The 144,179-nt window shown below is 36.3% G+C and overlaps 1 protein-coding gene across 1 annotated transcript; it reads right to left on the reverse strand.

Annotated features, from left to right (window-relative positions):
• Positions 1-37,107: 37,107 nt before the first annotated feature.
• Positions 37,108-103,254, reverse strand: LOC149849172 (stromal cell-derived factor 2-like protein). Its single transcript, XM_089998819.1, has 6 exons — positions 102,906-103,254; positions 102,623-102,763; positions 39,956-40,096; positions 37,710-37,759; positions 37,499-37,628; positions 37,108-37,399 (listed from the first exon to the last, which is right to left on the reverse strand). Exons 1-6 carry the CDS (start codon positions 103,005-103,007, stop codon positions 37,307-37,309), a joined length of 657 nt encoding a protein of 218 aa, XP_089854945.1. The 5' UTR covers positions 103,008-103,254; the 3' UTR covers positions 37,108-37,306.
• Between the last annotated feature and the right edge of the window lie 40,925 nt (positions 103,255-144,179).

Raw genomic sequence — 144,179 nt, forward strand, 5'->3', positions numbered from 1 at the left:
TGAAATCTCTATTAAATGGGATCAGAACCACTGATGGTCTGGTAAGCAAACATTCATCCACACATCCATTAAATTCAAGTAAATGCATTGACCACTCATGGGTTACAGTTTGCAATAATGACGCTCAAGTCTCCATGACTTAGCGTATATCGCAAGAGCCTCCTCATGGCTATGAGTTGAACACTTAGCTCAAGTCTTTATGACTTAGCGTGAGCCGCTTTAGAGTTGTTATTTGAACATCACATTGAAGTCTCCATGACTTAGCGTAGACCTCCTCCGGGTCTCCTTTAGGATGTTAAGCTCAAGTCTTCATACTTGGCACATTTGTATCCCATGAATCTAAGTGTGAGCTCCTCGAGCTTAGCTTGTCATACGGATACCATATGGGTCTTTGCCCAATCAGTCCAGTAGTATATCGATCATGACACCTTTCACAAGGTTATTCAGGACTTGACAAAATAGCGTTCATTCACTCATACATTTATATATTGCTGAACCTAGAGCTAATGCATTGTTTCGATATTACCGGTTCACCCCCTAGTACACGAGAGAAGTTTTGTCCAAGCATCAATGCATTGTTCTCGGGGTTGATTATTTAATGTATTTTAGATACCCCAGAGGCTTGCTGACCCCATCCATGTTAGGGCAGTAGTTTTTATACTGGGATAACCCTAACAGGACAGTTTAGATGCATCATCTACTTTAGTAGTTGGGTTCAATCTTTAGATATTTAAGGATAACCACGACCTCGAAACCCCTGAGTGACTGGAGGTCCCATTGGACTCTATTAGGTTCATAATCAAATACATGTCACTCGTAGTTGTACCATCATCATATGCCACAGTGATCAATAGTCCTGAAGGGGTCTGCTGGTCTTATGATTACTTATCGAATATGTGCATGCCATTCAAGCAAGCCAGTGCCTTTCGCACTGAGGACATATGTACCCGACCTCATTCAGTAATCCCCCCTAACATGGTCTTCAACCACAGGATTCATTTAGACTTTAAGTCTTATTCATATGCATGCTTGACTCTGCTCTCGGCATCTACGGCTATCACGAGCATCTCATCTCTTTCGAGTGGAAAACATACTCTAGCACGACGACCCTTATGAGTTTAGTTGTGTATCAGTATCTCAATAAGCATGCATATGACACGATCTCAACGGATCGACTGCCCGGCGTGTATCACCGCAATAAGCAGTTGGCCTAGTCAAGGCACAATAACTACTCTGGCTCTTTGACCCTTACGAGTAAAGTGCCCTTACAGGTGAACGTGAAAATGAGTCATTCTGGCAGCGTTCCGACAATAGGGCATCCTCGTGCCATTCAACTGGTTCAGACAACTTTTTTTGCTAACCATTTTGACAGCACTTCCCTTGCTTCGATGGCAAGAGTGAGTTGACCCTTTCTACATCGTATAAAGTATCATTTAGAACATGGGCAACACCTCCTTTGTATGACGGAGTATCATGCTATGCTCTTTCTGAACTTGTTGAGCTTCTTCAGAAATTTCAGCAGCACTCTGTGATCATTGCAATTTTTTTCCCTCTTGTATTCTTCTTTTTCTTTCTAACCTCTATTTCCCTTTTTGAAGGGGAAATAAAAGACAAAAAAAAAGAGAAAAGAAAATAAAGAAGCGAGAGGAACTCTTTTGCAAAGGTCTCACTTGACCTTAACTTTGAAAATGTTTTGAAATTACTCGCCTCCATTTTAAAAATTTGCGGGAAAATGGAGAGACAGAATTCGCTCATCGGTACGAGGTTCGATTGTTCCTGGTGCCTTTACCAGTGGTAATCGAACCAAGGATCAAACTTATGCCTTTTGGTTTGCCTAAATGTTATCTAAGAATTTATTCTAAGTCTAGAATGCACAAAGAATCATGCTTGTGTAATGCAAATGCAAGAATGCATGCTTTTGAGAAAATAATTTAGAAATTTTGGGATTTTCTAAGTGATTCTGAGATAAATTTGACAATGGAGTGAAGAAATGATTCAAAGATTTGAAATGGGTTTGAAAAAGTTAGATTTTGAATCTAACTTAGAATTTGAAATAGATCTGTAAGAAGAGACTTGAAATTCCAAGTCTTAGAATAATCAGAGTTGGAAATGGATTTTGATTTGAAGAAACAAAGAGAAAAAGGAGATTTTTGGAACTTTGAGATAGAATTTTGGGAGAAAAAAATGAAGTTTCAAAGTCAAAATAGACTTTGAATTTGAATGAATCGATTCTGAAAAAAGAAATTCTTAATTTCAGAACTTGAAGCAAGAATTGAATTTTGGATTTAAACTTTGATAAATAGTTTTGAAAATGGTTTTAAAAATAGGAATTAGAAATGGAACTGGATTTGAAATCTGGAATCCTAGATGGAATTGGGTCCGAAGTCTGGAATCCAAGATTGAATTGAATATGAAAATCTAGAATCCTAAATGGAATTGGATCCAAAGTCTGGAATCCAAGATTAAATTGAATCCGAAAGTCTGGAATCCTAAATGGAATTGGATCTGAAGTCTGGAATTCAAGATAGAATTGAATCTGGAATCTGGAATCCTAAATGGAATTGGATCCGAAGTCTGGAATCAAAGATGGAATTCAATCCGAAATCTGGAATCCAAGATGGGACTTTGAAGATGGATCTAGATTTTGAAAATCCAGATTTAAATTAAAACGTGGGCTTTAAACTTAGGGAAAAATCAGATTTTTCAGATTCAGAATCAATCTTAAAACATGATTTTGAATTAAGAATCAAGATTTAACCTTTAGATAGAATTTTTAGAGATTTCAAAAAACAAAGAATAAATTTGATGTTAAACTCGAATTTAAAAATCAGAAGATGAATCTGGGAACTCCAAAGTTAAATTGAACTTTGAAATTTGATCTGAGATGTTAAATTGAATTTGAAATTGAATCCTGAAAATGAATTTGGAATTTCAAAGTTGATTTGAACTTTGAAATTTGATTTAAATTGGAAATCGAATTTTGAAAAATGGAAATGAATTTGAATTTTCAAAGTTGAATTGAACTTTGAATTTGAATTTAAAAATTAAAGTGAATTCGAATTTTCAAAGTCAAATTGAACTTTGAGATTGAATTTTGAATTTTGAAACAAGATAGAAAGATGAATTGGAATAAAAATTTGAAGATTGGTTTGAAAATGAAGAAGATATTTTGAAAATAATTCTCAAAATCACTTGGATTTTGAAAAAAAAAATTGAAAATATGATGTAATTCTATCCCAAATGATGAATGAATTTAAAAGAATTTGAAATTGGATTTTGAAAAGCATATTTCATTCTTTAAATGAATTGAAATACGATTGAAGATATAATACATTTTTTACTATGATCATAAAATGTATTATATAATAATCATATTTAAATTCAAGTGAAGAATAAAACACATTTTGGTGCCTTTATAGGGTTTAAAATGAAATTAACTCTAATTATATCCTGATTATGGCCATTGATATATATTTTGAATTAATTTTAAATTAAAATCTGATAAAGAAAGAAAATATTTAAAGATATAATGATTTTTGAAAAAGAGATCCAGTGTGGATCCAATGTTATCCCATAAAAGATGAAAATCCTAAGTTTTGTTCGCACCCTGACTATGGCCATTGATGCAAATCGTCAACTTAGGATTTAATCACCTTTTATTAGAATGGTGCACGTGCCATTCATGTTTCCATTTGTGAGATTTTGAAACAAAAGAGGAAAATGACATGAAAATAAGCATTTTTAGAAAATCTATATGCTCATATATTCTAATCTTAGTACAGGAAATGTAAATATTCTCATTAATACCTAGCTATTACAACTTGAATGAAATTGAAATTCAAACACACGTTGATGATGGGTATTTATCAATCATGTTCATCCATGATGAACTCTGGAAGGTGCTTACAGAATCTCAACTCCCATATGGTATAAATGGTTGGCATGGACTAGGGATTTAGATTTGTTTTTGTTTTTTTAATGTTGTACTTCAGTTCAGACCTTAAGTAACAGTCTGATATCAAATTAAATTTTACTCCCTTCAGATCAGTCAGCTCTGATGGAAAATTCATGTGTGTCGCCACGAGCTTTTACAAACTCACTCTTTTTAGAGAATATAACTTCGAGGTTATGGTATTGCCCAGAACTAACCACCATGTTTCTTCCTTTACCTGTGGGGGCAAAGGCCCTTATAGTTTTGAAATAAGTAGAAACACACAGACACCAAATTTATCAAGATTTCAAATGTATTATATCAATAGCGTCTCTTAATTCAGCATCCATCCATGGAGATTTCTTTTGCAAAACCTGAGGTAGTCTAGCAAAATCTGGAGCAAGTAAACTAACATTAGCCTTCTCAACATATATTGGATAATTTCTCTTTTCAATTCCATATAAAGGATATTATTGCAGATCTGTAAATAAGTTTTTGACAGTAACTAGCAATGAAAGCAATGACTCGTCAAAATTCCTTGCCATTCAGATTAATGTACAGATTTACAGTTTCATGGTTGTAGGATGGTTGTGAGACAATGGGTGGACTAATGAAGTACAAGAATGCAGAGACAGAGAAGAAACTAATGTTGTGTTACAAATAATAAAAGAAATGCAGAGAATCAAATGAAGTAACAGTGATTTATAAAGGAAAGTTTGTGAAGGAAAGACAATGCGTAGATGGTGAAAATGCAGAGCATGCTTAAGATGGGGTGAGATGCCAATGAAAACATAAGTTTAATAAGAAGAAAAACCGTCCATTAAAGAAACAATAAAGCAATCCACAATAATCATAAGTGAATGCTAAGAAAAGAGGAAAAAAAATGAATGATCGGCAATGACATAACCAGTTCCAGAAAAATAGGAAAGACTAATGACCAAAGAAAGAGGAATTATCTTTCGTTGCAGAAGGTTAGAAATTGAAAAGTAGTCCTGACAGCAACCCAGGTGAATTTAATAGAATTATAGGCGAAGCATGGGAATAAACGAGAGATCACCTCAGAATAAGCTCGATCTGATACTAGATCAGATCGGAGATTATTTGAGGAGGTCATCTCTGATTGTGATGTGATTGGTGCTTAATTAATAATGCAATAGGAGAGTATGATAAACAAAAGGCATTCAAGCAATATAGCAGGATATTTAAACAAAATACCGAAAGAAGATATAATCGATATGTTAAAATGGGGAATGAATCATACAGAAGAAAAGAAAAGAACTTAAATGTGATGGCCATGATATTCAGATGAAGCAATATAGAGAGTCGATGTATGAGGCTAAAACCCAAAAGAAATCACAGAAAACGAAAGGAGATGGGCATTTAAATGAAGCTTCAAAACACATATCGTCAATGGAAAAATACAGGTGACGCTGAATTGAATGGGTATAGCAAACATCAACTCGACTTTACTGTTGAACAAAGCATCTTCTGAATGGTTGTAGCTGAAGGACTTACAGTGAAATCAATCATAACGCATGATTCCACTGTAGAATCAGATACCAAATGAAAGAAAAATGCTAATAACGATTAATTGCGTACGATGCAACATATGAAACAGAGCAGGGAATCAAAGCATGAGCCGAAAATCAGAATGAGCACATAAGTTCATAGTAAGAAATTACGTATAACAATCAATTGAAACGAAACCAAAAATCAAAATATAAACAGATGCTCAAGAAACTGCAAAAATTGAAGGGACTCAGGAACAATTAGCAAAAGGGAAGAAAGAAGAAAGAAAGAAAAAAAATGTTAGAATTGTTGCATTTCATTGCTATAGCACAGGGATATATCGGGATTTCTATAGGCAACCCAATACTATCTAAGGTGCATTAATGGGGATCGAAAACCGAAGATCAACAAACTAGTTTAGAAAAAAAACTAGGGAGGAAGAGTGGTACTCACCTGGTTTTTGTAGAAGGTTGGATCCTTCTCGAGCCACTACAGGGGAATCACCTTGAGAGACCGTTCTTCTACCCTTGCAGGGGAAGCCCCAGATGGAGGAAGGAGAGGGAGGAGAAGAGGGGATGACACTAATGGATTGGATGAAATCGTCAGGAGGATGGGTGAATTGCCGATGGGGGAGTAAGACCCTTGTGCTTATTTATATAAGAAGAGGAAGAAGAATCGAGAAGAGAGCGATGGTTGGTGATCGATCGGTGGGGAGTGAAGGAAAAAGCAGATGAAGGGATCTCCGACTTCCTTCCCTGCGATCTCTCCTTCGCAACGAGAGGCTGTTGGGCTTTTTCCAATCTGGTTCAAAAATTTTGTGAAAAATTGTGAAAAGGTGGCTCTCTTCAAAGCTTTCTCAAAAGGGGTTTATACAAAACCATTTTTGCAAAAAGGGGCTTTTGAGCTATTTTCTTTTTGTATTGTCCTTTTTTTTTGTTTTAATTTTTTTGTTTTGTTTTTCTTTATATCTTCTATATTTTTTTTACTTCTGAAATAAAACTCTAAAACTATGAGAAAATAAGAGATTTAAAACTAATTTTTTTGTGTTTTGGGGAAATATTTACAAAAGAGGGGTTTTCTGAGAATTCAGGTTTTGGTCTTTGGAAATTTCTTCAGAAAACCATTTTGGATCTAGATTTTGAAGAAATATTCGAGTTTTAAACCTCGAATCGAGAAATACAAAACATTGGATCCAAAATGGACATTGGTCGACTGTCTGAGCCTTTCAGAAATTATTTTTGGCATTTTTAATTTTTAGTTTCAAAATTGGATAACGAAGCTCAGATTCAAATTTTGACACTAGATCCAGATCCAAAATGGAGTTAGATATAGAAAATGGATTTGATTCCAGTAAATTCAAGAAATAAACTGAAATTTTGATAGAAATTGACTCAATTAATCAGAAAATGGGGGTCAAGGGCAAAAAGGAAATATTTATAAAATTTTGAAAAATTTGGGGTGTTCACAGATGCCCTTCTTTGCTACTAAGCTGATTGAAAGCCGAGCTTAGTGGCAAAAAAAACACTCCAAATTTTGAAAAATGCCCCAGTCAACAGATCTGAACTGGGTGCAGGAGAATTTATTTTTGAAAAACATATTTTCTGGCTATATATAAAATTTCCCAGTTAGAAGGATCTGACTGGGTATGAAGAAATTGGACTTGATGAAGATGGTCATTATGGAATGGAGAATGAAGAAGAAAGATTCACTCTACGGGAGTGAAGTTCAGGTTTTGCCCTTAACCTAGATGGGGCAAAAATACCTCATATGGAACGAAGCTTAGGTTTGACCTTTAACCTGATCAGAAGAAAATACCTCATGTAGAAACGAGGCTTAGGTTTGACCCTTGACCCGATGGGGAAGAAAATACATCATATAGAAATGAGGCTCAGGTTTGACCCTTAACCTAATCGGGAAAAAGAATGGAATCCTCGCAAGAAGAGACCATGATGGAACCTTCAGATTTCGCACAATAAATCCGATAGGGGTTTTGTAAAAAGAAAAAAATAGGGGTCCCTAAAGCTTGAAAAGGGATTGATCTTGGGTGCCTCATTGATGAGACTAAATCATCTTTTGAAATTGGTGACCTTTTGTGAGAGAACGATTGTTGGCTCGACCTCAAACCAAAATGAGATTGTCTATGGCGAGACAGTAAAGAACACACGAAAGTATGCGAATCTGAGAGCCCGGGCACTTAGATTATAAAAAGAAGGGAAGGAATCTTGAAAACTTCTGTTATCAAGTCCTAAAGAGAGATGAAAATGGTGTCAGGATGCTTCAGACCGAACATCAAGCTCTCGCTTCACACCAGGATAGCTAGAGAATATTGTCGAGACGTTGAGAATTCTTGTTGATTCAAAGTAATTGAAAATGATGCACATTTGTGCGAAAATATTTCCTCTTTTATACCTGAAGTATTACCTCCAATTGGGCTAACTCCGTAGAATCAAGATTCAAATTAAAATAGCTTGCAATTGGCCTTCTTCAAGGAAGCTATCAATTTCCTTGATATGAACATGAAAGAAAGAATTAACATTGTAAAAGCAAATGGTAAAAGAATATTGATAATAGAATTTCATAAAATCAAAAAAATTTCTTGGCAAAATTGGCAGTTTGATATCTTCGGCTTTCCCGTGATAATCTTTTTACACTCTTTTTGAGACATGAAATTTGAGCTCTCTTGGGGTTTTGCGAGGATTTCATTTCATCTACCATCAACTTGGAGAGGCTCTACTTTTCTCTTTAGTCCCAAGAGTTATATTGATAATAATATATCTTTTGACTGAAATCTCTTTTGATGATTAGCTTTGATCATATATCTGTTAAGAATTGGCAGGATGTTCATCACATCAACCTTCAACTTGACGATGGTTTGAACTTTCCCTGGAAGGACTCGTCACAGAACCTTCAACTCAGAGATGATCTGAGTCTTCTTTGCCCCCGGGAGTCTGACTCGTCTATCGTGTTCAACTTGACAATAGTTGAGAGATTCTTTTTGCAGATATATAATGGCAGCTTTATTAGGATTGAGGAGATATGAGTTGAGTGAACTCTTTTTATCACATAGGATATTTTCACTGCCTCATTTTTACAAGAATGGTCTTTAAAGATGTGTCATAGCTACGATCAATATCGATCACTTATGGATTTGCGACAACATTAAACTTTCTTTGCTGGCCATATCGAGGATTTATTCTTCATCCCTTTGGTTGGCCAATAGAAAGAATTTGGATTTTGATTCCTTCTTCGCAAAAGCTTCGTTCTTTTTGGAAGTAATGCTGAAGGCGATCTGAGGTAAAGATTTGTGCAATAAACATTTTGAAATCAACAAGTATTTGACAACAAATTGATAAAATGTTCCTGAAATCCTTGGTGAAAGCGAGCATTTGAAGTCCGACTTAACGCCTCTGTGACAAAAATTCTCCTCTCCTTTCCCCAAAGGAGAAGATTCAGGCTTAGCCCTTACCTGAATGGGAAATGGGAAATACTCCTCTCTTCCGTGAAGAGAAGGTGTTTGTAAAATGAACTTTTGAAGAGAAATTAAGCTTTCGTCAAAGCTCCCTAATGTTAGGCTTCTCTTATGAAAAGGGGTCTGATAGAAGTGAGGTCAATAATTGGGTCATGAGGGAGTGAGTCTCATCACTCTCACTAAAAAGAGGTTCCTTCATGGCGAAATGGCCTAGTATGAAAATTGGGGGGGCCACAAGGAAAGCGAGTCTTCGTCGAGTCTCTCCCTATAAAAAGGGTTCCTTGTGTGAAATTATAAGATTGTTTTGCAAATGGTTCACAAAGACATGAGTCCCTTCAACTCTCCCTAAAAAGAGGCTAAGTGAACAAAGAATGATAGCATGTGAAAAGAACGAGCTCCCTTGAACTCTCCCTATAAAAAGGGTCTCTCGCAAGAGAAAATGATTGAGATTGATATTGAGCCAATTGGCAGAATGAATCTGACGCAAAGGTCGAACCATGCATGAACATGACTGGCGAATGTGACCCATGGGTCAAAAATGATTGAGATAGAATTGATAACCCGAAGGTTTGAAATTGGCTGACTTGGAAGTCGAGATTTGGAATTGGTTGACCTGAGGGTCGAAATTGGGCGACCTGAAGGTCAAAATTTGGAATTGGCTGACCCGAAGGTCGAAATTGAGAATTTGGTGACTCGAAGGTCAAAATTGAAACTTGGTGGACCCGAAGGTCAAAATTGAGAATTGACTGACCCTAAGGGTCGAAATTGGAAATTGAGTTTTGATGAGAGTTTTGTATGAAGACTGAACCTGAGAGATTGACTAATGTGACCGATAGGCAGGATATTAACACGAGGGTTAGATTTTGAAAGATTACCAGTACGAGCACTAGATTTTGAAAAATGTACTAGCACAAGCACTGGATTTTGAAAAATATACCAGCACGAGCAATGGATTTTAAAAATGTACCAGCATGAGCACTGAATTTTGAAAAATGTACCAGCACGAGCACTGAATTTTAAAAAAGAACCAGTGTAAGAACACTGGGTTTTGAAAATGTACCAGCACGAGCACTGGATTTTAAAAATGAACCAGTGTAAGAACAATGGGTTTTGAAAATGTACCAGTACGAGCACTGAATTTTAAAAATATACTAGCACGAGCATTGGAATTTGAAAATATACCAGCACGAGCATTGGACTTAAAAAATATACCAGCACGAGCATTGGATTTGAGAATGTACCAGTACGAGCACTGGATTTTGAAAATGTATCAACACGAGCACTGGATTTGAGAATGTACCAGTATGAGCACTGGATTTTGAAAATGTACCAGCATGAGCGCTAGATTTGAAAATGAATCAGTGTTAATGTCATTTTCCAATCAAAATTTGAATTTTGAAAGAAGACTGGCACTCCAAAGAGGTTTGAGAATTGCGGCGGGAATGATCACCGGGGCCTCAGGATTAACCCTTATCCTGAATGGGTAAATTAACATTGATCAATGTACTTGAATGCAAATGAATATGGATAAATGCAAATGAATGCAGATTAATGCACATGGGTGCACCTGTGTGCAAAATGAGAGGTTTGTTTATCCTGCCTGTGTACAGGACATTTTTGGATAGAGACAAAAATTTTAAATGTCTCAGTGTAACTGGGAGAAATAATTTTGATCATTATTGAACGAAATAGAATATTACAAAAGGAAGAATAGGTGCTTCAAGCATAGAACTTTTTTAAGTGCCTGACATTGATGGGATCTGGCAATTCTACCCCATCGGCATTGATGAGCCGATATGAATTGCAGGGTAACGCTTCTTTGACGACGTATGGACCTTCCCAATTTGGTGACCATTTGTCGCCTGGACGATGCTTGAGATAAGCGGTGGATCTGAACACTAGATCATTGACTCAGAATCTCCTTTCAATGACAGATTTTGCATAGTGTCTGGCTATCCTCTGGCGATAAGATTGAGCGTGCTCCACTGCTTTTAGCCGCTGGTACATTCTCAAGTTGTACCAGCCGCTGCTGCTGGTATTGATCAAGAGGTAACTCTAGAAGTGATGCAAACTTCATAGCAGGTTTCTAAATATGCAAGGGCAGTACTACTTCTGTTTCATAGATCAATTCTGATGGAGTAGCATTAGTTGGAGTGAGAATGGTGGTCATGTATGCCCACAACGCATCGTTGATCTTCTCATGCCAGTCACGGTCTGTTTCCATTATTCATTCTAGGATTCGAATCAATATCTTGTTGGTAGCTTATGCCTGGTCATTCCCTTGAGGATAGTAAGGAGAGAAAAAATGATGATGAATTTTGAACTTTGAGCAGAAGACTTTCATTCTTGAAGTGACTGCCATTGTCTGACACAATGTCATGTGGCATGCCAAAGCGACAAAAGATATTCTTGTGGATAAATGAAACCATGTTTCAACCTTCTACAGTGCGTAGAGTGACAACTTTTATCCATTTGGTAAAGTATTCTTTCGCGACAAGAAAATATTTATGGCCATTTGAAGCTGAAGGAGTGATGGGACCTACAACATCAAATGCTCACATAGAAAATAGCCATGAAGATACGACAGATTGCAAATATGTTGTTGGTGCATGGATAGAAGGTGTGTGCATCTGACATTGCACACATTTCTTTACAAAACGATAGCAGTCTTGTTGCATAGTCTTCCAGTAATATCCCGCTTAGATGATCTGTTTAACAAGAGTTTGGTAGCCGACATGGCCATAGCAAATGCCTTCGTGAGCTTTTCGCACAACTTCTTTAGATTTATCTTCGTCTAAGCATCTGGAATATTCATAATTGAATCCACGACGATAGAAAATATTAGCAAGGATGAAATAACGAGTAGACATGTGCCGAATCGCTCGCTGCTCTTTCTTTGGGAGTTCTAGAGGGAATTTGCCAGTTTCTATAAAAATTTTGATATTGTAATACCAGGGCTTCTTATTTTGCTCAGCCTGGTTTATTTGCTCTATTGGGATAAAGGCAGGTTGATCAAGTCTGCCAATTTCAAAGGAGTGACAAGATTCTCTATTTTTGAATGTCATAATGGAGCCCAGATTGGCTAGGCTATCAACTATTTGGTTAAAGTCCCTCTTGATATGGAATAGCTGAAATTCTTCGAAACTGCTAGCAAGAGCTAAAACTATCTTCTGTAAGGAAGCAGTTTTTGATCTTTTACTTGCCATTCTGCTTGGACTTGATTGACGACGAGCAGAGAGTCGTCATAGGCATGCACTTTCTTGACATTGAAGTCTTGTAGAATTTTCAGACCTTGTATCAGAGCTTCGTACTCGGCCATATTGTGAGTGCATGGGAAATTGAGCTTGAGAGAAAAGTGAATCATCTCCTTCTCAGGTGTGATCAGTAAGATCTCGATTCCTATTCCTGCCATGTTTTTGGAATCGTCAAAGAATAAACTGCAAATTGGAGATTGTTGGATATTGCATATTTGCTCATCGGGGAAATCATCTTCGGCTTTCACTTCTTCTGTCAAAGGAAAATCAGTTAATTGATCCGCAATTGCTTGGCCTTTGATTGATTGCTGAGAGACATATTTCAAGTCATACTACATTAGTAGGACTTGCCATTTGGTGATCCATCCGTTGAAGAAAGGTTGCTCGAGAATGTACTTAAGAGGATTTAATTTTGACAAGATCTTAACTTTAGATGCTAGTAAGTAGTGCCTCAATTTCTGCCACATCCAGACCTGGGCTAAGAAGGTCTTCTCTATTTGAGAGTATTTCTTATCATAGTCTATGAAAGTCTTCGTCACATAATAGATGGTGTGCTCAATCAGGCTACCTTCTTCATATTGCACCAGAAATCCGCCACAAGCTACTTAATTAACTGAGACGTATAACAAAAGGGGTTTCTCCAATTTTGGCGGCTTCAAGACAAGAGAATTGAGAAGATATTTCTTAATATGTTTGAACGATTGCTGACACTCTGGTCCTCACTCAAATTTTACTTCCTTTCTGAGTAAGTGATTAAAAGGCTCACACCTCATGGCCAGATTGGATATAAATCACCGAATTGACTGCATGCATCCCTGAAGGCTACGCAACTCTTTGAGATTAGTCGAAGGTGGTATGTTGATGATGTCTTTGGCTTTAGTGGGATCTACTTCTATCCCTTTCTTGCTGACTAGAAAACCTAGCAGTTTGCCTGACTCGACTCCAAAAATACATTTTTGGGGGTTAAGTCTCAGCTTGTAAAGAATGAGCCTCTTAAAAACTTGATCAAGAGCTTCGATGTGATCTTATTTCTCTTTAGACTTTATGAGGATATCATCGACATATGCATCCATAGTTTTATGCATCTGGTCATGAAAAATGGCGGTCATTGCACGCTGGTATGTTGCTCTAGCATTCTTGAGCCCAAGTGGCATAACGATATAGCATAAAGTTCCCCATGGAGTAGTGAAAGAAGTCTTGGATTGGTCGCGAGCAGCCAACTTGATCTGATTATATCCAGAATATCCATCCATAAAAGAGAACATGGCATGTCCTACTATACTATCGATCAGAAGATCGGTGTTTGGAAGTGGATAATCATCCTTTGGAGTTGCTTTGTTGAGATCTCTGAAGTCCATGCAAATTCTCACTTTGCAATTTTTCTTGAGAACGACGACAGTATTTACTAGCCAATCTGGGTAATCAATAGTTCGAATGAACCATGCTTTGAGTAGATCTTCAAGACCTTTCTTGACCTGTTGCTCCACCCGGGGATCCATTTTTCTCAATTTTTGCTTGACTGGCTTGATATCTGGCTTCAAGATGAGGCGATGCTCGACTAATTTTGGATCCAGACCTGACATGTCCTCATAAATCTATGCAAATACTTCCTCGTGCTGTTTAAGAAAATTGGTGAGCCTTTCCTTCTCTGCTGAGCTCAAACTGGTGTTGATTTTAAGAATCTTAGGATTATCCTTTAAACCAATATTGATGTCCTTAGTTGGATCCTAAACTAAGGATGAGAGCTCATCTTGTTTCTGAACTGAGGTGAACTCTGGCAATTCTTGAAGAGACGGATCAAACTCTGTGAGCCCATCTGACTGCTTCATAGCTTTGTTGTCCTCTGTTCTGGATTTGACTTGGTAGATTATTGTTGGCTTCGAAAAAGCATTTGGATTGAGAACAAGCCTCTTGATTGATCGAGACGACATTCTGAAAAGCAGAGAAGAAATTTTTGTTCATGGAAAATTGCCAATCATGAAGTAAGTTGCATAGCATTTAGAAAAGTTGAGAAAGTACATAAAATGTTAACAAGATTGTAAAGACTGATAATAGAGAAATGGCATCCAGATAGACAAAGAAAACTTAGAATTTTATTGAATTGAGTTGATCAAATGACAATGGAACATTTTTTTTTGACAAATGATATTTCTAATGTGCCTCTTTGATAAAGATAGTGTTCTTCTGAGATCTTCTGTCGGAAAAGCCTAGTTCTGCTCTGTAAGGATGATGCTTGGGGATCACTGGTTCAATTTGGCTATTTTCATTTTTACCCAAACCTTTGAAGGGTTGGTAACCGTGCTTCAGCAGTAAGTCAAATCCCTTCTTGGTTTTCATAAATTGTGGGAATAAGGGATGGTCTCTGAAAGAACTGTAGTTGAGTCAACCTTCAATTTTGAAAAATTGAGGTCCCCTCCATCGGGTCATGACTACAGTGTGCATTGATGACTCTGATGTCTGGAGTATCTCTAGACTCTCTCTGAGACTGACTTCTTCCCTTTCTCTGATGCTAGGGATATCTATAGTGAAGCTGGGTCTAGGAATCATAGGCTGCAGAAACCTTTCCTCTGGATCTTCTCCCAGTACGGTTGTTATCATGCCGCCCTTGGACCACTTTACACATTGATGCAGAGTGAATGGCACTGCATTCGCGTTATGGATTCATGTCCTTTCTAACAGCAGGTTGTAAGTGGGTGGCACATTAACCACATGAAAAAGGATTGAATGGACTGAATAATTGATAAAGATCTTTAGGAAGATCTTTCTTTTGGCTGGTTGGCCGTGATTATCGAATTCATAGATAGTGATTGGATCCAGAATGTACTCTTCTTCTTTAAGGCCCAAAGCGTTGGCGGTCATCTCAGGACATATATTGAGGTTGTTGCCTCCGTCAACCAACACATGGGGTACAGTCATCCCTCTGGTTCTGACAACAATATATAGCGCATTGTTGTGGAAAATATGAGGTTTTGGCAAATCCTCATCTGAAAATATAATTGGTGCATTAGTCATGGCTTGATTGACAATATGGGCAATATCTTCAGGAGTTGTACTGGGTTTTACTTTGATTTTCTGCAGCAGGTCATCTAGTACTTGCTGATGCTTGGTAGAAGCTTGTGATAAGTCTAGGATTGAGACATTAGATTGAGCAGTTAATGGCTTTTGCGTCGATGTCTCTCCCTTTTCCAAAATGGATTTAATAAAGTACTTAGGAAATTCGGGAATCCCCTTGGCAACTTCTAGGGATGCCCTTGCAGGTTCAGCGTATACCTTTAGTTTGCCAAAGGCTGAGATAAGATCCATCTTTTTGGCATTGGGTTGTGCCTGGTGCAATACTAGGACCTAGTGTTGGACTTGAATATCATCACTGGAGCATGGTTTATATGATCTTGTGGCTGAAATGGTTGTTCAGAGATCATTGCCGCAGAATGTTGAGGGAATGGTTGATTTAGAATGTACATTTTTCCTCTTCGTCTCCTTCCACCAAGAAGTTCTTGTCGATGTAGTCCTGAATAATATTTTTGAGAATGAAACAGTTCTCAGTATTGTGTTTCACTGTCCAGTGAAACTTGCAGAATTGATCTTTCAACTTTCCCATAGGTATAGGGGGATCGACCAACCTGGGCAACTTGACCATTTCTTTGGACAACATGTACTCGAGCACAATCTCGAGTGATTGATCGAGAGGTGTAAACTTTCTTTCGTAACTCTACCCTTCATGCTTAGTTTTCTCTCATGGCTTCAGTCCTTGACCTTGTTATGGGGGCTTGCTGTACTGGGGAATGGGCTTTTCTTTCTTATCGCCTTTGGAATTTGAGTTGCCCACACCATAGCAGTAGTCTTTCTTTTGCTCCTTATAATGATTGCAACTGTTATTGCTAGCAAAGTAGGTGAAATGAGCTTTCTTTTTCTGCTCATTTTGGTGGTTCTTCTTGGTAAAAGTGAAGCCCTCATAGACTCCATTTTCCATGCTTAGCTCGAGTCATTTGGCTTGTTCTGTCAACTCGATGAAAGTTCTAGATGGTGAGGTGGAAATTAAACCTCTCAGAGGCTGCGAAAAATTATTGAGGATCAGTGATAATGCGTGTCCTTCTGATATTAGAACCCTCATTTTGTTACAAGCTAACCTCCATCAGTGAATGAAATCCCTAGCCTTCTTATTTTCTCTCTGCCTAAGGTTGCAGAGATGACTCAATGTTGAGAGTGCCTCCATGTTGAACAGAAATTGCTCAATGAATAAATTCACCTCCTTATCAAATTCCTTTATCGATGGGGTTGATGTGTTCCACATACCATTTTGCAGTGGTTCCTTCTAAGCTACGGGGGAAGCAAAGAAATAGAGCTATGTTGTCTTTCTTCAACTTAGAGCATTCAGCAAAGAACATGGCGAGGTGCGCTTTGGGGTCACCAGAACCATCGAACTTGATGAATTTTTTAGGAAGGTTTTCAAGATTATCGTCCCCTTCTAAGCCATCGTAGAAATCTTCGCTTGTGAAAACTTTTTTTCCCTTGTCGCGGGCTTGTAAATCCTTGACTGCTCTTGCCATTTTCTTTAATTGGGCTTGCAGTGGATCTTCTATGACTTTACCCTTCAGCTTGCAAGCAGCCCCTTGCTTCTGAGCAAATTTTTGGAATGTCAGCATTATTTCACATTCTTCATCAGTATCTTCTATTGATTCTGCTTTATCGAAAGTGTCTTCTGGCTGAACACGCTTCTTGGAAGCTTTTCCTGATTTCTTGGCCATGCGACCTTGAACTTTTTATCTGAATGGATTCTTTTCTGAGTTGGTCTCGGCCTGCTCGCTCATCATTTTGTTTATCATCTTTTGGAACATGGCATATATTTGGGGATCAATGTCATCATCCTCTTATTGGCCCTGACTCCTAACTGAACGTGGGGAGTCCATCTCTTCTTCTGAAGCTGATGAGTATATGATGCGCTGAGATGATGTTGTCTTTCTTCCTGACCTTGTTTAAACCATCAGATGTGGGAAGAGCTCTCTACAGGACAAAGATTGGGTTAGACTCTAGGCATGGTTTTGATTAAGAAGAAAATATTTGCTGAAAATATGGTAGACAATTGGAAGACTATCCCATTGAGTTGTCGCAGAAGTCACGATAATTGTGTTGTCATTCTTTGCGAGAACAAACAACTGAAGATATGCCTTGTTACCTAGGCGAGGTCAATAAACCATGGTAGAAACAGAGGGAATTTATTGAAGAAAATTATTATTTCATTGATGATGAATTTGACAAAGAGGAGGCGGACAGACAATCTTCCACCATTCATAATAGTCAGCAGACATTTTAGGACCCGGGAAGAGAGTGAGGGTGACAAAGAAATCCCAACCATAGCAGGCAGAATGATATGCTCCGGACCATTGTGCAGATGCGAGGTCGAATTCTGGCATAATCCATGATAGTAGTCGAGCTTCTATGTATTGTTGTCTCTGAGAGAATTGTTGAACACATCGCTCTGGATGATAGTAGGTGCAGAAGAAAGGTCCCAGTAACTTGAATCGCTTGCCATAAGCGTACATGTATCTGAGAGGAGATATCTGGCAATCAAAGTAGTCCCATACAATCTCTTTTTCTTGAATGTTGTTGATCACGGATCGATATTGCGCCACAGAAAGGAGCTATTGGCCATTATATCTGAAAGAACTTGCTTGAAAGAACTTGCTTGAATGTTGTTGGAACATGCTTGAAAAACCAAGACTGGAGTGCGTAAGTGCACCCTTTGACTAGAATGGACTCTCCGAGCGTGAAACGAGTCAACCCTTGGTACAAGAAGGCAAGTGTTGCCATGGCTATAGAGAGATGGCTGGTCTGTCGACTTCTCCATCTTCGCAGGAGCTTGACTATTCTGATATCTACGTAGTTTTGTCCGTCTGGGAAGAAGGTCAGTCCTGCGGTGCATAGAACCATTGCGTGCTAAATTTTTTCTTGAGCTGTTATGGATAGTGAGCTGACTTCGGCAAAGGTCCCATACTGACGGTATAACTCGAGCAAATCGACATATTCATTTCCATCCACTTCGATCAGAGGCCAGGATCGATGGTCTATCAAGTGAGTTAGGGCATCTCGGGGATCCAAACCCTTGACATTGATTAAGAACTGTTGCTTCAACGGATCTCCGAGTTGACCAGCCGGTTCAGGTAATCCCATAATTTTTTAGAATTCATCCATCAATAGGGTCATCTCCCCCCATGGTAACCAGAAGGTACAAGTACAAGGGTTTCACCGCTCTGCCATCACATGGATCAAATCTCCATTAACTGTCTGTTTCCCCACTGCAGATGCCAGTTTTAATCTGCACTCACTCAAATGGTTCGAGAACATTCGAGAAAAGCTTTTGAACCATGAATAGTACCACCGGGGAATGAAGGATCCGATGTTGAGAGCTCGGTGTTCAGGAAGACCTTGTCGCACCTCGTAGGAGATGTGACCTTCGGGAAACTTAGGATCAAGTTGATTGGATTCCATCAGACTGGAAGACAGGAGAAAAACTCGAAATCAGACTTAGGTAAAATATAGAAATTTTGGAAAATTGCATGCAGGATAAGATGAGGTTGGAAAATTCGAGATCCAGTAGGATGGAAGAATAGAAAATCACCTAGAGTTTTGAGAAAGAGTAGATAATTTGGGAAATCATCCAGGGTTTTGAAAAAAAGAAAATATTTTACAAAAAGATAGAAAATGAGGTATTTGAAAAATCGTCCAGTATATTTGAAAAAATGGGAAAATAAGAGAAAATGAGGGAAAGTAAAGTACATACAGTCATATCCTGCATAAACAATTATGCACATACAACATTCCCTAAGAGGCTGACTCTAAATGCACCTTTTTGAAAATAGTTATAGGACCCTAATCCTGACTCTAAGTTCAGATCATCTTTGCCCAATGAAGTTATGCAGATATACTCGAGTCGAGACCCGAAGTACGGGGCATAAAATTTTCATCTTCGGTTCTTGGCTTGTGTTTTCCCAACATCCTTGAGCGCTTACCGATATACTTTGGACTATGGCTCTTAGTATGTGGCAGAGGGACGTCAGCCCAAATAAGTGGCTCAGTTGTGAGGCTTTGTCCTAAACTATGGTTCTGGAAGAAAGCCCAGCAACGTGAAGACCAGGTAGAGATAGGTAAGGTGGTTTGGAAAAATAAGCACGTGCAAGAAATAGAAGGCTCTAAAACCTAAAGCGATAGATTTTGAAATTTTTTTAAGAAGCATACAATGTTTACATTCAGATCCTAAATTGAGGAGTGTTGTATTTCAGACCTAAGAAGATGTAAGCATGAATATACCTCCTCAATATGGTCCTACCAAACCATGCCTAGTCTATATGCAGTTCATGTCAACTAAGTCAAAATCTAGGCTCCTAGGTTCACAAAAAATTAAAAGCTGACATTTTTAGAACACGATTTTGATAATGGAGCTAAGCCAAGCACATAATTGATCAGACGAGGACAAGTCCCATCACGATCGCCAAACCTGTTATCATCGCAAAAATTTTCCCTACCTTGCGAGAGAGAGGAGAAAAGATTCCACGAGTCAAACTTGACCAAAGTTTGAAAATGATTTTGAAAATACTCGCCTCCATTTTGAAAATAGCGGGAAAATTATGTGGAATGAGGCTCGTATGTCGGTACAAGGTTCAATCGTTCCTGACGCCTTTACCAGGGGTAATTGAACCAAGAATCAAGAATGTGCTTAGCTTAACTTAATTATCAAAATTGATGTTCTATCCTAAATGCACAGGGAATTATGCATGTGCTATGAAATTCTCAAAAATGTATGTTTGAAAACATGATGTTTGCCTTTGAAAATATCTTGGAAAGGATAAAAAATATTTCTGAGAAAAGAAAGAGGAATCAATTTCCTAAAGAAACCCTGATAAAATAATCTTGAGAAAACTCTGAGAATTTATGGAAAATCGTCTTCCCTAATCTTGGAAAATGTACTTTGGAAAGTCATGAATCAGATTTGGAAAATAGTTGAAATTTCTTGGAAAATTGAAAGAGATTTCAAGAAATATCTTCTGAGAAAAGGTATTTTCTAAGAATTTCAACTTTGATGATTTGAAATTTGACTTTGGATTTTGGAAAATCGTTAAAAAAATCTTGGAAAACCCTTTTAAGAATGAAAAATTCAAATTTTGAGAAAATTTGAAGGAATTTCAGGGTATCCTTGAGAAATCGATTTTCTTGAAAAAGGATTTTCTTGATTTTATCAAAATGGAGAGTATCCATGGAGGCTATGGTATAGGAGAAAGAAATGAAAGTGGAGAAAGGATTTTAGATTTTGGTTTGTCCTATGATATGATCTTAGCAAACACTTGGTTTAGGAAGAGGGAGTCTCACCTAGTAACATTTAAAAGTGGGGTTAATATGAGTCAGATAGATTTTTTCCTACTCAGAAAGAGAGATAGGGGTTGTTGCATCGATTGTAAGGTTATACCGGGAGAAAGTATAGCTACACAACATAGAGTCTTAATTTTAGATCTTAGAATTAGAAAATACCGCAAAAGGGATAGACATAGGATAGATCCTAGAATTAAGTGGTGGACACTGAAAGGAGCTAAACAAGGAATGTTTGTAAAGCAGGTAGTTAAGGAAGTTGATTGGTGTCTCGAGGAGGATTCAGAATCAATGTGGAATAAGATAGCGGGTGGCATGATAAAGGTGGCTAAGGAGGTATTGGGTGAGTCTAAAGGCGGTGCACCGCTAGGTAAGGATACATCGTGGTGGAACGAGGATGTCAAATTAGCTATTAAGGTTAAAAGAGAGTGTTATAGAAATCTAAGTAAAAGTCGTGATAATGAGAATTTGGAGAAGTATATGATAGCAAAGAAGGAAGCTAAAAAAGTAGTTCGGAACGCGAGTGATAAGGTATATAAGGAGGTTTATGACAAGTTGGATACCAAAGAGGGTGAGAAGGATATTTATAGGATTGCAAAAATGAGAGAGGAAATCGAGGGATCTGGGTATGGTTAGATGTATCAAAGATGAAACGCAAAGGGTTTTAGTCAAAGATGAGGAGATTAAGGAGAGATGGAAAGATTATTTTGATAAGCTATTTAATGAAAGTCATGCTCAGGATCTTGGAGACTTTTTCATTCCTTTTCATGAGATGAATCGTGACTTCATGCGCAAGATTCAAAAGAAAGAAATTGCAGAGGCTTTGAAGAAAATGAAATCAAGAAGGGCAGTTGGCCCAGATGGTATACCTATCGAGGCTTGGAAATGCTTGGGAGAGAAAGGTTTAGAATGGTTGACAAATCTTTTTAACAAGATTTGGCGGACAAATAAGATGCCTAATGAGTGGAGGAAGAGTACTTTGGTGCCTCTATATAAGAATAAGGGTGATATACAAGATTGCACAAACTATCGTGGTATAAAACTCATGAGTCATAGTATGAAACTTTGGGAGAGGGTGATTGAGTCTAGGTTGAGGAAGGTTGTCATGATATCGGAGAATCAATTTGGTTTTATGCCTGGAAGATCTACTATGGAAGCTATACATCTTCTTAGACAACTTATTGAGAGAAATAGAGAGAGGAACAAAGATTTGCATATGGTTTTTATTGATTTGGAGAAGGCTTACGATAGAGTACCTAGGGACGTTCTCTGGTGGACAATGATGAAGAAAGGTGTTTCTCTCAAGTACATTAGTATAATTAAAGTTATGTATGAAGGAGTAGTGTGAACACCCCAAAATTTTTAAAATATTGTAAATATTCCATTTTTTCCCCTGACCCCATTTTCTGAGCAATCGAGTCAGTTTTAAATCTAAATTCCAGTTATTTCTCAGATTTTATTGAAATCAAATTCATTTTTATACATCTGACTCAATTTCGGATCCGGATCCATTGCCAAAATCCAAATCTCAGCCTCGTTGTCCAATTTTCAAATTGAAATTATAAAAATACCAAAAATAGTTTTTGAATGGCTCGGACAGTCCATCCGGCATCCATTTAGATTCATTGCTCGATATTCCTCAATTCGAAGTTAAAAACTCGAAAATCTTCTCAAATTTTGAACCCAAACTCATTTTTTGAAGAAATCAAACCCAAATTTTCAGAAAATCCCTCTTTTTGTAAATACTTCTCAAAAATTATAAAATGATTTTTAAATCCCTTATTTTTTAGTTTTCATAGCTTTATTTCAAAAATACCAAAAAAATATAGAAAATGAAGAAAAGAACAAAAAAATAAAAATATAGAAAAAAATATATAGTTTTGAAAACCTCATTTTTGAAAACATCTTCTAAAACCATTTTTTTTTAAAGAACTTTTAAAAAGGGCAGCTCTTTTGAAAATCTTTAAAAAACAAAATTTTCATCCTTTTATAAAAAGCTTTTAACAAAAATCGTAGGGTTTTAGAAACCCTCCCTTTCCTTCTCCCTCTCACAGAACCACCTTCCAGAAGTTTCCCCATCAAGCTCCTCCACCGCCCATCGCGCAACCATCCGCCCCCTTTCTCGACCATTGATCTGCAACAACCTCTCTCTCTCTCTCTCCTCTATCCATCTACAATGGAAGCCCCTTCTGGACTCCTCTTCATCCTCTTTAAAGATCGGCAAAAGGAAAACCCTCGGGCTCATCCATCTTCACCCCACCATTATCCCTCTTTTCTTCTTCCCAACCGCCTCTTCACCCCCGCATCCTCTTCATTTCTCATGCCTTTCCCTCCAATTTGCTTCCCATCTGAGCTGCTGAAGGAGGCTTTCCTCTCTCCCTTTTGTGCAAAATCCCTCTCCTCCCTCCTTCAAAGCCCCCTGCAAAACAAGGTGATTCTTCATCCGCGTTTAGATTCCAAGTAATTATCTCTGTGGATTTTGGGTTTTCCATCCCTCCTTGCGTATTGACAACCGACGATGCCTTGCAATGGCATCGCCGATTCATTTGCTTTTTCTGAACTTCGATTTCGTTTCTATATTTGTCTTATTTCATTCCTTTTCTTTTTGCTTTTATGATTTTTCTTTCAGTTTTCTTTTTTGTTTTGTTTCTTCTTTCTTCTTTTCTTAGCTTTTAACCTTCATTAACGCACTCGGGAGTTGTGTTGGTCTGCTTCTAGCAATATCAAAACCCTCTCCTTGGTGCTACAGTGAAAGGAAATGACCTTGATTCCAACATCCCTTATTTTTCTTATTATTGATTCTATATTTTGCTTTCTGGTTGATCATGGTTTCCCATGTATGTTTGGATTCTGGCTTTGATGGTGTCGACTTCATGGTTTTCAAAATTTTCCTGCGTTCTTGTTGGGAATATCATCCCTATTTTTCTGCATTTGGTTTATATTGTGCAAATCTCTGAAAATTTGTTCCCATCATTAGGGGAATAACCATTATCTGGGTATCATGTTTGTGTGAATCCCTATGATCCCGATCTCCTATTTGTACCATGAATAACCTGTCCTCATTTTGATTTTTGATTATCTTTCAATTCTATTTCTTCTTTTGATAATCTATTTTATCTCGATTCTCTGTTTTTTTTTCTTGTTGGTTGTCTATTGATTCCATTTTTGCCTGTTTTGTCATTAACTCAAATCATGGATATTGTTAAAAGGAGAAACAAGAGAAACAGGGTTTTCGCAGTTCTGATAATTCACCAATGAACCTGCATTGAACCCACTGGTCTGCTGCAGTCAAGATCAATCGACCGATGGTGAGAAACCCATTTTGCAGAAGATACTCAGCTACTGATGAAAGTATCCCTGTTCCATCAGTCGTGAATCCCTCAACCCCAATTCATTGATATGTCACCCGTATGTCCCATGAGAGTGCTCTGGGACATCGCGAGATCGATACATTTTCAGAAGATATCAATAAAGCCCACTAATGACATTGAGTCGCTGATGATCAGTCTCTGTATTTGTGTTGTAGAGCCCACTAGCACTCATGCCTTCATCCATTGTTCATTTGTTCATAATGCATGACTCATTATGCTTCCTCTGCATTTTATCACATATGGGAAAGCGACAGAGGAACACTGGATGTTCCCGCGATCACTTTTTCGTTTCTTGGTGAAGATGGAATTTCATTCTCCGATTTGCATATATTTTCTATATTTACATAATGTCTCTGAGATTAGTAATCTTAGTAGCCCCAGTTAGCATTTTTTTTTGTGATTTCCTTTTTGCTAAATTAGTGCTACTATACTAACGCTTGTTTATGGTATCATTATCATTACTGTTTGAACACTGTGGTCCATCACCATCCGCAGGTTTAATTTCATAGTTGAAATTGAGTAATCTTGATGCAATAGGTTGTGTAGAATTTACGGGGGAATCTTCCCTGTGTTATGAGTTAAACATCGATTGTAATCAAGATGACATCTGCTTGTAAAATCTGGAGTTAACTTACAGATATATCTATCCCCATCCTAAACACCAAGCTGGCCAACTGACCATTAATGTGAATATCTGTTTGGGAGGGAAATAACAGAATCAGCGTGCTGTTATCCAAATTTGCTCAGGAACGACGATGCTCTGTTGTATGTCATCCCTTCAGGTAAGAAAATTGTTGTGTGCAAAACCATGTTTGTTCCTCTGAATATTAATACATATTATTCCTTGTCTTAGCACAACGAAGGTTTTCTTTCTTTCAATCAGCCGTAACGTAAGTACAGAAGTTGGATGGGAATTATGGGTAGTATGAAAGGGTTGGTCAAGTTCTAGCCTGATATGGCAATGAAGGTTGCCTCGTTGGTAGAGGGGATTTATAGCCCATCTTGTCATTAGTTCACTATTTTATTCGGGCCTAAATTTTAACAGGTTTTGGAGAAATAGGTGTCGAGCCAAAATGGAGCTCCTCAATATGGGAATCGGATTAGAAGAATGAAGAAAACTGGAGTTGAATGGTGAACCGATCGGTGTGGTTGTTGTTCCTACTGCCCAGGATGGTCATTTTAAAAGGTGTCGAAGCAGGAGGATTCACGGGGGGAATGTTCCATTAGCAAGTCAAGCTACAGCCACGTTGCATCTCGGCGATATACACCTCCACTGGTTGAAAATTAAGTGTCAGAAGCTGAAGATGATATGCGATTGCTGGCAGTGATAACAGCAAAAGAATGATGGTAATGGAAAGTTTGATGTTGATTTCTCACCTAAACCAGTTGATCATGCTCCAGGTGTTCCATATACAGTCATAAGGTACCTTCCAGATTTTTAATCAGTTACCATCTGGATGTCCTACTGAATTTTTTTAATGTTTTCTCTTATTCGAGGATTTGTTTTATGCATCCTTTGGTTTTGTAAAGATGCGTTAATTGATGTAATTGGCCTCAAAGATCATGTTTGGCAATTTCCTTCTTCATCTTGTATGTGTCCTTTATATTCACTAGGAGAACAGCAGCAACTACTCTTTAGCATATCCTTCGTTCCACTTTGATCTAGACAGTCAATTGTATTTTTATTGTCAAAATGTCTTATTGTTTGCCATTCCTGATATTATTTGTGAGAGGTATAGTTATGAACTCCTGTATCTTCTTCTATACTGAACACAACTGAATGTTTGAGACTCTGAGTGTTTGCAAAAGCTTCCCACAAGTCCATGCGGGTTTTTTTTTCTCTTATACTACAAGATAATCACTGTTATTGCTTCCATGGGTCTAAGAAGCTCAAGTTTTTTTTCCTATAAAGCTAGTTACCATGTAAATGATTGTGTTTACCTTCACCAAGATGAATAACTGGAGGTTTATGGAACATATAAGGATGCACTTAGATGCTTTTTGATGCTTTTTTATGCTTTTTACTGCATTTTTATTAACCTACTTATTTTACTGAAGGCACTTTATTGTTGCAAATGAGCTTTGCCTTTTTTTGCTTTTATATTTTTTTCACTTGTCATTCTTGCTTAGTTGACAATATGCATGGTTTGTGGTTAAATTGAGTTGTTCATATCAGTGAGTGGATGATTTCTGTTAGAATTTGGTACCTTTACAATATGAATGCATTTCTAAAGTTGGTTATAGAAGTCTAGTTTTAGTTTTCGTTATAAAGGTACCTTTACAATAAAGTTTTAGTTTTATGTTATTTGCTTACAGAAGTCTACCAAATAAAGAAACCCCAATATTTTATAGAAATATTCTTTTGCAGTACTTGTCACTATTTTTTTGTGTGTGTGTCTGTGTTACTACAAAATTGTTCTTGAAGATTAGGTTTGGATCCGAATATTATCATTGTGACTTTTTACTCGAACTATTGAAGGAATGTTTTTCATTTAAACAAGCCAGCTTTAAAGGGGCTGGGTAGCTTCTTTTTTTTTTCTTTCTTGTCTAGCACCCTTTCGCTCATATTACTTCCATCTCAAACATATGCAGGTCATACCCATCAGTCATCACCCTTCACTCATCTAAAACTGCATTTCTTTCCCTGTTACCTACACTTGTAGCACTTGTATCACTATCACTTCTCACAATACTCCATCACCTATGGCACCTCACCCACCCCTGTTGCATATCACCTGTGCATTAGCACATGCCCCTGCATGCGCCAACACACTACAGCCAACCCTGCATTATCTATGCTCATACTTCACCCTGTCATCACAAAGCACTCCACCTTACACCATTCACTTTATCACTGTGCACTCACTAATGCTGTCCACCACCACATCTCTCTACAGCCTGCCATACATCACGATCACCACCAGTAAATAAAACCCTGTTGCTCTCTTGCTGCCAGCACCCTTCACAGACCCACCTACAACAATACTTACCTTAGTACAACCCCATCTCACTACCATCATTAGTTGTTGCATCCACATGTCATCTGATAGCTCCATTCAGCCATCACATCACATCACCTCATCACAACTATCACACTTACACGTAATGCAAGGCATTACCATCTGCACATGTCCTCTTCCTTGTTTAACATATTATTCCTATGTGCATTGATACACCATGTCCCTTTGTGCTTAGACATCATATAGCATATCTCATAGCCCTGGTGGCACATGTATTTAGCATTCTTATCAAATTCATATTATAATTCTAGTGTGCATATATGCTAAATCAGTTCATGTACTTCATGTTCACAGTAGGTCCATGTTTTCTTATATCTCCATCTCATATGCATTTTAAATTCATTTTCTCATTTGATTAAAACATCATATGTGCCTCCCTTCATCAGTATGTTCATTGGATATTTTTGCTTTGTGGTTGACTAAATTGTTTTGCAGGGATATATGAAAATGTCAATTTCCTCTCTTAGATTATATCATTTCAAATTCCATTTTTGTAATAGTTAGATTAATGAGAACTTTACATTTCTAGTCTTAGAATAGAATGTATGAGCATGTACATCCTCTAGAATTGCTTGTTTCATATCATTTTATCTTTTATTTCAAAATTTTCACAAATGGGACCACGAATGACACGTGCACCATTTTATAAAAGGTGATTAATCCTAAGTTGATGATTTACATCAATGGCCATAGTCAGGATGTGAACAAGACTTAGGATTTTCATCTTTTATGGAATAACATTGGATCCACACTGGATCCTTTTCAAAATTCATCATATTTTCTTTAAATATTTTCCCCTTTTATCAGAGTTTAGTTTAAAATTAATTCAATACATATATCAATGGCCATAGTCAGGATATATTGAAAATTAATTTCATTTTAAACTCTATAAAAGCACCAAAAATGTGTTTTATTCTTCATCTGAATTTAGATATGATTATTATATGATACATTCAATGACCATAGTTAGGAATGTATCATATTTTCAATCTTATTTTAATTCGCTTAAAGAATGAAATATGCTTTTCAAATCCAATTTCAAAATTCTTTAAATTCATTCATCATAGAATTACATCATATTTTCAAAATTCTTTTTCAAAAACCCAAGTGATCTGGAATATCTTTCTTCAAGTTTCTATTTCAAATTCTAATTCTACCTCATTTTTCAAGATTCAAAATTCGATTTCAAAGTCCAAATTGACTTTGAAATTTCAAATTCATGTTGTATTCAAAACTTTATCAAAATTCAAACTTCAAAGTTCAATTTAACTTTGAAGTTTCTGATTCATCTTCTGATTCAAAATCAAGTTTTCTTATCTTCCAATTCAAAATCAAAGTTTGAGATTGATTCTAAATCTCAAAATTCAATTTTTCTTCTTAAAAAAGAAAAATTTTAAATTCAATCTAGGTTTTCAAAACCCAGACCCATCTTCAAAAGTCTCATTTTTTGACTTTTCAAATCCAAATCCAAAGTTAGAACCCAATCCCAACTTGGATCCAGTTTTTCAAATGCGATCTCCACTTTTTGGATCTCAGATCTTGAATCCAATTCCATTTAGGATCCAGAATCCAATTCTATTTTAGGATCCAGAATCCAACTCCATCTTGGATCTTAGACTTCAGATCCAAAATCCATTTTAAGATCTAGAATCCAATTCCATCTTGGATCTCAGACTACAGATCCAAATTCCATTTAAGATCCAGAATTCAATTCTATCTTGGATCTCAGACTTCGAATTCAATTCCATTTTAGGATTCCGACTTTGGATTCAAATTCTATCTTGATTCCCAAATTCCAAAAATCAATTCCATTTTCATATCCCATCTATCCAATTCTATTTTTCAAACTCAATTTGGATTTCTCAAGTCCCATCCTGATTTCAAATTTCGAATTCAATTCCATTTCAAATATTCATTTTCTCTCCTAAACCCAGATTCAAAATTCAAAATCCAGTTCTGACTCTGAAACTTCATTTCTTTTCTCTCATCTTCAAAGTCATTCTCTCAACTCAGATTATTTCAAAGACTTAGAACTTCAAATATCTTTCCTAATCTATCTCAAGTTCTAAGTCAAATTCAACTATTTTTCAAAAATCATTTCTTCATTTCCAGTATCGCATTCACTTCATTTTCACTTGAAAAAATCTTAGATTTCCAAATCATTCTTTCAAAAGAGCATACATCCTTACATTGCACAAGCATGACTCTTTGTGCATTTTAGACTTAGAATAAAATCTTAGATAATATTTTAGCAAAGCAAAAAGGCATAAATTTGACCCTTGGTTCGATTACCCCTAGTAAAGGCGCCAGGAACGGTCGAACCTCGTACCGACGAGCGAATCCCATCTCCCAATTTTCCCGCAAATATTTCAAAACGGAGGCGAGTAATCTTTTAAATCTTTTTAAAATTAAGGTCAAGTGAGACCTTCGCAGAAGATTTCATTTCTCTCTTCTTTCTTTTCTTTTCTCTTCTCTCTTCTTTTTCTGTCTTTTATTTTCTCTCTTCAAAAAGGAAGAAATAGGGATTAGAAAGGAAAAGAGAAGGAAGAGAGAGAAATACCAAGAGAGGAAAAATTTTGCGATGATCACAGGATTTGGCGATCGTGATGGGACTCGTCTTCGTCCGATCGAATTGTGCATTTTGCTTTGTTTTGATATTATCTAAGTCTTTATTCTATAAATGTCAGCTTCATTTTCATGCAAACCTTAGGAGCCTAGACTCTGTCCTAAGCTGACATCATTGTATATAGGATTTAAGTATGGTTTGGTAGGACCATATTAAGGAGATTATTTCATGTTCACATTAGACTTAGGCCTGAAATACAACTCTCCTCAATTCTAAGGGTTGAATGCAAACAATGTATGCAAGTGTATGCTTCTTTTCATTTAAATCTATCTTTTTAGGACTTGCATTAGAAACATCTGGTTTTATTGCATGTTGAACATGTTTTTGAAAATATCCCTACCTATATTGTCCCGGTCTTCACGTTGTTGGGTTGTCTCACTGAACCATAGTTCGGGAGAGAGCCTCACAACTGGACCACTTATTTGGGTTCGCTCCCCCTTACCACGTACCTAAGGGTCATAGTCCGAGGTATATCGGTAGGTGCTCAAGGATGTTGGAAAACCTTTACCTTAGAACCGGTGAATTATTTTTATGCCACGTACTTCGAGCTTCGGCTTGAGTATATTGGCATACCTTGATTGAAATCAGATGATCTGAATCATAGAGTTAGGGTTAAGGTCCTACAAGCCATTTCAAATATTGCATTTAGAGTCAGCCTTTAGGGAGTGTTGTATGTGCATTCTTGCTTGTGCAACTTTGATTGTGTAATGTTTCCTTGTATTCTTCTTCCATTTATATGGAGTACTTATATTTATTTTGCATTTTAAGTTGGAACCTTGCCCATTTGCAATCTCAGGCATTGCTCAGGCCCAAAACCAACTTGTTGCTTTCATATCTCCTTAATGAGAGATGATTTATCAAATTTGTAAAAAGGTGTTTTCTCCTTATAATGTCTAGTTTATGCATGTCAATTTTTATAAACTTTCATTAACTTTTCATCTATCATTCGGGCCAAAAAAAAAGAAACCTGTTGATTTTTCTTTCACGGGCTTTTACAGATTTTAGCCAACTTGATCAGATTGGATCTCCCCAATGGAAGATCATTTTCTAGATCTGTAAATTGAAGATTTTTTTAATGAATGTTGACTTTATTTCTATGAATTTTAAATAATTTCTAAAAAGTTTTCATATCTGATTCTGATAAAAAATTGGAACACTGTCATTTCGCCTTTTTAAGCATTTCTTGAATTTCATTTCAACTTGTTTAGATGTGTCTTCTTTAATGAAAACTCGTTTTTAAAATTCGTAAAAAGGGTTTTCTTTCATTTTAGGTTTATTTTATTCACATAAAATTTTATAAATTTCTAACATGTTAATAAATTTTTCCATTATTTTTTGGGGCATAAAAAGGCTAAATTAAGAATTCTCTTTAAATTTTTAATAATTAAAGAAAATCCATAAATACCTATATTTATTTTTAACATGTTTGGTCATTTTACAAGATTTTTTTCTTTCTTTTCAATTAATGTAATTCATTCAAGGGTTGTCATAATTATATTAATGAGAAATTTACTTTATGCTTAGTTTAGAATGAATGAGCATATTAGTTTAATTTTCTTTATTTTAATTTGTTATATTTTTTATTTTCTTAAAAATACTATGGAAACATGAATGTTATGTGCACCATTTAATAAAGGATAAATAATGCTAAGTAAATTCTATATTTACGGCCATAGTCAAAATATGAATAATACTTAAAATTGTTATTCTTTATTAAAATACAAAAATCGACTTACACTCCTGAGTTAATTTCAAAAATCATCATATTTCATAAAAATGCATTTTCTTCCCATTATTAGAATCCAAAATAACGATTAATTCGGAGTATATTCGTAGTCATAGTCATAGTCATAAATATATTAAAATTTAATCTTGTTTTAATTCTATTAAAGAATAAAAATTGTTTTTTTATTCAATTTCAAACAAATTCTTTTAATGCATTCATCATTTAAGATAGAATTGCATCATTTTTTTCAAATTATTTTAAGTTGTTTTCAAATCTCCAAGTGATTTTCGAAATAATTTTCAAAAACAATTTCCATTTCTAAATTCAAAATCATTTTTCGATTTCCATTCACAAATTCAAAATTATTTTTCATTTTCATTTTCATTTTCATTTTCATTTTCAATTTAATTTAATTTTAAATCCTATTTCAAATATCTATTTTCAATTTCCAATTTTTAGTTTTTATTTATAAATTTTCAAATTTCGAATTTCATATTCCAAACTTTTAATTTCATTTCAATTTTGAATATTAAATTTAATTCTTTATTTCTTTCAAAATTCCATTTTTTGAATTCTATTTTCATTTCAAATCCAATTTTAAAATTTTCAATTCTCAATTTAATTCTAAATCAAATTTTGGATTTCACTTTGAATTTCAAATTCTAAATTTAATTTCATTTCCAAATCTCAATTTTGATTTTTAATTTCCAATTTAATTTTCAAATTCAATTCCAATTTCAATCTAAATCTTAAATTTCAATTTCAATTTCAATTTCAATTTCAATTTCAATTTCAATTTCAATTTTCAAAATAAACTCAAGTTCCAAAATAAACTTAAGTTCCAAAATAAATCTCAAATTCAATTTCGATTTTCAATTCTCAAAATTCAAAATAAATTCATTTGAATATTCCAATTTCGATTTCCATTTTCAAACTCAATTCTTCATTCTAAACTCTAAATCTCAATTCCATTTTTCGATTTCATAAATTCTATTTCAAATTTCAATGTTAAATTAAACTTCCATTTCAACTTTTAAATCCAAATTTGATTTCAACTTGCAAATTCACTCTCAATTTCAATTTCAAACTTTAAATTCAATTTTTCATTTTCAATCTCATTCTTTTCCAATTCCATTTTCGATTTCCAATTTCACTTTCAATTCATTCTCAATTTCAATCTTTGAATTCTTAATTTCAAAATTCAATTTCAAACTTCTAATTTCATTTAAAATTTCAACTCTTTTAAGTTCAAATTTCAAATGTTTAAAATTTTATTTTTAAAAATCAAATTGATTTCAAGATTTAAATGATTTTTGAAATCATTTCAAGTCTGTTTCAAATCTATTTTCAAGTAATCTTTCAAAACAAGTTTCAGAAAGTCACTTGGGAATTCATTTCTTGAAATATTTCTAAGTATTTTTTTAAATCAAAACAACTTTCTCAAAAGCATGCATGTTTTCAAGTTCAAAATCATAGCACAAGCATGAGTTTATGTGCATTTAGGACTTAGAATAATTTCTTAGAAAAATTGAGGAAAACAAAGGCATAAATTTGATCCTTAATTCGATTACCCTTGGTAAAGGCGCCAGGAACGGTTGAACCTCATACTGATGAGTGAATCTCGTCTTCTCATTTTCTCGTAATTTCTAAAAAATGGAGGCAAATTATTTTAAAATCTATTTTCAAAAGGTCAAGTGAGACCTTGCGAAAGTTTTTCTCTTTTCTCCCTAAAAAGGAAAAAGGAAAAAAGTTTGCAATGATCACAAGACTACAAAATCCATAGTTTTTTTAGAAACTCTAGTTTTGCTTTTATACTATGTTCGTATGAAAACTCGCTACTCTGAAAATGAATTTTTCATCACCTCATGCGAAACTTCATGATTTTTGCAAACCTTTCAAGAATTATGTAAACATTTTAGGAATTTTGCAACCACCAACGTGGAACTCTTGACTAAATTTGTATTCTAAATGCCTATATATAGTTAAGTTTGCATGCTAAAACAGAATTTCACATTAGTTAAAGTCGATAGCATGCAAAAGTCTATTAATTCTGCAAACTTTTTATGAATTTTGCATCGAAAGTAGACTTTTTCAACCACCAATGCGAAACTCTCGATGAAATTCTCACTCTAATTGCCTGGTTATAAAATTTAGGGGTGAACTTTCACTAAATCTCTGCAAAATTACATTCAAGTATAATTTTGATAAAAACCCAAAACACAACACTCTCAAGAAGAGAAGGGTCCATGATCCAGCTCTAAAAATACTCCAGTTAAGCGCATCTAATGCTGCCAAGTCTGCCTACTCGTGGGTACCTAAAAAGAGAAAAATAAGCAAGGGTGAGACAAATTACAAGTCTCAACAGGAAACATGACCACCCACTACGTAATAGCGAAAATGGGTAGGTCATCAAGCCCAACTGGACTCCAACTAAGTCCATGGCTAACCACGAGTCTCAAACCCTGACTCCCTATGGGATTTGACTCGACAAGACCTCTAACTCGAGGTTACTCAAACAACTGTGAAGCACCTAATTGCATGCATGTATATATATATATATATATTCATTTTGGTTCATCTTTTGCTCTCTACTAATTCACATCACAATTTACTTAAGTTCTCACTTTCATTATTATCTCCACAAGGGCACCACTGCCTCGAGTCGTTATAGGCTTGTTGGTCTACATGGGGGTGTATATTCAGTCATGAGTGATTTAAATATTTTATTTTAACCCTATAAGAACACGATTCGACAACATCAAAGTACAGAATCCTTCATCAAAAAGTTTATTTCCTTAAAAAAGTTGTAGTGTACTACCACTAGTGTACGTAGTTGGACCACCAACAATAGAAAGAAGTTTGTCCTCTAAGCCACCATGGTCGGAGGTTGGTTCACCCTAGTGATCAAAGCGAGGCCCACAACAGTAACACGCCACCTCCAGATAAGGAGTTCATCAACAACTCAACACAATCCCACATGGTTGGTGCAAGCTCACTCAGGCGAGTAAAGAGTCACTCAAGGTGACAAGTTACCCCATCTTTCATGGTGTAGCCAAATTTGTGTATCTTATTTACATTAAATTTTGATTCATTATCAAAATTTTCATTTCTCAATGTACCCTTCAGGTACTCATGTCCTTGCCCAATAGGATACACTAAATTTCTAATTTAAGAAAAAAATTATTTCTTAAAATTAGTGCAAACACCTTATTGCATTCTCAACGAGCCTTTACTCTACCTAACAATAAGTTCTCACTTGAAAAAATCATTTTCTAAGGTCCACACTATGAAAAATAAAATTGAGAACATTTGTAAATCTCAAATTTATGAATTCCAAACTTCATACATGACCACTAGGGCCCATGTATAGGTTAAACCACTAGGTTCTTAGATTAACTAGTATGATTAAAAATTTTCTTCTTCTTTATTTTGTTTTTCTCTTTCTAAGTTTAATCATCTTTCATGGTTTTAGAACAACTAAAAATGTAGTTTTTTATTTTCTTGCTTTTCTTTTTCTTTTTAACTAACCACATGAGGTGCATATATATATATATATATATATGACCAAATAAGGCCCACGTATACGAGGTTCTACCCAATTCAATAGCAACTATACTCACTCATTTTCTATGAACTGGGTTTCATTCACGTGTGCGCGCACACACACACACACATATAGTTAGTTAGTTAGTTAGTAAGTGTTTTTTTTTTTTTAGAAGCCATAAGGGACTGCATATGCTCTTATTTCAAAATTTACTTAATATGCATACAAAATAAGTTATTTCAAACATACATATATTTTTTTTCGAACTTAATTTTTCTCCTCATAAATCCTCACACACACACACACACATATGTATATATAGTTAGTGTTTATTTTTTTTCTTTTCTTTTCTTTTCTTTTCTTTTCTTTTCTTAAGGGACTACATATGCTCTTATTTCAAAATTTACTTAATATGCATATGAAATAAATTATTTCAAGCATACATATATATTTTTTTGAACTGAATTTTCCTCCTCATACATCCTCATATTATCCAACATATATATATATATATATATATATATGTGTGTGTGTGTGTGTGTGTGTGTGTGTGTGTGTTCAGATTTCAAAATATATTCATTGAATATTAAATTAAAACTTTTTCTTGACTGTATTCAAAACACAATAGTGAGAGGTCAAAATAGATTTTTTTTTCCTTTTGACATAACTGACATTCAAATTGAATAGGCAATAAAATTTTTAATTTTTTATAATGCGCATGAGCAAAGTGGCAAACTAATTATAACAGAAAAATTTATTTCAAATGCACATGAGTATGTGTTGTTCATACATGATAGAAATTCATTTTAAACATATATACATGAACATGGGTATTCATTACATAAAAATGCATATAGTAGATTGTTCATACAAATTTGTAATGCATATGAACAGGGTTGTTGGCATTTGACAACTACTCAAAATAAAATTTTCAAATGCAAGTGCTGATCATATTTGTGACGGCACCTTCTACGTAAAAAGCCAAGATAATTGTTGTCATAAAATGACAATAATTTTATAAAATGCATATCTAAACAAGTATTGTCCATACTATAACAGCAACTCATATGATTAAAATTCATTAGCATTATTGTCATAATATGATAGCAAATTCACAAAAAGAAAATCAAATTGCATATGCACAATATTGTTCATATTATGACAGCATCTAGTTTAAGAACAAGAACAGGATTATTCATATTAACATGACAGCAACTTGGTTTAAGCACAAAGAAACAATGTTGTTCATGATATTGTAATAGAAATTTTATTTGAACACATATGAATGGGGTTGTTCATATTAACATGACAACATTATGTTTTTAAAACAAAATGAACATGAGCGATTCATATTAACATTTTTTATTTTTTTCCATATTATATTTAGCATGTCATATAAAAAAAACAGCACAAAACATCCACACTTAACGATGTTTGCAGTCACCAAAATTTTTCAAAGAATCCCTTTAGTAATAGCTAGTTTATATTTTATTATAAATAAAATAAAACATCTTATTGAAAAGGGTTTTTTGCAAAATAGTCTCTAATTTATCAGCAATTTGCAAAATCATTCATGCCTTGTCCCATTTTTGTAAATTGTCTCTACTTTATTCAAGCTTAGTGCAAAGATGTCCTATTAAGAGGGATGTTAAATTAGCTATGGTTAGAAAGAAATCATTGTTTGGAGGCGACGTGAATTTGATGGTTTTATCCCGTCAACTAAAATTGATATACTTTTTTTTTTATAATCCAAGAGAAAAATCCCCCATCACCGACCGCACATTGGCACCCTTGAAGTTTCCCCAACTCACTGGAGAGTACACCTAGCTTGGACCTTTGGCAAGGAATGCCAGCTGTGGGTTTCAAACGTGTGAAGTCCCGTCAACTTGGTGGCATTCACAATTTGCCCCTACCAATGAGAAGAGCCCTTGTGGGCTAAAATTAATATAAGTTAAAAGAAGGACCGATCCACAAAGTACAAGACAAGGAAAATTTTTGCAAATCAGCAGTTGTAATTTTCTGGCCAATAGGTTGCGTGCAGATCAGGTCAGGGGTTACCTGGATACCGTTCATTGGGATGCAGGGGCACTCAAGTGAGCCCCCATTGCATGGGGCAGACAGCAAAAGATTTCAGGCCCCACAAGAAATGCTGTCACGTGATTGATTGTGCCACATAGCAGCGGTTCACTTCAGCGCTCCCTGGATTCCAACTTTTCGTCCAAGATATGACTCAAATCAACTAAAAGCCGCACATTGCCCCCGCCCCCTCACTGACGCCGCTAAAAGTTCAAGAATCGAATAAAACAATTATAACAGCTTTTAATGCAAATATCGTTTACAAAGTAACGCACTTGTGGAGAAAGGTATGTTGCAGTACTAAAATTTCTTGGTAACGGAGATGGAAGTTCCTCAGCTAAGCAGTGTTTTCAAAACAGTCAAGAGCAGTTATAAATATCAGGCGCCAGATCAAAACAGTTCCACCGCACATTCGCATGCAATCAGGATGATTTATCACTTCCCGAAACTGGAAGATATACCCCTTCTGCCGCCAACCAAACATTGTCTGGACGCTTCTCTCGAACTCCACAAACCTGCAAGACACACCAGTGGTGATAAACTCATTCAAGATGGGGAACAATCAGCCACATCAAAAAATATCTTTACTACAAACAAATTATGGGTTCCTATACCTCTTGTTGGCCACCAGCTATCCGACTGTACTTTTTGTCATGACTATGAAGATACCCACCAGTATCAACGTGTTTAAGTCTTATCCTTTGGTCTTGTCTCCAGGTTTTCCCATTGACCTCAATCTCAAGCCTAACAAAGGCCAATAGAACGATGAGCAAACCGGTGTGTGTGTGTAGGGGGGGGGATGGGAGGAGAGAGAGAGAGAGAGACCTCCAGTAATCTCCTGTGTCCGACTCTGCATCCTCACCAAAGCAGCTCACCTTCACACAACAAATGCAGGGTTCATTTATAAGAACAGATGTGAGCAGAATACAATGAGATACCAGAGAACAAGGTCTTACATGTTCAAAGAAACAGAAAATGTATATAAGAACAAGGCCTCATATCTTCAAAGAAATAGAAAATGCATAACACGCGATGTTCATGACATGCGGAATCACGTTTACTAGTGGCATCAATCATGCAATCTCAGAGCACTGGATAACGATTTCAAAGTTGGCTGACAAGAGTAGATTCCTGAGAAGTGTGGTTGCATGACTGATGCCACTAGTAGAAGTTGGTTGTAACTGATCCTTTCATCCACCTAGAAAACCGAAGCCAGAAGTTGTGGATTTCTTCTAATCAAGCAAAGGGTGAGCACCAACCATGAGAAATGGTTTCCCATAACTTCAATGAAAGTAGAAGTTTTACACATAAACAAGTGCATACATTCTTAGTTACAAGCCTCTTATAGCCAATGCCTTTCTCTCATCCCTTTTCCACTACCAAGTCTCTCTCTCTCTCTCTCTCTCTCTCTCTCTCTCTCTCTCTCTCTCTCTCTCTCTCTCTCTCTCTCTCTCTCTCTCTCTCTCCTGGTTTACTGCATTGATGGGGTCAAATGAGATAGCAGGATGATTGGGTTGCACTATTATGACCAAGGGGTCTCAGGTTTGAATCCCAGGGAGATTGTCCCTCAACTTGCCAAGCAAGAAAATATAAACAAAAAAAAAAGGTTCAGCGTGTTATGGGTCATTTATTACTCATACTAATTTAACTTTCTTTTAGGGCACGTTTGGAAGAGAGAAAAACTCTGATAGGAAAAGAAAGTTTTGCCCATGAGAGTTTTTGATATGAGAAGTTTTTCAAAAGAAAGTTTTTTGCTTGTTTGTGTAGCATGAGAAAAATAGAGTGGGAAAATGTGAATAAATGAGAGGAGGAAGGTGGTGGTGATGGTGGGTGGTAAGATGGATGGTGGGGAGTGTAAAAATAATTTCTCTTTGTAGGAAACATTCCTCCCCCCCCCCCACACACACACACACATGGAGGAATGTTTTCTATCAAAAAGTGTACTTTTTATAAAAAGTCTCTCGTTTGGAAGGGTCGTACGGATTTTCCATTTTGCATCACTTTTCCTACATCTTTCTCTCTTCCAAACGTGCCCTTAAGGTATTATCATTTTTCTGAGGTGCTTTGGGTGTTATTAGAAACTTTCAAGAAGTTGCTCAAGAGTTCAAAATATTAAAGGTTTGTTCTCTATATTGCAATTATTTATTTCACTAGTTCTTTTTTGGAGTTGTCAAAGAAGTAAATTCCTCATTCAATTTCTAGATCCTGGACATAGGGATGGTCCAATAGTCGTCTTAAATACTAAGGGCAATAGGTGCCAAAAATTAAATGATTTTTTTTGTTTGTCGTTCTTGACATGTGTTCGGATAATATAATTAGAAATTTGTATAGTCATTTTTCATATAGTTTTTCAAAAAAAAAGGTGTCACATGGCACATGATACTTTTTTAGAAACTCACAAACTACCACTTAAAACTCTCTCTTAATAATAGCCACAGAATGAGAAAATTTCTCATCTAAAACATCTTGCCAAAATTTCTTATCTCTTTAAATGGTCTTTTTTCTTCTTTTTACCTTTTCTCTCCATAATAGACTAATAGCCATAAAATGAGAAAATCACTCCTTATCTAAAACATCTTGCCCAAAATTTCTTAACTCTCTTTAAATGCTTCTTTTTCTACTTACCTTTTAACTACGGTAAGTATGGATTTTTTTTTACTTTTTAATGTGGTAACTATATTTAATGTCATAATTCATTTTATTCGTCAAAAAAAAAATTTGTAAACATGACATTATCCAGAGCCCAACCAGATGGATGGGATTTATTGCTAGCATGTATAAAGTGCACTATCATAGATTCACATGAAAAGGAGTCTGGTTCACTCAAGTTGCTAAGATGGTGAATTGCAGTTTGCTGCCCAAACTGAAAAACCTGAATTTCATACAAGATCCTGAGTCACAATCCAAAAATCAGATCCAATGTTGGGTCAAGCATGAACCAACCCATTTGCATCCTTAATACTTTCATGGACCTTTTTCCATTTTTTTTAATAGGTAAGCTAGGGGATAACCCTGTACAGGGGGTTTGGGCACGTACCCACGTGACATAAGTGAGTTACCATGGTCCTTACCTCAAGATTGCCAGATATGGGGGACACATGCAAATGACTATGAAGCCATTTTCGGGTTTTCATGTGCTGCAAACGGATAATAGTCCCAGTTTCGATAACATCCCCTTGCTTTGCCGGTGTACCAGGCTGAGGACTTACAATCTGCAGAAAAAATTATAGAATATTAACACTGACCAAAGAGAAGATAAACTGCAAGTATTCATGTGAACTAAATGTTCAATAGCAAGTCCAACATGGAAAACTAAAATGCAAATGGTTCAAACTCCAAAGCAGCAACTATCGTCCATATACAAGACAAACACAATAAATTCATATTTGTCAAGAAAATTATATTCCTTTAGTATAACACCTTAGTAATGTATATATAGGCTTTGCCACTACGCATGTGGGTCATATCTTCGCCAGATTCCAACCCAACCCATTAGAAAACAGACATACAAGTAAAAAAAATGTTTGATTTCTATTCAAAGAATGCATCAAACCCAGAACCAAAAGTTTTGGGTTCAGTCGGATCCAGGTTTGAAATCGACAAATAAATAATCAAAACCAGGTCCAACCCGGCCCAACTGATGCGTTAAGCTACCTTAACCTGCCCATTTTGGAATATAAAACATGAAAGAGGGGCATGTTCAATAAATTTATATTTGTTCAATATATCAATAGAGAGAACTTGACAAGAAAATTATATTCTTTTAGTATAACACCCTAGTAATGTATATATAAGCTTTTCCACTACGCAAATATGTTCACAGCAGGGCTGCATGTGGGTCAGATCTTGGCCTGATTCCAACCCAACCGAAGAGAAAACAGACGGATACAGGTAAAAATTTGATTTCGTTTCAAAGAATGCAACAAACCCAGAACCAAAAGTTTTGGGTTCAGTCGGATCCAGGTCAGAATTGGACAAATAAATAATCAAAACCAGGTCCCACCCGACCCGACTGATCTGTTAAGCTACCTTAACCTGCCCATTTTGCAAAGTAAAACATGAAAGAGGGACATGTTGAACATATATATAGGCACCAATGGATAAAATAACCATGTCATGTTTTAATACTACTGTCAGTTGCCACCACCGAACAGTTTTCTCCAAAGATGCAACTTATACTCCTTAGATATTGCAGAAATGCCACTGGTCGATGGATTTTTTAAAGTGACTTATGCTCTTTAGATATTACAAAAATGCCATCACCTAATGGTTGGGTAGTGGATCCAGTACCAAGGAAATAGGATTTGGTCACAAACTGGAATTTTTTGTGTTCCAAGTCGGATCCAGACTAAAAACCAGGCCCACCTCTTTAAAGTAGGACCTAGTACCAATTTTGCCTAAGTTGACCTAGATTCAACTCATTTGCAACACTAGTTCACAGCATAGCACACATTGACCAACACAATAACAAGGTCATCGCCAGAACTACTAATAGTTAATTAGAAGAAATATGCCATCTTAAACATATCAATTCATCCTCAATTTTCAGATGTGCTTCACATGCAGCCAGAAACTCCAAAAAACAAGGAAACATGCAGATGAAGTCATCAATGCACCCTTTCCACATGAATCGAAACCATGAGAGCTCCCTCGCATGCAAATTCAGCATGCTAATTCTATGCAGAAAATTAGAATCTGACATATACAGATAAAAATGGAATATCCAGAAAATATTCACGATAAAATACTCCAAAAAAGGATTTTTCAATTATTTATTTAGAACTTGCATATTTGAAAAGCCTCAAAAGTAGGAAGTTACCCATTCTACCCCTTCCTACTTCTCTTCTCTTGAAAATGTGAAACTACTCCGCCCTTTTTTCTCTTTGAAAACAAGAAACTACCTCATTCTCCAATTTTATGATTTTTTTTCAGACATTTACATGATAAAAATAAAAATGATTTCTTAAAGTTTAGAACCTGTGATTTACCATAATACCATAAATGACTGTCAAAAAGGAAATGAGTGACACATACCAGCCAAAACAACAGTTAGACAATCTAGAAGAAAATATTGGTCTTTTAACTCCAAAAGACCTCCCCAATAGTGTTAAGTGTACCAACTGCTTAAGGACAGTCTCCTAGAACAAATAAAAAATAAAACAAATGGGCATAAAGATTTGGTTACAAAATCACTATACAATGGGGAGGATCAAGAGAAGTCCCACTTGAGGAATGAACATTCTCTGGATTCAGATAGGAAATGTAGAGAAAATTACACCCTCATATAAATTATAGAAAAAGCACCTTTTTGGTTCATTGCAAGGGAAATCTGATTCAAAAATATATATATGTACATGTATAGGTCGACGTTTTCATGCACATATACATGTATGTAGTTATTTCTTGAGGTATCAATTTCCTTAGAATATTTAGTTTTGAAATATCATATTTTTGGTATTTATAGGTATCGATTTTATTGGTTTGATATGAGCATGTTATCGATTTTTCTTTGCTTAAGCATGTAGTCAATTTTGACTTTTGATATGCATAGATACATGTTGATTTCTTCTTTTAGCCAAGCATGTTGAATATATATATATATATATATATATATATATATATATATATATATATATATATATATATATATATATTATGCTTGGATCCACCTTGATATTTGATGATTTTTGCTTATGTTCTGAAAAAAATATAAAATTATTGGTTGGTTCAGTTTTCGGCTGACTAGACTTGCCGATATGCTCTTGAGAGAAGTCTGATCAGACTGCCGATGTGTTTACATGAGCAATCTAATCAGGCTGTTGAAGGGTGTGTGTTGTGCAATCTGATCAGGTTGTCGATGTGTGTGAGCATGTGCAATTTGATCAGATCGGCACTATGAGTGTGGGTGTAGTCTGATCAGACTGGCGTACATGTCGTATGTGTCTGATCTGCCAATAGATTATTTTCTTTATATGTTGTTTTATTGTTATCAGATTTAATTATTTTTTATAGCTGCTATTATATTTAATTATAGATTGTTTTGATGGTTATCGGATTTAACTATAGGTTATTTTGATGGTTGTTATCGGACTTAACTATAGGTTATTTTTTACGGTTGTTATCAGATTTAACTAAAGGTTATTTTTTATGGCTGTTATCATATTTAACTATAGGTTAGTTTTTATGACTGTTATCATAGTTAACTATAGGTTATTTTTTATGGTTGTTATTAGATTTAACTATAGATTATTTTTTATAGTTGTTATCATATTTAACTATGTCATTTTTTTTTTGTTATCATATTTAACTATAGGTTATTTTTTATTACTGTTATCATATTTAACTCTAGGTTAATTTTTTATGGCAGTTATCATATTTAACTATACGTTATTTTGATGGTGGTTATCAAATTTAACTATAGGTCATTTTTTATGGTTGTTATCAGATTTAACTATAGGTTATTTTTTATGGATGTTATCTGATTTGACTATAGGTTATTTTTTATAGTTGTTATCAGATTTAACTATATGTTATATTCGATGACTTTTGTTAGATTTAACTACATGTTATTTTGAGGATTGTTGTTATATTTAACTACATGTTATTTTGAGGACTCTTGTTAGGTTTAACTATATGTTATTTTGTTGACTGTTATCAAATCTAATTACATGTTATTTTTGTTGTTGATTATTATCGGATTTACCTGCATGTTAGTTTCGGTGTCGTGATCAAATATGTCATTGTGTGTGCAGGTACAATCTGATCAGATTTGCACCACGTTGCATGTGTGCAATCTGATCAGATCTAGCACTAGGTTGAGTGTGTGCAATCCGATCAGATCTGTTATTGTTTCTGCATGTGAAATCTGATCAGATTTTTGCCATGGTCTGTACATGTGCAATCTGATTAGACTGCCGATGGGTATGCATGTGCAATCTAATCAGACTGCCTATGTGTGTGCCTGCGTATTTTGATCAAATTTGCAGATGTCTTATGCTTATGCAATCTGGTCTGATTTGCCAATGTGGGAACTTGTGCGTTCTGATCAAATTTGCCAAGGTTTTCTGCTTTGTGCAATCTAATCAAATTTGGCAGCTTGTGTGTATGTGTAATTTGCTCAGGCTGCCGATGGATGTGTGCATGAACAATCTAATCAGATTTTTCAATGTGTGTCGATGCACAATCTTATCAGATTTGCTATTGTGCCATGTATGTTAAATCGGAACAAGTTCACTGTGTTCAGGTTCACATTCATGTGGGTTGTAGGCTTATGTATTTGATTATATATTTGATTGATTATGCATGCTCATGCAATCGAAAACCATGTTGTAAATGTGCATATCATACGCATGAATCTAAAGTTTATTTTGATGTTTGCATAAATATGAACATGTGCATGTTTGGGTATTTATGCATGAAATTGATCATGATAATAGCATCTCTTCGGATGCGTATGCGTTTGGCTTTATGTGCATTCATGTTGTGTGTTTGAATGTGCATGGTGAACATGTTTTCAAACAAGATGTGTGTTGCATGTTCACTAAAATTTTGCAAAATATGCATAAATCACTTTTGAGATGTTTTTGTGGTCAGATGTAAACCACTCTGGGCCGTGTAGTCCAGAAGCATGTGTTGATCTACTTATTGTTGATTTTATTTATGCATTACAAAATTTATTTTTAAAAATTACTGGTTTTTCAAAATTAATTGCATTGCTAAATTTATGTGGGTCAGGGCCCGAAGTTAGTTTTGCATGTAAATTTGCAAAATAGTTCGTGTAAAGAACTTGAAATTGTTTAAAAGGTAAAAGAGACCAAACAGTGTAATTAATTTCTTCTTTAATGTCCATTTTACAATGTAAAAATCTTGGATAGCGGTCATGGAGAATCGTGAGGATACCAAAACTTCGTGTGCGATTGTGTCTCTGAACCTGATGTGGTGGTTCACCTTCAGGCCACGATTTTAGGGAAATTCGGTCACTTTGATTGGGGATGGTGTTGTTGACTCAGTTGTAGTTATTGGTATACCAAGAAAGTAACATCAATGGTTTAGTATTTTGATTGATGTCCCAGCATTAAATGAGAATTCCTAATGTTCCAATGGAAATATGAGGATTTCTGATATCGATCGAGGAACAGGTGTTGAACTCAGTTATAAAATACAAATTGTTTGTTAAGCTACAATTGGAAACCTAACTTGGACTTCAAAAATTTGTGTCTGTTTTGAGTATATGCGGGTTTAAAAAAAAAGTAGAAACTAAATTTGTGTATATTTAATAGGGACAAGCATGCAAAAGCAACTATGATAAATAACTTAATAAATTATTCATGCATGTGCATTGAATCATGCATATTTACTGTCCAGCATTAGTTCATGCATTTATGCTTATTCTGTTTTGCATGATAATTATTATTGCATGATATTTGTTTAAATGCTTGAATGGTAAGTTGATTGTGGTAAATTGTTATTGTGATATTTTTCTAAAATTTATGCATGAATTTGGTTGATGTTATTTCCTTAATGTTTGAATTTTTAGAAGAATTCGTACAAAGGACTTTGGTTCTTATCCGTTTTCATAAAACTGATTTACAGGATCGGATGCTCAGTGAAGTCCTGACCAGATAACTGGAAATTGTGAACCCTGTGACTGACTTCTGGGTTCTGATAGGATGGCTCTTATGTGATAAACAATTTTACTGTCTCAGTTTATTTGACACTATTTATTGATTAATAAAGTTTGATTATTCTTCGTCGATTTAATTGCTCAGTTTAGATTTTAGTTTGGAATATTAAATCTATGAGACCTCGGATCCTTAGGTTTGTTTTCGCAATTTTTAAAAAAAAAATCACTATTTTTACGAGGGTTAGTTGGGGTTGTTACAGAGTTGGTATTAGAGCCAGACCGCAAAACTATGCATTGAACTATTTTGGGATACTAATTTGTCTTGTATAAGACAGAATCGGTATTAGAGCCCTATTAGATATGTGAGAACTACTACCAGAAAGTCACAACTCGTACTCTAGAAGCAGTCTACATCACTGATAAAAGCTATTTTGTAAATATTTTTTTAGTGTTGTGAATTAAAATTTTGAATTTCTATATTGAATTTCTATATTGTCGACTATAGGGATAATTTTATTTAATTCCATATGTGAATTAAAATTTGTGTTTGTATGATCGTGATTGTAGTTATGGATCAATCCTAAAAGGGGTAGGTTTGATCAGGGTACGAATTTACTAATAATTCTTTATGTTATAGATGTATACCCGTGTTTGCGCTTCGTCTTCTAGCGTTCCAACAGACCGTCAAGAGCAAAGAGATTTTCTCCGGTATGCCCTCAACACCCTGGCAGCGACTGTAACGACCCCAACTCATACTCCTTGAAAAATGCAGAATTTTTATTTTTTTTACAAGTGCGGAAACAATCCCAGAAACCCGGGGTCTTTACAGTTTCACTCCCAATTGAATAACCAAACACACCGCAATAGAGCTTTCACTTATCATCCCAACCCATAGCAACTCATTATTTATTAATTTGAAAGAAAAAATGTTTAAACAATAATTGCAAAAGACATATCAAAGTTATTTTAAATGATATAAAAGTAAATAACGAAAAATTGAGTCACACTGTCCTTCTGTAAACCATCCAGCAAGAATGTGACACTCGTAACTCTCTCAGAAACCAGTCGCTTCACTGCTCACCTGCGACTGCAAAAAATCATAGAAGTAGGGTATCAGAACCGAAATCCTGAGCACAGGTACTTCTAATAAAACAAGTGAGCATAACGAATACAAATAAGATTTCATGCAATCATTTAGGAGGAAGCAATTATGACAACTTTATAACTTCAACTAAGTATCCATGCAATAGGGAATAATTTCTAAGTATAAAGAATCATTAAACAACAGCATGAATCACAATTTAAGTAAGCAAGACATTAGAGATTAAACATCATGCATCCACCAACATGTAACAAATAAGGTAACAGATAACATATGCATGTTCTAATGCATAGCAGGAATATGCATGATTTATGTGCAATGCATGAACATTTCATCATCTTTCATTAAAGTTTCTATTTCCATTTGCATGCCCTATTAAATGCATACAATTTAAGTTCCTCTTTTTTAATTATCGTTGTCCGCATCCCCGAGGTCAAGTTAGGATCTCAGGGTAGCTTAACACACAATTTGTATTTTATTACTGGGTTTCAAACTTAGCCCTCGACCGATATCAAGAAACAACACCGTCCATCGGAACATTAGACCTCCCCATCTAATGTCGGGGACACAAGGGACACCCTACGCCCACAAGTGTCACTTCCTTGGTACCAAAACAACAACTGTGTCGAACACACCACCCCCAGGTAAAGTGACGGACTCTCCCTAAAACCGTGGCTAGGAGAAGGAACCTCAATATCGGGTTCAGGGGACAAAAATAAAGCACACGGAGTTTTTGTATCCTCACAGTCTCCCCAAGACCGGATCTCTAAGATCTCCATTCTCCATATGGGAGATCTAGAACGTATATTACACTGTTCTTATTCATTATCTTTTTATTAAAAGCCAATTATTGAGTTTTGCAATTCAGCATGCAAAAACAAGGCAAAAACTCGCATCTACCCTTACGAGAACTATCACGGGACTCCCGCCCGTGGAAACACATAGAACAGTGCAACATAGTGCAAATAAAAATAAATGTGATTTTTGGGATGCATTTAAACAATTAAAGAAAGAGCAAACAAAAGCTTAAGGCTCTCCAGGCCTCTGATGATTCATTTAAACCATCCATGAACCACAATGCATTACCTTTGAATGCTTCACAATGCATATTCTTATACGCCAATTAAAGATGCACATATAACAATGATGAGCATATGCATGTGCATGAGTTCACAATTTCATATTCATAGCTTGCTTCCAATTGATTCTCATTCATGTCAAGTGCATGACTTCAATTCAATGTATTTATTCATGGCAAATGCATGCTTTGATTTACATACTTATGTCACATGCCAGCTTACATTCAGGGATCTCTTTAAACATGTGACCCCTTGGGCAACTAATACATATGCAATATAAATCTAAAATTTCAGATCTTACACATGCTCACAAAATTTTCATGTAGCTACACTCATGCATAACCCATTTATTAAATTAGGCACATGTATATGGGTCTACTATACATTACTTTGATTAAGCACATTGCATCAATTTAATACCCCAAAGCCTTTCATTCATAACATGTATTAGAAGCAACACACAAGTACATAACCATGATCTCGAGTTTAACATGCATACCAATTGTAAAATTAACTCCTACGGATGTAACATATTGATCTTCAGTTAAGCAAACACAGGGAACCAAAGACAGATGATTAATTCTCATAGATGTGACAAGCCAGGGAATTTAACGCCAAATAAACTACAGGAAGCTATAAGTGGATGATATGAGAATGAGTTATCTTTCTACTCAAAGCAAACTATGACTTCAGTACATGTTTAATCCATCTCAGAAGTCAAAGATATTGTTAGTTGTCCATGCCACGTTAATATGCACTGCACATATTGTTAATTCTTTGAAAGTATTTTATGATTCAATGAAACTTCTAGGGATGTAGTGATAGTGCATTAATTAAATGGTTCAAATCAATTGAATCAGAGGGGCAGTAACCAAAGGTTGCGTAGTTTCCTTGAAGTAAATCAAAACAGCACAACTATGAAAAAAAAATAGAACAGACAAAATCCTAACATATTATATACACTAAAGAAATATACAAATATTGCCAGTGAGGTTAACATGACAGGCTAAAAATCATGATGGGTTCACGTTAAAGCTGAACCCCAAGACAATGTTACATGATCAACACAAGAGAAAAACTTGTCTTGCACAGGATAGTTCAACTTTAGTACCAACACTCTACTTATCAACGTTAGGAACCAACACGGCATCTGCTGAAATCAAGACATCCACATTGTACTAGCAAGTAAGAAAGACAAAATTTGGATGGAAATCTACAAGTAATCGCCGACAACAAGCAGCATGTATTATAAATCACCTAAAAGGTATAATAACTTTAAACACAACTAAAAGATATACATGAATAAAACATTACTGAGGTCAAATCGCAGCTGCAAAGAGAGACTGTGCTCTGTCACTTGCTTCAACAAGCTTGAACTTGCCAAAACAAGCACATAAGAAGAAACTGCATTGTCTAGAATGTATTGGCATTGAGAGATGTAATCAGTATTCACTGAAAGGCACTTTAATGTACTCTCGGCATGAGCCCTTTCAGCTGAATCCTGCAAATTTCACAGCTTTTCGCATAGTGCTTCAAGTTGTGCTAAGCCCTCCATTGATTGGAAACAGAGGATTTCCCAACAGTCAAGTAATTAAGAATCCACCATTGAACATTGTCAAGCTAAACACTTTCCCATAAACAAGTTATAAAAAGCTGAAAGATCCCACAAAACGTTGTTAAATTTTTATTAGAAAGGATTTCGTAATTTTCTCCCAGCTCAAATTCAGACTATCACATTTGCTGACCAAAGTGAAGAGCTGATATGAATATAACTACCACAAGAGATGTTGCATTATATACAAAATTATGTGACAGTAGGTTCCAGTGCAACAGTTTTTCGTATTAAACAATTGCCATGATATGGTCGAATCCAAAAGGGAAGATCAAGCATGAAGCCATCTATCGCTGCTACACATAAAATATGCTTCAACAAATATACACCCATGAAAAAAAAGGGATTCATGGATTCCTTATCCATGTACTCTAGGATGAACATATAGATTCATCCCTGTATGTGGATTTACACTAATTTTCACATGAGAATCGAATCGGTGCTCGCTTTCTCACTTGATTCCAAGAGAAAACCCGTACCTCAAAACCGACGCTTGGGGGATGTTGCTGTTGCGGTAAGAAGATTTGTCAGCCATCGATTATTGCTTAATCAGAGAGTGGAGGTCTGCCGGTGCCGGTGTCGCCACTGCTGAGCTCGAGCCGAGAGGGAGAGGAACCGAGAGAGAAATAGGGAGACAGAGCATGAGGAAGAGAGGAGAGAGCGAGAAGACAGAGACGGGGAGGAGAGGAGAGTGGGAGGAAGAGAGAGATGAGAGGCAGAGGGAAGAGAGAGGTACCGAGGGAGGAAGAGGGGTTCGGGACCCCTTTTTGAAGAGGGGCGACCCCCAAAAAGGAAGGAGCATCCCTCCCCCGGCGGCTGCGCATAAGCCCTCCCCTTTTAGCCATTACCTGTGTTAGGGTCCTGAGAGAACCCTAACGCTTCTTACTATCGGGCAGCCCTGTAAAGCCCTTAAGTGAGAACACATTTTTTTCCCACTTTACAGGGTGCGGGCCGGGTCGAGGACCCGCGAACCTATCGCGGATTCGATGCTCATTAAGGTCCACGATTTGGACCCATATGGATCCACTTTTGGGTCCAAAATACTATTTCATTATATATTTATTTTGTATTTATTTTTATATAGATTTATATATATATGATATTATATGCATTTTTATCTATGGATCCTTTATGGGTCCTGGATCTGAAACTTGGATTTCAGGCCCAAATCAAATAATTTATGCATTATACTAGAAAAAAAATTCCAAATAATAATAGAAAAAAAAATATGGTTTTTACAGCGACAGTGACCACACATGTCCATACGAAAACAGCTCAACAGACGACATGTGTTCATCCCGTTGAGGTTACTCTAAATCCCGACACAGTGACATTCGAGAAATTCTTAAGGGTGATGTCAAGAAGTAATAGAGAGGGTTTGTTGTGTCTTGCCTGTGCTCGAAGACAGGTAGACAGATTTTGGCACGTACCGGCTGAAGGGTGATGTCAAGAAGTAGTGGGACACCCTGTGATGGGTGAAGTACACTGGTGTGGAGGACATCCCCTAGGAAACGTTCAGAAGGGAGTTCCTGGATGCCTATTTCTCATCTTACGCCCGAGAGTGCATGCAGCAACAGTTCTTCAAACTCGTTCAGGGGGACATGAGTTTGGTGGACTACACCAAATTTTGGAGTTTGGAGCGCTATTGCTCGAACCTATTCGCTGATGATAAAGTGAGTGCAACGAAGTATATTTGTGATCTGAAAGACGGTCTCCAGGTTCGTGTGATGACGAGTCGTCCTACCACGTTTAGTGATGCGATTGAAATTGCATCCATCATGAACGAGGTGCGAGAGCGATTAAAGGGTAGATCACAGAATAAAGGAGGCAATGGAAGCGGCAAGGGCGGGCGAGGAAGAACCCTTCTGCGGGCGACAAGGCGCAGGGCGAAGCAGAGGACCCAATAGGGGAACTGGTAGGGGACTCAGCAGGGTCGACCTCTGCCTAGACAATAGCAAGGAAAGGCTCAGTTTGCAAGCGTTCCAGCAAGAGCCATCCCATTGGCCATTGCCCTCTCTTCAAGGGGGGGTGTTACCAGTGCCAGCAGCCAGGACACGTGAACAAGTCGGTGGCTCAGGGCAATCAGCAGCAGCAAAGACCTCAGCAGGCGCAGCGGAAGACGAACGGGAGAGTTTATACTGCAACAACTACCGTGTAGGGAGATCAAGCAGACCTGATCGAAAGTATATTTATAGTCATTGACCATCTTGCTCATGTTATGTTTAATTCGGGTGCTACTCATTCGTTTATTTCGCCTGGAGAAGACTCTCGACGTTATGTCTCCTATAGGCATGTCTCCTCGTTGTGGGAAGTATCTTTCGACAGTTTGAGGGGCATGAGTTATCTGTCGACCTGGTTATACTAGACATGACTTGTTACGACGTCATTTTGGGTATGCATTGGTTGTTCAGACACAATGCGGCCTTTCAGTGTCAAGGGGAAAAAGGTTTTGTTGGAGCACCCCGATTTGTCTACGTTAGTGTTTCAGGCAACTAGGCTTGTGAGTGAGGCAAAGTTTACGAAGATCTCTAAGTACCACAGACAGAGTTTTATGGTGTTCTTGGCCAGTGTTTCCGCTATGGACAATTAAGCGACACGTTTGGAGCAGTTGGACGTGGTTCGTGAGTTTACGGATGTCTTTCCCAAGGACTTGTCGGGTTTGCTGCCTCACAGGGATATCAGTCGGTCCCTCCTCCCCTTCTTTTTTATCCCACTTCTTCTCTTCCTTCCCTTATTCATCACTGGCTCTTTCTTCTTGATTCGTCGAAGGGCGACGTGGTATGCGAGCAACCTCGGAGGATGACCACTCTTTTCCCTACCCCTCCTTCTGAAGGGGCCCAGGTATGTTTCTTCTCCCCCTTCTATTTACTTTTCTACACATTAAATTTTTTTTTTAGTTTGAAATGCATAGAATTAATCTTTCAAATATTGCACCTAGAGTAGTCTGATTTCTGTTTTGTTTTCTGCATTTAGATTAGAATCAAAATAAGTTTTTTGCAGTACATCGTAGGTTTATAAAAAATTTTAGTTTCAATTTTTTTTTGTAGGACGTGCAGTTGTAAATTGATCTGCGTGGAATCTATACCAGATCTGTCATCGTTGACAGATCTGGTCAGGCTCCTATAGACAGACCCTGATCTGGTCTGGCCTGATTGAGTCCCCGATCAGGCCAGAGCAGGCTTAGATACCATTCTGATCTGCTTTGAATCGGTGCAGACTGATCAGCAGATCACTAAATCAGCACATTCAGCGTGATCAGATCTGTGTCGTTTTCTTTTGGATTTTAAATACCTCGGGTCAGTAGATTCAATTTGTGTTTTCGCTTCAAATCTGTCCAGCCTGATATCCGTCTTAAATTTGATCAGTTCTCCGCAGTCGTTTAGATCAATGCTGGCCAGATTTGGCAGAGGTCAATCAGAATAGATCACAACTGATTGGTTGCTAATAGCGCAGACTAGCCTCTGATCAAACACGTTTATTGTCAAAAATAGCGTGCCAGCAGGCAATTTGCAGTTTTCCGGCCTGCTGGACTGCGTAAATTCGAATCAGAGCAAATTTGGGTGATCTTGGTCCGCATAACCTGCGTGTTTTGCTTACAACATGCGGCCTCTGTTTAGTTTGTTTGTTTTTAGTCTTGTTTTCTTTAGCACTTTATTACATGATAGTTTAGGCTTTGATTTCTTTAGGTAGTGAGCATAATTAAATTCTTCATGCAACTTTGGTAGATTTGATTGTTTTTATTCATGCAACCTAACATTCGTTACATTGGGAAGCCCAGTGGTGCATGCATTTTTGTTTTGCGTGTGTAGTGTGTTTTGCAGGTGGATTCCGAAAGTACCCCCACCACCAGGTGCCCTGATGGCAACTTGTGCAATATTTCTATGATGGGCTGACCGAAAAGAATCGGCAGATGGTTGATGCAGCCTGTGGGAGCACCTTCATGTTAAAGAGTGAGGACGAAGTGTGGGCCTTGTTCGAGACCCCGAGTAAAAATTCTATGCACCACGCTTCAGCCTCTCGAGCAGAAAGGGCAACATTTGCCCCTGTTGTAGCGAAGAAGGCTGGCATGTACGAGATAGGGACACGCCTTGAGTTGCAAAACAAGGTTGACCTGCTGACCCAGAAATTGGATCAGTTGTTGTCAAATCCATCCCCAGCCATGCACGTGTGCGTTGTGTACTAGCCCAACACACCATGTACTTGATTGCCCTGCGGCGCCGCAATACTCTGAATTTGTGCAAGAGCAAGTTCTGGTGGCGCAAGGTTTTGCCAAGCCGACGAACAACCCTTTTTCAAATACCTATAACCCGGGTTGGCAAAACCATCCCAACTTCTCGTGGAGAAATCCACAACAACCCCCCGCCCCTTCCCAAACCCAAGTCAGACTAGGTGGTTATCAATCAAGCTATCAAAGACCTAGTTTCCCTCAGAGTCAACCCTTGTTTAACCAACATCATTCCCAAGAGCCTACGTCTAGCCAGACCTTTGAGAATAAAATGCTTCAAGCTTTTGCGAACATTAAGGCAAACCTGAATTCCCATACCCAGTCCATAGCAAAGTTAGAAACGCAGATGGGACAGCTTACTGAGGCGTTAAGCAGGCATAGCGAGAGGACACTGCCTAGCCAACCCATGGTCAACCCTAGGGGAAAGGAACTGATTCATGGCCCGCACATGATTCACACCAAGAGCATGATTCACACCAAGAGCAGGCACAGGCTATTACCACCCTTAAGAACGAGAAGGAGTTCCATGTAACAAGGGAGACTGCAGAAGAATTTCAGAGACAGACTAGTGAGCAGTCAGTCCCTTTGGATACACCACAGGAAAGTGGGAGGGCTCCACCACCTGAGTCTTCCAGATCATATATACCCAAGCCCCCCTTTCCTGAAGCACTAGAGAAGATCAAGTCATTTGGCAAACAAAGGGTAAAGATTTAGGAGATGCATGAGATATTCAAGCACGCTCAAATTAACCTCCCATTGTTAGATGTCATTTAACAAGTCCTTGCATATACAATGTTTTTTAAATAACTTTTTACGCAGAAAAGAAAGTTGAGGTTCAATGTGCTGAAGAAGATTTATCTAACTGAGCAGGTTAGTGCGGTGTTTAAAAACATGTTAGCATGCAATAGAGGACACAAATCATGTATTTATCCATGCATCACAACTAAAGGAACAAGTAAATATACATGATCTAATGCATAGCAAGATTATGCATGATTTCTATGCATATGCATGAGTAAATTATTATTTTTTACCAAAGTACTCTTTTCATATACATGTCCCTATTAGATGCACACAATTTAAGTTCATCTTTTTATTATTACCGTTGCCCGCGGATACACCAAATGGGTAAAATCCCCGAGGTCAAATTAGGTTCCCAGGGTAACTTAGCACACAAGTTGTATTTTATTAGTGGGTTTCAAACTTACCCCTTAACTGAAACAGTCTTCGAAACATTAGACCAGCCATCTAATGTGGAGGACACCAGGGACCACCAATCTACAAGTGTCATTTTTCTTGGTATACCAAAACAACAGTTGTATCTACACACCACCCCCAGGCAAAGTGACGAAAACTCCCTAAAACCGTGGCGAGTAGAAAAACCTCAATATCGGGTTCAGAGGCAACAACAATGCATACGGAGTTTTTGTATCCTCACGGTCTCCAAACTGTCAAGCCCAAGATTACCTTTTTGTAGAAGGAACATCAAGGGGTCGTTAATTACACGGTTCTCTTTCTTATCTTGTTATTCAAATCAATTCCATAAATTTGCAAATCAATATGCAAACATAAGCTTGCAAGTCAAGCGCAGCTCTTCACAGTCTACCACCCGTGGCAACAATAGAACAGTGTAATTAAAACCACAATATCAAATATGATCTTTGCAATGCATAAAAAAATAAAGTAAGGAGCACACCGGCTCAAGGCTTCTACAGCCTATGATGATCCATCTTGATCATCTGTGCATTACAATGCAAAAATCTCAAAGAACATGCCAATGCATTCTTTTCATATCACGTCTTTCAATGCACACACATGAATGCCAATAACTATATTCCTTAGGCATGTATCCATATTCAGATGTATGCATAAATACAACTATACCCAAACCACGCTTCCATTCAGGGACCAATTTAAGAAAACATGTGAACCAATGCATGCTTTCTTTCATGAATCTATTCAATTAAACATGTAAGCACTCATGCAAATATGCATATGCAAAACAATCAGAAATTTAGGATTTGCACATGCCCACAAAATGCACATGTAAGTAATATTGCATAGAAACACTAAGCATACATAGTTAATCCATCACAAGCATATGAAACCCAATTCTAGCATGAGTATAGCCAAAGCAATCATAATAGGAGTGATCTGGAAATTTAGTTTACTAAACTGGATTTCATCCAAGCTCGATAAAGCATAACTAATGTATATGAACTGAAAAATTACCATGTACCAAACTGAATATCATTTATGCATAATATGAACATATAACGAAGTTTGGTGCAAGAATAATATAGCAAAAAAAATTTGAACATTTTAACAAGTATGAAACAACATAAACTTCATGTTCTGCATGAGCGAACAATATGGGTTTTAAATCAATAAAACCCTGACACTTTATTTCTCTTAAATTTTTCTCTACATTTTTTTTTAAATTGTCCAGGCTGAGCCCAGCCGACCCCGTCGCTGGGGCTTAAGCCCTGTGCCTGCCCAGTCGGCCGGGCCTGACAGGCCACCAGTCTGCCCAGAAACAATGCCTATATATATATATATATATATATATATATTTATATATATATATATATATATGTTCAGGTTCTGTCAGTGTTGTGAAAAGCGTTGAGGCGTAGCGAGGCGCTCCACCAAAATCTGAGGCGAGGCGTAAGCCTCGAGGCGCAAAGCGTAAGCCTTAAAAAAATTAAACTTAAAAAAAACTATAAAAATGATCTAAAATTATAAATAAATAAGAAATGCTTTATTGATGAAGCGCCAACCAACACGAAATAAAAAATCTCAAATAAATACGAAAAAAATATGAGATTAACATGTAAAAGTAACATTAATGCAACAACTTGATCTATATAAGTATCTAATTGCATAAATGTGAGCATTCATTCAATAAAAAACTAACATTAACAACAAAATGCATATTAGCACTAACAACATCATGTCATAATTAAAAAAATGCATGTTAACATTAACAACCAAATGTTAATGTATTTGTCCAGAATTCTTCAAAATGAGAGTGTTAACATTCACAATTACAACTGAAAGTCCCAAAAAACATATAAATGGCCAATAGCTCTATGATATGAATTAGGGCCTAGGCTCTTGTTGTGTCTCGTCATCATCAATATTTAAGTCTTCAATATCATCATCTGAAGAATCCATATAAATAGGTTTTTCTTCATCTTCATTCTCTGACTCTTCATCATCTACACTTTCTTTATCCAAGTCCTCAATTACTTCTTTTGCTTTTCTTTTTCCTTCAATAAAAAATCATGTATTAAATATTTATGTTATGTAATTAAAAAAATACATTTATATTCATAGCTAGGTAAAAAGAATATAACTTTACCTCGATCTCTTGAAGACATGTCTTGCCTAGAACCACTTTGTGAAACACGAGGTGAAGTGACTTTTTCAATAGGCACATGCTCAATGGCATTTATGTCGAAGTTCGGATCCAACCATGAATCCTCCAACCAATTGGGATCACTTGGCAACACTGGATCTTCCTTCTCCACAATTCACTCATCGTCTGAGTCTATATGATCTAGACATATAGGGTCTTTGGTAGCCCTCCTCTTCATATTTCTCTCTCTTAATTTCATATTGTACATTACAAAAACCAATGCATTCATCTTCTCTTGTTCAAGTCTATTCTTTCGTTTTGTATGCACCTATAATTTCAAATCATTGATAATCAAATATAAGATAATTAAACATATAAAAATGTATTTCAAAAATAAAATACAAAGTCACAAACCAATGAGAAAGTACTCAAATTCCTCTCACAGTCCGATACACTGCATGTCAAACTTAAAATTCGAATTGCAAAATTCATCAACTCAGGATTTTCGTGCCCAAATGAACTCCACAAATCAGCTGCATTCAAATAAAATAATAAAAAATTGATAAAAACATTAAGAATGTCATAATTAACAAAAACATAAAAAAATATTGACAAATAACAACATAATTGCAAACTTACCAGGACTTTTTAATTTTCTTGTTGTAACAGTTGCCTCTCTGCCAAACAAGCCCTTTACATTTTTAAATGCATCGATTTGTGTTGTAATTTTCAACCGAATATTTGCATCAGAAACTAATTTTTTCAACACAATCATAAAAGTCACTCATAACTTCTCCATCAGGGTTGAAGTTGTCAGCATAATGAAAATATGGATTTAAATAATAGGCAGCTGCATGCAAAGGCTTATGAAGTTGCAAGTCTCATCGTCTATCAATGATATCCCAAATAGGTTTATATTTTCTTTGGACATTGTCAAGGTTTGAAGCAATTTCCTCCTTCGCTCTATCCATTGCCTCATACAAAAATCCCATAGCAGGTCCGTCTGCATCAACGAGTCGCAATACTTTCACGAGAGGTAGTGTAGCTTTAATTGCATATGATATGGCAGCCCAAAACTTATTATCATTAAGAACAATATAAGAAATGTTCTTAGCATCATATTTCTTATAGTAATTAGATGTTCTAAAATTTGAAGATAAGAACATCGACTTTAACTCTTTCTTATAACATCCAATACTATGAAGTGTAAGATATGTTGTGGCAAAATGAGTGATGGCTGGACGCAGAAGTTCTTTCTTCTTTGTGAATTTTCTCATTAAATTTAATACCCATGCATGACTATAAATGTATCTTGTAATTGTTTTTGCCTTTGCACTGTATCTTTAAAAATTGATATCTTTCCAATATCTTCTAACATAAGATCCAAGCAGTGGGCTGCACACGGTGTCCAAAAACATGTTTTTCCTGCTGTTAACATATTTCCAGCTGCCACATAATTTGGTGCATTATCTGTAATGAATTGCACCACATTACTTCACCAACTTCTTTAACTTCTTCAAACAACTTACACAAATTTGCACCAGTTTTTTCAATGTCGCTGATGTCAACAGACTTCAAAAATACTGTCCCAAATGAGCTGTTCACAAGAAAATTAATTAAGTTTCTTCTTTTCTCATTTGTCCAACCATCTGCCATAATACTGCAACCAACCTTTTGCCACTCTTTTTTGAACTCTTTCAAAATTTCATGAGTACAATCTACCTCGTCCTTCAAAATCCACGTTCTGATCTCATGATAAGAAGGTGCTTTGAACCCTCGCCCATAATTTGCAATAGCTTCTACCATTGCACCAAAATATGGACTGTTGCAAAGATTAAATGATAAGGCATTTGCATAAAAAAATCTACCAATGGCACGACACATTTTTTCTTTCATCCCTTTTGAAAACAGTGTTTATTGTGGTTTGTCGTGCTTCTTTGTTCACAAAAAGGTCCATAGGACCAGCTGCACTTGTTTTTGCATCACTACATGATCCACTAGCTTTTTTATTCACATTATCGTTGGTTGATGATTCAAAATAAACACTTCTCCCAATATCCAACTTGTTTTGTTCTAACTCTTCTTTCTTTAGCCTTTGATCCTTTAGATGATTCTGAAAAAATCTTTTCACGTCAGGTGGAACCGCTTCGCACATGCTTACACCATGCTTTGTGCCAGCTAAGTGATATTTTAGCCTATAGATGCCTCATGTAGTCTCTTCATGACAGTAATTGCAAATTACATGTCCTACGAGTTTTGAATCTTTAGTAGGATTTGGAACTTTAACTCCATGATCCCATCCTACATCTTTTGCCATTGTTCAACTGCAAAAATACATAACACAAAATATATATTAACATCATGCATTCTGCTGACCACATTACATGAAAACAAATGCAAAATAGACAATCTTGGTGTATAAGCTATATACGAATCCTAGAAAAAAACATAATTGACGAGAAAAAAATAATAAATATAATTAGGTCAGTTTTTTAATTGGGTCTCAAAGTTCATTCAATAATGCACACTTATAGCCACACACACACACATAGTAGAGATAGAGTGGAGGTGGTTTGGATCCCAGATTTCTTCTCAAAAACAAAAAGAAAACACCAACCAACTCCAAGGCACTCCAAACAAATTTTGCATCAATTGAAATGAATACCATCACAAAAAAGCACCAACAAAAGACAAAAAATATCCTTAAAAACACAAATAAAACACCAACGAAATTTGTCTTCCTTTTTTTCGAAGAAAGAAGAGCATGTTAAACCAACAAAATAACCATCCCTAGAATTCAACAAGAAGGTATATCAAGAACTTCTCCGGAGATCAACCCCTAGAAATTGTGAAAATGCCGAAAAAAAAACATATATTGAATATGCTAAACAGAGGTCACCATTATGTTCGAATATTTCAAATGCTTAACATAAGAAAGGGGGAATATATGGAAAATTCCCAATCAGAGGACTGAGATCTTTTGATTCCAGCAATTCGACAGGGATAAAAAATACATATTTTAATGAAACTTAAAATATCTGAATCAGATGAGTTCACACAAATCAACACCAAAAAAAAAAGATAAAACTTAATAAAAAGAGGAACCCACTAATTCTAATGAACGAAATCAGTCAACAGGGGAAAGAAAACATACCAATTACATTTAAAGATAAAAATGGTATCATTTCATTCATATTTAGATGCAAAATAACATAAAAACAAAGGAACATATTGTTCAGAAACAAACACATCTACGTATAAATCACGAAAAGCAACTAGAAAGAAAGAGAGAGAAACAAAATAAAAAACGAAAAGGGTAGAAGAAAACCCAGAAAATTGTTGCCTTCTGATAACAATTTAGGATAAATTGGCTCTTCTTGAGCCAAAATGGCATTGTCCTCAAGATGTAGAACTCCGTGAAAATCAAATTAAAACGGAGCATTTCTACCAATTTATGAATGGGCTTAGGCCCAAATTTGAGGGAATTAAATCGGCTCTCCTTCATAGAGGAGGTGTGCCATCCATAATCGAAACTTTTGAAGAATTGACTATGAAAAAAAATAGACTGAAGAAGCCATCCACTTCAAAGGATGAAGAAATCGTGCTTGCTATATGTCAAAGCCCGGTAATCATACTAGGAGTTATAAACCTCCTCACTTTGTGAAAAATGAAAATGGGAGAAATCCTAACAACTATGAGAGGAATAACAAAAAAGGTGGCAACATCATATGCTATCATTGTTATAAACCGGGACACATCAAGCCGTTTTGTCCAAAAAGAAAGAAAGAAGATCATCGAGATGATAAGAGAGTTGCTTCGGTGGAAATGAATGATGTTGACGACTCCAAATGCATTGGCTCCCTATCTTTAGCTCAATTAATGGAGGCGCTACAACCAATGTTCAAAACTCAAACTTCTTCATTTTCGGGGCCGGCCGTATCCACAAGTGATGACCCTGGTAAGACTTCTTGGATCTTGGACTCCGGTGTCTCTTTTCATATGACTCCAAATGAGTCAATATTATCTGAATGTCATTCTAACTCAAATGATTTTTATGTTTCAACCGCCGACGGAACATCCTTAAAAATCAAAAGTTTTGGAATCTTTCAAAAACAACCAAACTTTCACATACCATATATTAGGATTGGTTCAAAATTAAATTTGAACCTTTTATAGGTTTCACAAATTATGGATCATGGTTGTAAAGTTTTATTCTCTTCTAATGATTGTTTAATACAGGATCTCCAGTCCGGGAAGCCGATTGGGCAAGGTCATAGAAGAGATCTCTATGTAATGGAAAATCTTGAGTTATCAAAACAATCTTTTTATAATTTTATGAAAAATAAAGATATAGAAAATTGGCACAAAAGACTAAGACATCCTAGTGTGATCAAATTACACTTGTTTTCATTTCTTACTTATTATAAAGAAAAGAATTTGGTTTGTGAAGATTGTATTCTTGGCAAAATGAAAGTTTTACCCTTTGGGCAAAGACAATTTATATCCAAAAATCCATTTGAGTTAGTACATTCGGATGTATGGGAACCGGCTCCAGTTATATCTAAAGGCGGGGTATCTTACTATGTTATATTTGTAGATGATTATAGTAGACATTCTTGGATCTTTTTTCTTAAGCAAAAGTCAGAAGTATTTGATTGTTTTAAAAGATTTTTCTACTACGTAAAGACTCAATTCAAAACAAATATTCAAATTTTTAGATTTGATTCCGAGGGGAATTTGTATCAAAAGAATTTAAAATTTTTCTTGATTCAAATGGCATCATTCATCAAAAATCTTGCCCTTACACTCCTCAACAAAATGGACTAGCTGAAAGAAAGCATAAACATATTATTGAGACCACTAGAACACTTCTTGTATCAAGAAATGTTCCAAAAATGATTTGGGACGAAGTTGCTCTTACTGCAGTCTATTTGATAAATAGAATGCCCTCAAAAGCTATTGAAAATATATCCCCTATTGAAAAATTACTTAAAATTCTCCCCGATTATAAAAGATTGAGAGTCTTTGGATGTAAGTGTTTTGTTCTTACCCATAAGAACGACAAACTTTCCCCAAAAGCAATCCCTTATATTTTTTGGGGCTATGCCGAAAATCAAAAGGGATATAGATATTATGTGTAACGACCCCAACTCATACCCCTTGGAATTTATTTATTTTTTCATGTGCGGAAAACATCTCAGAGACTCGGGGTCCTCACAGTTCCAATTCCATCTGAATAGCTCAACACCACAAAGGGACTTACAATCGTCATCAATAAGAACCAAAGCAAAACTCTTTATTTAGAAATCAAAAATCAATTTCAGAGACAATGTTTATTCAATAGGAAGTAGCCAAAAAACTGACTGAAACAAAAGAACTGGAAAGCAAAACTAGATCTGAAAGACAAAACGAAAGAGTCACTCTATCCACAAGTGAAACCGTCAAAGACCAAGTGTGATCCTCGTGCCTCTCAGTAGTTGTCGACTTCACTGATCACCTGTTCCTGTGAAAAAGCAACAAAATAGGGTGTCAGAGCCGAAATTCTGAGCACGGTTACTTCTAAAGAAACCAGGTGAGACAAAAAACATGGATAAGATTTCATGTAATAATTTGAGTGAGTGCAGATATAACAATTTGTTGTGTTTAAGAAATCACACATGCAACAGGTTTCGTATACTCGTCAGGAAGGAACAGTAAAGCAGTAGCATATAGCAAGGACTAAGTAACCAAGTCTTTCAACATATATTTAGGAAGTAAATAACATACACTCACCATCATATCATGATTTAGAGAACAATTCAAATATGCATGATCTAGTGTAATAACAGGAAAATGCATGATTTCTTTTCAATGCATGAGTCCTTTTATTATCTTATCTTTAAGTTCACTTTTTCATTTCCATATGCATGCCCTATTAAATGCATACAACTTTAAGTTTTGCTTTTTAACTTCGCCTGTGTATAACTGTTTAGTTATGCACTGCCGGTCCCAAGCCCGGATAAAGGAGGAGGGTTGCGGTAGGCCTGTGACAGCCAGCATAAAAACTTTGTCCTACCCTATGTATATGAACCAATATGAGAATTTCGTTGGGGCGTTCTCTACTGAGTGACGCGCTGTACTCTATAGGCCCGGAGGCAGTGATAAATGGGCAAGGGTTGCTAGGTCGTCGCTCAGAAGCGACGCGTCACACCGGCACCCAGGTGGTGTCAAATAGGCAAGGGTTCCCTCACTTTGTTGGACGGGTGGGGGTAAAGAAGTTAGTCCAAGACCATAAAATTAGGTTAGCCACTTGGAACATAGGGTCTTTAACTGGTAAGTTGGTAGAGTTAGTAGATGTTATGTGTAGGAGAAAGATTGATATTTTATGTCTACAAGAGACCAAATGGGTAGGTGAGAAAGCAAAAGTGATAGAACCTTGGGGATATAAGATTTGGTATACAGGAATAAATAGGAATAGGAATGGAGTAGGGATTATTATGAGTCGTGAGTTTATAGATAATGTAGTTGAGGTCCATAGGAAGAGTGATAGGATTTTACTTATTAAATTAGTATTAGGTATGGATATTATTAATATTATTAGTGTTTATGCACCTCAAGTAGGTTTAGATGATTCCACTAAGCGTCAATTTTGGGAAGATTTAGATGGAGTAGTACAAGGGATATCTTATGGAGAAAGACTTTTCATCAGCGGTGACCTTAATGGGCATGTAGGCATTAGTAGGGATGGATTTGAGAGTATCCATGGAGGCTATGGTATAGGCGAAAGAAACGATAGTGGAGAAAGGATTTTAGATTTTGGTTTGTCCTATGATATGATCTTAGCAAACACTTGATTTAGGAAGAGGGAGTCTCACCTAGTAACATTTAAAAGTGGGGTTAATACGAGTCAGATAGATTTTTTCCTACTTAGAAAGAGAGATAGGGGTTGTTGCATCGATTGTAAGGTTATACCGGGAGAAAGTGTAGCTACACAACATAGAGTCTTAATTTTAGATCTTAGAATTAGACAATGCCGCAAAAGGGATAGACATAGGATAGATCCTAGAATTAAGTGGTGGGCACTAAAAGGAGCTAAACAAGGAATGTTTGTAGAGCGGGTAGTTAAGGAAGTTGATTGGTGTCTCGAGGAGGATTCAGAGTCTATGTGGAATAAGATAGCGGGTGGCATGAGAAAGGTGGCTAAGGAGGTATTGGGTGAGTCTAAAGGCGGTGCACCGCTAGGTAAGGATACATCGTGGTGGAACGAGGATGTCAAATTAGCTATTAAGATTAAAAGAGAGTGTTATAGAAATCTAAGTAAAAAGTCGTGATAATGAGAATTTGGAGAAGTATATGATAGCAAAGAAGGAAGCTAAAAAAGTAGTTCGGAACGCGAGGGATAAGGTATATAAGGAGGTTTATGACAAGTTGGATACCAAAGAGGGTGAGAAGGATATTTATAGGATTGCAAAAATGAGAGATAGGAAATCGAGGGATCTGGGTATGGTTAGATGTATTAAAGATGAAACGCAAAGGGTTTTAGTCAAAGATGAGGAGATTAAGGAGAGATGGAAAGATTATTTTGATAAGCTATTTAATGAAAGTCATGCTCAGGATCTTGGAGACTTTTCCATTCCTTTTCATGAGATGAATCGTGACTTCATGCGCAAGATTCAAAAGAAAGAAATTGCAGAGGCTTTGAAGAAAATGAAATCAAGAAGGGCAGTTGGCCCAGATGGTATACCTATCGAGGCTTGGAAATGCTTGGGAGAGAAAGGTTTAGAATGGTTGACAAATCTTTTTAACAAGATTTGGCGGACAAATAAGATGCCTAATGAGTGGAGGAAGAGTACTTTGGTGCCTCTATATAAGAATAAGGGTGATATACAAGATTGCACAAACTATCGTGGTATAAAACTCATGAGTCATACTATGAAACTTTGAGAGAGGGTGATTGAGTCTAGGTTGAGGAAGGTTGTCATGATATCGGAGAATCAATTTGGTTTTATGCCTGGAAGATCTACTATGGAAGCTATACATCTTCTTAGACAACTTATTGAGAGAAATAGAGAGAGGAACAAAGATTTGCATATGGTTTTTATTGATTTGGAGAAGGCTTACGATAGAGTACCTAGGGACGTTCTCTGGTGGACAATGATGAAGAAAGGTGTTTCTCTCAAGTACATTAGTATAATTAAAGTTACGTATGAAGGAGTAGTAACCAATGTCCGCACTTGTGGAGGGGTGACAACCAATTTTCCTATAACGGTTGGGTTACATCAAGGATCTGCTTTAAGCCCTTTCCTATTTGCTATAGTGATGGATGAGCTTACGAGATCAATTCAAGAAAATGTGTCGTGGTGTATGTTGTTTGCTGATGATATTGTTTTGATTGATGAGTCTATAGCTGGGGGTTAATGCTAAGTTAGAATTATGGAAACAGACATTGGAAGCAAGAGGTTTTAAGTTGAGTAAGAGTAAGACAGAATACATGGAATGTCGGTTTAGTAAGCAACGAAATAGAGATGGAAGTGTAGTGAAGCTTGGTGAGCAAGAAATACCGGTGGATGATTCTTTCAAATATTTGGGATCTATCATTCAAAAGTATGGTGAAATTGATGGAGATGTAAATCATAGGATAAAGGTTGGGTGGATGAAATGGAAGAGTGCAACTGGAGTGTTGTGCGATCGTAGAATGCCATTGCGGTTGAAGGGAAAGTTTTATAGGACGACTATTAGGCCCGCTTTACTATATGGTACGGAATGTTGGGCTGCCAAGAGACATCATATTCAAAAAATGAGTGTAGCTGAGATGCGTATGCTGAGATGGATGTGTGGAAATACAATAAAAGATAAGATTCGGAACGAGGAGATACGTAAGAAGGTAGGCGTTGCACCCATTGAAAATAAGATGAGAGAGAATCATTTACGGTGGTTTGGACATATTCGACGAAGGCCTAATGATGCTCCAGTTAGAAGGATGGAGAAATGGGAAAATATATTAGTTAAAAGAGGTCGGGGTAGGCCTAGGAAGACATGGATGGAGGTGATAGGAAAGGATATGACTTCTTCTAGTCATTGAAGAGGGTGTCCAACAACTAGATTTCTAGCCGTTGAACCCTCTCCAAAGGCTAGAAGGGAATCTCCTTTTCCCTCTTCTCTCCTTTAATTTTTCTCTTCTCCCTTTTTTGTGTCTATATATATGAGTGGGTGGGTGTCGTTGTAAGGTGAGAGAGTGTATGGATAGTTGTAGGGTTTTGAGTGTTTAAGTGTTTGTAGTGAGGTTGTTTGTAATTTTGCATTTTTTTGTATTATTTAAATTTCATACTTAATGAAATTATTCATTTTATAATCCTTGTGTTTCATTACTTCTATAGTGAGTATGTCTTGGAAAAGATTTGTATGGTATGGATTCAAGGTCCTCGCATTCCGGTATGTATCTTTGGCCCTTTTGGTTTCACATGTATGATAGGTATCTTTAAAAGATTATACTAAAATGTTTTTTTAATTAAAATTTGTTCTCTTGATAATATAAAGTATATGTTTTAGATTATGGATATGTATGTTGAAAATTTATATTTTACAAAAGTATGTGCTTCTTATATTCTTATATGTATCTCATGTTTTTCAAAATACTAAATTTTTATGTTGTATTTCTCTATTGTATGTCTCTTAAAGCATGTGTATGCTTGTTATTATGCTCATATATGTGTATACATGGCTTATCTTTGAGATTTTTAGTGTATCGTGATGTTTCCATAATATTTTAATTATGTGACCAAACATGATTTTTTTTGTGAACTTAAGATTATGAATCTTAGAAACTTTTTGCATAATATTGTCTATAGTGATAACATGGATATTGTTCATACATTTATAAGGTCCTTCTATCATCATGTGAATGTATTATTTAATGTATGTTTAAGTAATATTGCCTTTTTCTGAAAAATGTCTTATTAAGTAAAAATTATTCTCAAGTTGATGGCTCGCGTATAATGTTGATTTAAGTAATTCTTGCATTATATTCTTAGGTGTATATGCCACAAGTAGTCTATATGATTACTATTGGATGGAATAATCATGATTTGGCATCATGCATGCATAAAATAATTTTGAACGCATTATGCATTTTGTGTTTATTTGTCAATGAATAAAGATTATATTTTTCATGTTGTGAATGTTTCCATAAGCCCCTAAGTGGCTATTATGTTTATGCCTCGTTTGTGGGTTTGTTTTTGCCTCTTGTTTGAGGTGTGTGAGTGCTTGTGCACTTTTGTAACCCTTAGAAGATTCTTATGCATTATGGTATTTTATTACATGCTCCTTAGAAATCTTATATTTGTTGTATTGTGATAAAATTTCGTGTGACATGTGTATGGTGATAGTTATGCATGGTATTGAATCTCTAAATATATGGTGATTTATTTATTCTATGAGAATCTCTATATATGTTTTGACCCTCTTTTAATGTTGTATGTCTTTGTTGTCTCATAAATAGACTTGCTTGTATTGACCATGCATATGATTGCATCAATTGAGCATAAGATTGTCATTCTAAGGTTTCATTTACCTTTATTGGATTTGATTTGAAATTTTTTTCAAATTGGTTCCAATATATGAACTTACTTTTTTGGAAAGTGATTTTCGTGAGTATGTATTGTCTTTTTATGGCATTTAAATTGTCTATCACTCAATTTTATATAATGCATCATTTGTTTTTGGCCTTGTTATTGAGTCAGAGTTAACCGTTGAGGTGAGTTATGTGTGAACCTCAAGTCAACTTATCAATCTAGATTCTCAAGTTTTTTAGTAACGTGTTGTCATTTACCTTGAGTTTGATTGATGGTTGATTGGCCTCTAAACTCATTGTTGTTGAAAATCCGAGTTGGGTGTTGGGGTAAGTTGTATGTGTATCTCGTGTCATCTTGTCATTATAGGTATGTGACTAACTACCATGCGATTAACCTCGGTTTCTATGAGTATGTTTTACCACTCATTTATTTGTGTAGTCATTGTTACAGTATTGGATGCTTGATATCTTGTATTTTTTGTGATGGTTGTTATGTTTTTGAAACCAAGGAGTTTCGAAAGAATGATATTTTCATTCTTAATGGCATTAGTTTGTTGTTCATTACAAGCTCTCTTACCTCTTTTGTTATGCTTCATATCTAAGTGTTATTATATGTAGCCAAGAAATGCTTGTTCACACATTTGTGTGTTTGTTTAGCCCATAAGTGTCATTGAGATAATATTAGTTGATACACTTATTTTAAGTGCCATTATATATAGACAAGAGATATTTATTCACACTTTTATGTATTTGTTTTGCCCATAAGTAGCATTATGATTATACTCTTATTCTAATAGATGATACACTTATTTTGAATGTCATTATATGTAAACAAAAGATGTTTATTCAAACTTTTGTGTGTTTGTTTAGCCCATAAGTGACATTGAGATTATACTCTTGTTCTAATCATTGATACTCTTATTTTAAGTGTCATCTTATGTAAACAGGAGATGTTTATTCACACTTTTGTGTATTTATTTTGCCCATAAGTGGCATTGAGATTATAATCTTATTTTAGTCGTTGATACACTTATTTTAAGTGTCATTTTATGTAGACAAAAGATGTTGGTTATTCACACTTTTTGTGTGTTTTTTTAGCCCTTTAATGGCATTGTGGTTATGTTCTTGTTCTAGTAGCTGATACACTTGATTTTTGAGGTTTGGAGGTCTAGTGAGGTGATTGCTTGTGATGGACGAACTATTGTTGAAATAAATTATTCATTGTGCTATATGAGATTTTTTTAATCTTTTCAGAATTTTTCTGAACTCATTTGCTCTTATATGAGAAATAGTTGTTGAAATATTTTCAAATATTTTGCATTGAATATGCTTTAGTTGCATGATCAAGGATATTTTAAATGTGTTTCATGATTAATTGACTTGCATGCTTTGTATAAGTTTAATTAATGTTTTCTAAGAATTTGTTAATAAAGAATATATTATCTTTACCTTTTGAGTTGTTTGTCCTATTTTTCGTGGTCCATAAGTGACCACTATCGTATTGATATCTCATTGTAGCCTTTGTGGTATTTCTTTCACATATTTTTTGTTTTATTAGTTTTCTAGGCATGTATTATTGAAAGATTTTCATTGTTATCTCTTAAAATTGGTCCATAAGTGACCTTGTTTTAGTTGTATGGCTAATATTGCTTTTAAAATGAAATTGATCTGTGTTTGACTTTTCTTAAATCTTTATTGAGTGATGAAAATCATTTCTTATCTTCCGTTGTGTAAAAATGATTTGTTATTTATACTCCTTTGTGAATTATTTCTTCGTGGTATTGATAACATTGAAAATTCATGTTTGTTATGCATTAATGTCTTTTCTGATAGATATATGTGTGCATGATTTTCATGAATGATTAAAGTGATTAATAACTATCATATTTGAAATTAATGATTTTTCAAAATTAATTTTTACTTTAAATGATTTTAAAAAATGTTAAATATTTTTTATATATTGTATGTTTGTATGCATGGCCATCCTCTCTTCATAATATACAACTAATATAGTTATTATTTGAAATCTTATAATGATATCTATGTGTATAGTTGGGATGTTTTGTTAGCTCCATTTACAGGTTTTCAAGAATTGATGATATTGAAGATCCTCTATATAATAGAGCATACGGTTGAGCACCCCTTAAAGAAACACCAAATGGAAGAACTTGATGAAGTCTATGAATACATTTTATGTAATGGGTTTCTTCTTTTGTAATTTCAAACTTCCAGGAGTCACCGCAAGTTTGATGGAAGGTGTTAAGATAGATATATTTTTTTATATGTGTATATATATATTAATATAATATATTATATATAATATTTATATATAGTATATTATATATTATATTTATATATATATATATATATCTTAGTCAACCGAGGTTGACTTCTTCTAATCGTTGGAGAGGGAGTCCAATGGCTAGATTTCTAGCCGTTGGACCCTCTTCAATCCCCTTTTCACTCTTCTCTCCTTTAATCACTCTCGCTTCTCCCTTTTTATATATATATATACAACAACAACAACGCCTTCATCCCAAACAATTGGGGTCGGAGATATGAACCAAAAGGAAAATCATTGTGGGTCCTCCACATGAATCCTTCTCCTCCAATCATTTCTATCCAATGTCATGTCTTCGGTGAGGTTCAAAGCATTCATATCCTTTCTTATCATCTCCATCCAAGTCTTCTTAGGCCTACCCAGACCTCTTTTAGCTAATATATTTTCTCATTTCTCCATCCTTCTAACCGGAGCATCATTAGGCCTTCGCCAAATATGCCCAAACCATCGTAAACGATTCTCACTCATCTTATTTTCAATGTATGCAACGCCTACCTTCTTACGTATTTCCTCGTTCTGAATCTTATCTTTTAGTGTAATTTCACACATCCATTGAAGCATACGCATCTCAGTTACACTCATTTTTTGAAAATGATGTCTCTTGGCAGCCCAACATTCCGTACCATATAGTAAAGCGGGTCTAATTGTCGTCTTATAAAACTTTCCCTTCAACCGCAATGGCATTCTACGATCGCACAACACTCCAATTGCACTTTTTCATTTCATCCACCCAACCTTAATCCTATGATTTACATCTCCATCAATTTCTCCATTCTTTTGAATGATAGATCCCAAATATTTGAAACAGTCATCCACCGCTATTTCTTACTCACCAAGCTTCACTACACTCCCATCACTACTTCGTTGCTTACTAAACTGACATTCCATATATTCTGTCTTACTCTTACTCAACGTAAAACCTCTTGCTTTCAAAGTCTGTCTCCATAATTCTAGTTTAGCATTAACCTCAGCTCTAGACTCATCAATCAAAACAATATCATCAACAAACAACATACACCACGGCACATTCTCTTGAATTGATCTCGTAAGTTCATCTATCACTATAGCAAAAAGGAAAGGGCTTAATGCAGATCCTTGATGTAACCCAACCGTTATAGGAAAATTATTTGTCACCCCTCCACAAGTGCGGACATTGGTTACTACTCCTTCGTACATATCTTTAATTATACTAATGTACTTGAGAGAAATACATTATATATATATATAGGTGTAAGGTGAGAGAGTGTAATGGGTAGTGGTAGGGATTTTAGTGTTTCTAATAAGGTACTTTGTAATTTTGCATTTTTTGTATTATTTAAATTTTATACTTAATGAAATTATTCATTTTATAATTCTTGTGTTTCATTATTACTTTTATGGTATGTATTCAAATACATTGTATTATTGTATTATCCGTTCTTAGTATTCATTCTAGAGTGTATTGGGATTTGTGTCATTTTCATGACATCTCTCTCTCTCCTTCTCTCAACACCCATGCCATGAGAAAACATCAGTTATGCGTGGGGGTGGACAGACAACCCCATGCATATGGCTTTTTTAGCATACATGTAAAGTAGAGAGTCTCAGTTGTATATATACACAAACACATATATATCGAGAGAGAGAGAGAGAAAGAGACACCGATCTTTAATGAAATTCAAGTGCCAAAGAAAACAATGTCTCAAAGTAACTACAAGAAGGCCCGTTCACATAAGCATGCTTCTAATGGACAAGATACAATATGCTACAAAGGGCAAACACCAAACATACACGAGAAAAAAGAGAACTTAAAAAATAATAATGAAATCTATTATTGAAATGCTTAGAAAAGCATTACAAGAGGATGGAGCCAAGCACCCATATTTATACACAAGGGACCCAAGGGGGGGCTCACATAGGGTCGTTGGGGGGTATCCCAACGGCTCTAATAAGGGGCCCCATTTGATGGTTTAAATGAAAATAAAAAACAAAAACTAAGAAAAATAAAAAGAAACAAAAAAAGTAACCCAAATGTACATGCGTGTTTTATATAGAAAGAAAAAGACTAAATTGCCCCTAGTGAACATTATTACAAAAGACACAAGAAAATATATATATATAACACGTGATTTTGATGTAGTTTAACTTTTAAATTCAAGTTAAATTTTGGCAAAATTCAAGAGTTTAAGTTGAACTAGGACTCTAATTATATCCATTATAATCCATAGATTTCGTAGGTGATCTGATTAAGCGATTTTGGATTTTGGTTGGTTTAAAAAAATGCAATTTGTTGGTTTTCTTGAAATTCTTGATTTTCTTGATTTTGAGTTATTATAAAATTAAAACTCAAGTTATGAAGAATATTTCAAGAATAATTATAGAATTTAAAATATGTTGCTTAAACAAGTGAATAAACCAGAGTTACCGGAAGCGCCTAGCTAAAAGGGGAAGCACGCTTCCCCGAAGCGCGCTTCGGAAGCGCGAAACGTCGCGCTTCCGAAGCGTGGGGGGAAGCGTCCCCCTTTTTTGGGAAGCGCGCTTCCCTTTAATGGGGGACGCGTTTCCCTTTAATGGGGGACGCGCTTCCCTTTAATGGGAAGCGCGCTTCCCCCACGCTTCCCCATCGCTTCCCCAACGCTTCCCCCACGCTTCCCCCTCGCTTCCCCACGCTTCCCCTGTTTTTTCAAATTTTTTGTATTTTTTATTTTTTATTTTTATTTTTTTCGCTTCCCCCTCGCTTCCGAGACGCTTCCTAGGTCGCTTCCGAGACGCTTCCTAGGTCGCTTCCGAGACGCTTCCCGAATCGCTCCTAAGTGGTCCCACGCTTCCCCGCTTCCTAAAATTTTGAAAGTGCCTCGCTTCCCGCTCCCGCTTCCCGTATCGCTTCCCTCTCCCGCTTCCTCAACTGGCAACCATGGAATAAACGATTTTGCGTATACATTTGTATTATGGATCTTAGATTGAATTAGGTTGAGATCCAAACCTGAGTTGGATCCAGTGTTGTTTTGGATTTGGTGTTTGAATGTGATTTTTTATGGTGTTATTCATGTATTAACATGTATTAAGTTAGATCAAACAAAAAAATAATAAGATTCTAAAGGTTTTATAATCTTAAAAAGGGTTTTACAAAATCATTTTCTGAGAAACCTAAAGCTATGATGTCTGATATATTTTTTTTTACTAGTTTTGGAAATAAATTGATAACTCTATGAATACCAGTCCGAAAAATCTAAATAAAATCACTACGATCATCTACCCATCTTGATTTTGAATTTAGAATCTTGTTTTACTCATTTTGAATCTTAATTGTTGACGTTATGCCTATTTTAACAGAACCTCAAATTCTGACCTTGTTTACAGTATGATTTTGACCCATCTTTGATAAAAGTTGTAAATGCCTTTGAAAAACGACTCCAAATATTTTATAAAAATTTTATGTGAATTCTAATACCTAATATCAGATTGTGTAAAAAGGTTTTGTTAAAAACGTTTTTCATAAATTCAAAGAAATATTTTAATCAAATTAAAATCTTGTATATTATAGATTATGGATCAAAACTCTATCAAGATAGGGTTTCGTAAATGATTTTTAATTATTTTTATATTCATTATTTTTTCAAACGGTCTGTTGGGTTGTATTCTTGACAGATACAGGTTACCACGGTTAAAATCTTGTGATTTTATAAGCATTCTGCTATTCTTGACAGATTTTATAAAATATGGGTCATCAAAAATCTGAATTTGTCCTCTAAACGGATACTTATTTTTAATTACTTAATTAATAAATGAAATTAATTGGAATACCCTTGGATTAGAACTCATAGGGATCAACCCTAGAGAGTTTCGGCGTTAATAGAATTCCAAGGAGGGAGAAGCCCCCTTAGGTGGATTTTTATTATATTAATAAAAAAATAGTTCTCTCTTATTCTTATTTTCAACTCTTTTTTTCTTCTTCTTTCTTGGACCTTTTCCAGCAGCCACCGGAACCTATGTCACATAGGTGCGGGTGCGGCGATGCGGCACTTTAAAAAAACTTGTGTGCGGGGAGTGTGTGTGTGTGTGTATATATATATATATATATATAAGTTTTAACAATTTTAAGTTAACACTACGTGTATGTGTGTGCATTTATGTATTTATATATATAATATAGATAAAAATGGAATTGATTAGGGTTAACTGAATCTACTTTTTGCCCTGTTAGAAGAGTCTGTGTGACATAGACTGAAACTCTATCAAAGTTCTAAGACGGGAGACGAAGGCCGATCTATGGTTAGAAACTCGATTAAGGTAGGTACATCAATCGCGTAGACACTGATTTTTCCAAACACATGAAATATGTGTGGGACAATTTTCAGATCTGAACCAATGGTGGATCAGACCTTCAAAAAACTTCTCTAATGTTGATTTTCAATCTAGAGAATATATTTTTATGGATCTATGTTATTAAAGCATAGAAAAAGAAAAGCGATTTTTTAAACAGGACGATTTACGGGCTTGTAAAGAAAAAAAAAGACTTGGGGATAGGTTCTTTAATGTTTTTGTTAGATCTTATTGTCCCAGGATGATTAATGTATTAATCTTAGTTTATATTGATGAAATATAGGGTTTATATGATCTGAAAATTCGTTATATGCTTGAATCCATGTTCTTGTATGTGAAAGATCGTTTTAATGAAGGTTTTGACAAAAAACATTTTTAGGGCTTTGTTTTTTTTTTTTAAAGTTGATCTAAGCATGTATGATGGATTATTTCATGTTTAGCATGATTAAACTTCATGTTAATGTATAAAGAATCCATGTTTTCATGATTGATTAGGGTTTATTATGATTCTTGCATAGATAAAACCTTATTCGAGCTATTTCTTGATGGTTTTACGATTCTCGAATGATATATGTTATTTGTTTTGGCAAGATTAGCATGGATCTGAGTAAATAATTAGTGTATGATGATATAAACATGATTAGAGCAACAAAAAGTCGTGATTGTATGGATCTTTACCTTGAATCTTGTTCTTCCTTGATAGATCTTGCATGATTTTGGATCTTGGTTTTTTGCCCTCATTTTTTATTTCAACCTATTTTAGAAAAAAATTGATAACTTGCTGAAAAAAGAGTAAATAAATTAAAATAAAAATACTAGACTATTCTATACATCTAGGGCTTGAATTTAGACTCTTGAATCACTTCATTTGGAGCTGTATTGAGGCCGAAACATCCTTCACAACAGAGCACTAGTTTTTTGCTCAATATGCAGGACAGTTCCGACTCACAATTTGTTGATTTTAAATACCCAATAAAAATTGATCAAAATAAATTAAAAAAAATCTAAGAGAAAGGTAATAAGTATAAGAAGATCCTGTAAAAAGGGTTTTGTAAAAAGCTTTTTGTGTAGGCCTGAAGAAATTCCCCAAACGAGGATAAATTTTTGCAGATGACAGGATCAGGTTTATATTTTTCATGAATAGGGTTTAGTCCAGGAATTTCATAATTTTTGTACAACGAATTTTTAGGTTCTGTTTCATGGACTATTTTCATAAGACATAAGAGCATTATCAATAAAATTGAGAAAGTGTAATTCGATACATGAAATTTTTAGTGGGTTTTCAAAAAAACGGGTTAACAGGGACATGAATTTACACATGAGGCCATGTATGATTGCTTGAATGTATTTTACATTATGCAGTATGGTTATGGACGTTATCTTGAAATTTGAGTTAATATGCATGCAAACTGAATGTATTCCATGTTACCCTCGTTTTCTAACCATTCATATGACATGCATGTTGATGAAAATTAAATATTATAAGGCATGATCAGTCTAAAGTGAATTGTTACACATGTTGCTTGTTTAAGCATGATAATGAATTGCTTCTTGTTGCAGCCTTCATTTATGCATATGGGCATATGACATGGTGATAATGAAGTGTGATATGAGTATGTGTATGGGGCTCGGTGTGAACCAGGGTTCGGTGGAACCAATGGGTGCCTGTGGTGCACCAGAGATAGAAAAGATATCCATGCACATAATCACATAATTGCCTCGTGGAGGTCGGGCTCACAGTATAAACTGTGAGATCTGGATGGGTCAAAAACAGACTTGCTTATGAAATCTCTAGTGGAAAGAATGGGCCGATGAGCCCGGGTGTGTGCGGTGATCACATGTAATTTAATTTATGAGCCTAATAATTAAATAACACCCATAACCCATTCGGAACAGGTTCTTTGGACTGGAACCCACTTTGGAAAGAGTGGGGGTACACAAGACCAGGTGACTGTCTTTGTTTTGAAGAGCGACGGCGTCTCCTGGTCTCCTGTCTCCGGTCGTAGGGAGCCCAGACTACCATGTGTTCTACATGGTAGGTCCAAAATCTCTGCAGAGTAAGAATCGATTCAGTATTGGACCACTGAGAGTTCTTTCGGTTACGAACCGCTCCAGTGGGACCTCAATGTGAGGTTGCAGGTTTTTTCTGTTCAATGAGGTTAATAAAATACATGGCATAATATACCCCCTCATTGGATTGGATGAATCAAAGTTAGAAACCCGATAATATACCTTCGAGCATGAGAAAAAGTAACACATAAGAAATCAGAATGGAATCATTGTAATATTCAGTTTGTGCATAAATTATTATGTTATTGGTAAGAAGCATTATAGCATGTTTATTTATAAAATATGAATGCAAGCATGATTAGTTGTGTAGTTATAAATTATGCTTAATTCTGATATTATATATTGTGTGATTTAGATGATGTCTGAAAATGTGTCAATGTCTATTTATGTGATTAGAATATTTGTGTTCACGTGTTTGGTGATTACCTACTGAGGCTGTAGACTTATGCCTCTATTTTTAATATTTTAGGCAATGAATAGGTTGATGGTGATGACCGTGGGCTCGGGGTGGCGCCAACAGGGTCACAGTTCTTTACGGCTTCGAGGAGACTTAATATTTTGATATTTGTTTACTTGATTAAAAGTTTGAGACTAGTATTGGATTTATTAAATGTATGGTTTGATTTAATTATTCTAGTTTCATACGTGTGTGTTGTGTCTGTAGCCCTCCCAAGGCTTGAACCGTATTTAAAAAGAGTTTCTGCTATGTTTATTGAAAAAGTAATAATTTATGAATCTTGTCATTTGGATGCTTTAATTTCGAACTTGGTTTTACGAGGCTATTAAACGTTGGTGCATAAGCATGCTGACTTCCTAGAGCTAAATTGGGTTAAGGCAAGTGCAATGATGAAATAATGGTTTTAAAGAATTTATTATATGTAATGTTTCAATCGAATTCTTTCACGGTGATGATGTACAGGATCTGGTACTAGAAGGCTAAGACACGCTCGCGCTTGTGCTTAGGCGAGCCGTCTAGTACTTGGTACGGTTGGAACGAGTCTGTTGATAAAATCGTTGTATTATTATACAACAACAACAACAACAACAACAACTACGCCTTCATCCCAAAACAATTGGGGTCAGCGATATGAACCAAAAAAGAAATTCATTTTGGGTCTTCCACATGAATCCTTTTCCTCCAATCATTTCTATCCAACGCCATGTCCTCGGTGAGGTTCAAAGCATTCATATCCTTTCCTATCATCTCCATCCAAGTCTTCCTAGGCCTACCCCGACCTCTTTTAACTAATATATTTTCCCATTTCTCCAACCTTCTAACTGGAGCATCATTAGGCCTTCGTCGAATATGTCCAAACCACCGTAAACGATTCTCTCTCATCTTATTTTCAATGGGTGCAACGCCTACCTTCTTACGTATCTCTTCGTTCCGAATCTTATCTTTTATTGTATTTCCACACATCCATCTAAGCATCCGCATCTCAGCTACACTCATTTTTTGAATATGATGTCTCTTGGCAGCCCAACATTCCGTACCATAAAGTAAAGCGGGTCTAATAGTCGTCCTATAAAACTTTCCCTTCAACCGCAATGGCATTCTACGATCGCACAGCACTCCAGTAGCACTTTTCCATTTCATCCACCCAACCTTTATCCTATGATTTACATCTCCATCAATTTCTCCATACTTTTGAATGATGGATCCCAAATATTTGAAATAATCATTCACCGGTATATCTTGCTCACCAAGCTTCACTACACTCTCATCACTACTTCGTTGCTTACTAAACCGACATTCCATATATTCAGTCTTACTCTTACTCAACTTAAAACCTCTAGCTTCCAATGTCTGTCTCCATAATTCTAACTTAGCATTAACCCCAGCTCTAGACTCATCAATCAAAACAATATCATCAGCAAACAACATACACCACGGTACATTTTCTTGAATTGATCTCGTAAGCTCATCCATCACTATCGCAAATAGGAAAGGGCTTAAAGCAGATCCTTGATGTAACCCAACCGTTATCGGAAAATTGGTTGTCACCCCTCCACAAGTGCGGACATTGGTTACTACTCCTTCATACATATCTTTAATTATACTAATGTACTTGAGAGAAACACCTTTCTTCCTCATTGTCCACCAGAGAACGTCCCTAGGTACTCTATCGTATGCCTTCTCTAAATCAATAAAAACCATATGCAAATCTTTGCTCCTCTCTCTATATCTTTCAATAAGTTGTCTAAGAAGATGTATAGCTTCCATAGTTGATCTTCCAGGCATAAAACCAAATTGATTCTCCGATATCATGACAACCTTCCTCAACCTAGACTCAATCACCCTCTCCCAAAGTTTCATAGTATGACTCATGAGTTTTATACCACGATAGTTTGTGCAATCTTGTATATCACCCTTATTCTTATATAAAGGCACCAAAGTACTCTTCCTCCACTCATTAGGCATCTTATTTGTTCGCCAAATCAAGTTAAAAAGATTTGTCAACCATTCTAAACCTTTCTCTCCCAAGCATTTCCAAGCCTCGATAGGTATACCATCTGGGCCAACTGCCCTTCTTGATTTCATTTTCTTCAAAGCCTCTGCAATTTCTTTCTTTTGAATCTTGCGCATGAAGTCACGATTTATCTCATGAAAAGGAATGGAGAAGTCTCCAAGATCTTGAGCATGACTATCATTAAATAGCTTATCAAAATAATCTTTCCATCTCTCCTTAATCTCCTCATCTTTGACTAAAACCCTTTGTGTTTCATCTTTGATACATCTAACCATACCCAAATCCTTCGATTTCCTATCTCTCATCTTTGCAAGCCTATAAATATCCTTCTCGCCTTCTTTGGTATCCAACTTGTCATAAACCTCCTTATATACCTTAGCCCTCGCGTTTCGAACAACTTTTTTAGCTTCCTTCTTTGCTATCATATACTTCTCCAAATTCTCATTGTCACGACTCTTACTTAGATTTCTATAACACTCTCTTTTAACCTTAATAGCTAATTTGACATCCTCGTTCCACCATGATGTATCCTTACCTAGTGGTGCACCGCCTTTAGACTCACCCAATACCTCCTTAGCTACTTTTCTCATACCACCCGCTATCTTATTCCACATTGATTCTGAATCCTCCTCGAGACACCAATCAACTTCCTTAACTACCTGCTCTACAAACATTCCTTGTTTAGCTCCTTTCAGTGCCCACCACTTAATTCTAGGATCTATCCTATGTCTATCCCTTTTGCGGCATTGTCTAATTCTAAGATCTAAAATTAAGACTCTATGTTGTGTAGCTACACTTTCTCCTGGTATAACCTTACAATCGATGCAACAACCCCTATCTCTCTTTCTAAGTAGGAAAAAATCTATCTGACTCGTATTAACCCCACTTTTAAATGTTACTAGGTGAAACTCCCTCTTCCTAAACCAAGTGTTTGCTAAGATCATATCATAGGACAAACAAAAATCTAAAATCCTTTCTCCACTTTCATTTCTTTCTCCTATACCATAGCCTCCATGGATATTCTCAAATCCATCCCTACTAATGCCTACATGTCCATTAAGGTCACCGCCGATGAAAAGCTTTTCTCCATAAGATGTCTCTTGTACTACTCCATCTAAATCTTCCCAAAATTGATGCTTAATGGAATCATCTAAACCTACTTGAGGTGCATAAACACTAATAATATTAATAATATCCGTACCTAATACTAATTTAATAAGTAAAATTCTATCACCCTTCCTACGGACCTCAACTACATTATCTATAAACTGACGACTCATAACAATCCCTACTCCATTCCTATTCCTATTTATTCCTGTATACCAAATCTTATATCCCCAAGGTTCTATCACTTTAGCTTTCTCACCTACCCATTTGGTCTCTTGAAGACATAAAATATTAATCTTTCTCCTACACATAACATCTACTAACTCTACCAACTTACCAGTTAAAGACCCTATGTTCCAAGTGGCTAACCTAATTTTATGGTCTTGGACTAACTTCTTTACCCCCACCCGTCCAACAAAGCGAGGGAACCCTTGCCTATTTGACACCACACCCGGGCGCCGGTGTGACGCGTCGCTTCTGGGCGACGACCTAGCAACCCTTGCACATTTATCACTGCCTCCGGGCCTAGAGAGTACAGCGCGTCGCTCAATAGGGAACGCCCCAACGAAATTCTCATATTGGTTCATTTTCATAGGATATGACAAAGTTTTTATGCTGGCTGTCACAGGCCTACCGCAACCCTCCTCCTTTATCCGGGCTTGGGACCGACAGTGTATAACTACACAGGCGGAGTTTTCGTTGTATTATTATATTAAAGAAAAAAAATTCTTAAATGTTCAGTTTCAAAATTTAAGGTGTTATATTGTACTGGATCTGGTACTAGGAGGCTAAGACACGCTTGTGCTTGCACTCAGGCGGGCCGTCTAGTACTTGGTATGGTTGAAACAAGTCTATTGATGAAACGGTTGCATTATTATATTAAAAAAAGAAAAAAAATCTTAAATTTTTTGTTTCAAAATTTAGGGCGTTACAATATACATATATTTTAACACCCCCTCCCCTCAAACTTATGGTGTCACCGAAAGTTTTCTTAGAATAAAGAACCTAGGGGATGGTAAAGCTTTGGTAAAGAAATCCGCAAGCTGGTACTCTGAAGTGACATGAAAGTTCAATAGTACCCCATAAAAACTTATATCAAACATGAGAGTTCATCCTAACGTACTTTGTTCGTTCATGAAATGTATGATTGCTAGCAATATAGATGAGACTTTTGTTGTCGTGGCATAGCTTCAAAGGAATAAAGATGATAACTCTCATATCTTTGAGCAGACTTCTTAACCAAACAAGTTCAGTTGCATTAGTGGTCATTACTCTATACTTGGCTTCTATGAAAGATAGAGAAACCTTTTGTTGCTTCATGTCCAAGAAATTAACAATTTTCTAAAAAAAGCACAATAACCTATAGCAGAAATATGATCATTGGGGTTTCCACCGCAATCAGATTCAGTATAAGCAATTAAATTTAGAGATGAAGAAGAAGAATAGCCCTTTTGTTATAGTTTTATTTAGATATCTGATAATTCGCATGACAACTGCATTCTTAACAGTAAAATAGTTACGTGATCACCTGCATTCTTAACAAAAAGAGCAATATCAATATAACAAGAAGTAAATCCACTATCAAGAACTACTTTACTAAAGCGCTCATACCAAGCTTTTAAAGCTTGTTTAAAACCATAAAGAGCTTTATTAAGTTTAAGAGTTTTTTCTTTCATAATCTCAAGACCCGACGAAGGATCCATGTAGACTTCTTCACAAAGGTCCTCATTTAAAAAGGCATTTTCTATGTCTAATTGGTAGATAGGTCATTGTTTAATAGATGCTAAGTCTATTAAAGTTCTTGCACTAGTCATCCTACCAACCCGAGCAAAGGTTTCTCATAATCAATTTCATATTCTTGTGTATACCCTTTATCAACTAACCTAGTTTTGTATCTTTTTTATGACCCCTATCTCTTAGTTTTGACTTTATAAACCCATTTATATCCAATAGCCTTTTTTCCTAAAGAGAATCTTACAATTGTCAATATTAGTGTTATTGAGCGCTTCTAATTCAAGTTTCTTAGCATCAATCCAATGAGGATGTTGCTTGGCTTCTTTAAAGTTGGAAGGCTCTTGATAGGAGTGAATCATCATTAGACACATTCTATAATTTGGCGAAAAGGAATTATTAACATAAGTCAACCACTTTATAATTTATCTATTCTTGTTTTGATATTTTATGAATAATGAGGGACCTAAATGTAAATTTATTCCTTTTTCTAATCTCTACTTAAACCTAAAAGAGATTAGACCTATTAAAAAAAAGTCTCTCTCTCTCTCTCCTAGTCTTTTACGGTTTTTGTTTGCCGATTCACATGGTATCAGAGCAGTCGACCTTGGGAGCATGATTTCGGGTTCTGCGCCAAAGCTCGCGTGAAGGATATCAATTCGCGTGAAGGAGATCTAAGGTATGTCCAATGATTTTTTTTTTTAAGGAACCGAGTGGTACAGATCTGATAACAGAATTGTAGTCTGACAAGAGTCATGACTCAAATCTGTAATCAGATCTAAAAGTCGTGGGAAAGTTTTTTTTTTTTTTTTTGTCGACCAGATCTGGTGCAAGTATGGGTGTTGTGCTGCCGTCGTGAAGTGGGTGACGGTCAGATTTGTTATTTGTGTTTGTGTATGGCGATGATTAAATACAGTTTATAATCATGGATCTGCATATTATGGAGTTTTTTTTATCGTATGTTTTGGTTGGTTCAGATATGATCACAGACCTAGGTGTGGTGAAGATTAAATATATTATATAGTCATGGACCTGCATCCTGAATTTTTTTTTCAGATCTGATTGCATGTTGTGGTTTATTCAGATCTGATAACAAATCTGGGTGTTGTGAAGATTAAAAATATCATATGGTCGTGGATCTGTCTCCTTTTTTTTAACCGATCATATGTTTTGATTGGTTAAGATCTGATCACAGATCTAGGTGTCGTGGTGAAGACTAATCACCGTAGTGGATCTGCAAAGTGTGGAGCAGATAGTAATTTCTTGAAGAACTTAGATATAATTTCGTAGTGGATTGGAGAGTGGACCTTTTTTTGCTGATTGTCGACCAGATTTACAAACTATGACATTCTTTTTTGTGTGTGCTCGTGGACGTCTATTGCAGCAACGACATTTGTTGTGAATTCTGAGTTAGTATTATAGTATTATTCATTATGGGTGAAGTTTCCAAATCTGATTACAAGAATGAAGCTATTGGGGAATACAAAGCCTTCGCCAATCCTTTCTCATATGGTTCTTCCGTGAAATTAAATGAAACAAACTATGCAAGGTGGTCCAGAACGTTTATGATGTCTGTGTCGGACATCGTAGAAAACGTATTGTTGAAATCTGAACCAAATGATAAAACAGGAAAATATAATACTTGGAAAGAAGATAATGACATTGTTATGTCATGGATCATGAATAACATTGAACCTCATATTGCAGATGGCCTAATTTATTACAATACGGCTAAACAAATATGGGACAATCTTCGAGATACGAACTCTCAAGAGACTAATGTGAGTCGTATTCTCCAAGTTGAACAGGAGATATATAATTTACAGTAAGGTGATCAGACCTTGGCCCAGTACTATGCCTCTGTTAAGGCTGCCTTTGAGAGACTTAATGCTCATAGGCCTCTGTGTTAATCAAAACAAAAGGATCATCAAGAACAGATTATGGTTGCTTGGTTCCTCACAAGCCTATTGTGAGAGTTCTCAGTTGCTAAAGTCCAAATGTTGACCAGGTTTGATGTTCCTACTCTTGCTTATGCATACAATCGATTGAGCAGACTTGCTATCTCTCTTCCACAATCTCAACCTGCATCTTAGTCATCAGCTTTAGTTGTTCCATCTAGTTATGGACGACGAAATACTCTCAATGTTAGAGGCAAAGATCGTGGAAGAGGTATGGGAGGTAGAGGTAAACTTCAATGTACCTATTGCAGAAAATCAGGACACTTAGAAGATCGTTGTTGGGATAAACATGGACGGCCTATTTTTTCTCCATTGAAGCCAAATGTTCCAAAAGCTAATGTTATGAAACTAGAGGTAGAGAATGACACTAATTCTCCTAGTGATTCTATCACTCTTAGTCGTGCAGAATATGATGAGTTGGTCGTTCATCGTCCTTCAAGTTCTTCTCTTGTAACTGGTGTGGCCTACTCAACAGGAGACCATCTCTCTCCCCATGATAGTAAGTGGATATCTATGTGGAAACTCTCAAAAAAATTTAGAGTTAAAGGCTATTACTGCATATCGGAGTGTCTCATTAGCTGATGGGAGCTCCTCCCCTGTTATTAGTCAGGGAAATGTTTTTATATCATCTTCCTTGCATTTGAACAATGTCTTTCATGCCCCTTCAATTCCTCAAAGTTTATTCTCAGTTAGCTGCCTTACAAAAGAGCTAAATTGTAGAGTGATATTTGATCTTGTGTGTTGTCATTTTTAGAATTTGCTGACAGGGAAGACGATTGGTGGAGGCTACGAAGAAAATGGAGTCTATTATCTACATCACTCAATGGGAAATATTTATGTTGCAGTCGATTATTCCTCGAGTCCTGTTCAGTGGCATCGTCGTCTCGGACATCTTTCATTGTCGAAGCTTTGTCGTGTCATTCCTTAAATTTCGTCTACTACATCATTCCAGTGTGAAGCTTGTCAGTTGGGCAAGCATCATAGAAGTTTGTTTTCTTCTAGTCAGAGTTAGTCAAGTCATAAAGTCTTTGAACTTCTTCATGTTGATAAAATCTTTGAACTTCTTCATGCTGATGTATGGGGTCCTAGTAAGATTCCTACCAGGACCCAATGTCATTATTATCTTGTTATTGACGATGATTTTTTTAAGTTGTCTTGGGTGTTCTTAATAAAAGAAAGATCTGAAGTTCCTAGTATCCTAAAATCATTGGTTATTGAAATAAAAACTCAGTTTGAGTCTGTTAAGATTATCAGCACTGATAATGCCCTTGAGTTTAAAACCAAAGCACTGTTGCAATTTTATCGAGACCATGGCATTCAACCTCAAACCACATGTGCCTATACTTCCCAACAAAATGGGGTGGCTAAGCGAAAACACAGGTATCTCCTTGATGTAGCCCGCACCCTTATGATTCAATCCAATGTTTTTGCTTCATATTGGGGTGATGTGGTTACCACAGCGTGCTATTTGATCAACCGCATGCCTTCATTATCCGTGGAAGACCAAATTCCTTTACAAATCCTGTATCCTAATGTACCTCTCTTCTCTCTTTTTCCCAAGGTATTTGGGTGCGTTTGTTTTGTGCACAAACTCAGACCTGACCATGATAAATTAGCAACTCAAGTCACTAAGTGAATGTTTATAGGCTATCCAAAAAATCAAAAGGGGTATCGATGTTATGATCTGATTTCTCGTCGGGAGTATGTTAGTGCGGATGTATCTTTCTTGGAGTATCTTCCATATTATTTCAGTACTGGTGCTAGGCTACAAGCTGACCAAGATGACTCCTTTCCACTTCTTGTTCCTCCTTTTCTCTTGGAATCGGTGCCCCCATTACCGAATCCAACTCCACCTTCCTCACGGTTTCACAATCCTCCATTGGTGTATGTGCGTAGTGAAAAGAAGTGTGTTGTTATTACGGGTCACGGGTCTGGAGATCCAGACCCGTGATCATTACATTAACACACTCATTAATGGCAGTTTCTGTAAATTATCTTATTGTAATAAGGGTACTCTAGTACCCTAATGTTAATACATAAAGTAGCATATACAGCAGCCGACCCTGCGTATTGGGGGTATCGGTTTTCTCTGCAATTTCTCTCTCCCTTTCTCTCTCTCTCTCTCTTTCTCAGCTCTCACGTGTAGAAGGTCCTGAACAGTGAAAATCTAACATGGTATCAGAGCCACGCTTCAGCTGAAACTGGAATCGATCTCCAAGGTACGTCCGAAAGACCTATCTCCTCTCGATTTTTCTCTTCTAAGTCAAGAAAAACATTTTTTGTCCCCCCAATCTCGTCTGTTCCTTTTTCTTCTCTCTTTCCCTGTTTTTTTTATCTCATATCTTTCTTTTCCTCTCTCGATATCTCTCGAGATTTCTTTTCTCGATATTACTCTTTTCTGTCTGAAACTGGAGTATCGAAGTCGATCAGATCTGACGTTAATCAGATCTGATCAAACCACAGTGTGGACGTTAATCTCTACCTAATCTGAGTTAACTCAGAGTGGACTGAGTGACTCAGCCCAGATTTTCGACCCAAACCATTTGTTGAATATACCTCGTTTAATATTTTTTTTACAGCGTGATCCAATCACGCAATAGGGGCCCTACTTTTGATCCAGCTATCTTCATTACTATCATTTTATCTTCTCTAGTTTGAAGGCATTGCGTCGATACCTAGTGGGTATTCATATTCACGATATTTTTTTTGGGATTTTCATATCCAATATTCAATTTCCTATATAAACCAGAAATCTGAATCTCTGTTTCAAATCAGAAATCTGATAGCCACCGATCTGTATTAGTTCAACCCCCCCCCCCCAAAAAAAAAAAGGTGGGGGTTTACAGAAACAGATTGTGCTGAACACTCTCTTAATACTGTGAAATATGGATTCACTTCCTAGCCAGTCGGTTCTTTCTTCTTCTTTCCTGAGTCAACTCGTGTCTGAAAAATTAAACAATGGTAACTTCTTGACTTGGAAGAGGCAAATCATACCTTTCATTAGGAGTCAGGATCTCTCTGGACATCTGGATGGATCTATTCAGTTCCTCCTGAGTTCATATCACGAGAAGAAAGGGACAACAAAGGGGAATCTACTACAGTATATGTTAGAAGTCCTGAATTTGTGGCTTGGATGAAAAGAGATCAAGCGCTAGTTGCTTATATTACATCTACACTATCACAAGAGGTACTTGTAGCCATTCCAGATGACTGCACTGCCATGCAACTTTGGAACAGACTTGTTCAGACATACTCACAGGTTTCTCAGGCCAGGATTATGTTCCTTAAAAGAGAATTTCAAATGTTAAGAAAGGATTCCATGACCATCATGGAATACTTGAACAAAATGAAGGTTATCACAGATCAGCTAGCAGTTGTTGGAAGTACAGTAACTGATAAAGATTTGGTACAGCAAACCCTCAGTGGATTGGGACATGACTATCATATGATTGTTACTTCCCTGTTATGTTTACCTGAGCTGCCCAACTTTGAAGATCTGCGTGCAAAATTGTTACAATATGAGATGACCTTAAAGGGATTTTCTGAAGAGTCATCTATGCATACTGGGGCACAAGAAGTTCTTGCTACAGGGGTTGCTTATACACGAGGACGAGGAAGCTATGATATCAAGGGAAAAGGAGCACAAGGGAGAAGTGGTCAAGGAGGTCGTGGCTTATTGCCTACACCTAACACATATACCAATCCACAAAGACAGAGGCCAATTCCTACCTGCTTTCTGTGTAATAAAAAGGGGCACATCAAAGCTAACTGTTGGTTCAATCCCCTAAATAAAGGAAAATCAACACAAACTGAAGCAAAAAGAGGCACAGACAGTACAAGAACCAACGGAGAAGTGAAAGAGTTATTGCTGTCAGCTTTAGCAGAATTGAATCTGAAACAAAATGAGCAAGGCACTTGGTATGTGGACTCTGGCGCAGCGACTCACGTTACTGGTGATGCAGGTAAGCTCCTAAAACTTGTTCCTTACATTGGTAGGAGTAGTATAGTTACTGGAGATGGATCACACCACTCTGTCTCTCATATTGGAAACTCCATTATACCCTTGCCCGAATCCTCCATCAACCTTTCAAAAGTTCTTTATGCTCCTAATATCAATAAAAACATCGTTTCAGTTTCTAAACTTGTTGATGATATCAAAGCTTCAGTTGAATTTACTCCCTCTTCTGTTCTTGTCAAGGATCTCTGCACGAAGTAGACGTTCGCTAGAGGAAAAAGGCAAGGCAATATGTATGTCTTTCAAGAAGATCCTTCAGCACTTATTCGCTCTGCAGACCCAAACTTGAAGCTCCAATCATCGTTGTCTTCTGAACATCCTGCCTGTGTTTTCAGTGTCTCTGAAATCAATAAGCCAAATCTTTGGCATGGTCGTCTAGGTCACTGCAGTAGTAGTTTTATTGAAAAGCTTGTTTCAAATAACCTCATTCCCAAGTCAAGTTTAGGAATAAATGTCAATGACAACAAATGTTCTAGTTGTTTCTTATGTAAGAGTCATGTCTTACCATTTCATTATATCAATAAAAGAGCTTCAAGACCTTTTGAGACTATCTGTTCTGATGTTTGGGGACCTGCTCCAGTTGCTTCCATATCTGGAACTAGATATTATCTTTTATTTGTTGGCAGTTATTCACGCTATTCTTGGATATTTTTCATGAAACACAAATCTGAGACTTTCAAGCTGTTCCGAAACTTTCATTCCTATGTCAAAAACCAATTTTCTGAAAACATCCTAAGTTTCCAATGTGACGGAGGAGGTGAATTCTCTTCCATTGACTTTACTAACTTCCTTCAAAGTAACGGGATAAGAAAAAAGGTGTCTTGCCCACACACACCTCAGCAGAATGGGATTGCTGAAAGAAAGCATCGCCATATCGTTGAGAGTGCGATGAGCATGATGCATGATAGTAGCCTTCCGATCACTTTATGGACAGAGGCTTTTCATTCTGCAGTTCATGTGATAAATCGACTGCCCATGACTATTCTGGAAAACAAGTCTCCTTACTTGTCTCTTTTTGGTGTACATCCCAACTACTATGATTTGCATGTGTTTGGTTGTTTATGCTATGTTCATATTGACAGTTCAATGAGACATAAGTTTCAGGACAAGGCCCTGAAATGCAGGTTTGTGGGTTATGCTGATGACTATAAAGGGTACAGGTGCTATGATCCTGTGAGCAAGCGCATCAAAATATCAAGAAATGTCATCTTCGATGAATTGAATTTTGATTGTCGATGTACTAGTTCTTCAGAATCAAAACCTAAAGTTGAGGCTTATTATCCTTGGTTGAATTATGAACTTCTCTCAGGAGCTAGTGATACTTGCTCAAATTGCACTCAAAAGGATAAGAGACATGTGTCTACCGATGAAATGATTGCTCATGAAAATACAGACCCATCTTTGAATCCAGAAAGGTATAAAGGCCTTGTCTACACTCGACGAGAAAGAGAGCCGCCCACCATAGTTAATTCAGACATGGACATGTCTTCTACATCCAGCATCGTTGATACTAGAAGATCCACACGTTCTCGGCATCCAATTGAAAGGTGGGTCAGTTATGAAAATTTCTCATTAGATTTTCAACTCTTTCTAACAGCCTTGAATAAAGAAGATGAACCCGCAACGTTCTCTCAAGCATCAAATTCCAGAAGATGGATTGAAGCAATGAATGAAGAGATGGAAGCTCTACATGAATGTGGTACGTGGGATGTCGTATCAAGACCACCTGACAGAAACATTGTTGGTTCGAAATGGGTGTACACAATAAAGTATAAACCAGATGGGACTATAGAGCGATACAAGGCGAGACTTGTAGCCAAAGGATTTACACAGGAGCAAGGACAGGATTATGATGAAACCTTTAGTCCAGTGGTGAGGATGGGGACAATCAGAGTCATACTTTCTCTAGCTATTGAACATCAATGGACTATTAGCCAACTTGATGTGAAGAATGCCTTTCTTCATGGAGATTTGAGAGAAGAAGTATACATGGAACAACCCACTGGTTACGCAGAAGGCCATCCTACAAAATATGTCTGCAGACTAAAAAGAGCGATATATGGATTGAAGCAGGCATCTCGATCTTGGTTCGACAGCTTTTCTCTTGAAATCCAAAAATATGGTTTTAAGAGATCTCTTCTTGACCACTCCTTATTTATATTCAAGAACCAAGACACAATTACTCTGTTGTTGATATATGTAGATGATATCATCCTCACTGGTAATTCCAATGAGCATATTGAAAAAGTCAAACATCTCTTGAATCAGAGGTTTAAAATGAAGGACCTTGGCAAACTACGATACTTTCTCGGAGTTGAAGTCGACAGTACTTCTGAAGAGATGACTCTCACTCAACATAAGTATACCATTGATGTTCTCAATAAGGCGGGTATGAAAGACTGCAGGCCCTTGAGCACTCCTAGCGTTCTTCATCAAAAGCTTAGTTCTCAAGATGGAGATCCACTTGATAATCCCACACAGTACCGTAGCATAGTGGGTATGTTACAATACCTCACTTTTACTCGCCCTGATATAGTCTACTCGGTGAATCAAGTTTCTCAGTTTATGCATGCCCCATGTGAAGGGCATATGGAAGCAATTAAACGGATACTTCGATATCTGAAGGGAACGGTTGGGGATGGTCTCACATATAAGCGAAAGACAAATGGGCAAAATGCACATGAGATCACTGTTTATTCTGATGCGGACTGGGCAGGAGATCCAAATGAACGCAGATCAATATCCGGTTATTGTGTGTTTGTTGGGATGAATTTGGTTTCTTGGAGTAGTAAGAAACAAAAGGTTGTTGCCAGATCCAGTACAGAGGCTGAATATAGGTCAGTGGCAGCCGCCACTGCTGAGGCTACTTGGATTAGACACTTACTGACAGAAGTAGGAGAATCGATGTCTCGATCACTTCTTCTGTGTGACAACCAGAGTGCCATTAGTATGTCTTTTAATCCAATCCATCACAGTCGTGCCAAACATATTGAAATAGATCAGCATTTTGTGAGACAAAAGGTAGAAGAGAAAGAGATTGAGCATGAATTTGTTCGAACTACAGATCAAGTAGCGGATATATTTACAAAAGGATTGACAAAAGACAGATTTTGGATGTTAAAAGGCAAGTTGTTCATGGTTCAAGACCATGCACAACTTGAGGGAGGGTGAAAAGAAGTGTGTTGTTATTACGGGTCACGGGTCTGGAGATCCAGACCCGTGATCATTACATTAACACACTCATTAATGGCAGTTTCTGTAAATTATCTTATTGTAATAAGGGTACTCTAGTACCCTAATGTTAATACATAAAGTAGCATATACAGCAGCCGACCCTGCGTATTGGGGGTATCGGTTTTCTCTGCAATTTCTCTCTCCCTTTCTCTCTCTCTCTCTCTCTTTCTCAGCTCTCACGTGTAGAAGGTCTTGAACAGTGAAAATCTAACACGTAGAGCTCCAACCCCTCCAGTGTCTCCATCTTCTTCTTCTCCTGAAATAAGTACGGATAGCAATGACATGGTAGGTCCAAAATCTCTGCAGAGTAAGAATCGATTCAGCATTGGACCACTGAGAGTTCTTTCGGTTACGAACCGCTCCAGTGGGACCTCAATGTGAGGTTGCAGGTTTTTTCTGTTCAATGAGGTTAATAAAATACATGGCATAATATACCCCTCATTGGATTGGATGAATCAAAGTTAGAAACCCGATAATATACCTTCGAGCATGAGAAAAAGTAACACATAAGAAATCAGAATGGAATCATTGTAATATTCAGTTTGTGCATAAATTATTATGTTATTGGTAAGAAACATTATAGCATGTTTATTTATAAAATATGAATGCAAGCATGAGTGGTTGTGTAGTTATAAATTATGCTTAATTCTGATATTATATATTGTGTGATTTAGATGATGTCTGAAAATGTGTCAATGTCTATTTATGTGATTGGAATATTTGTGTTCACGTGTTTGGTGATTACCTACTGAGGTTGTAGACTTATGCCTCTATTTTTAATATTTCAGGCAATGAATAGGCTGATGGTGATGACTGTGGGCTCGGGGTGGCGGCAAGAGGGTCACAGTTCTTTACGGCTTCGAGGAGACTTAATATTTTGATATTTGTTTACTTGATTAAAAGTTTGAGACTAGTATTGGATTTATTAAATGTATGGTTTGATTTAATTATTCTAGTTTCATACGTGTGTGTTGTGTCTGTAGCCCTCCCAAGGCTTGAACCGTATTTAAAAAGAGTTTCTGCTATGTTTATTGAAAAAGTAATAATTTATGAATCTTGTCATTTGGATGCTTTAATTTCGAACTTGGTTTTACGAAGCTATTAAACGTTGGTGCATAAGCATGCTGACTTCCTAGAGCTAAATTGGGTTAAGGCAAGTGCAATGATGAAATAATGGTTTTAAATAATTTATTATATGTAATGTTTCAATCGAATTCTTTCACGGTGATGATGTACAGGATCTGGTACTAGAAGGCTAAGACACGCTCGCGCTTGTGCTTAGGCGAGCCGTCTAGTACTTGGTACGGTTGGAACGAGTCTGTTGATAAAATCGTTGTATTATTATATTAAAGAAAAAAAATTCTTAAATGTTCAGTTTCAAAATTTAAGGTGTTATATTGTACTGGATCTGGTACTAGGAGGCTAAGACACGCTTGTGCTTGCACTCAGGCGGGCCGTCTAGTACTTGGTATGGTTGAAACAAGTCTATTGATGAAACGGTTGCATTATTATATTAAAAAAAGAAAAAAAAATCTTAAATTTTTTGTTTCAAAATTTAGGGCGTTACAATATACATATATTTTAACACCCCCCCCCCTCAAACTTATGGTGTCACCGAAAGTTTTCTTAGAATAAAGAACCTAGGGGATGGTAAAGCTTTGGTAAAGAAATCCGCAAGCTGGTACTCTGAAGTGACATATGAAAGTTCAATAGTACCCCATAAAAACTTATATCAAACATGAGAGTTCATCCTAACGTACTTTGTTCATTCATGAAATGTATGATTGCTAGCAATATAGATGAGACTTTTGTTGTCGTGGCATAGCTTCAAAGGAATAAAGATGATAACAATCATATCTTTGAGCAGACTTCTTAACCAAACAAGTTCAGTTGCAGTAGTGGTCATTACTCTATACTTGGCTTCTATGAAAGATAGAGAAACCTTTTGTTGCTTCATGTCCAAGAAATTAACAATTTTCTAAAAAAAGCACAATAACCTATAGCAGAAATATGATCATTGGGGTTTCCACCGCAATCAGATTCAGTATAAGCAATTAAATTTAGAGATGAAGAAGAAGAATAGCCCTTTTGTTATAGTTTTATTTAGATATCTGTTAATTCGCATGACAACTGCATTCTTAACAGTAAAATAGTTACGTGATCACCTGCATTCTTAACAAAAAGAGCAATATCAATATAACAAGAAGTAAAGCCACTATCAAGAACTACTTTACTAAAGCGATCATACCAAGCTTTTAAAGCTTGTTTAAAACCATAAAGACCTTTATTAAGTTTAAGAGTTTTTTCTTTCATAATCTCAAGACCCGACGAAGGATCCATGTAGACTTCTTCACAAAGGTCCTCATTTAAAAAGGCATTTTCTATGTCTAATTGGTAGATAGGTCATTGTTTAATAGATGCTAAGTCTATTAAAGTTCTTGCACTAGTCATCCTACCAACCCGAGCAAAGGTTTCTCATAATCAATTTTATATTCTTGTGTATACCCTTTATCAACTAACCTAGTTTTGTATCTTTTTGATGACCCCTATCTCTTAGTTTTGACTTTATAAACCCATTTATATCCAATAGCCTTTTTTCCTAAAGAGAATCTTACAATTGTCAATATTAGCGTTATTGAGTGCTTCTAATTCAAGTTTCTTAGCATCAATCCAATGAGGATGTTGCTTGGCTTCTTTAAAGTTGGAAGGCTCTTGATAGGAGTGAATCATCATTAGACACATTCTATAATTTGGCGAAAAGGAATTATTAACATAAGTCGACCACTTTATAATTTATCTATTCTTGTTTTGATATTTTATGAATAATGAGGGACCTAAATGTAAATTTATTCCTTTGGCTAATCTCTACTCAAACCTAAAAGAGATTAGACCTATTAAAAAAAAGTCTCTCTCTCTCTCTCCTAGTCTTTTACTGTTTTTGTTTGCCGATTCACATGGTATCAGAGCAGTCGACCTTGGGAGCATGATTTCGGGTTCTGCGCCAAAGCTCGCATGAAGGATATCAATTCGCGTGAAGGAGATCTAAGGTATGTCCACTGATTTTTTTTTTTGAGGAACCGAGTGGTACAGATCTGATAACAGAATTGTAGTCTGACAAGAGTCATGACTCAAATCTGTAATCAGATCTAAAAGTCGTGGGAAAGTTTTTTTTTTTTTTGTCGACCAGATCTGGTGCAAGTATGGGTGTTGTGCTGCCGTCGTGAAGTGGGTGACTGTCAGATTTGTTATTTGTGTTTGTGTATGGCGATGATTAAATACAGTTTATAATCATGGATCTGCATATTATGGAGTTTTTTTTATCGTATGTTTTGGTTGGTTCAGATCTGATCACAGATCTAGGTGTGGTGAAGATTAAATATATTATATAGTCATGGACCTGCATCCCGAATTTTTTTTTTCAGATCTGATTGCATGTTGTGGTTGATTCAGATCTGATAACAAATCTGGGTGTTGTGAAGATTAAAAATATCATATGGTCGTGGATCTGTCTCCTTTTTTTTAACTGATCATATGTTTTGATTGGTTAAGATCTGATCACAGATCTAGGTGTCGTGGTGAAGACTAATCACCGTAGTGGATCTGCAAAGTGTGGAGCAGATCGTAATTTCTTGAAGAACTTAGATATAATTTCGTAGTGGATTGGAGAGTGGACCTTTTTTTGCTGATTGTCGACCAGATTTACAAACTATGACATTCTTTTTTGTGTGTGCTCGTGGATGTCTATTGCAGCAGCGACATTTGTTGTAAATTCTGAGTTAGTATTATTCATTATGGGTGAAGTTTCCAAATCTGATTACAAGAATGAAGCTATTGGGGAATACAAAGCCTTCGTCAATCCTTTCTCATATGGTTCTTCTGTGAAATTAAATGAAACAAACTATGCAAGGTGGTCCAGAACGTTTATGATGTCTGTGTCGGACATCGTAGAAAACGTATTGTTGAAATCTGAACCAAATGATAAAACAGGAAAATATAATACTTGGAAAGAAGATAATGACATTGTTATGTCATGGATCATGAATAGCATTGAACCTCATATTGCAGATGGCCTAATTTATTACAATATGGCTAAACAAATATGGGACAATCTTCGAGATACGAACTCTCAAGAGACTAATGTGAGTCGTATTCTCCAAGTTGAACAGGAGATATATAATTTACAGTAAGGTGATCAGACCTTGGCCCAGTACTATGCTTCTGTTAAGGCTGCCTTTGAGAGACTTAATGCTCATAGGCCTCTGTGTTAATCAAAACAAAAGGATCATCAAGAACAGATTATGGTTGCTTGGTTCCTCACAGGCCTATTGTCAGAGTTCTCAGTTGCTAAAGTCCAAATGTTGACCAGGTTTGATGTTCATACTCTTGCTTATGCATACAATCGATTGAGCAGACTTGCTATCTCTCTTCCACAATCTCAACTTGCATCTTAGTCATCAGCTTTAGTTGTTCCATCTAGTTATGGACGACGAAATACTCTCAATGTTAGAGGCAAAGATCGTGGAAGAGGTATGGGAGGTAGAGGTAAACTTCAATGTACCTATTGCAGAAGATCGTTGTTGGGATAAACATGGACGGCCTATTTTTTCTCCATTGAAGCCAAATGTTCCAAAAGCTAATGTTACGAAACTAGAGGTAGGGAATGGCACTAATTCTCCTAGTGATTCTATCACTCTTAGTCGTGCAAAATATGATGAGTTGGTCGTTCATCGTCCTTCAAGTTCTTCTTCTCTTGTAACTGGTGTGACCTACTCAACAGGAGACCATCTCTCTCCCCATGATAGTAAGTGGATTATTGACTCTGGTGCATCCAGACATCTATGTGGAAACTCTCAAAAAAATTTAGAGTTAAAGGCTATTACTGCATATCGAAGTGTCTCATTAGCTGATGGGAGCTCCTCCCCTGTTATTAGTCAGGGAAATGTTTTTATATCATCTTCCTTGCATTTGAACAATGTCTTTCATGCCCCTTCATTTCCTCAAAGTTTACTCTCAGTTAGCTGCCTTACAAAAGAGCTAAATTGTAAAGTGACATTTGATCTTGTGTGTTGTCATTTTTAGAATTTGCTGACAGGGAAGACGATTGGTGGAGGCTACGAAGAAAAAAGAGTCTATTATCTACATCACTCAATGGGAAATATTTATGTTGCAGTCGATTATTCCTCGAGTCCTGTTCAGTGGCATCGTCGTCTCGGACATCTTTCATTGTCGAAGCTTTGTCGTGTCATTCCTTAAATTTCGTCTACTACATCATTCCAGTGTGAAGCTTGTCAGTTGGGCAAGCATCATAGAAGTTTGTTTTCTTCTAGTCAGAGTTAGTCAAGTCATAAAGTCTTTGAACTTCTTCATGTTGATAAAATCTTTAAACTTCTTCATGCTGATGTATGGGGTCCTAGTAAGATTCCTACCAAGACCCAATGTCATTATTATCTTGTTATTGACGATGATTTTTCTAAGTTGTCTTGGGTGTTCTTAATAAAAGAAAGATCTGAAGTTCCTAGTATCCTAAAATCATTGGTTATTGAAATAAAAACTCAGTTTGAGTCTGTTGTTAAGATTATCAGCACTGATAATGCCCTTGAGTTTAAAACCAAAGCACTGTTGCAATTTTATCGAGACCATGGCATTTAACCTCAAACCACATGTGCCTATACTTCCCAACAAAATGGGGTGGCTAAGCGAAAACACAGGTATCTCCTTGATGTAGCCCGCACCCTTATGATTCAATCCAATGTTTTTGCTTCATATTGGGGTGATGTGGTTACCACAGCGTGCTATTTGATCAACCGCATGCCTTCATTATCCGTGGAAGACCAAATTCCTTTACAAATCCTGTATCCTAATGTACCTCTCTTCTCTCTTTTTCCCAAGGTATTTGGGTGTGTTTGTTTTGTGCACAAACTCAGACCTGACCGTGATAAATTAGCAACTCAAGTCACTAAGTGAATGTTTATAGGCTATCTAAAAAATCAAAAGGGGTATCGATGTTATGATCTGATTTCTCGTCGGGAGTATGTTAGTGCGGATGTATCTTTCTTGGAGTATCTTCCATATTATTTCAGTACTGGTGCTAGGCTACAAGCTGACCAAGATGACTCATTTCCACTTCTTGTTCCTCCTTTTCTCTTGGAATTGGTGCCCCCATTACCGAATCCAACTCCACCTTCCTCACGGTTTCACAATCCTCCATTGGTGTATGTGCGTAGAGCTCCAACCCCTCTAGTGTCTCCATCTTCTTCTTCTCCTGAAATAAGTACGGATAGCAATGACATTTTTGTTGATGATAACAGGTCAATCGCTCTGCGAAAGGGGACACGACAATATACCTTATATCCTATGTCTCAGTTTGTGTCAGATGCCAGACTTGGTAATTTGATGAAAGCCTTTATTTTAGCCTTATCTGCTGAAACTATTCCTCTGAGTTATACTTGATAGCTGGTGGAAGCAGGCTATGCAAGATGAAATGGATGCTTTACGATCTCAACAGACATGGGACCTCGTTGATCCCCCATTGGATGCAAATGGGTATATATCATTAAGTACAACTCAGATGGTTCAATTGAACGGTACAAGGCCAGGTTAGTAGCAAAAGGTTATACTCAGACATATGGTGTTGATTTCTTTGAGACATTTTCTCCAGTAGCACGGATAGACAACATTCGTCTTGTTCTCTCTGTAGTCGTTCACCATGGATGGAGTTTGTGTCAGCTAGATGTGAAAAATGCATTCTTATATGGGGATCTGTCTGAGACAGTCTAGATGCAACAACCTCCTGCGTTCGAGGTTGAGGGGGAGTGTCAGAAGGTGTGCAGATTAAGAAAGGCAATATATGGTCTAAAGCAAAGTCCTCGTGCATGGTTTCAAAAGTTGTTTGAAGTGATGTCAATGTTTGGTTTTAATAGGTTAGCATCAGACCACACATTATTTATTAAGAAAACTAACTAAGGCATAGTAATTATGGTGGTATATGTGGATGACATCATCCTTACAGGAGATAACATATACGATAACGCAGCTACGAAGGCTCATCTTCAAAAACATTTTGTGACAAAAGACCTTGATTCCCTTAGATACTTTCTGGGCATAGAAGTGGCCAGGAGCAGTGAGGGCGTGGTTTTGTCTCAACGGAAGTATGTTCTTGATTTACTAAAAGAGGCAGGAATGTTGGAAGCCAAACCAGCAAATATTTTCATGGATCACAAAGTTCATTTATTGGATGAGGGGTCAAAACTTTTTGATAGCAAGAGTTATCGCTCACTGGTAGGGAAGTTACTATATGTGACAGTGACTAGACCTGATATTGCTCTAGCTGTAAGCAAGGTTAGCCAATTCATGGACAAACCGACTGAGGTACACTAGAATGATACAATGATGATACTCAGGTACTTAAAATCTTCTCCTGAAAAAGGGTTATTATTCAAGAAATGAGGCACTTTGGATGTAGTTGCTTACTCTGACGCTGATTATGTTGGGTCTGTAGAGGATAGAAAATCTACCACAGGATTCTGTGTATTTGTGGGAGGTAGGTTAATTTCTTGGAGAAGTAAGAAGCAAACCGTGGTTGCTAGGTCAAGTGTTGAATCAGAATATAGGGCTATGGCCCAAACGGCAGCTGAATTAATGTGGGTGCGGACTGTGCTGAATGATCTTCATGTAAAGGTTTCATCTCCTATGGTGATAATGTGTGATAACAAGGCAGCCACATATATAGCAAATAATTCAGTATTTCATGAGAGGACAAAACATATTGAAGTTGACAGTCACTACATACGAGATATGGTTCAAGCTGGACATATCTCCACCAAGCATGTAATCTCTGAGTATCAAGTTGCAGATATTTTTTACAAAGCCTCTTGCCAGGTCCAGTTTCAAAAATGTTGCGGCAAGCTGAGCATGATTGATATCTATGCTCCAGCTTGAGGGAGAGTGTTAAGATAAGTCGACCACTTTAGAATTTATTTATTCTTAAGGTTGTTTTGATATTTATTCTTAAGGTTGTTAAGATAAGATTCGGAACGAAGAGATACGTAAGAAGGTAGGTGTTGCACCCATTGAAAATAAGATGCGAGAGAATCGTTTACGGTGGTTTGGACATATTCGGCGAAGGCCTAATGATGCTCCAGTTAGAAGGTTGGAGAAATGGGAAAATATATTAGTTAAAAGAGGTCGGGGTAGGCCTAGGAAGACTTGGATGGAGATGATAGGAAAGGATATGAATGCTTTGAACCTCACCGAGGACATGGCGTTGGATAGAAATGATTGGAGGAAAAGGATTCATGTGGAAGACCCAAAATGAATTTCTTTTTTGGTTCATATCGCTGACCCCAATTGTTTTGGGATGAAGGCGTAGTTGTTGTTGTTGTTGTTTTGATATTTTATGAATAATGAGAGACCTAAATGTAAATTTATTCCTTTGGCTAATCTCTACTTAAACCTAAAAGAGATTAGACCTAATCAAAAAAAATAAGTCTCTCTCTCTCTCTCTCTCTCTCTCTCTCTCTCTCTCTCTCTCTCTCTCTCTCTCTTTTACTGTTTTTGTTTGTCGATTCACAAGAATCATATGACACAAATTTCTGAGGAGGTCTATTACTCCTAGAAGATGGCCTAGGGAGGGATTCTTCTACTTGGTCTTTTAAGGAAATGCTTTGAAAGTACATGCCAAAAGCATTTTGATGTTCATTTCCCTCTCGTCGAGTATACACATGAATATCATTAGGATTCTCATTAGGAGAATCATCATTTAATGAAGCATATCAAACATTTTTTTTTAAGGATGAGGATGGCATCCTATTTATAAGATAAATTGTGGAAAGAGCAGCATCGGTTCAAAAGTTTTTTAGAACATTTTTAAAAATAAGAAGAGTTCTTGTTATTTCAATAAGATGTTTATGTTTTCTTTCGACAAGGCTATTTTGTTGAGGAGTTTTAGGACAAGATCTTTGATGAATAATGTTATTTTGTTTAAGGTAGTTTTGAAATTCATTTGACATGTATTCCCCTCTGAAATCGGATCTAAAAATTGTTATATTGTTTTGAAATTGATTTTGAATAAGGATATGAGATTCTTTAAAAATAAAAAAAATATTGGATTTGTTTTTAATAAAGTAAACCCAAGTGTATCTAGTGAAATCATCAATAAAGACAACATAATATGAATATTCTCCTATAGATATAACGGGTGTCGGTCTCCATACATCCGAAAAAACTAATTCAAACGGCCTCTTAGAAATAAAGTTGCTATGCATTTTTTCAAGAATACAATCATTGCATGTAAATTCTTTTTCATTACAAAACTTTTCCAAAAAAAAAAAAAAGAAGATACAACTTAGAGACACTATGATGACCAAGCCTTTTATGCCAAATGACATCTTTAGATTGGAAATGATTACAAAAATGATTTGTATGGCAAGGACAAAAAATCCATGTAATATAAGTTTCCTCTTCTATGGCCTTGCCCAATCCGCTTCCCGTAACGAAGATCCTGCACATAGCAATTGGTAGGTGAAAAAGAAACACTACATCCAAAATCGGTTATTTGAGAAATAAAAAAATTATTTAAGTTAACTTTCTAATTTTTGGAACATAAATTTTTTTGTCTTTGCTTAAAACTTTTTCAAGGTTTCTTATTTCTTTAACATCTAATGATGTTCCATGAGCCGTGAAAACAAATGATTTAAAAGAATTAAGGTTTCATTTGGATAAAAGAGATGCATTTGGAGTCATATGAAAGGAGCCACTCGAATCAAGGATCCAAGAGGACATATCGGGAGTTGATGAGACCGCGTCACCAGAAGAGGAAGGTGTGAAGGAGTTGTTTCTCATGAATTGTTGAGAGTTTCTGAAGCAAGAGCATCATGATCCATGCCCTACATGCGAGGAGTAGGAGCAAGATCCAAATCCAAATTTTTGATCCAAAATGCAATACCAAAGTTATATGTTTTGTTTCCTATCCATTTGGGCCAATTCGTGACCCAAGGGTATTTTGATAATTTTACCTACAGCAATTTTATAAAGATTTTGCATAATATATCTTAAATTTTTTTTTTATATTTGTTTCCTATTTTGCGAATTTCAGAACATCGAACAATGTTGTAATATTTTTATTTTTTATTTTTATTTTTTTTGGTAAGAGTCGAATCTTACGGATTCAGATAGTTCTAGTATCCGGTAGGCTTTCTTTTAGGTACTAGAGGTTATAGTGGGTAAATGAATAGATTTTTTTTTCGGATCCAATTGATTATGAATCCCACTTGACAAATGGTTTAATCCGATTGGTATTTGAGGGAGGTGGCCAACCATAGCTAGCCACCTTCCCTCAACCATCTTTGGTCTAGAATGGAGGTTCCGCCCAAGGCCACTAGTCCATTCTCCCTTGGTGGCTCCTCATTGTCCATTCAATAGGAGAATAGGACAAACAATTTGAAAAGGGGCTTCTTTTTGGTCTCCCTTGTGGCCAATAAGAGGCCATGCTACTTTGACTCCTCCATATAAAACTTTTCAAGCAAAAAAAGGTGTGGGTCTTTTGCTAATCTTTGAAAAAAATCTTAAAAAGTAATGGAAGGAAGGAAATAGAGGAGAAGAACAATGGAGAAAAAAAGTGGGACTTTTTGGAGGAGTTTGAGCCATGTATGTGGCTGGAACTTGTCAAATTCGATTCAGTGAGGGTGAAGGATGTGTGGGCATGCCTCCTTTCAACATCTTCAACTTGTGATGGTACCCGACCTAGTGTGGGTCTTGCTCTTGAGAACACACGTTGAGGGACGGTGGAGAGACTGAGCATTGAGGAGCTCAAGAAACATGTGGGTGGTGCTTTGTCCCTTGTAGCGTGACACGGTTGTTGTTGAATCGTGAGCTTTGTATTGTTGTGACTGGACCAATCTTGGTTGTGGGTGAACTTGGAACCTTCGTGGAGTTCACATGGAGGTTGTCTCGAAGCTACAAATTCCAGATACATGTCGCTTGCATTTGAGCTATTTTTTTTTTGTGTTCACCGTTGTATTTTGGATTGTTAAATGTGCGCACCCCTTTTCAAGGTATTGCTCAGAAACTTGTTACTACTTGATATTTGAACCAGTAGTCATGTCGACACAGGCATCCCCATGTCGACAAACATCGACACCTGGACACACCATTTTACCCTTGGTACATACAAGTTTGTATTTAGTTTATAATTTATAATCATATTTTTAGTTTATAACTTTATATTTTCAGTATATAATATATATTTTAGACATAGCATATATATTTAGATTATATTCAATTTATTTTGTATTTATGTGATATTTAATATATATATATATATATATAGCTGTGTACCTATACCAACATTTTTTGGAATTGGGGCGTCGTACACGCACCCGGACTGGACCCAGGTTACATAGGTTAGGTCCCTACAGCCTAGGTGCCTGGGGCTAGGAAGGAGGGCCTTTAACTACATAGTGTTTTCCACAACAAATACTTATTGTAAGCACTCAAAAGAAAAAGGATGATTGATTATTTAGGCATTTCTTCTAATTACAGTTCATTTCCTTTAATTTTCTGTAGATTCTAGCATAGCTTATATAGCATAGAATAGTGTAAATCGTAGCATAGCTTATGATGCTTCTCTGGTGCTTCCCTGCATCAAGTATGTTGCATAGTCCATGTTTTGATTATATGGAAAAAGAAGAAGAAAATAAATAATAAAAGATCATTAATTCAGAATCAGGCAACAGGCACTTCTTAGATTGCTTATAATACAGCTCGATTGAAAAAGAAAAAAGGAACAAAAGAGAAGGACCAACAGAACCGACACTTGAGCTGAGAACCACAAGATCAACAAAAAGCTTACAGACATTGGGAAAAAGGGATCCAATTACGAATTCATCAGAAACGTCAGGGCAGGATAAACTAAAAAGGAAACAGAAATAATTCAAATGTGAACGATTAGGGATGACGAACCCAGTAGCTGTTGGCATCATCAACATTAGGGAAACCAGTGACGGATTGCTGGCCGCTTCCAGAACCATAAGGGACGTCATGAGAATGCAATCGGAACTTCGTCCTCTCGTGCATCAATTTCAGAACTGTCCCATACGTAATCTGCACGATCCAAGAGAACATTGGAAAAAGGACAAGATCAAAGAAAGATGTAGCAGAAACAACAAAACTGAGGAGAAGGAAGAGCCTAATCCTCCTATTAGGGCAAAAAAGGTAAGATGGGCGAGCAAACATGACATCGAACCTCAACGCCTTCGGGATTGGCGGAAACAGAGGATGTGTAGGAGAGATCGGAGTCGAGATTGAGGAGAAGGAAGAGGGAAAGAGCTAAAAGGGAAGCTCCCATGGAGAAAAGGGTAAGAAGGAACCAGTTCTGCTGCCAGAAAGGGAGAACGGGGGAGATGGACCCTCTGTACACGATCCTCGTGGGCGCAGAAGAATACGAAGGAGAAGGAGTCGTATTCTTCCTTCGGGAGAGCGTCGATGGCGGAGAAGAAAGGGATGCGTCCCTCGCCGACGGAGCCACGTTTCCCGACGTCTCACTCTCCAGATCGGATTCGTCCCACCCGGCTGGCCAGGTTTTCGCGATCTCTCTCTCTTTATCCCTCTCTTTTCGATCGGCATTTAATAGTCTCTCGTTTCTTCGCGGGTTGACACGTGGACCACCAGCTTCAACGTTAATGTCACGTCGTTGCGACGGCCGCCAGCTAATGAGGCTTGGCCACGTTTAATTTTTTTCACGTGTTAAAATGTCATTGGTTGAACTGATAACAAAATGTCTAACCCTTTTTAGGCAACAAAATGTCTAACCCTTTTTAGGCCAAGTTTGGGAGCCTTGAAGCTTAATGCCCATACGCCACTTCGAGAGAGAGATGAGTTGCCACCTTTGTGGGCAGTAAATGCGAAGCAGGATATATGTTTCCTCCCAAAACACGTAGGTGCATATTTTCGGGTCTGAATGAGCGTCAAGTATGTAAGCACGTGGAACTCATTTTCTCGTGTGTATCGACATCACTTAACATCGAAGTTTGGTGCGTTTGAAAAGACTTAAGTACCCTTTTTCGTCATTAGGGCCATAAAATGATGTTTCAAGTAAAGGACAAAAATATTTTTTCACCAAAGTTAGAAAATACTTAAGTACTCTTTCATGATATTGGCGTCATAAAACAATGTTTCGAGTAAAGGACAAATATGTTCTCCCATAGAAAGAGTTAAAATCATCATCGTTTTCGGTTTAAGGATTAAACTCCTCTGCTTTAACAAGAGCGCCTCGCAATATGTCACCTTAAATGTTCTGAATCACCATTTGACGACGCATCATCTACTGTAACAGGAGCTCCCTTTGACGATGCAGCCTTTACCATCGTCTGTTGTCGTCAGAACACTATTTGTCGTCGTCTGTTGCCGTCGGAGCAACCTTTGTCGTCGTCTGTTGCTGTCGGAGCATAGTCGGGGCATTGTTGCCACCATCGACTACATCTACCTTCTAGGTGTTTCTCCTCCACTGTCGAATTAGCAAAACTTGTGTCCTAGAAGGTGAGTTTTGTGTAAGTTTTCGTTATGTAAACAAATCGATTTGTAAATCTGAATGCTAAATCTTACAAGTGGTTGTACTATATATGCTAAATAACACTTATTTTCATACTGAAACATTTGTTCGATGCAGCAACAATTTATACGTTTGAAGCAATAGCGATTTACGATTTATGATTCATGATTTATACATTTAAAGCACCAACGATTTATACATTTAAAGCACCAATGATTTATACATTTAATGCCATAGCGATTTATGATTTACAATGATATGTACTTATGAAGGGTTTGATTTCTACAACGATTTGTACGTTTGAATGAGCACTTTATACGTTTGATGCAGCAACGATTTATACGTTTGAAGCAGTAGTCATGTGTATTTATGATTTATGAAGTTACCACAATTTGTACTTAAGTTTGCTAAATTGTACTACAATGTTTACTTATGAAGCCAAAACGTTACAATGATATGTACTTATGAAGGATGCAATTTGTACAACGATTTATACGTTTGAAGCAACAACGATTTATACGTTTGATGCAGTAGCGATGTGTAATTATGAAGTTACCTTGATTTGTACTTAATTTTGCTAAATCGTACTACGATGTTTATTTATGAAGCCAAATATTACGACGGCTTGTAATGTTGGTGATCGTGTAACGAATGTGATAATTTGTAATAATATATACTTGGGAAAGCGGTTGTAACATACAATGATGCGGTTAAATTTATGTGTTGTACAGGTTAGCAATGACTACAATTCGTAAGACAAGAAAGCCTTCGCCGTTTGAGGGGATGACTCTTGGAGAAATCATCTGCCAATCCGATATATATGAGGGTTATGTAAAGAACATTGAGAATGAAAAAGACAGGAACAAATTGTTGGATATTTATTATGTGGAGCCTGATCCATCAGATATTGAAGATGAAAAGCAAATGAAGAAAGATGAAGAAGAAGAAAAAGGATGACGAAGAGAAGGAAAAGCAAAGGAAGAAGGAGGAGGATAATGAAAACTACACGCACTTATGAGGCAAAAGGATTTCTTCATGCCGACCATGCAAAATTAAATCTATATGCACATCATTATTCATGTTATTTGTCATGATCGCCAATTGCATCTCACTATACTATGCATCGAGTTGTTATTTATCATGCCGATAAAAGAAATGACTTATCGTATATGTGTGTTGACAATAGCGATTCAAGAGACAACGATTTAATGACATCTACGCCGCTGCGAAGCGATTTCAATTTTAATCGCTAGATGAACAACGATTTGAATACTCACATCGCCACTGCAATCGTGCAACAATGTAAATGTCGCACGCACATGTTTTAATATCATAATACAAATATCATACAAATCGACACTAGCAAACACATAATATGTTATAAATCGATATACATATTGTATAATATATTACAAATCGTTACAGAAATTCAGCATAATAGCTTACAAATCGATATTAACAAACAAAACAGTATCTCGCAAATCGATAGTATGTTACTACAACCGCGATTTGCGTTATACTATTCTGATATTTTCTATACAAAGGCAAATCGGTGTTGCTTACATAGACGTCATTGCTTAAATCGCAAACATCACAATCAGAATCCAGGTCTCACAAGGCATATCCATTTTTTACAACGAGCGGGATGTGAAACAAAATTTCTTTTATAAATGAATGACACATATTTTCGTAACAAAGGCAAATCGTTGTAGTGATTTATGATTTATGATTTACACATTTAAAGCAACAACGATTTATACATTTAATGAAGTAGATATTTATGATTTATAAAGTTACCAAGATTTGTAATCAAGTTTGCTAAATTGTACAACGATGTTTAATGTTGAAGTCCAAACGTTACAGCTATATGTACTTATGAAGGGTGCAATTTCTACATTGATTTGAAGTACCGATTTGTATGTTTGAAGCACCGATTTGTACGTTTAAAGCAAGAACCCTAAAACCCTTAAAGCCTAATCCCTAACCCTAAAACCTAAAACCTAAAACCTAAAACCTAAAACCTAAACATAAATCATATACCCTAAACCCTAAACCCTAACCCTAAACCTAAACCCTAAACCCTTAATATCTTACTAAACCCTAAACCCTAAACTCTAAACCCTTAATATCTTACTAAACCCTAACCTTAAACCTTAAACCCTAAACCTTTAACCTTTAACTTAAACCCTAAATCCTTAATATCTTACTAAACCTTAACCCTAAACCCTTAATATCTTACTAAACTATAATGTTAAACCATAAACCCTTAATATAACCCTAAACCCTTAATATCTTACTAAACTCTAACCCTAAACCCTAACCACAAACCCTTAATATCTTACTAAACCATAAACCCTTAATATATTACTAAACCCTAAACCTTAAACCCTAAACCCTTAATATCTTACTAAACCATAACCCTAGATCCTAAACCCTAACCCTAAACCCTTAACCTAAACCCTAAACTCCATTAATATCTTACTAAACACTAACCCTAAACCCTAAACCCTAAACCCTAACCCTAACCCTAACCCTAACCCTAACCCTGAACCCTTAATATCTTACTAAACCGTAATGTTAAACCATAAACCCTTAATATATTACTAAGCCTTAAACCCTAACCCTAAAACCTATAAACTAAACCCTATACCTAAACCCTCGATTACGAGGATGATTCAGTATATCGATTTATAAGCTATAAACAGGAATTTTCATATCGATTTGTATGATATTTGATCATCGATTTGCGTTATACTATGACAATATTTTTCGTAACAAAGGCAAACCGACTAAACATTATAATGATTTTTAAGATATCAATAGGATTTGCCATATCTATTTAAGAAAATGTTTTGAATCTTAATATCGATTTAAGATATTGTTTTGATTCTAAATATCGATTTTTAAGATATCAAAATGAATTTTTAAATCGATTTAAGATATTGTTCTGAATCTTAATATCGATTTCTGTGTTGATTCTTGATATCGATTTAAGTTATTATTTTGATTCTTAATATCGATGTATATGCTATTGTTATGATTCTAAATATCGAGTTATATGTTGATTCTGTATATCGATTTATAAGCTATCAACAAGAATTTTCATATCAATTTGTATGATGTTTGATCATCGAATTGAGTTATACTATGACAATATTATTGTAACAATACTGGGATGACGATGACCAAATGGCAGACTTATCGTCAAGTGAAAAGGTTTATGACCATATCGATTTGCAAGATGTTAAATCGATTTAAGATATTGTTTTGATTCATAATATCAATTTCTATGTTTATTCTTAATATCTATTTTAAGCTATCAATAGAAATTTACATATTTATTTAAGATATTGTTCTGATTCTTAATATCAATTTATATGTTGAATCCTAATATTGATTTAAGATATTGTTTGATTATTAATATTGATTTATATGTTGATTCTTAAGATCTATTTTAAGCTATCAATAGGAATTTACATATTGATTTAAGATATTTTTCTGATTATTAATATTGATTTATACGTTGAATCCTAATATCGATTTAAGATATTGTTTCAATTCGTAATATCGATTTATATGCTGATTTTTAACATCGATTTTCAGATATTGATTCCTACATTGTGGCAATTGGAAAAGCATTGGGTCTTATACATGTTAGATATACAAAAACAAAAAATATGGTTATACAACTCCTTGGACTATAACATTGGTGTAGATCGTGACATTGTGCATTTGGTAATTTTCTATCTATAAGATTACTGTATTTTCTACCGTGGTTCGAAATTTACTTGTTTTTGCATAAACCACAGGTTAGATTTTTTAGAGACATGTTGGGTGTCGACATTGGCCCATGGTGTAAGATCCACGATTCTAATTTTGATGTATATTGTGTAATTATATGGGAATCGATGAATTCTTATGTTTTAGCAACTTCTAGAGTTTTGCTTATTTTGAGAACTGGGTTAATTGTGTAATTTTATGTAAAAAGAGCGATTTTAGGAAATCCAGACTGAATCAACCTCTGAAACTTTTAGGGTAAGTTTGGAATAGGGTTGTAGGGATACACCCTGAATTTGAGATCCGAACGACAAAAGAACCTCGTCAGTGCATGTGAATTACGAGTTTCGACCTAATTTTGGACCCGAAACTTAGAACGCTTAATTTCAGCGAACGAGAGGTGATTTTCTCAAGAAGCAACATCCGTTTTATGTTAATTAGGGTTATAAAAAGAACTAAATAATTTGTTGGAATTAAATTATCATTTTGATTCATTAAACAAGCATTTTCTTATGACATACATGGAATGCAGGTTTGGTTTTTGGATCAGGGGCACATAGCGGATCCAAGACCCATGGACGACCCCTATAGTGGACGTCCATGGCCATGGTTGACCAGTTGGTCAAAGGTTGACCAGATGGATGGCGTTTTTGAAAAAGATCTTGCATGGATTTAAGCTTAGGCCTTCATTGGCCATGTGTCTTTCCAACACCCTCATGATGAAGCCTAGGCTCCATCATGAGGGGCGCCATTTTCAAACGAGAGTCATGTGGCTGGCGCCCCATGGCAGGTTTGTTATAATTTCAAAAGCTTTTTAATGCTCAAAGTTGATTGGGCTTGTGGGGTGGCAGCCAAGGGTTGTAAAATTTCAAACTTTTAATGGCTTTTAATGATGGCGTTTTTGAAATTCTTGCAAAGCCTTTTTGGAAGGCTTGACATGCATTGGTTGTTGGGGGGCGTGGAGCTCCCCAACCCTTTATCTTGGAGGGATTAAATCCCATCCGTCCATCCCTAAAGCAACTCCTATAAAAACTTTAGAAAAAAATGGGCCCCCTCTAGTGGGCGATTTTTCCAAACTTTCTCTCTCCCAAATCTCCTCTCTTCTCCTCTTGTCTCCTACCTACAACCGTGGGTATCTCTTGGAGTAGAAGGCTGCTACCTATCTTCTTCTCCAAGCTGCTAAGGTGAGGAAACATCTTTCAATGCTCTCTTTATTCAACGTGAAGCCAAGGTTGAGAACGCACCTATGCGTGCGAGCTCCTTCAGCGGATTAGAGTAATTAGATCTTTACAAAGTTTTTCCTTGGGTTATTGTTTTGTATTGGCTCATGTGAAAGGATTTTATCTAGTCCACCATGTTTTCTTTTTTCCTTGGATGCATGATTCCACGTTTGGATTCCAGTACATGTTATGTCATCTTCTTACTTCTTCTTTGTTTTTGTTATTATTCTTCATTCTTGGTGAAGTCGATTTTGAAGTGGTTGTTTACCTTTTCTTGTGCTGGATAAGTTGAGTTGCTGGAGGGCGCTGGATTGAGCTAGGCTCATCCAGCATGCGCCCCGCTTATGGTGCATGCAGTGGGTACTTGCCAGTACCGTGGGAGCCTTTCAGCCGGCAACGCCCAAATGGATCAGTTCGGCGCTGTGGGTGCAACCTAGTCCCAACCAATGGGACTGGTGCTACACCCGCGGGTGGCCTGGAACATAAGGTGCTCCAGTCTCCCCCTTCCTTCTAAGGGAAAACCGTGAACTTCAAAATGGAAAAAAAATATAGAGATATAAATTTTATCATTCTTAACTTTCGTTCTAGCTTGAGGGTGCAGGCCTGAACCTCTTGGCAGCCCAGCTAGTACCTAGTGCTAGCCGCAGCTCCACCATGTTGGAGCCAGGAGCCGGCCATGAGTTGATGGACACCCTGGGTCTTTTTCCTTTCGGTTGAACCTTGTAGGGCCTGGTTTGAACTAAGCAATTCAGACCTTGGCATGGTCCAGCAGCTGTCGGGTCCAAGGGACCAGGCACTCCGACCTACCGTTGACACCCCCTTTTTCTTTAGACCTGCCGGGTTACCCTTGTTAAGGGCTGGAATCAACCCAACCGAACCTTTGTAGTAGTCAGACTAGAACTTTTTTTGGTGTGGATGTGGCAGCGGAGTCCGATGGACCAGACCCATATCCTAGTTGCAACCTTTTGGCAGCAAGTGCTCGGATCTAGGTATGGGCACACTTGCAGCCTCGTTCATGCCTCTATTGTGGCTATTGACCTTCTTCGCTATTAAAAATCAGTCCAAGCTTACTTAGAACCGAACCATAGTGGGTTTGGGCTAGCCTTTCATTGGCACCACACCCTTTTCGTTAGTCGGTTAAGGTTTTTGGCATAAGTATGCATGCCTCGAGTTTCGAAGAGTTCGATATATATATATATATATATATATATATATATATATGTGTGTGTGTGTGTGTGTGTGTGTATTTTTGGTGCCAATAAATATTTATGTACGTGTACATATATCTATGTGCATGTAAGATAGTATCTTATGGAGTGCAAATGAAATGGGAAACATGTATGTAAATACATATACATATTAGTATAGCTAAGTACATACATACTTGTCAAAACACTTAAAATGTTCACTTCGATATGACCGTATGGACACGCGACACTCCGGTGTCCCGTCCTTGTGTTTTCCTTAGTTGTTTCCACTTTCTGAACCAGGTGGGAGTCACATATTGTGGCCCTGCGTTCGTTTTTGGCAAACGGTTTGTTGCGGGTCCGCGGGTGCAGCATCCCGAACCATGGACATGCCAATGTAATATCCATTAGAGGGATTATTTCTGTATCACCTTCGACACGTAAGTGTGTCATGTTGCGTAAGGAAGATCCTTATGCCCTGAGTTACGTACAATACCTAGTTAAAGAACCCTGACGAATATAATTGCAAATCCACATATTTGGAAACTTCGTTGAACTACAAGTGTAAATGAAATATCCTTGCTTCGGGTCCGCAGGCGCGGCACCCATACCGTGGAAATAGTTAATGTTGTTCCCATAAGACGAAATATCCAAGATTCGCTTCAAACACCTAAGTGTGTTGAACCACATGTAATGGTCTTTTGTGTCGCAGTTGCATCTTCCCTGCAAGAGCAACGATCCACCTTGGGAAAACCAATGTTATTCCCATTAGACAGGATGATTGGTTATATTCAATTTCAAACCCTTGAGTATGAAAATTGTAGATGAATGCAATCATAACACTGAAGTATGCAATATAGTGCAGTTTAATATCATGTGATGCCTCTGTTGTTTATACTTGTGCAAAAGATAGAAACATGTGATATTCCTTCACTTTGCACTTAGCACATCCTGACACTGTTATTGAGTAGTGCGTACCTTGAGGAGGTACATCACTGAGGCATTGGTAAGCGCATTAGGTGCACTTACCTTATGAAATGAAAAGAAAGAAAATTGAACACCATAGGGTATGAATATTGAAATGTTTTGTTGTGGGCTTAGTTGGAGTCTTCGGGCAGTAGCCTTTGTGTTGTGTGGATTCTTGTGTGATATACCCTAAACAGAAACAAAATAACATGGTGTTTTGACTGCTTTCATGAGCGGTGTGCTCCGTTGGCCGTGTGAGGCTGAGCATGTGGATGGGCAGGCCAAGTCCTCGTTTTGCGTACCCTACGGGAACCACGAGGTAGATTCCTTGTTGTGAGGTATGATTGAACATGAGCCTTAAGAAAGATAAACCTGCTTCGCCCCATTCACAAAATGGTTCACCTTGGGAGAGGGTGGATGGTACAACCCTGAGTGACTTGTCGTTACTACGACACGTGTTTGACAGGAGCTGTAGCGTCCTTTGGCCTCCAGTCACTCAGAGTCAGGGAGGTCGAGGTTGTCTTCTTAGGACCTCACTACTGCAGTAGTATGGATTGCAATCCTTGCCTATGCGAGTGTTTTCTCCTAGCCATGTGCTGCTCGCATGAGGTTGACTCGGTCTGTAGCTTTCCCGGTTACCACATTAGATTTGTAATAACAGACATCGGGTGCATGTCTCACAGAATGCGAGGTTTCCTTCGTGTACCCGAAGGAGTAATCAGAAGAACTTAAAGACTAACCAATCAGTTGACTTACTGTAGTTGCTACTTCACTTGTGTTGTGGACTTTACTCTAGTTGCTTTACTTGCTTCAGCTATTACTTGGTTGCTTTGCTGCTCAGTACTTGTTATGGTTGTTACTACCTTGAACACTTACTTTACAGTTACTGTTGCTTCCTTAGTTATTCGCTACTCAGTTAGTTGTTTTAGCCACTTGCTTTCTCTGTTGCTATAGCTTGTTGACTAGTACTTGTCACTTTGCACTTACCTAACACAGGCACTTACACTTGTTAGCTTTTCCTGCTTTTCCAGTGTAGATGGTAGATATATATACATGCTTGTGGTTGTTTCTTCACCACCTCGCAAGAGGACTGACCCCATTTTATGGGGATGTAGGTGACGAACAGGTGTAGTGCGGATGCGATGATACACAGTGGAGGCTCGAGGGACCCACACACTTGACTGCAGTTCCTGTACCTGGTGGTTTTTGGCTTTTGGTTGTTGTTGGGATAAATTCCCACTTTTGTACCCTTTGTACTTACATTTGTAAACTTTTTAAATTGTTGGGGTGTTTCCCCTTTTTACTTCACCGTTACACTTTTGTACACACCGTTGGTTACACTGTTTTTACTTGTTGCACTTATCTGTAGTGGCCGCCCAGACTTGCGACTTTGTTGTCTTTTTTCCACACCTGCGTTCCGCTGATTGTTTTTCACTTAAACTCTTTTCAAAAAAAAATTCTCCTGAAAATTCCAAGTTTTCCAAAGTCGGGGTTTGGGGCGCCACACATGGAGGATTCATGTCGCCGAGGATGCTCTTTTATAAAATAATGGCGTCAATTGTGGTATCTTTATAATGAAGTATATTGAAGCAATATACTATGGACGAGTAGCAGAATTCACCACTGTATGTTGTATACTTAAACATGTTTTATTATCCTATATTATTGCCGACTACATTTCTATATTGGTCTGACTATCATTTTTTATTTTTTCAGGATGATATTCCTGGATTCCGCACGGAACTATGCGAAAAATGGATGGATTTCCTAATTACGATGAATATGAAACCCCAGACTGCAGGATTACCTAGAAAGCAACGAAGGACACGAGGCCCCAGAAGTAAGAGGAGACCATTTTAAATGTCTACCTGTTCTCATGTATAACGTGAAGAGGGTTACATTCTACTGCTGAGACAGAGAAAGATAGCAATTTTTGGTTCAACATTCAATTTTCCGAACATGAGAAATTTTTTGTGTACAGACATTTGTAACAGATTTTGTAGGCTGTGTATACAAATTTTGTAAGACTGTACAAAATTCACATTGATCCATGAATCAATATTACGCACTGGCACATGTATGTTGAACACGCAAATCACCACTTCAAGCGCGCAAATCACAACAATGTCAATTATGCAGGCACACGTTTCAAAATCATAATACAAATATCTTAAAAATCGAAACATCTTACAAAATTACGCAATTGGCACTTATTAATATCGATTAGTAAGCTATTATGCTGTTATAGTGTCGATTTGTGAGAAATTTTTTTGTTTGTTAATATCGATTAGTAAGCTATTATGGTGAATTGTCGTATATCGATTTGTAAGATATTATGTGTTTTCTAGTGTCGGTTTGTGAGATATTGTTCTGTTTGTTAATATCGATTTGTAAGCTATTACGCTGAATTACGGTATATCAATTTGTAAGATATTATGTGTTTTTGAGTGTTGATTTGGTGATATTGTTTTGTTTGTTAATATCGATTTGTATTATATTATGTTGATTTGCCATATATCGATTTGGAAGATATTATGCTGAATTGCCGTAAATCGATTTATAAGATATCAAGCCAAAGAGAAGTGAAAATTCTTATGAGCTTTCTTAGAAATGGTGACTTTTAGGTCATTAATTGATGAAATAGGGAAATGTTCATCAGCGGGTTCAATCTTTGGCTTCTTAATATCAGTCTGATTATTGTTTTTGTCAGCACATCCTCTCTTCTCTCGAGAAAATGAATGAGGTAAAACCGCATCCGCAACCCACCTTTTTGAGGATGAAGCTTCCAAATATAGTGTCAATTTATTGATATTGCTCTGTTTGTTAATATCGATTTGTAATATTATGCTGAATTGTTGTATATCGATTTGTAATATGTTATGTGTTTTCTAGTGTCGATTGTTGAGATATTGTTTTGTTTGTTAATATCAATTAATAAGCTATTATGTTGAATTGTCGTATATCGATTTATAAGATATTATGCATAATTGTTGTATATCAATTTGTGAGATATTATGTGTTTTCTAGGGCTGAGTTTTATGATATTTTTAGTATGATTTCTATTATAGAATTACAACAAAGAATTATAACATTACAACAAAGAATTATAGAATTACAAGAAAGAATTATCGATTTACAACAAAGAATTATAGAATTATAACAAAGAATTACATAATGCTAAACATTACAACGATTTACACTAATGAAAGTTAAATGCTACAAATATTTTGTAGCTGAATAATCCACATGCGATTCCTGTATTGTGTTGCTCACTTTTGAATTGAACTAAGCATGTCATTAAATAGAACAATATCAGGCACTATATTAAGTTTAACAAGAATTGCAAACATCATCTCAAAATTGTTACATACCAAAAGACTTGTCAAACTCATCACATTGTTCAATTAAAACAGGTCGAGGGGATTGCAGGTTCCAACATTGTAATGCACGTCTGTAGGGTAATGTTGTATGTTGGAAATTACATAAATTAGATATTGATAAGTTGCATGTAATACAATTTACATGGAAAGCAATATATTGTATTACATACATGTTCATGTGAAGGGCTTGGTTGCTTACAGGTTGGTTGTTTCTTACACATTTTCTTGCAAACCAATTTCAGTGCACCCTTTATCCTCCGATGACTGCAATGAGAGGCAGGTTTCCTTTTCGTACCCTTCACTAGGTGAATATTTCCATCATAATCTACAAGGTTTACTCTTGACTTGTCGAAGATGATGTTGACGCTTCAACGCAGCTTGTCATAAGAGTCAGAAGAAATATGAATTTCACCTACGATGTTCGATCCCGTTTTCTTAGATTGGTCTTCATGAGCTGCAACAAACTCATGGTGAATTAACTATACTTTTTTAAGTAATTTCCTTGACAATTTTCTAGTACATACATAGGCTTATTCGCTTTTCGATGCCAAATTTGCAACATGCATAAGTGATCTACATAGTTGTTGGTAACGGAAGGCTATGTTGCACTTATCAACTACACCAGATGGATTGACATTATTTCTATCCAGCAGTTCAATCTTTGCTTGTCTCATCCATCTTCTTATTATATATGACTCAGGTATTACTTGTATCTTCTCTTGATTAAGTGCCTTTAATACATGGCGACATAAAATACCTTTGAATTCAAACATTTTGCACATACATTCAACTGTTCCATTGTCAACATTGTACACAACATGTGTTTTCCTTTTTTGTTGCTCTTCGCCTTCCCATATAACATGATATTTGTGCATATTCCCATATTGTACACGTCCTTCTATGTTATAATTCATGACCTATATAACCTTCTTCTTAGTCCATTCAAATACAGTTAGTGTATACAGATTTGCAGGTAGCATCAATATTTTCATGCCCAAAGTTACAAGACGGGTGTTGAAGCATTTCACATCTTGTTCAAACTCATTATGTTTAAGATTGTTTATAAATAATTCATACTATTTCATGAAGCGAAACATTGTTAAACATGAATAAAGGTTTTTTTCAGTGTGGCATGCATAGATTCAGCTCTTTGTGTGCTTATCATACCTGCACAAAAGTTTTGTCTTCCATATGCCAATGCTCATTTCTCTTTGTCTGTATATAAATTTTGTAACCACACACAATTTTCAAGGTCGTACATCTGAATCATTTGCTCTCAATCAGACAGAAAAGTGACCTTGTCCATACTCTCAAGTACACACTTACTAAACATTTTATCAAACCTTGTCTTCTGATTAAAAATATGTCCTATGTTCTTTGCTGCATTTTGAAAGATATGCCACAAACATAGAGGATGATGTGCATATGGCCATATATGAGACACTGCAACCGCAATTGCATTATCACCATCTGTAAGTACAGCTTCAGGGTGCTTCCCATTCATTGACTGTGTAAATACTCTGAACAACCACTCAAAGGTCTAGTCATACAAAAAAGCGTCGCCTAATATGCAACTCCGTGAGTGATGGTCCACTCCGACAAACTGCACAAATGGCCACTGTTTCGTATTAATCTTCACTGTCATATAAAAAATAAGCACATCTTTGAAGCATTCATAATCTACTCTTGACTTTGAATATGCCCAAAACATATTCACAGCATACTCATCTTCATCTAGTTGCATTGCACTAAAAAAACCAGGGTCATTGCTTGAATTCTTCTGTAGGTAATCAACCAAAAAACATATTCTTCCATTCTTCACGTTGTTTGACATCTTCCTTCTCAAATGGTTTCTTATATCTATAGGTGTGAATTGTACATTCTCGTGACCACTATCTATGCGCACACATAAATTGTATGTCTTCCTTGGTGCAATGCCGACGCTATCAACTATTTCAGCAACTGCAGCATGCACTTCAGTTACTTTATGATATGACTTTAACATATGAGTCATAAATGAAGGGGCAAATTCATGGTTATGATCATTGATTAAAGTACAAACTACATATTTCTTATTCGAAAGTCTTCTTAACACCATTCTTGCTGGACAACCACATCTTAAATTTGGCTTGCTCCTTATTGGATTTCCACTTGACTTCTTCCAATCTTGCTTAGAACAAACATATGCCTTTCTCACCATGACACCCTATGCATTTTTTGCCCAAGAATACCTTCTAACACTGAAGTCAAGTTTTAAGGCATAATCATTGTAAAATTTATATGCAGCTTTATCATTATTAAACTGCATTCCCTCTACGGGAACAAAGTCAAGTGTAATATTATGTAGACTTGAGGTGCCTACACCTTTGTCAAGTGCACTATCATGATCATCTACCTCATCATCGAATTGCATTTCGTCTGATGGAATATCATTATCAAATTACATTTCGTCTGCTGAAATATTCAAGTCTAGAGTGACTCCAATGCATGTACCCTTCTTATCATATGCATCAATAGTGCATATATTCACTTTTTCAAGTGCATCGATAGTACAGATGTCCGTTGCTCCATGACTTTCCAGTGATTGTGACACATCATCTTCACTGCAACCAGTTGATATGCTCAACACTGTCATGAGCAAAACATCAATTTGCGTTAGCAAGCACATACGTTTACAATAATTCAGCAAAATATATTACAAATTGATAATAACAATCAAAACAATATCTCACAAATCGACACTGGAAAATAAATAACATCTTACAAATTGATTTACAGAAGTTCAACATAATATATTACAAATCGAGATTAACAAACAAAACAATATCTCACAAATCGACACTAGAAAACACATAATATTTTACATATCGATATACGACAATTCAACATAATATATTATAAATCGATATTAACAAACAAAACATTATCTCACAAATCGACACTGGAAAACACATAACATCTTAGAAATCGATATACAACAATTCAACATAATATATTACAAATCGAGATTAACAAACAAAACAATATCTCTCAAATCGACACTAGAAAATACATAATATCTTACAAATGGATATACGACAATTCAATATAATAGCTTACAAATCGATATTAACAAGTAAAACAATATCCCATAAATCGACACTAGAAAACATATAACATCTTACAAATCGATATATGACAATTTAACATAATATATTATAAATCGATATTAACAAACAAAACAATATCTCACAAATCGACACTGGAAAACACATAACATCTTACAAATCAATGTACAGAAATTCAACAAAATATATTACACATCAAGATTTTCAACAAAATACGACAATTCAGCATAATATATTACAAATCGATATTATCAAGCAAAACAATATCTCACAAATCGACACTAGAAAACACATAATATATTACAAACCGATATACGATATTTCAGCATAATATATTACAAATCAATATTAACAAACAAAACAATATCTCACAAATTGATATACATGTTACTACAATCGCGATTTGCGTTACATTGAATATACTGAGTGAATGGACGATACTGAATGTGGTAGAGGCTCTTGCTCGCATATGTAACCAAGCATTCTTGTCAACAGGTCCCAGCTTCTTACAAATGTCTTCAAGTTTCCCATCGTTGAAACGATAAAATCTACCTGCAATAACAAAACACCTTAATGACACTCATGACGACATACATTCTTTAACAATAGCATGATGACATGGAAAGGTACTCACCACGCTTTAATGGCACTTGTTGGAATGTTTATGCGTCATTGCTTTTTTTCATACTGCCTAGCAAAAATGAAGAAAAAGAGAAGACTGTAAAAAGAGATGGCCGACAAATCCTCCTATGACGCCCACCAATGATCTAACCAGTCGTTCGATTTATAGTTATCCCCACGAGGTAGGAACGAACCTGAAAAAGTTTTCTATCTAACACAAGGCAGGAACGAGAAGGCGAACATGTGTTATAACACAAGCTAAAAACAAAGACGGAATGTGCAAATCTATTTACGGGGAGCAGGCAAACATTTTTGTCCAATGCATATCTATCTTATGGGAGGACATTTCTGTCAAAAGCATATCTACCTTTTTTATATGTTATTTTATTATAAAGTCATTGTGAGCAACATTGGCATATGAATTATCATGGGTCCCAAAATATTCCTTCGTACACACCGGAACACACAAATTTATGTTCTGGGGAGAACACACAACACCCTCTCATTGAAATGTGTTGTTGGGCTACCAATACGGTTCTCAATGCATTGTTTTAATTTTGTCATTGCCTCCTAAACAACAAAAATATTGTTTCCAATGCATTGATTTAATTATGTCACTACTACCAAAAAGCAAAAAAGTATGAGAGCACGATAGAAACCATACCAATAATAGTTAATGCTGTCAAACTAGCCTTACTGGTATTGTCGGACTCCACAACCCAAGGTGGAGGCATATTTATGTTAGAGTGCTCACCTTGATTGTGGGTCAGGGTGAGCTTTGAGCAATACTTGACCCAGTCTTATTGGCCTCTTTCATATTATACGAGGGGCAGACACCTAAGGGCAAGCCCAATTGCCCTCTTTTCTTCCCCATTTCTTCTTTCGTCTTCTCTTCGTCGATCCTTCCCCATTTTTCCTTTCTTGATTGGACGACCACCTTCCCTTTCTCATTTTTCCTTCCTCAACCCCACCATTCTTCTCCTTCGAACCTCTTCCATTTTTTCTTTCTCGATCAGTGACCTCCACCTTTCTCTTATCCTCTCCCATTTCTCCTTCTTCAAACTGTTGAACCCCTTTCTCTTCTCCCCCATTTTTCCTTTACCTTACTTCTCTTCTTCCTCATTTTCCTTTTCTCAATCTCTCTCTTCCTCTTTCATTTTGCCCTAGCTTCACAGTGTGCAACTGCCTGAATCCCTCCACTCTGACCTTGATCCCTTCCCCTCTGGCGCCTCCCCTCCTTCTCTCTCATTTTGCCCTAATAGTGTAGCTTACGACACACACCTCTCTCTCTCTCTCTCTAGTCTATCACCCTCTGCCCTCAATTGATATGAGCGCTCATTTCATCACATCTTTTGGGTAACATTATGAGATTCCTAGCGGAATCATCATCTTGCTTCTTCTTGTGGGTTTTGTAGTTTTTAGATTTTTTTTTGCGAAGATATGTTTTTCTTATTTTGTTTATGTGGATTCGACTCTCTTATGGTGTAATCTCATATGAATTAAATGTATTTATAATTTTTATTATTTGATTGAACATGTAGGCCAAAAAAATGTATTCATATTATTGAGAATGAGATGTATTTGTGTTCTTGTATTCATTGGGTTTCAATTTTTTTTTGTTTAAATAATATGAAATTGGATTATGCTTTTAGGGTGCATGCATCTTTCCTTTTTAATTATTGATTTTGGTTAGATCTCCAAATAAAAGAATTTAAGTTTTTTTTTCAATTAGCTTAGATGAAAATTTTAGAGTTTTTTTAAAATAGCATATATTTGTTTTTTGTTTTAATTAGCATGTATTTATTTCAATTAATGCAATTCTTATTCACTTGTTAATTAAGGTTTCAATTTTGTTTTTGTGTAAATGACATGAATTCATATTTTGCTTTTAAGTGTCATGTATTTTTCTTTTTTAGTACTTGATTTTGGTTATAACTTAGAATAATAAAATTTTAAATGTTTGGTACTTGTTAGTAATCATTAGTATGCGATTTTTTAAGAAGTTATTTGAAAAACTTTTTTTGGTTAGTAATTTGATTAGAGAAAAATAAAATAGGTTTTATTTAATTATGATAATATAAAAATATACATTTTTTCGTCATAGAGTGTATAATTAATGATAAGCAGTTCTTGCTTTTATTCATATAGGGATGGACAAACTAGTCATAAGAAAGCCTATTTCTCATCAATCTTCTTCAATTGAAGAAGACATAAGATGTGACGAGAAAAAATCACATAAGAAACAAAACCAAACAAAAATTAATTTAGCAAAATTACCTGTAGATCTAGGACTTCATATTCTTGTTGTGGCTGTTTGGTGGAGTGTTAAATATGTGGTTTTTCGTTTTGTGATTGAAATCTGATTTTCAATTTCTAGAAGGTAACTCTGTAGGACAAGGTTTTGATGTGTGATTTGTCTTAGTGCTTTATCCTTATAAAACAACTCATACATTATTTCAGTTTAGTTGTGTATGATTATTACTAGTGTTGAATACAAGTTAGAAGGTATTGCTAGGATAGGAAGTAGTGTTCTCACGAATTTATGTAAGACTCATAATTTTTTAGCAAAAGTTATGAATAAATTCATGAGGTATTTTTATGTAAAAATAACATCTGAACCTGAAATACGAATCAAATCCATTTCTACGAACCAGTTATACTTAAGATATTTGTATCTTCGCGAATATATGCTCAAACAATCAGGGATCCATAACTTACTCCCTGAGAAAAAATAGAAGATTTGTACGAGCCAACTTTCTTAGTGACGTCGATACGAAAAGAATGGCGTACTCAGAATTTTTCAGAAAAAATTGCCGAAAACCCAAAATTTTTGCAGGACCCACAAAAATGTTGGTGGGACCCACAAAAATATTCTTCAAAAAATATCTTGTGAGACCAACAAAATATCCCATAAAATTTCTATGTGGGCCCCTATAAAACCCACAAAATTTTGATAATTATCAAAATAAATAAATGTTAAAATTCTGTAAAATAAGTACGATAATGTGATATGGATTTGATCCAAATGGATCTTGAATCCAAACAGGATCAAATGGATCCAGTATTTGGATTCAGATACGATGAATGGATTCGGATCTTGGATGGATTCAAAATCCAATTAGAATCCAATTGGATCTTAATGGATCCAAATAGGGTCGAATCTCAATCAAGATCCGGAAACATAGTTAGAAAGTTCAAAAGATCTAAAATATAATTTTAGATCTAACTTGTATTTGAGATTTGTCAAGAACAAAAATCATATATAAAGGAAATAACGTTGCAAGGTTATGCAATGAAGCAAGCAGTGGTGCAGTGGTATGATCGTTGCCTCGCAAGGAGGAGAACTCTGGTTCGAATCCCCCTGTGCACCATGAATTTTGCAAAAATGTCATTTTAGAAACTCGTTATAAGACAAAAGTAGTTAAATAAAATTTCGTTGCAAGAGTTTGCAACGAAATGAGACATAGTGTACTGGTGGGGCTCGTTACCCCTTATTGAGGAGAACCCCGGTTCAACTCCCCTGTTGCGCCAAAAATGAAGCTTTTTATAGAAAGAATATATATTGGAAAATGTTATTTGAATTTTTTTTCTGTTTGAAATTCGAAATGGCATTAAATGTGGACTTAAATACATCCAGTTTGGAAAGGAACCTCCCTTCCACATTTTTCAAAGTGGAAGGGAGGGGGTTTCAAGGCACGTTTTTGGGAAGTATTCAAGGCTATAATGAGAGTGGCTGGGTGGAACTCGAAGTGGAGAGAGTTACAAAAGAAAAAAAATGGAAATTTTTGGGTTTACAAAATTAAGCCCTTCTTGGAACTCATCTCTCTTCTCTCTTCAGCTTCCTTCTCTCTCAAGCTTTTCCCTCTCAGGCCTTTCTTCTCAGCCCAATTGTGTGACTTATCCTCTTCTTGCCTCTCACCACCATTACCTTCAGCGAGAAGCTTGCACGAGGTCATTCAATGCACGAGTGAAGGAAGCGCGGCTACCTCCAGATTCGGTCTTAAAAAATGTAAGGGGTACTATATCTTTATGGGTGTGTTTGATGTTCTGTAGAGCAAGTATATTGTAGCACCTACACCCATGTGACATATGCAACAACAAAACTGCATGTGACTAAGAGATTTTATGCTTGGTGCTTTTTCCTGTCTGGTAAATTTGTTCATCTTGTCATGCGATATGGACTGCATCTTTCAATAAATTAATGGTACAAACTATATTATATTTATGAATTGCAAAATCTGGGTCGAGATCACACCAACCAACACTCAAAGAATCGATATAAACTGCCCAGATCACCATGTTGCATTTTTCTTTACTAAAGTAGATCATGTTTGTCTTGTTTGATCTACTTTTTAATGTAACCTCTTTGTCTGTGCGTATGTGTGTGTGTATGTGTACCTCGTTACTAGCAAGACCACTTGAACTATGATAACTGGAAGAATGGAAGTTATTCTACTGGCCTTTTATTGTTGTGGGATGTTCTTGATGTTAGTAAAAGAAAAGAAATTTTAAGTTTAGATATTTATAGTAATATGGTTTGTTAGTGCAAGAAGCTGTAGAGCTAAATCTTGAAAAATTCATAGAACAAACATTAGTATTTGTTGAATGAAGGATTAAGTAATGAAAGATTAAGTACAAAATATTAAGTAGAAGCTGGAAAATGCAACTGATTGCTACTGGGTTTGTTTTTTTCCTTCATTCCATAAAATTTTCAAATAAGAAAGCTCATGGTTGATATGGAGCATATTCTATTATTTAATATTCTAATATGCGCGCATCCATCATGAATTGAACCATGGTGATTTGCCAATTATTAGTTGAGTGCTTTAATCACTTAACCATGGATTTGTCATCAAACCATGAAATTATTTGTCATCCAACTATGCGACTAAGTCTCCGTACTCCAGGCTGTGGTTTCCCTGTGTAAATATGAAAAAAAAAAACTATGCTATTTTCCTGGACCACTAGATCAACCATAGTCTCTAAGACTCACTTGGCCTGCTACAACAACCATCCAGCTAGGTGGTGGCTCCATCATTGTATTACAGATAAATCTGAACAGGGCAACATTTTTATAGTTTCCTTTCTTTTACAATCATGAAGTGTGCAGTGTTTGGATCTTAACATATACAGACCTCTATTGTGCGTTGGATGTAGAAGGGAGTGGATTCTTGCTGTTGTGTAGTTGTCTTTGAGTCCAAACATTGACAAGCAGTTTGGACCTTCTTGTTGGATATGATGATCTTAAGGGGTTTATGGTCTTGATCATGTGCATGTAATGTTACAGATCATACATAGGGCGTGTTGGATGCTCACAGGAAACTTGACTAGGATCACGAATTTTGAAATTGGTTGCAATTGTGATCATGATCATCTGCAATCCTGACCACACTACATTGTTGTCTTAATTGGGGTCTGCTACAACCCTATCTTGCCTTTTAAAAAAAAATGATGAAATTTATGATACAACTTTGATTCAGTTATCGGACTATTCCTATCTCATATGTTTAAATACGTTTTTGAATGGTCCTAATCATAAAGATACAGGTTCACGCAGATTGAATTATTCATGTAGTGATCATAACTGTGAATCATATGAGTTAGACATTGGTTGAGGAACCAGTCGGTTGCTCTACCTCTGGATAACTTTGCAACACACATTGATGTTGCTCTTTTGTGGCACAAGACCCTATCGAGGATGGCAGGCTGGGGTTAGTCAAGGCAGCCTTCCTCCTCTTTTCGAATGACCTGGGGTAGGCTACAGACCGATAGGGGTCTGCCATAGCCCAGCAGGACTTAGAAATATAAACATATATGTATGCTTTGAAAAAGAAAGTGATATCCATGATAGTTATGTCTGAAAAACTCACTTTGTGTATACATATGTATAGCAACAGAAATTGATTATAGTACACATACACCGAGTGGGTCGAAAACTCACAAATGTGAACATACATTGGTTATAGCATAAAACATTGCAATGAAATTTTGATTATGTTCCTATGAAAAGAATGTATGTGAATATGGCAAATAAATGAGATATCAATGACGTAATCATGTTGCACATGGTTTTGTGTGTGTGGTTGACATACATATATGTTGCGACCAATGTTCAATGGATGAATCACATGTTTTCTCTATGCATATTTTGTTATAATTGCATAATTGAGAAAAACTACAGAGGCATGATAGTATAAGATTGAAACTGAGCATGCAGAACCCTTGTGGTGCCATAGGGACACTTATGATGCAAATTGATTCGCATATATATTGAATTGTGATTGCATGCAAATGTTTTGACATGTTTTGTGTCGGTTGATATATGCTTGTTCTGCAAAAATTTGCCTAACGAAGGACAACTGCCATGCCATGATCACGTGAAAGCTCAAAACCGAGCTTGCGGTCTTGAGAGACCATTGTAGTGTCATACAAGTACTTATGAAAAGTTGTACTTGAGACATGCCATATGAGTGCATGGTCAGTGGGATACGAAACGTACATCCGAGCTAAAAAATGAAACTTTAAAATGTTGTAAGTATAAGTACTCGACTCAGAGCTGAGCCAAAATTCTGAGAAATTATGGTTGATGCCTATGGGGCATTCAGTGGGTAATTTGCATACACTGAGATCACCCCAAGTGTGGGTTGGGATTTTAAAAATCCTCTGTGGTGCAATGACTTGCACATAAAAATAAACAAGAATAAAAAATATGCACACATAACCTAAATGTGGGATTCTGGGAATACCTGAAAGACAATATATGTTACCGGTTTCCCGGGATAGTGGGTATACCTGACAACGGTATATGTTACTGGGTTTTCAGAGCTTTGGGTACATATGAAAGATGGTGTATGTTACCGGACCCATGGTCTACCTTGGAGAGGGTAGATGGTACAAGCTCCGTGAAACAATTTTGTTTTGTGAGAGCGAGGCGTCTTACCCGGTCCCCAATCCTCGGAGTTAGGTAGCCAAGACTACCAATACGTCCTAGGTGGTAGATCCAAGTCTTCTGCAAAAGTTACAAGATGCATCTTAATTCTAGTTCTAGCCATTGGAGAGTACTCTCTTGGTCGTGAACCGTCTCCTTTGGACCTCCGTACGGTCAGTCATATGGGTTATAAAATAATAAACCTATGTGTGGTCTCGGTCCGCTACAATGTCGAATGTCTGTGCGTACCCATAGGGTAATTAACAAGAGAAAACATAAAGTTAGAACATTTCTGAAAAATCTTCAGGTAAGTTGCATATTGCTTGATGTTGCAATTGTTAGAACATGTTTATGATTCATTCATGTGATGCTTAACTCATATCTGGTTTCCTTTACATGCAAATAGTGATAACCTAAGTGTGATTCATGTGGTGCTTAACCCAGATCAATTTTCCTTTACATGAAAAATATGATAGCTTAAATGTGAGTCATAAAATATGATGTGTTGTACATTGATGTCTATACTTTATGCAAATTTTACATGAAATGCTTTAATTAAGTGAATTGTACATCCACATTGGTTCAAAAGTTTGTTACTGCTTATATACAAGTGTAGCACATATACTTGTACACATGACACTGAGCACATTCATATGGATATCATGCTTCTTACTCAGACGGGGTAGTCTGACCCCTTCTGAAATAATATTTTCAAAAAATAGAGAAAGGTGAGCAATTGTCGTTGTCGCTGTGGACAGTGCCATGTGATCATATCTTCTGCGGATGTCCTGAGGAACCCTGACTTGTAATAAATCCTTTAAATGTAATTTGTGACTTGTAATATTTCAATACAAGAGGTTATTGTTATTGCTTCTGTACTATTACTTGTAACCTGCCCAAATAAATTGACTAAGGATTTGATAAAAACATTTCTATTGTTATTTAGAAAAAAAAATTATTACAAAATTTTTGAGTAAAATATTTGGGGCGTTACAGCCCCACACCAAAGGAACCTTTTGAAATTAATTTTAAAGCCAATGAGTACTTTTATAAATGTGGAAAGCCTTATCCTTTAAAAGGATAAGGCTTATCATTTAGAAAGCCAAGGAAGCTTTTGCTTCCTTGGCCTATAAATAGGAGAGAACCCTCCCCCCTAAAAGATTGTGAACTCCTCTCTCTAAAACTTTCCCTACCTAGCTTAGTCCTTTTGAGCCTGCTTGACCTGGTCTAAGCCTGCCTAGCTTAGTCTAAACCCACTTGACTTGGCTTGAGTCCATATGGGTCTAGTCAAAGTCAAAGTCCCTTTTGGTCCGAACCCAGGTTTGGTTTACCTAACCTAGACCTAGCCTACTTGTGCTAAGTTTGAACCCACCTGACCTAGTTGACTTGGATCGAACATAGTTTTGTCTAAACCACTTGAGTTTAGCAGCTTAACCTACTCTTCCTTTTTCTCAACTAAGATGAACTCATCTAATCTAGTTTGACGTCTCGAAGGAAGGTTCAAACCCAGTTCGAAGCGGACAAAGCGTTCTGAAGCCGTTCTTCACCGATCAGAGAGTAAGTTTGATTCATCGATTACTCTCACAAGTATTTGATGATTTGTGTTATGATATATATCATATATGTTCTAAAGTAGTATCTGACCCTAGTCCTTGGTTTACGCCATCTAGGATACTTTGGTGTTCACACACATCTTCTTGCGACTATCGTTGGATATTTATGATAAAAGCTCATGCTTAAGGCAGTATATATGTATTTGAGATTGCTGTCGCATCAAACGATGTCAACACACATGTGATGATGCATGAAATATACATCATGTTTATACAAAATTCATGCATTTTCATGTATTTTAAAGGTTTAGAATCCATGTTTTGATGTAATTAGACATAAAGAGGTCTTGATTTGAATTTTACTCGAATCAGAGTTAAAATGAGGAAAATATTACATTTTTAGGGTTTGGGATCAGATTTCGAGGTAGACTGGACCCAGTTCTGACCCATAAGCTCTAATTTGGATCTTGAACTAAACCTAAACCCTAAATATCCTAAATCCACGTGATCTAAAGTGTTTTTCATAAATGTTTTCCGAAAACCCCCTCTTTCTAACTTAGTTTGGTAGTTTAGTGCAATTAACAAGCAGTTTAGGCATTTAAAATAAAACTAACTTTTCTTGAGGTAACCTTTTGAATTAGTTAGAATTTAGGGAGTATAAATAGTATTAGAAAAAGGGGTCACATGTTTTTGGATGCCTTGGAAAACCGCCCCTCTCTCTCTCCCTCTTTCTCTTCTTTCTCTCTCCCTCTCTCACATGCCCCTCCCTACGAGCGTGTGTCTTCCCTTCTTCTTCTTTATTTTCATTCTTGTTTTCGTTATTCTTTTTATGTGATGTGTTCTCTCTTTTGCGGGTGCTTCAAACTACCTGGGAGCTTTGCCTCATGGTGCGCCGTCTACACCAACTTGGTTGGCCGTGCCTCTCTCCATATGACCCTCTTCCTCTCTTCTTCGAACCCTCTTTTCATTCGGCTTCTAAGTGGGTGCATCAATGTAAAGGAGAAGTGAAGCTCATTGAAGAACGCACTGGGCATGTTGTACAAGCTCCATCAACTGCTCTACCTCACCCCCTCTCTTGTCGGATCGCCCTAGAGGTTGGTCTTGTTCTTCCCCTTCTTTTAGAGTAGATCGACTCTACCCTTGTTAGTCGAGTCATACCCATGTCAATATGTAGTTTCTGATTTTTTTTTACAGCAACCTCATGTCTGCAAATCACGTTTATCTCAAATTTAAGATCGAGTCTAAATCCATTTGGTAGCCTTAGATTCACGCCTTGCTGAAATTGTAAAAATTGACTGGATTAATTCTAGCCGATTTTTGCTATTTTAGCATAATTCAAATTCTAATTTATTTTTCTTTTCTTTTTACTTTGAGTCCAGCAGATTTGTATTGTGTGTGTCAGTCTTAAGATCGAGTCTAGTTCATAGTTTAGTAGAAATAAAAATCCATTTCTAAATTAGTTTTTTTATTTTAGTTAGAATTCGTGTTTTGTATGTGTTGAAAAGTCGGGTTTCAAAGGCTGTCGTCTCCCTCAAGAGGACGACAACCATTGTTGATCTAGTTTGGTCTTAGGTGTTTTTAAAAGGTCTGAGTAGGTTTAGAAAGTTTCTTAATGCTGGATTTAGTGTCATTAGGTTTTAGAAATTTTATTAAGTCAATATTAATTAAATTAATATATGTATTAGAATTTCTTTATAATTCAAACTTAACATTCAAATTTTTATTAGTCAAGTTAATTAGTGCCCATGCATTAGATAATTTAGATGGCATATAGATTAGTTTATACTATTTTAGCTTGATAGGATTTTAGGAATTTGAATTGCATATGAAGGGTATATGTGGCAATGCTTAATAGGTGACGATTTTGGCATTTAAGTGGAGTCTTCCAATTTTGTGAACGTTCATTCTTGGAAAGTCTGGGTCTTCAAGAACCGTGTGGTCCCACTAGGGCTGACGATTTTGACTATGTTTGGCAAGTGTATAGCTCAGTAAGAATGCTAGGGCCCCACCAAAATCCCAGCTGGCCTAAACCTACCTTAATGCCCTTTTATTTAACCATTTAGTATAGTTTAGTGAATTACCTATATCATTAATCATTTTAGGAATGGTTGACTTAGAATTATTTCTCATTTCATTTCATATACAGCATTGCATATGGTTTAGGTTGATTAGATTTTTAATCTTAATGCCTTATTATTTCATTCATGTAGTTACCAAGTAGGTCCATTATGGGGTATGAGTCTCTAATTTCAAAATATGTCAAACCTGACCCCTTGTACTCTAATTAGGCAAATTGACTCTAGTTAGATTAGATTAATCTTTAAGCATAAGTTAAACTAGTTAAAATCATAGTTAAGTTAGCATCTTATTGTAAATTAGGTACTTAGAATTAAGTTACCATTGTAGTTCATTTAGGGTTTTAGTTTTTTGTTGCTTTGACTTGTTAGTTCTTTCAATTAACATAGTTAGTTATGTTAGATTTCATTTTCTTGGCATAATTAACTTTATTTACTGTTATTTAGTTAGCCTTAGATCTGTAAATGTTTGTTTTTGCAAGTGTTTTGAGTTAATAGTGTATGCATTAATATATTACATGTGAATAGTGGACTGAATTTCAAAACCGGATTTTGCCGCATTTTGCACTCATAATTTTATATGCATTTTTTTTTTGAGTTTTTCTAAAAATTTTATTCTATTCTCTTTATTAGTGTGTTAATTGTTAGAAGACCGAAAATCATCTCAATTGAAGTTGATTTGGTCTGATTTTTAAGCATTTTTCAAAAATAAGTTTTTAGGTTTTTTAAATTTTGGGACAAATGATTTTCAAGATTTTATCAGATTTGAAATGCTTATATCTAGAGCTCCAAAATGAATTTTTCAACTCTGTAAAATTTGATAGATTCTTGAATCTGTCAAGAATAGAACAGAAGAAATTTTAGCAAATTCGTACTTTGTTTGCTTTTCCAAACAGTCTGTTTTCAAAAACATGCCATAATTCAATTTTATACTATATTGAGGGCAAAATATTCATTTTGTTATTTAGTTGGTTATCGATAGTTTTTCTTATTTTCTTGTATATTAGTTAGTGTAATTATAGTAGTTAACTTAGTTAGAATTAATATAATTAGTTAGTTTAATTAAATATTGCATTTTATTTTATTTTTAGCTTAATTGCAATTTAGATTTAGTAATTAATTTTAGAATTAGTGTTAGTGTAATTTTTAGAATTAATTATCGTAATTGTTCACTGAATTTTATTTTCTATTTTTTTAGGTTGATAAGTCCATTACAGATCAAAAGGTGTATTCATACCGAGAGCGCGAATGCAGATGTGGTGAAAATATGAAAATACCCCTGGCGATCTGGAGAAGACTTTAGCTACCTACTTTAGGAGTTAATCTTTATTTTTTTAGTTTGTAACTTAATTATAGTTGTAGTGTTTAACTTAGTTGTAAACATTTATGATATTAATAATTTGAAATTTTTAGTTTTAATTTGAATATTCTCTCGTTCCTTAAGGATTCGACCCATACTTGCCACATTCATAAAAAGTCGGTTTTTATACTTTTTGTTGACGATTTTCTAAAGCCTTTTATTGAAAAATATTTTTTTAAAATACCACTGCAAAAAGATCAACCAAATTTTGGCACCACTGCCGGGGAACGACGATTATATTCTATTATTTCTAATATTTTAGTTTATTAATATTTGTTTAGTTAGTTATTTTTATTTATTCTAGTTAGTAGGATTTGTTAGTAAATATAGGTTTTAACATAATTAGTAAATATAAGATTCACGTGTTGTTTTCCTAGGATTCACCAAATTACATGCCTCAAGGAGCGAATAGATTGGTGAGTTTTAGAGAACATAGTTTGTGATTTCATGTATTTGTTAATTTTGTGATTTAGATTAGATTTTGTTCTTTTATTTTAGTAGAATAGTTAAATAATTCTGACATAGTTTAGATTATTTGATTGCTATTTACCTTGTGTTTTTGTGCTTTTATTTTGTTTAGTTCAGTTTAGATAGATTTAGGTTTGTTTCATACATCTGGTCTTAGTATCAGTGTATGCAGGGGCAAAGAGCTCTAGGAATACCCTTGCATCCTTTTGTCGATGACCCAGAGAGAATTTTACATTCTCCTCGAAGTCCTAAAGAAATAGGTGACATGGATCCTTCATCTCCAGCTCCTACCCGCACTCTGAGGGAATACTTCATCCCTATAGAGTACATCCATGCATCTTGTATTCAGAGACCTGATGTAGGAGTGCCCCATTACGAGATTAAGGTCAGTGTCATTCAGATGCTCCCATGCTTATACGGCCTTAGTCACGAGGATCCCTATAAGCACCTTGACGAGTTCCTCAAGATCTGTTCTATAGTGAAGATTCAAAATTTTGAGGACGATGCTTTGAGATTGACCCTTTTTCCGTTCTCATTGAAGGCCAAGGTCAATGCCAAGTACTAGCTGAAATCCTTAGATTCTATGGAAATAGGGCCCTAGGATCAAATGCAGCAGGAGTTCCTGAAGAAATACTTTCCCATAGGTAGGATGAACCAGTTTAGGCGAGCCATTACTAGTTTCTCAGAACTAGATAACGAGCAATTTCATAAGATCTGGGAGAGGATGACTGAAGTCCTTAAAAAATGTCCCCACCATCAGGTGCCGAGATGACAACTGGTGCAGAGTTTTTACGATGGATTGTCTGATTGGAATCGTTAGATGATTAATTATTCATGCAGGGGGACATTCATGTTAAAGAGCGAAGATGAGGCATGGAGATTGTTTGATACGTTAGCAGAAAATTTGTTACATCATACCTCTAGCTCTCGTACCGAGAGACCCACACCCAACATTCTTAAGAAAGGTGGTGTTCTCGAGATTGGCCTGACTGCTGCGCTGCAAAGCAAAGTGGATATGCTTTCGCAAAAGCTGGATCAACTTCTCACGGGTCCATCCCTCATCCATCAGGTGTGTGCTCTCTGTGCTAGTCTGACACATTCTGTCACTGGGTGCCCTTCGGCAACTCAGTACTCTAAATTTGTTCATGAACAACTTTAGGCTGCTCAAGAGTTTGCCAATCCCACGAATGACCCATTTTCTTCTTTATATAATCTAGGTTGGCGAAACCACTCTAATTTTTCTTGAAAGAACCAACAAGCCCCAGTCCTTGCCCCACTATCTCACCAGGTTAGGCCTAGTACTTTTACTTAGTCATTTCATAGACCAAATTACCCCCAGACCTCTCTTACATTTCTCTTGGTTACCCCTCAAAAGATAGCTTCACAGTTGTCTTTTGAGGAGAAGATACTTCAAGCATTGCAGGAGGTGAAAACCTTCAGTCATAATGCTATGGAGAAGTGTAACCAAATGCTTAACTCCCATACCCAGTCCATAGCTAAGCTTGAAACACATATGGGCCAATTAGTAGATGCTTTGACGAGGAGAAACAAGGGTGGTATGCCGAGCCAATCTGTGATGAATCCCAAGGGCAAGGAACTTTAGGATTTCGATTTGAGCAGAGACAATGTACCGTATGTATATAGTAGGAATATGATTTTACTTATGTTGATTTTATTTTTACTGTGATTTTATTTTTGTCATGCAGGTATGTGTATCATTTGGTGCTTCAGTGTATGAGTCCAGGTTACCGGACATAGAGTACAACTTCAGGAGCAGACCATTGGCCAGATTAGCAGAAAACTATGCATTCGTATATGCATAGTGGTGTTGCGAAGTCAAGTCAATCATCAACTCAAGAGGCCCTGCACATATCAGGTTGTATATATCATTTCTCTTGTATTTATTTTATGTTTTTAGTGTGCATCTGCATTGCATGTTTACATTTTTGTATGCCACTAGGGACAGTGTCATTCAAGCATGGGGGGATGGTTTAGATGCATACTATTTTTTTTCTATTCAGGTAGCTAAAACTCATAAAATTAGGCTTTAAGAAACAAGTTTGTAGCATATATAAATGTTTTTGACATAATCTGACAATTTAGAAATTTTTAAGCCCCATGTAAATTTTTTTTTCTGAACTAATCTAAAAAGAGTAGTTAATTATGTAAAATTCAAAGAAAAGATAGTATTTGAATGTTAGAATTGTTTTGAATAACTAAAGTATAAGTATGCACAATATGTTTTCGAAAAAAACTAAGCAAATGAAAAATATATAAAGAAAATAAGCTTAAAAGAAACTGAATATATGTTTAGTTGTTGATGTCTTCGCGATCCCTAGTAGCTGAACTTAGACACAAGCTGAAGTATTTGCGTCTCATGATGAAAAGGATAACAAAGGAGATCATCTTATTGTCTAGTCGATATTTATGGCCTATTTGGTTCGAGCAAGTAGAGTCGAAAGGGTGTTTTACAACTGGTACCCTAAAGTCATGGGGTTTGGGAGCCACCAATTCGAAAGCTCGTTACATGGACTTCATAGAAAGCCTAATAGATATAGACATTACACATGACAAGAAGAAAACCATACATAAACTATTAAAATGGAAGGTCTAGTGACTCGAGTAATTAAGTCTGATGGATACTCTGTATCTGGTGCCCTAAGGTCGTCTGGCCTGGGAGTCACTGACCCAAAGCTTGCTACACGGATCACGAAATTGAATATTTGAAATAGTGCTTAACTGAAAAATTTGAAAAAATTTGAAATTTGAAAATCAAAAGAAAAGAATGAGCTTAATGAAAAATTCATTGCTTAAGAATAATTATGAAATACTGTGCAGAAAATATACAAGTGATGATAAATAATAACATGATAATACTTGACTTTCTGAGGAAAATTAATAAATAATTACAATTTTAGAAAAGTAAAAGAAAAAAAGTTTTTACTGTGGAGGTATGAAAATTATAAATATGTTATGAGAATGTAAATTCCATGAAATATTTTCTTAAACTAATTTTTTAATTGCATAATATTTTTGAAAAATAATTTTTATTTTCTGTACGATATTGATGTCTGTGGGTAGCATCTCTGCAAACCCTCACGAGACCTTACTCGTCCACTGGGGTAACCCAGAGGTTTAAAGGGCTTGTTGCATGAGCCAAATGCAACCGTGATTCCTACGAAAGTGAGTTAGGCCATTTAGAATTTGCATTTTAATTATTTTTATTTGCATATTTGTTATTTTCTAGTTTCATAACATAGGTAGTTTAGTTTAGTTTGTTAAGGTACTAACAAACATTCAAGAATGGGAGTATTTGATGATGCATGAGATGCACTTTATATTCATACAAAATTCATGCATTTTCATATGTTTTAAAGATTTAGAACCCATGTATTTATTTAATTAGATATAAAGAGGTCTCAGTTCGAATTTCACTCAAATCAGAGTTAAAATGAGGAAAATATTACATTTTTAGGGTTTGGGATCAGATTTCGAGGTAGACTGGATCCAGTTCTGAACCATAAGCTCTAATTTGGATCTTGGACTGAACCTAAACCCTAAATATCCCAAACCCACGTGATCTAAAGTATTTTTCATAAATGTTTTCTGAAAACCCCCTCTTTCTAACTCAGTTTGGTAGTTTAGTGCAATTAACAAGCAGTTTAGGCATTTAAAATAAAACTAACTTTTCTTGAGGTAACCTTTTGAATTAGTTAGAATTTAGGGAGTATAAATAGTATTAGAAAAAGGGGTCACATGTTTTTGGATGCCTTGGAAAACCGCCCCTCTCTCTCTCCCTCTTTCTCTTCTCTCTCTCTCCCTCTCTCACATGCCCCTCCCTACGAGCGTGTGTCTTCCCTTCTTCTTCTTTATTTTCATTCTTGTTTTCGTTATTCTTTTTATGTGATGTGTTCTCTCTTTTGCGGGTGGTTCAGACTACCTGGGAGCTTTGCCTCGTGGTGCGCTGTCTACACCAACTTGGTTGGCCGTGCCTCTCTCCATATGACCCTCTTCCTCTCTTCTTCGAACCCTCTTTTTCATTCGGCTTCTAAGTGGGTGCATCAATGTAAAGGAGAAGTGCAGCTCATTGAAGAACGCACTGGGCATGTTGTACAAGCTCCATCAAGTGCTCTACCTCACCCCCTCCCTTGTTGGATCGCTCTAGAGGTTGGTCTTGTTCTTCCCTCTCTTTTAGAGTAGATCGAGTCTACCCTTGTTAGTCGAGTCATACCCATGTCAATATGTAGTTTCTGATTTTTTTACAGCAACCTCATGTCTGCAAATCACGTTTATCTCAGATTTAAGATCGAGTCTAAATCCATTTGGTAGCCTTGGATTCACGCCTTGTTGAAATTGTAAAAATCGACTGGATTAATTCTAGCCGATTTTTGCTATTTTAGCATAATTCAAATTCTGATTTGTTTTTCTTTTACTTTGAGTCTAGCAGATTTGTATTGTGTGTGACAGTCTTAAGATCGAGTCTAGTTCATAGTTTAGTAGAAATAAAAATCCGTTTCTAAATTAGTTTTTTTATTTTGGTTAGAATTCGTGTTTTGTATGTGTAGAAAAGTCGGGTTTCAAAGGCTGTCGTCTCCCTCAAGAGGACGACGACCATTGTTGATCCAGTTTGGTCTTAGGTGTTTTTAAAAGGTCTGAGTAGGTTTAGAAAGTTTCTTAATGCTGGATTTAGTGTCATTAGGTTTTAGAAATTTTATTAAGTCAATATTAGTTAAATTAATACATGTATTAGAATTTCTTTATAATTCAAACTTAACATTCACATTTTTATTAGTCAAGTTAATTAGTGCCCATGCATTAGGTAATTTAGATGGCATATAGATTAGTTTATACTATTTTAGCTTGATAGGATTTTTGGAATTCGAATTGCATATGAAGGGTATATGTGGCAATGCTTAATAGGTGATGATTTTGGCATTTAAGTGGAGTCTTCCAATTTTGTGAAGGTTCATTCTTGGAAAGTCTGGGTCTTCCTTGAAGACCTAGCCTATAAAAGATTGCGTAATATTTTTTTTGGTAAGTAGAGTGACTTTCAAATCTCTTGCCTCAAGTGTCAAAGTGATTGGATTTTCAAAAGATAGCATCTTTTATTTATGGGAACCATTCAAGAACCATGTGGGCCCACTAGGGCTGACGATTTTGACTATGTTAGGCAAGTGTATAGCTCAATAAGAATTCTAGGGCCCCACTGAAATCCTAGGTGGCCTAAACCTACCTTAATGCCCTTTTATTTAACCATTTAGTATAGATTAGTGAATTACCTATATCATTAATCATTTTAGGAAAGGTTGACTTAGAATTATTTCTCATTTCATTTCATATCCAGCATTGCATACGATTTAGGTTGATTAGATCTTTAATCTTAATGCCTTGTTATTTCATTCATGTAGTTAGCAAGTAGGTCCATTATGAGGCATGAATCTCTAATTTCAAATCATGTCAAATCTGACCCCTTGTACTCTAATTAGGCAAATCTTTAGTTAGCTCAGATTAATCTTTAAGCATAAGTTAAACTAGTTAAAATCAGAGTTAAGTTAGTATCTTATTGTAAATTAGGTACTTAGAATTAAGTTACCATTGTAGTTCGTTTAGGGTTTTAGTTATTTGTTGCTTTGACTTGTTAGTTCTTTCAATTAACATAGGTAGTTATGTTAGATTTCATTTTCTTAGCATAATTAACTTTATTTACTGTTATTTAGTTAGCCTTAGATCTGTAAATGTCTGTTTTTGCAAGTGTTTTGAGTTAATAGTGTATGCATTGAATTATTACTTGTGAATTGTGCACTGAATTTCAAAACCAAATTTTGTTGCATTTTGCACTCATAATTTTATGTGCATTTTTTTGAGTTTTTATGAAATTTTTATTCTATTCTCTTCATTAGTGTGTTAATTGTTAGGAGATAAAAAATCAGCTCAATTAAAGTTGATTTAGTTTATTTTTTAAGCATTTTTCAAAAATAAGTTTTTAGGGTTTTTAAATTTTGGGACAAACAATTTTCAAGATTTTATCAGATTTGAAAAGCTTATATCCCAAGCTTCCAAGTAAAATTATCAACTATGTAAAATCTGACCGATTCTTGAATCTATCAGAAATAGAACAAAAGAAATTTTAGCAAATTTGGACTTCGTTTGCTCCTCCAAACAGTCTTTTTTCAAAAACCTGCCATAATTCAATTTTGCACTACATTGAGGGCAAAATAGTTATTTTGTTATTTAGTTGGTTGTCGATAGTTTTTCTTATTTTCATGCATATTAGTTAGTGTAATTACAATTGTTAACTTAGTTAGAATTAATATAATTAGTTAGTTTAATTAGATATTGTATTTTATTTTATTTTTAGCTTAATTGCAATTTAGATTTAGTAATTAATTTTAGAATTAGTGTTAGTGCAATTTTTAGAATTAATTATCGTAATTATTTACTGACTTTTATTTTCTATTTGTTTAGGTTGATAAGTCCATTACCGGTCAAAAGGTGTATTCATACTGAAAGTGCAAATGCAGATATGGTGAAAAGATGAAAATGCCCCTGACGATCTGGAGAAGACTTTAGCAACCTGCTTTAGGAGTTAGTCTTTATTTTTTTAGTCTGTAACTTAATTATAGTTATAGTGTTTGACTTAGTTGTAAACATTTATGATATTAATAAATTGAAATTTTTAGGTTTAATTTGAATATTTTCCCATTCCCTGAGGATTCAACCCGTACTTGCCACATTCGTGAAAAGTTGGTTTTTATACTTTTGGTTCATGATTTTCCAAAGCCTTTTATTGAAAAATATCTTTTAAAAATACTATTGCAAAAGGATCAACCAACATCCTTTCTGTATATTACATATATACGTATTCGCTTATGCTTTTAAGATTGTCATCGCATCGAATGATGCCAAGACTCTTGCTTTCTGCAATTTACTTTATGCATTTAAGATTATCGTCGCGTTAAATGATGCTAAGGCTCATGCTTTCTGCAGTTTAAATGATGCGTTTAAGATTGCCGTCGCATCGAAGAATGCTAAGGATCCTGCTTTCTGTAATTTACTTTATGCATTTTAGATTATCGTCGCATCGAACAATGCCAAGGCTCTTGCTTTCTGCAATTTAAATTATGCATTTAAGATTGCCATCGAGTCGAACGATGCTAAAGCTCCTGTTTTCTACAAATATATGTGTATTTGCTTTCTGCAAGTTATTTAGTTTGGTTTTCTTCGCCGAACATTAAATATATACTCATTTACGCCACCGCATTATAAAGCACTGACTTCTGCTTATATTACATATAGTGCACATAAATGAGCGTTCAAATGGAGATCAATTCTAAATCTTCATTGTGATTTCATTGCCGCTCTTCAATCCAGATTCTGCTTGACGAATGAAGCCCCTATTGAAAAGGCTTTGCTTTTGCATAAAACCGCCTTTTCGTAAAAACCTAAGTCACTTTCGCATGACTTGACTATGGTCTAAGGTTCCAATGAACCTCGATGAATGCGAAGTATGGATAACGATGCACATCCATCTTTGAGTTAAGCATAACAATTTTTTTGTCAAAATTGGGAAATGCTGCTGAAATTTCTGAAAAGATGCTCACCTAGCTTAAAAGAAACACATGCTTTCTCCGTCAAAGAGAGGAAGTGCTGCTAAATTTTTTGAATGAGCTCAACAAGCTCAGAAAGAAAGTAGCATGTTACTCCGTCATACAAAGGGGGTGCTGCCCAAATTCTGTCAAGTAATTTCTACAACGTAGAAAGGGTCAGCGCACTTCTGCCATCAAAGCAGGTGAAGTACTATCGAAATGGTTGGCAAAAGAATTGCCTGAGCTGGTTGAATGGCATGAGGATGCCCTGTTGTCAGAATACTACTAGAACGACTCGTTCTCATGTTCGCCTATAAGGGCACTTTACTCGTAAGGGTCGAAGAGCTAGAGTAGTTGTTTTGCCTTGACTAGGCCAAGTGCTCGTTACGGTGATATACGTCGAGCAGTCGATCCATTGAGATCGTGTCATATGCATGCTCATGAAAATTACTATTGCATAAACTAGACTCGTAAGGGTCGGAGAGCCAGAGTTCTATGTCCACCTGAAAGAGGTGAGGTGCTCGTGATGGTCGTAGATGCCGAGAGCAGAGTCAAGCATGCATATGAATAAAACTTAAGGTTGCAAAACCCCACGGTTGGACTGTGCTGGGTAATGCTAAATGGGGTCGGGTACATATTTCCTCAATGCGAGATGCACTGGCTTACCCGAATGGCATGTGAATATCCGACAACTAATGGTTAGACCGTCAAACCCCTTCAGGACTATTGCTCATCATGGAAGACAATGATGGTACAATCGCGAGTAATATGTATTTGATTATGAACCAAAGAGTTCAAGGGGCCTTCCGTCACAAAGGAGGTATGGAGGTCGTGGTTATCCTTAAATATCTAACGATTGAACCCAACTACTGCAGTAGAAGATGTATCTGACCCGACCTGTTAGGGTTATCCCAGTATGAGTTCTACTGCCCTATCATGGACAAGATCAACATGCCTCTGGGGTATCTAAAATACATGGAATAATATACCCCCAGAACATCGCATTGATGCCCAACTTCTAGCTTCTCCCATGTACGAGGGGGTGAATGGGTTAATATCAAAATAATGCATTTGTTTTAGGTTCAGCGATGTATGAATGTATGAGTGAATGAATGTTGTTCTGTCAAGTCCTGCATAATCTTGAGAAAGTTGTCATGATCGGTATACTACTAAACTGATAGAACAAAGACCCGTGTTGTATTCGCATGACTAAACTAAGCTCGAGGAGCTTGCACTTGGTTTCGTGGGATACGAATGTGCCAAGTCTTGGAGACTTGAGCTCAATGTTCTAATTGAGACTCGAAATAGTTTAATTGAGGCTTTGAAGAAGCTCATGCCAAGTCATGGAGATTTATGTGAAATGTTCAACTTGTAGCCCTGAAGAGGCTCTCGCGATATACGCTAAGTTGTAGAGACTTGAGCGTCATTGTTGCGAATAGTGACCCTGAGTGGTCTGTGCATTCCATATGCTTGATTGAATGTGTGGATGAATGCTTGCTTACCAAACCAGCAGTGGTTCAAACCCCGTTTAATGAGAATTTCAGGTATTGAACCTGCGATGCGATATGCGGAGCAAGGCGACATCAAGTTCCAGGGTTTCTCTAGACAATATTGTATTGCTTTCTTTATAAAACTAAATACTGCTTTTCTAAGCAGTGATGTTTGTAATAAATAAGTGGTTTTGATAAATGAAACACTTTAGTGGTCAATGAGTGCTTGACCACATACCTGTGACTTGACCAGAGTTTTCTAAAACCGATGACTGATTATCGTCCATTTCCACTGCTAAAACCTTTTCTAAGTTCCGCTATAAAGAAAAAAAATTCATGAAATTTTCAACTTAGTTTTATTTTGGAAATTCGAGGCATTACAGAATTGGTATAAGAGCCTATGTCTGAGAAACCTGGTTCAAGATCCATCATGTGCATGGTATTGCATTGTAAGTATTGTTTTAATACTTTCTCACTGGGTAAACCCTTGTCAATTATAGATGGCAACTCACGATTCGCACGAATATTATTATTTGTGCAAGTTCATGCACGATGAATGGATATACCTGCTTGAGATCAAAGACTGCCAGTATTGTGGCAAAGATGGGCATTCTGCCAACGAATACCAAAAGAAATATACTGTCGATATGGGTCAATGGGCATCACTTAGTCTTAAAGATGAGACCTCATGCATCAGTGGACCCCATCACTCGAGTGTTGGGAGTAGCAGTACCCCATCGACTTTGGATGGATCACAGAGTCTGGGAGACTTTGATTTGAATTTCTTTGCAGAATTCAATCGCTCGCCAAACTACCACCCGACATCATGTACGCATAGCTTGTATGGCATAAATGAAGGATACAACTCCTTTTATTTGCCCATCATGATTTTGGATTCTCTGAATCATGATGCTGCTATGCCACAGAATCGATGAGCATCACCAGCCTACCCACCAACGTCACTTGAGAGTATGAAAGTGCTATCCGAGCCAGCTCCAACTGTGCCTAAGCCAAGATGATATGGCGATTGACGGACCTATTTGAGGTCATTTACGTCAAAGAAGAAGCCCAACTCTTAAGAAACTGGTTATGTTTGGACTCAACAAACTCATACGTATGGTTTCTCACCGCCATTATCCGTCGGCAAGGCGTGACACTTATATGTAAAGGCGATGCATGTTGTGATGAAATGTATATAAGTAACTAAAATTTTTATTTTCCTATATACATTAAGAAATAGAACCACATTGCTTGTGTGTGAATAGATAAATGACTCCTACGACGAGGAGAACCATGCTGAGCAAGGAGTCTCACACGCAGAGGTTCCTGCTAGAAACACTCAACAATTTGATAACCGCCATTTGTGAAATGAGGCAAAAATTGGCCTTGCCTCGCAACGAGAGTTCCAGAGGAATAACTTATGAAAAATTCTTTAAACTTGACCAATCGATCTTTATCGGTAGAGCCGATACAAAGCTTGCAGAAAGCTGGATTGAGAAAATGAAATGTGCATTACTGGTATTAGGAGTATTTAAGGATAAAAAGACTAACTTCAACACGTATAAGCTCAAGGATAATGCATTGAAGTGGTGGGATACCACTAAGATCATCCAGTTCTCACAGCTTGAAATCATCTCTTGGGATGATTTTCGGAGAACGTTCATGGACAACTTCCCATTGTACTCCAGAACCAAGAAAAAGATGGAGTTTCTGGAACTGGAGCAAGGTGGTATGAGTCTTATCGACTATACCACCAAAATTCAAAATCTTAAGCGGCACTGCTCCCGGTTGTTTGAGACAGACCAGAAGAGGGTCGACAAGTACATCAACGGACTACAGGAAGGGCTGCAGTCTCGTGTCACAATGTAAGACCCCCAATTTTTTAACAAAAGTTCTGAATAAATTCATGAGGCATTTTCAAATAAAAATAGCATATGAACCCAAAATACGAATCAAATTGATTTTTATGAACTAGTTATACCTAGGATATTCTTATCTTTGCGAATATATGCTCAAACAGTCAGGGAGCCATAACTTCCTTCCTGAGTAAAATTAGGAGATTTGTATAAGCCAACATTCTTAGTTACGTTGATACAAAGAGAATGACGTACTCAGATTTTTTCGAAACAAAATCATCGAAAACCAAAAATTTTTGTAGGACCCACAAAAAGGTTGGTGGGACCTATGAAAATATTTCTCAAAAAATATCTTGTGGTACCAACAAAATATCCCATGGATTTTTCTATGTGGGCCCTACACAAAGGGAACCTCTAATCATTATCTAGAAAGCTAGGGGCAAAATGGGAAAAATAAAACTTAAAACACAAGTTTTCTTGGCTATAAGTAGCCCTCCGCTCTCTCTCTTCTCATAAAATCATCCCCTCTCTCTCTCTTGCTCTTCTTCTCTTTCTAGAACCTTCCATACCTAACCCACTTTGTCTGAGTCTGCCTGACCTGGTCTGAGCCTTCTTGACCTGGTCCAAACCCACTTGACTTGGCTTGAACCTTGTTTGGTCTAGTCAAAAGTTAAGGTTCTTTTGGGTCCTAAACTCAGGTTTGATTCACTTGACCTAGACCTAGCCTATTTGGGCTAAGTCTGAACCTTCCTGACCCAATTGACTTGGACCAAACCCAGTTTTATCCAAACCACTTGGGTTTAGTAGCTTGACCTGCTATTTATCTTTTTTTGGAGAAAGGCGACATCAAATTTCAGAGTTTCTCCAGACAGTGTTCTACTGCTTACTTTATAAAACTAAATACTGTTTTTCCAAGCAATGATGTTTGTAATAAACAAGTGGTTTTGATAAATAGAACACCTTGGTGATCAATGAGTTCTTGGCCACATACCTGTGACTTGTCTAGACTTTTCTAAAATTGATGACTCATTATCGTCTATTTCTACTGCTAAAACCTTTTTTAAGTTTCGCTGCAATGGAAAAAAAATTAATGAAATTTTCAACTTAGCTTTGTTTTGAAAATCCAGGGTGTTACAGAAATGGTATCAGAGCCATTGTTTGAGAATCCCAATTCAAGATTCATCTTGTTCGCGATATTGTAATGTAAGTATTGTTTTAATACTTTCTGACCGGGTAAACCCTTGTTAATTATAGATGGAAACTCATGATTCACGCGACCATTGTTATCTGTGCAAGTTCATTCACGATGAATGAATATGACCGTTTGAAATCTAAGACTGCCAATATTGTGGCAAAGATAGGTATAATGCTAACGAATGTCAAAAAAAATATACCATCGATATGGGTCGACATGCATCGCTTGGCCTTACGGACAAGACCTCATGCATCAATGGACCATATCACTCAAGTGTAGAGAGTAGCAGTACCCCCTCGACTTCGGATGGATCACCGAGTCTGAGAGACTTTGACTTAAATTTTCATGTAGAATTCAATCTTTCGCCAAGCTACCACCCAACATCATGTATGCCTAGCTTGTACGGCCAGAATGAAGGATACAACTTCTATTTGCCTATTATGATTTTGGATTCTCCGAGTCATGATACTGCCACATCATACGATGGACCGACATCACTAGTCTATCCATTAGATTTGCTTGAGAGTGCAGAAGTGCCGTCTGAGCCAACTCCAACTGCGCCTAAGCCAAGGTGATGTGGAGATCGATGAGCCTATTTAAGGTCATTTATGTCGAAAAAGAAACCTAGTTCTTAGATAACTGGTTATGTTTGGAGTCAACAGACCCATATGTATGGTTTCTCGACGCCAATGTCTGTCGAGGTGGCGTGACACTTGTATTTAAATACGATGTATGCTTGTTGCGATACAATGCATATGTCACCCCAGAAGAGCATGTCCCTACGATACAAGGGGTTGCCTATATTACTGCAAACGAGGTCATCATGTAAGGAAATATCGCAAAAAGGTCTCAGACTATTAACGAAGAAATATGAGATCTGAAAGACCCTCCCAACAAACACAATGTCTCTCATCCCAATGACTGCCACTACCTAAGGCAGAGCAGAAACCTGTGGCAGGTCATGTTTATGCTGTGTCAACATAATAGCCCATGGATAATGATCATATTGAGGAAACCGAATGCCCTTTATAGATAGAGTTGTGTTGGGTAAAAAGGCAATAAGAAGATAAGATTCAATGAATGCTCGAGCCAAGTGGCTCATGACCTTGTGTATGATCATCGAAATTGATATGTATTTTGTTCCCCAAAGAAATCTTGGACTTGTCAAATCGAATTTTAAATGCTTATGCTCAATTTGAT

The sequence above is a fragment of the Nuphar pumila genome, chromosome 1, assembly GCF_984573655.1.
Source record: "Nuphar pumila chromosome 1, dmNupPumi1.hap1.1, whole genome shotgun sequence".
Classification (NCBI taxonomy): Eukaryota; Viridiplantae; Streptophyta; class Magnoliopsida; order Nymphaeales; family Nymphaeaceae; genus Nuphar; species Nuphar pumila.

Coding starts and splice junctions, on each gene's coding strand:
- LOC149849172 (XM_089998819.1), bottom strand. CDS start 103,007: ATGGGAGCTTCCCTTTTAGCTCTTTCCCTCTTCCTTCTCCTCAATCTC. Junction 40,097..102,622: donor ATGATGCCAACAGCTACTGG/GTTCGTCATCCC, acceptor TTTTTTCTGCAG/ATTGTAAGTCCTCAGCCTGG. Junction 37,400..37,498: donor TAGCTGGTGGCCAACAAGAG/GTATAGGAACCC, acceptor TGTGTCTTGCAG/GTTTGTGGAGTTCGAGAGAA.